This window comes from Heterocephalus glaber, unplaced genomic scaffold (assembly GCF_053883595.1).
Source record: "Heterocephalus glaber isolate CG9 unplaced genomic scaffold, H.glaber_assembly_v1.0 deba00000281, whole genome shotgun sequence".
NCBI lineage: Eukaryota > Metazoa > Chordata > Mammalia > Rodentia > Bathyergidae > Heterocephalus > Heterocephalus glaber.
The window spans coordinates 37,789,462-37,933,640 of NW_028258139.1; the positions used below are offsets into that span (position 1 = coordinate 37,789,462).

Consider the following 144,179-nt stretch of genomic DNA (forward strand, 5'->3'; position numbering starts at 1 on the left):
GGGCTTTGCTTTTAAGATAGAGTCATAAGATAATAGTTGGATGTGGGGTCCATAAATTACAATGAAATAGTGTTCTATGAAGCAAAAACTGCACAGAACTTGTGCCTCTATTCATACTTGACGCAAAGACAGTGAGAAATGAGAAATCCTTCCCAGGTTAAGGATGCTAGCTAGAACAGTGATCAGACCTCAGATAAATTCTTCCTTGCCTTTTCTTGAAAATGAAGACCTTTCTTAGCCAGGGACTTGGGCTTACATTGTAGTGTAATTTGTTCTGTCTCTGCTGATATCCTGTGTCTCCCTAATTTCTTGCTGAGTTCCAGTGCTCTCTTTCAGTCACTCATGTTGGGATGAAATCTTTCCTTTGTTGCCCTGGGTCTTTGGAGGAGGCAAATGCTGGAAATCTCTATTCAGACTTTTTGGGTCCAGACCTATTCTTATATTAAATCAGATTGTTTTTATAAATGGTTTTGGAATTATGCATATATAACTAATTTTTAAAATGTTGGTTCTGTATCCTGAAAACTTCCTTTTTTAAGAACTAATATTTTTTTCTAAGAGAATATTTTAAATATCCTCTATGGAAAATTATGTGTCTACCAGTAAGGTGTGTTAAATTCTTTCTTTAAGACAGCTTTCCTCCTATTTCAACTTTTAATACAATACTGAGTAAAAGAGGTTAAAGAGGAACTTGTCATATTGTTCCTTATTTTAGAAAGAAGGAATATACTCTTTCTCCACTAAGTATAATATAATTGGTGAGGTTTTTGTAGTTTCTATTTATCAGCTTAAAAATATGCTGTAGTCTTTTCATTTATATATTTATTTTGCAGAGCTTGTGATCAGACCTAAGGACTCACAGGTGCCTGTCAGAAGTTCAACATAGAACTAGAGCACCAGGATAGTGTTGAATTTTATTTTTAATCATGAAAGTTGTTTGACTCCATCAAATGATTTTGTTTGCATTCATTAAAATGACAATAAGGGTTTATTCTTTAGTCTATTGATACAGTGTGTTTTATTTTATTTATTTATGTATTTATTTATTTATTTATTTATTTATTTATTTATTTATTGGTACCAGGGATCAAACTTGGGACCCTACTCTTGCAAGCCAGGTGGCAGCACCACAGCTAAATCCCTGGCAATATGATTTGTTTTAAATTGATGTCTCAGATGATAAAGCACCTTCATATTTCCTGGGTAAATTTCATGTCTTCTTTCGTGTAATAGCTTTTGCCTGTTCCAAGATTCAGTTTCTCATGCTTTTCTTGAAGATTCTTTCTCATATTAATAAGCAATATTTATCTATATTTTTCTTTTTTTCTGATGTATTTGAATGTTTTTCATATCAAACCTCATTGAATATGTAAGTAAGTTTTCTGTAATTTTGGATGATTTTCTTGGAGATTTGTTGTTATTTGTTGTTGTTTCCTCCTTAAATGCATCTATGAAATGTTCTGGGCCTGGTCTTTACATTGAGTGTAATTTCTATTACTAATTCAGTCTTCTTATGTTATAAATGTATTTTGATTTTTTCCACTGCTTGTGATTTCATAACAGAATATCTATCAGGATTTGTCCATTTGAACCAGTTAATTTGCTAGTGTCCAACTGTTCATCATATTTTCTTGTAATTTTTTTATTTTTTACACCTGATAGTAATGTCTTCAATATCATACCTGATTTTATTAATTTTAACATGTGTTTTTCTGGGTCAGTCTTTCTAGAGATCTGTTAATTTTATTTATCCTTAAAAGCATCAATTTTCAGTTTTGTTAATTCTATTTTCCCCCATTTTGGTTATCTCAACTAAAATGATTATCATTTCCTAACATCTGTCAGTTTTAAAAATTGTATAAACATATGAAGATACGATGATGCTTTCAAACATTGTTTTCTATTCTCTGTATTAATTTAAAGGCATAAATTATCTTCTGATGCTGTTTCTCCACAATTTTGGTATGTTTTAAAATTATTAATTTATTTTCTAATTTTCCTTTGGTATCATCATTGATTCATTTGTTATTTAGGTTTATATCAATTACTGTGTAGTTCTGAATTTCTCTTCATTACAAAATTTTAATTTTATTACGTTGTTTTTATGTAACATATGGTTTTGGGTTATTTTTGGGGTTTTTTTTTGGTGGTACCAGGGACTGAACTCAGGACCTTGTGATTGTGAAGGAGGTGCAGTGCAACTGAGATGAATCCCTGGCCCTATGTCACATACTTTTTATGTCAGTTCATTTAAATTTATTGAGAAGGCTTCTTAAAAAAATTAAATTCTTTTATTGGTACATTGTAGGTATACAACACAATTACATTTCTCATTGGGAATTGTACCTTTACATAATGCATCTTGGTTCTTATTTTTTCCCCATTCCTAGCCCTCCCTTCAGCCCCTCCACCCTTCCCTATTTACAAAGACTTTATTTCCATTTTTTTCCATTTCTCATCATTTTTCCTTTCCCTTCTTCACTTTCTCCTGCACCTCCCACTGCCCCTACCCCTTTGGACCTTTTCTTCCTATTTTGCATTATCAATTATTCATTCTAATCATTGGTACATTTTAGGTATACAATATAATGACATTCATCATTGGAAATTTGCACCTTTACATAGTCTCTCTTGGTTCTTATTTTTTGCCCTTGCCCAGCCCTCCCTTCAACCCCTCCAGTCCTCCCTATTTACAAAGATTTTGTTCCTATTTTTCCATTTTCTCATATTAATCCCATTCCCTTCTATCCTTTCCCCTAGCCCTCCAATTTCCTTCCCCTTTGCCCCTTTTCTTCCTATTTCACATTACCTATTATACATTTTAGTCCTTATTTACACTTTCAGTTTCTCACACCAGAGAAACTATTCGGTATTTATACACTTGTGTCCTATTTATTTCACTTAAGAGTATCGCCTCAATGTGCATCCACTTAGCTATAAATGTCTCTAATTTCCCATTTTTTGTGGCTGAGTAGTACTCCATTTTATAAAAAAACCCACATTTTCTTTATCCAGTCTCCAGTTGATGGGCATTTGGGCTGTTTCCAAGTTTTAGCTATCACAAACTGTGCTGCTATGAACATGGGTGCACAAATGTCACTGTGGTATGATTCTTTTAATTCTTTGAGGAAGATCCCCAGCAGTGGAATAGTGGGGTCAAATGGGACATCGGTGTAGGAAAAGATTTTATGAACAAAACCTCAGTTGCTCGTGAACTAGTGCAAACAAACAACAAGTGGGATCTCTTCTTATTAAAAGGCTTCTGCACAGCAAGAGAAACCACCAACAGTGTGAAGAGACAACCTACAATGTGGGAAAAAATCTTCACCTGCACTTCCTCAGACAAAGGTCTACTATCTCGAATCTGTAAAGAACTTAAAAAGATCAGACCTCCCAAATTTAAAGACCCAATCCGAAAATGGGCATCTGAAATGAACAGACATTTCTCAGACAAAGAAGTAGAAATAGCGAATAAATACATGAAAAAATGTTCAACATCACTGGTCATTCGAGAGATGCAAATGAAAACAATGCTGAGATTCCATTTCACTCTGGAAAGAATGGCTGCTATCATGAAATCAACCGATAACAAATGCTGGTGGGGCTGTGGGGAAAGAGGAACCCTGCTTCACTGCTGGTGGGAGTGTAGACTGGTGCAACCACTGTGGAAATCAGTATGGAGATATCTCAAAGAACTAGGACTGTGAAGGCTTTTTATAGTGTATCAACTGGGTTTCTTAGATGATGTTAATATATGATTGAGAAAATTATATATTTTGCTTTTTCTGAAGTGGATTTCAATTAATATCTTTTAAATAGCGGTGGATTATATAATTTTGGGGCATCTGCTAATTTCTGCCTTGTATTTATTTTAGTTATTAAAACTGGAATAATGATATGTCCAACTAATAGTGTTTTTGCCTGGCTTCAAGATTTTCTGGCTTTAGCTCTTAATCATTGTTGATGACATGTCTATGGATGTCTTCCTTGATGTTCTGTGAACTGCTTGGATCTGTGAATTAAGTGTTTTCTTTGTTTATGTAATGATTTAGGCCTTGGTTTCTGTATTTTTTTCTTGCTGGTTTCTCACACTCTTTCTGTTCCAGCATTCCCACTTTGTGCTTCTTGGTGTGTGCCTATATGTTCAACATTCCGCAAGGCTGTGCTTATTTCTTTTCTTCATTTGCTTTTGTCTGCAATTTTGGAATTATGTAATTTCCATGAATCTATCTTCAGGTTTTTGAGTCTGTCTCTGATGCTTCAACACTATAGCAGAGATTCTATATTGCACTTTTCATTCCAGTTATTCTTGCTTTCTCCTCTCAGATTTTTCTTTAGTACATTTTATATACAAAATATATTTTCACTGTTTTTCTGCTTATTTTATATTAGAGATGACATTTTCATTATACCTCTATTTACTTCTTTCAATGTGATACCCTTGGAAGTTTAAATATTTATCATTAGTTAATTTGAAAATTTTACATGCTAAGGCAATTATGCTATTCTTCACAAGCCAATTTCTATTGTTCCTTTTCTACCCCTACATGTTTCTTGACATGGCTAAGTTTTATAATAAGACCAACATATTTAATAATAGACTACATTGACCCTGGGAACTAGTTGTTTTAATTCCATATATTTCAATTTTTTAAATTGTATCTTGGAGTACTATAGATATCATTCCAGAGGTCTTATACTTACTTAGGTTAATTCCTAAGTATTTTATTTTTCTTGAAACTATTGTGAGACATTTTCCTCTAATTTCCTTCTCACTGAGTTTGTGATAGGTAAACAAGAACACTATTAATTTCTGATTGCTGACTTTGAATCCTACTATGCTACTAAATTTGGTGATTAGACGCAGAAATCTTTTAATGAAGTTTTTGGGGTATTCTATGTACATGATCATGTCATGTGAAAATAATGATAATGTAAATTCTTCTTTTTCTATCTGTTACATCAGGCAGGGATCTGGGGCCTCTTGATTCTCCCATGGCATGACTCATTCTTCTGGTCCATGTCCTTATTCTGGTGAGGAATGCAAGAGTGGGACAAGGCTGACTCAAAACCAAAGATCCCTCTAGTGCAGAATGAGAAACTCAGAAATGAAAGCATTGCAAAGGAGAGGTTTATCTGTAATATGGAAATGTGGAGATAAAGCTGTTGAGTGAAAAGCAATGTGGCAAGGAGAGCTCAAATGAGCTTCTCAACCTACAGTCGGCTCTGCCAATTCTTACAGGTGTTGAAAGCCAATCAGGCCCTTGGCCTTTGTTGCTGGGGTGAATTAAGGGTTATGGGATCTTTACTGATTAGTGTACTTTAGGCCTTTGTTGCTAGGAATGGGCTGCTGTTGGGGTGAGCTAGTGGTTATGGAGTCTTGGAACTTTCCAGTGAATGCATGCAAGTGGGTCTCTAAAAATCACTGTTCTACACCTACAAAGGTTTTACATGGGGCAATTTCCAGCCAGCAGGTGGTCATTTTTATAACCATCTGCCATGTCAGCTTTGCCATGTTAGCTACTTCGTGTCCTATATTCCTGCCTATCTCCCCTTCTGACTCTCCCTGCATTATCCCCTCTGACTTGATCATCTTACTACCTTATGATGGGGATCAGGGTGAGGACATCTCTGGATGTTTCCTACTGACTAGGGGAAATTTGGAGCTTTTAGGTAGGTGATATTGCTTGGGGAGGGAAGGTCTAGGTGGCTTCAGTGGAAGGAGGCTGATAGCTTCATGGCAGGTTTTATCTGTAGGACCATCTGAGTTTTGATACCATTGATGTGCTCTGAAATGAAGTAAGCAGTTTATACTACAGGGTCACTAATAAACATAAAAGTATTAGTGGTCCTAAGAAAAGAAAGAGTCAGGATTTTATTAGACAAGGACATTGCTATATTAAGCGCTTGCATGGGGAAACCACTGACTACAAGCCTGTAAGAGGAAGTCAGCTCCATAGGCTGTCAGCCTCACTGCTTGATGAGATGCAGAGGCCTGTCTGTGTGATCACTTGGAGTTTGGAAGCCTCTACCCTACCAAACCCTACCAAGAGATTAAAATATATATGACCAAGACATAAGCACAATGGAGAGAACAACTGTAACCAACTAGCTCCCACATTTGTCTATAGGTGTGGCTGGAAACTGCCAGGAGGGGTGAGAGATTAGAGTTATCTTTTTTAATGTGTAGTTTATATTATTATTATTTTTATATCAGTGGATGTTCTTCTCTTCTGTGTGTTCAAGACCAAGTTAAAATGAGATCAGTATTCATTAAAATTAAACTTTTATCAAATAACAAGTTCAGTTAAGGCTCTGCAGGGTTTACTTAGACCATATATAGAGCTTCTTAGTTCCTTTGTCACTGTTAGCTACCAGGATGGGTCATGGTCTTGCTTGACTATGTGGCTTCTGTTGAAGCTGTGGAGAAGTTTTGTCTCTCTGATGGCCCTCCATTCTAGTACATGAACAGGGTTTTTTCTTGTTTGTTTGTTTGTTTGTTTTATGGAAGTCCACCAATGTCTTTGCTCAGTAGATTGAGTGACTCACCAAAGTTGTAGGATTTTGTAGGAAGGGTCACCTACTGTCTTGGTCCCTTGTTGACCTTGGAGGACCAGGGCCAAACTATTGGCTGTTCTCTTAGACCAGTCGACTTTCTTTCTGTCTTGAAATCTCAGTTGTTAAACATCTAGGAGGACTAGTCATACCAGTATTGCATTGACACTAGTAGGTTGAATTATATAATCTTACCTACATATTAAACACCTTGAAATTGATCATATGACCAGGGAACCACCATTCTCTTCCCAATCAGATAATTCCCTAATCACATCCCCCACTTCTATCTGAATCTCTGTAGAATATTAACAGACAACAGTTATAAAGTAGTGTAGAGAATAGTGGATGTTGGGAGCAGCATAACATTTTAGCATAACAATTATAATGAGATTTTTATATTAGAACCATGAAATTTTGTTATTTCTGAAACATGTTCAAGTGTTTGTCTTAGTAGAGAATGATCTTTTAGTCAGTCATAGACATCTTAATCTAATCACAAGATATTAAATGACATAACCAAATATTTACCCAATTGTATCATCTTTTAAGAAAAAATCATTTAAGAAGAATGTACTTCTTTCAGTCAGGTTATCCATCCATCAAACTCATTTTTTATATCATTTTGACAGACAGGCAAGCCAAGCAGAGACATGCCATTAGCCCTAAAGGTACATTTTGTCTCTCTATTTAAATCAGCCCATTGATAATTGAAATCTTAAAAGAAAACTAAAGGCAGAAGAGCAATGAGGTCAAAAAATATTTTGTTTTAAACAGTAACTGCAGATGTTGCAACTAATTATAAGTATAGAGTATAGATTGGGCAGGCATATAGACAAATATATATATCATAAGTATGAAGCCCCTTTCAAAAAAATCTCTCCTCAATGTAATAAAAGGAGTGAAGAGCCTGTATTCTAGGAGGTCTTTTAGAGATCTATTAGGATTTGGCCAAAGCTCAGGGTGTGGTGTCCCAGGGACCCTTACTTGGCGTGGAGAATCTCTGGGGGCATTGATCAAATCAGTGGAGTTCTTGACAGCTCTGGTGAGGATTGGGAAAAATTTTATCTTCTTTTGTCTCCATGCCTTAAATTTGGGGCAATCCATTTTGAAATGTCCCCCTTTCTTACAAAACCTACATAAGTTGTCTCCAGAGGCCTCTTTCTTATGAGTATGGCCCTATAAGTGCTGTAATCAGTTGCCTGTGTTGAATTTGTTTCTCCTGCTGAACTTGCTGATCTCTCTGGCAATAGATTTTGGTGGCCTCTCCTAACAGAGCATGTACATCAAGTCCTTTCTTTTTATGTTCTCTGGACTCACTGAGTGGCCAGTGGAAACTTTTAGAGGGAACGATATCTTTCTTTAAGGGAGGGGCAGGCTTTTTCTGTTTGTCTGTTCGTTGTTATGGGCCTCATGATATTAACTGCCCATTTAAACTGCTACTGGTAGGGTTTGGTCCTGTTTAACTTTGCTGAGGGTCTTCACAAACAGAAACATTTTATCTTCTCAGATTAAATCAAATAAATGGATAAGACTTTAAAAATCTCTAATATATTGGTCATGGTCATTTGTAAAACTTTCTAGGTCCTTTTATTTAATCTCTCCCAAATCTTTCTCATGATTGTACAGGGTGAGAAGCTTTTTAGGGGGTGTATTAGGCAGAGTGGAGTTTGTCTCCCTATAGGGTAGGGATGGGTCTCTGTGCCTTTCCTATGAAGGCACCTTCTCTGAGGGAACAGAATCAGATTTAACTGCTATAGGGGCAGGACTTAAAGTGGCAGCCCATTTGGGATGGTTGCAGAGAACAAAGACAAACTGCACATAGGAAATTTCATTCATCTTTTACCTTCTTATAAAAGAGTCCTAATTGTTTGATACATGATAATTTAGGGAGCCTCCTGGTGGCTCATGCTTCTGGAGAATGAAACATGAAAGCCATTTCCCTAAGAGTATGGGGTTCTAGTTCCTTTCCATGTTTAAGCAGGCATCCTAAAGGTGGCCAAGGAAGTATAACCACATTTTCATCCTCCGTGTCAGAAAAAAGGAAAATAAAATATAAGAAAAAGAAAAAATGGAAACAAAGTCTTTGTAAATAGGGAGGGGTGGAGGTGTTGAAGGGAGATCAGAGGAATGGGGAAAAAATAAAAACCAATACATCATGCAAGGATACAAGTTCCCAATATTGAATGTAACTGTATTGTATACCTAAAATGTACCAATAAAAAAAGTCCGTCAAGGCTTAGCCTCCCATGTCCTAGGAATTTAGCCCCAAAACTTACCAGGTTAGGACATGAGGTTATTGATTTACCTAGTGTAATAGAAGTAAGAACATTTTCTTTGAGGAACAGGGGATCTAATTTTTCTAATATTTGAGAAGACCTTCTGAAGAAGAGCCAGTGAAATAAATGAAAAGTTAGTTCTTATCAGCTGGAATAGGATTAATAAACAAAGAAATTAGGTCAATTAGCCTGAGATGTTACTGTTGGTCAATTTTCCTGATACCTCCTATTGAGCCAGGGGAGACAGCCTTGTCTCCCAAATAGAGTCTTAAAAGTGTCCCCAAATAGAGTCTTAGAATGGCTCTGGATGAGGCATCCACAACCATTTTTTTGTGACCCAATGTCCCTAGTGCCAACCTTAAGAAAGTCTAGGTTGCTCATACTTTTATAAATGATGCTAATGTCTCTACTTCTCAGATGTATATAATTTTTTTTAAAAAGCCTCTCTCTTTTATGGGCCCTAATAGGGCCATCATGGCCAAATCATGGAGGCTTTCTAGGATTTTAGCAGGAGAGAACTAGAAAACGTGAGGTGCAGTAGGTTTCCAAATCAGGTCTTGAATGCTGGGGCATGTTTATAAAACCTCTTGTAGGTGAAGGAAGTAAAAAATTTCTCTGACATTGTCCTTGCTCTGACCCCAAGAGGTTTTAATGTCCTTATAGAAAATATGTGGGATTACCAGTGTATGGTAAAATAGATGACAAATCAAATCAAAGGGAGCACATATTTTTGAAGAGACTAAGTGTGTGTGAAAAATCTAAACAACCAAATTCACAACCAAAATTGTCTAATGGTGTCTGGACACAAGGAAAAACTAGCCATGGGAAACTTTACTCTAAGAATAATCTGTACCCCTGTGTGGGGGAATAAGTTAGAAATAGTCTGAAGGAAACGTTGCTATAAAGTCCTTGTTTTTCCTATGCTTGCAGAAGTGACATATCCAAAATGGGCAGCCTAATATAGAAACTACTTGGCTAAGAGCCATGGTGGGGGTTTTCTCTGTAAGAAAGTTGAGAAGAGGACAGAGTGTCCTCTCCTCTTCACTCCCGTTTAGTCTGGGTATACTGACCATCTCCAATGGCCTTTGGTGGTCTTTCCTGTATTCCCTGGTTTTGGCACCAAATCTTATGTCAGGCTGTGGTCTAGGGAACTAGAGGTTACCCATGGAATGATCCCCATTCTTCTGGTCTGTGTCCTCTCTGGGAGAGAAATGCAAGACTGAGGCAAAGCTGACTCAAAACCCAAGATCCCTCTGTGCAGAATGAAGAAATTAGTGCAAAGAAAAGGTTTATTTGTAAGAAGGTGAAAGTAGAGATAAAGCTGCCAAGCAACAAGCAACACTGCAGGGAGAGCACAAATGAGCTTCTCAACCTGTGACCTTTGCCTTGTCCATGCTTATAGTGGCCCTAAGCCAATTAGGAGCTTAGTTTTTGTTGCTGGAGTAAGTTAAGGGTTATGGGGTCTTTACTGATCGGTATACTTTAGGCTAATCAGGGTCTTAACCTTTGTTTCAAAGAGTGAGTTGTTGTTAGTGTGAGCCATTTTTAGGGTGAGTTAAAGGTCATGGGGTCAAGGAGTTTCCAGTGAATGCAATCAAGTAGGTCTCCAAAAATAACTGTTCTGCACTTGTAAAGTTTTCATACAGGACAATTTTTAGTAAGCAGGTGGTCACTTCTAAAATTGCCTGTCATATTAGCCATATCATATCCAATGTTCCCGTCTATCTCTATTTCTGACTGTCCCTACATATACATATCATTTTCATTTATTTCTCTTGTTAAATCCCCTAGGTAATGTTTCAAGAACTATATGGAATAGAAATGAGGATAGTGGATATCCTTGTCTTATTCCTGATTTTACAGGGAAAGCTTTCAACTTCTCTCTATATACTATCATGTTTGCCATTGTTGGTCATAGATGAATTTTATCACATCAAGATAAAGACATCCTATTGCTATATTCTTCAGCATCCTTTTCATGAACAGATGTTGGATTTTATAAAATGCTTTTTTGGCATCTATTGAGATGATTGTGTGGCTTTTGTTCTTGTTTCTGTTTATGTGACCCATTATTTTTATTAAACTGCATATGTTGTACTATCAATGAACCCCTGAAAGGAATTTTACTTGGGTAGGATACACGATCCTTTTGATGATTTGATACATTCTTTTTGCCAGTATTTTATTGAGAAGTTTTGCCTGTCAGTTCATTAACGAGATTGGCCTGTAGTTTGTTTTTATGTTTGGGTCCTTTTCTGGTTTAGGAAATAGGAAAATTCTTATTTACAGGAATGACTTTGGGAGTACTGCTGGGCTTTTAATTTCATTAGTTTGAAGAGCATTGGTGTTAGATTTTTAAATTTCTTGTGGAATTTGACATTGAACTTGTCAGGACCTGGACTTTTCTTAGTTTGTAGTTGATTATTATTATTATTATTAATTATTATTATTATTATTCTATTTTATTGACTAATCTTAGAATATTTTGGAATTTTATGTCTTCTAGATTCACTTTGTTAGTTGATGTGTGTATAGAAATTTATCCATTTAATCTGTTTTCCTTTTTATCGGTTTATAAATTCTTGTAGTAGTGATGAATAATCTGTATTCTAATACACAGTAGTGACCAATAATCAGAATTTGCTGTGATTTTACCTTTTTCATTTCTAATTGCATGAATTTGGGTCCTTTCTTTCCTTATTTTTTAAGTTTGTCTAAGGGTTTGCCTATTTTGATTGATCTTTCAAAGAACTAACTCTTCAAACCATTGATTCTTTGTATTGATTTGTTAATCTCAATTTCAGTAATTACTGCAATGATCTTCATAATTTCCTAATTTCCTATGTTAGCTTTGTATTTGGTTGCCCTTTTTTTCTATGACCTTGAGATACATGACTAGTTTATTTATTTGAGAGTGTTCTGTTTTTCTTATGTGGAAACGTACTGCTGTGAACTTCCCCTTTAGGACTGCTTTCATTGTGTCCCATAGGGTTTGGTATGTGACAGCTGCATCATTGTTTGTGGAAACGGGCTAATTTCTTCTTTAATTTCATCTGTGACCATTGATTATGCAAGAAGTGTTATCTAAATATTATCTAAAGGCTTGTATCTAAATGTCCCACCAAATCCTCTTGTGGTCATAGCTGGAGCTTTTCAAAGGTGGCTGGATCTAAGGTGTGTGATGCTGGAATCAAGGATTTGATCCTAGAATTGATTCAAAGTCTTTTGCTAGGATTTTTTTTTTTAATGTGTTTTTTTTTGGTACCGGGGATTGAACTCAGGTCCTTGTGCTTTCGAGGCAGGTGGCAGAACCACTGAGTTAAATAATCCCCAGCCCATTGTTTTATTGTTCATTTTATGTGTTTTTTTGAAACCATTTCTGAACAATATTATTGATATTTTTTTTTTGTACCAGGGATTGAACTCAGGTCCTTGTGCTTGCGAGGCAGGCGGTGGAACCACTGAGCTAAATCCCTGGCTTTTGCTAGGATTAAAGCTACCACATTCTGGGTGTGAGTGCTACCCACTCTAAGGCTGTATAGCCTGGATAGAATATAAGGGACAGAAAGAGGGTCACTGCTTGTCACTTGTAGATTGCTGCTGATGTCTTGCTGTCTTCTCCCTTCTGTTTCTCCTCTGTGATTTTCCTCTGCCATGTCACCCTGCCTTGGAGCCAGTCAAATATGAACTGAAACTTCTACAAATTGCGAGCTACAATAAACCTTTCCTCATTAAATTTTGAGAGTCAGGTATTTTATCTCAACAATGAGAAATGTAGACAAGTGCACAAGCAACACCTAGCGGCTCACCCCAATACCATTTGTAAGTGCGCACAGATCCTACTGTGAAGCTGGTGTGGATCAGAGTGGTGCAGCTGCAGGTGGGTCCAGCCAGGGCCCTGCCCTGACCCTGGTCACCTGGGCCCATAGGCCCCAGCCAAAGACCTGCCTGGAAAAGAGCTGCACAGGTGCACAAACAACAGCCAGAGGCCCACCCTGACAGCATTCGTAAGTTCATGCAGATCCCAGGGAGAAGCTGGTATGGACCACAGTGGTGCAGATGCAGGCAGGTCTAGTCAGGGCCCTGCCCTGACCCCTGCCACTTGGGCCAAAAGGTCTCAGCTATGAATCTGCCTGGAAAAGAGCTACACAGGCAAACAAGCAACACCCAGAGGCCCACACTGATATGATTGCTAAGTGCACAAAGATTCCAGTAAGGAGTAAGTGTGGACCACAGCAGTGTGGCTGCAGGCAGATCCAGCCAAGGACCCTCCCAGATAACAGCTACATAGAAAGGCAGGCAATAGGCAGAGGCACACCTATATACAATTCAAAGTGTGCACAGGCCCCAGGCACAACCCCACCCAGACAATAGGACAGTACAGGGATCCAGAAGGCCTACACTCTGAACCCAGGAATTGGTGCAGTGTTGAGCAGCAGAGAAAAGGCCACTCTGTGACTTGCTGAGAATTGAAGACAACTGAGTGAGCAAAAAGTTGCCTCAAGGAAAGCATAGCAGGGTGCACCTGTTGAAATGAAAGGAGAAGTAAACAAGACTCAAATCCACGCTTGCAGATCACCTAGGGCAACCCTAAAGGGCAACAAGATGTAACAGTCTGATACTTAAACATCTGGACTCCCTGAACTAGCAATGAAAGAGGATCTTGAAAAAGTGAAATTAGAAATAATTTCTCAGATAACAGCAGAGATTGTGCTCATATTGCAAGACATGTTTAATATATCTAGAGAAGACAGAGATAAAAAAATAGAGGAGCCACCCCTCCACCTTTGGACCTTAGGGAAAAGGGAAGAAAGGAAAGGAAAAATTATGTGAAAGAAAAAAAAATGGAAACAAAGTCTATGTAAATAGGGAAGGGTGGTGGGGGTGAAGGGCACACAGGTAATGGGAAAAAAATAAGAACTAAGATACATCATGTTCAGGTACAAACCCCCAGTAATAAATGCAAATACATTGTATACCTAAAATGTACCAATTAATATATAAATTTTAAAAAATAGAGGAGCTGAGGAAGATGATGGAATCCCAACAAAGGAAAAAAATGGAATACAAAATGGATTAAAGATCTAAATAGTAAAACAGAAGCACTAAACTAGCTGGAAGAGAGGCTAGGTAGAACTCTTGAAGATATTGGTGTTGGAAAAGATTTTATTAACAAAACTTCAGTTCCAGGTGAGCTAGCACAATCAACAAGTAGAATCTCATGCTACTAAAAAGCTTCTGCACAGCAAGAGAAACCACCAACAATAGAAGAGACAACCCACAATGTGGGAAAAAATTTTCACCAGCTGTTCCTGAGACAAAGGTCTACTATTTAGAATATATAAAGAACTTAAAAAAAATCGGACCTCCCAAATTTAAAAACCCAATCAAAACATGGACATCTGAAATGAGCAGAAATGTCTCAAAGAAGTAGAAAAACCAAATAAACATATGAAAAAATGTTCAACATCTCTGGTCATTTGAGAGATGCAAATGAAAACAATGCTGAGATTCCACCTCATCCCAGAAAAAAATGGCTGCTATGGTGAAATCAACCAATAACAAATGCTGGCAGGGTTGTGGGGGAAAAATGAACACTTCTCCACTGCTAGTGGGAGTGTAGACTGGTGCAACCTCTGTGCAAATAATTATGGAGATACTTCAAAGTAGGATTGGAAGTCCTATTTGACCTAGATATTCCCTTGCTGGGTATCTTCCCAAAAGAATTAAAAGAATCATACCACAGTGACATATGTGCACCCATGTTCATACTGACACAATTTAGAATAGCTAAAGCTTAGAAACAGCTCAATTGCCCATCAACTGGAGACTGGATAAAGAAATGGTTTTTTTTTTTTAAAAAAAATCAAGTACTATTCACCCATAAAGAACTAGAAATTAGAGACATTTATAGCTAAAATTGTTGCACATTGAGGCACTACTCTTAAGTGAAATAAATAGTGCACATATGTGTAAATACCAAATAGATTCTCTGGTGTGAGAAACAGAAAGTGTAAATAAGGATCAAAATGTATAATAGATAATGTGAAATAGGAAGAAAAGGGGAAAAGTGGAAGGGCAGCAGGAGGGATAGGGTAAAGGAAAGAATAAAATGGAGTTATCATGAGAAAATGAAAAAATGGCAAAAAGTCTTTGTAAATAGAGAAGGGTGGAGGATTTGTAATGAGACCAGGGGAATGGGGAAAAATAAGAATCAAGATATATTATGTAAAGGTACAAATATCCAATGATGAATGTCATATTGTATAGCTAAAATGTACTAATAAAATTAATTCTAAAAATTTTAAAAAGAATGGTAATTATGACAAGAGGTTATTATTTAATTTCCATGTATTTTCATAGTGTCTTTGGTGTCTTTTGGCATTGATTTTTAGGATCCTTCCTCTATCATCTAATAATATGCATGAGATAATTTTCTTTCTTTTGCATTTACTGAAGTCTGCTTTATGAGGTAGGATGTGGTCTATTTTAAAGACAGTCTCATGTGCTGCTGAGAATGTGTATTTTGTTGTGATGAAACACTGCATGTAACTAAATCAGTTTTTTTAAAGTTTGGTTCAACTCTCAAATTTCTTTGACTTTTTATTGTCTAATTGATCTGTCCATTGTGACAGTGAGAAATTGAGCCCCCCATTGCAATTTTATTGGTGTTTATTTGATTTTTCAAGTTCCATTAGTACTGCGGCCCCTGCCACAGGATCTCAATCTCTTATTTGGGGCCATGATGCAAGGCAAGAAAAAAGACTGAAACACAGAATCAAAGTGAAACCAGGTGCTAGGATGGTCAGTGCTGAGCAAGCAAAGACCCTGAACAGCTACAACCACTGATATTTGTTGGTGACACAATCATTTGTTAAGTTGGGGTGAAGGGGCTACATGTGGTTGCTAAGGACAAGTTTAGATTCAGACAAGGCTTTTTTAAAAAGACAAAATATTTTTGTATTAGGAATAGAACAGCCTAGATATAGGATGTAGTTAACAATTAACCTTGTCTTTTCAGTTAAGAATGTTTTAATTCTGAGAATGTAAAAGTATTGTAAGAGAAACTCTAACCAGTTTCATGGACCATTTCTCTTGTCTCTGCTGAGGCCATTGGTAAAGAGATGGTACTGATCCATATGCCATCTGGATTCCACCCATGAGTCATGTAGGCTTTGGTCAGACTCACTTTTTTTTTCTTAAATTTATTGGTATATTTTTAGGTATACAATAGAGTTACATTCATCATTGGGATCTTATACCTTTACAGATATATCTTGGTTCTTATTTTTTCCCCATTCCCCTGCTCTCCCTTCATTCCCTCCACCCTTTCCTATTTACAAAGACTTTGTTTCCATTTTTTCCTTTTCTTATATTTTTCTTTTCCCTTCTTTCCTTTCCCCTACCCTTCTCACTACCCTTACTCCTTTAGACCTTTTCTTCCTATTTCATATTATCAATTACACATTTTGAACCTTATTTACACTTTTAGTTTTTCACACCAGAGGAACTATTTGGTTTTAACATGTGTGTCCTATTTATTTCACTTAAGAGTATGGTCTCAATGTACATCCATTTAGTTATAAATGTCTCTAGTTTCTAGTTTTTTATGGCTGAGTAGTACTTCATTTTATTGAAAAACCATGTCTTTATCCATTCAGCAGTTGATGGGCAATTGGGCAGTTTCCAAGCATTAGCTTTTACAGACTGTGCCACTATAAACATGGGTGTGCATATATCACTGTGGTATGATTGTTTTAATTCTTTTGGAAAGATACCCAGCAGAGGGATAGCTGGGTCAAATGGGACCTCTCATCCTAGTTTTTTGAGGTATCTCCATATTGATTTCCACAGTGGTTGCACCAGACTCACTTTTAAAACAAACCAAATATGTGGTTAAATCTTTACAGCCTTCACTGCTTACAGCCTGCTTTGGGCATAATCAACAGGGCAATCTCCCACAGGTTAGTGTTTATTTTATGAAGTTGTGTACACTGGTATTTGGTGTGTACACATTTATCATTGTTACCTCATCCTGTTGCATTGTTCCCTTACCCAATATATAGTGACTTTCTTTGTCTCTTCTGATCCATTTTTGTCTTGAAATGCACTTAGTCTGAAATAAGGATAGCTACTCCTATATTTTTCCAGATTTTCATTGCAAGAAATATTGTTTTACATCCTTTGATTTTTAAATGAGTTTCATTTTAAATTGTCTTTCTTATACAATACATACTGTTGGGTTTTCTTACCTTATCCATTCAGCCACTCTGTGTTTTGATTGGGGAATTGAGACCATTCATATTGAAACTCATTGCTGTGAGTTATACTGGTACCTTGGTTCATAAATGCTTCTGTTCCTGAAGGATTCAGTTCACAAACAGAAGGGTTCACTGAAAATTTGTTTCTGTTTGTGAGCTCCACTTTGGGTGACATTAAATCTTATGTGGAAATTTGATTTGGTTCACAACCAATTCAGTTCACAACCACATCACTGAAAGAATAAGTCCATCAACTAAGGTACCACTGTATTGACTTATCCTCATCATTGTATTATTTTCCTGTTTCTGATTTGTTCATTTTCCCCCTTCATTTTCCTGCTCCCCCAGGCTGGTATGCTGGTTCTTTTTGAATCATAATTTACTTTGAATTATTGGAATGGTTGGCTTCGTTTTCTCTTTCTAGGATAACCTTGGGAATTTTTTAATTTGTTTTTTTTTTTTTTTTTTTGGTCATTAATTTTTTTTTAGTTTCTTCTCAATGGAAATAACTTGTTTCTCTATTAATTCTAAAGGAATATTATGCAGGATACATAACTTGGAGTTGGAATTTATTATCTTTTAGGGCTTGAAGCACTTCACTCCGAACCCTCCTGGACCTATAGGTTATTGTAGTCTGCTAAAGTTCCAATGAGTTTACCTTTATATTTGATTTATTGCCTTTCTCTCACAGCTTGTAAAATTTTCTCCCTGTGATGAAATTCTAGTACTTTGACTATAAAATGTCTTGGAGAAATCCTTCCTGTTCATGGCTATTTGGGGTTTTCTATGCCTCACTTGTCTGTCTGTGTTGTCCTTTCAGTATATTTGGAAAGTTTACTGCATTTTTTCTGTAAACAGTTTTTTTATGCCTTTTGTGTTGTTTTCTAATTTTTCACTTATACCAATTATTATTAGATTATTATTCTTTGCAACATTCAGCAGACTTTGGATTCATTTTCCATGTTCTCTTGATGAATTTAAGGTGGCTGAGTTTTCTTTGAATGCATCATTGTCATCTAGTTCTGAAATTCTGTCCTCACATTCATTGGTTCTGGTTACTATACATCCAGTATTATATTTAATTTTTTAGATTTTTCATTGAAACCATTAATAAATTCTAATTCTTTGGTACACAGTTATTCATATTTTGTACAATTTTGTGTTTTGCTCATCCAGCTTTTTTTTTCCTTAAATTCTTTTATTGGTACATTTTACGTATACAATACATTTACATTTATCATTGGGTGCTTGTACCTGTACATGATGTATGTTGGTTCTTATTTTTTCCCTATTACCTGTACACCCTTCACCTCCTCCACCCTTCCCTATTTGCATAGACTCCATTTCCATTTTTTTCTTTTCTCATAATTTTTCCTTTATCTTCTTTCCTTTCCACTTTCCCTCCCACCACCCCTACACCTTTGTGTGGAGAGCGAAAGGTTGAAATAACCTTCAGAGACCTCTGAGTCTCTTGAGAACATAATGAATCCTGGATATGCAGCTGGCACAAAAACAAGGATGGTTACTTGTAACGAGAGTGGTTAAATAGAAAGAGTTCGAATGTCTGTAATGCAAGGGAATGTTATTCCCGGAGTTGTAAAGATACATTTGACCTTTTCCCTGGAAAATAATTAGTCGCCGAATTATGTACAGAGGAGGGGTTGGGGGTTGTGGAAAAGGTATATAAAGGGCAATAAAGTGGGAAGAGGGGTCTCTCCTCTGCCTCTCTCTCCTTTTTCTTTTCCTCAGAGGTTTTGTTTTTCTTTCATCCTCTCCCCTCCTCTCAGGTACTGTTCGACTAGTGACGGCTGGCACCATCACAAGTGGCACCCGAACAGGGACCTGAGCACGGAGGACAAGGTGAAGGACGCCGCCGGATTGTGAGCTCGGATAAGTAAGTAGGGGGTGGTGATATAAGGTATAAGGACTACTAGTAGTCGGATGCTGTTTGCTCAGATATTAAAAAGGATGCTTCGGTCCCGTGGAGCTAAGGTAGGGCAACAGCAGTTAGGTCATTTTTTAGAATTTGTGGAGAGAGTCTGCCCATGGTTTCCCGAGGGGGGATCAATTAATTTGGAACTTTGGCTAAAAGTCGGAAAACAATTACAAGATTATTATGATCAGGAAGGGCCTTCCAAATTCCCTGTTGATGTGTTTAGCCTTTGGGGTCTTATCAAAGAGAGCTTAGATCCTCGTCAAGGGACTTTAGTGGGTAACTCACAAACAGACGCGGTTGCCTCTAGCCCGGAGGACATTCCAAATATAAATAAAGAAATTGAGTGCCCTTCTTCAGCCCCCCCTCTTGTAGAAGGTTTAGATGAACCCCTTGACCCCTCTGGTGCCGAAGATTTAGAGGAGGAGGCAACTAAATATAACTATGAGGAATGGCCTCCCTTCTCTCTAATAGCTCTTACTGAAAACATGAAAATACAAGATAAAAAAGATAAATCTGAAAATACCCATCCCTCAAATCCCTTAGATATGTTATGGTTTAATTGGAAATGGAAACAAAAGGAGCAAGCGTTGTTGAAAAAACGGTCACTTCAGCCCAGCGTCCTGGCAGGGCTTGACCCTTTTCCTGAGGTTGCCCGCCCCGATCTTCAGCTAGATTCCCCTCCTGTCCCACGACTCTCATCCCCAGCGCCCCGCCCTCTCTCGGCCCTGCAGGCTACTTTACAGGGGGCCGCCGAGAGAGGGGAGGATCTGGCTGGGTTCCAAATAGTCTGTCCTGTTTGAATTCCCTACTTCCTTATCAAGGACTTGGAGTTCTTTTTATATTTACAGGTATAAAAGCACTTTCATTCCTTCTGATTTTAATTTCAAGAGAGCTCTGTTAATTGACTATTCCAAAGTTTTTGACCAGTCATACAATTATAAATCTAATAATCATAAAAAGGATATTACGATTCAATTTGGCTAAATATATTTGAGTGCACTCTTAATTTTATAAATTGTCTTATATGTTTGTCTGTTGTCTGTTGTTTGTCTGTTTGTACAGTTGAGCTCAATTTTTTTTTCTCTTTTCCTTTTCACCTTTTGAAAATTTTTTTTTAAAAAGATATTCACCTATTGTTAAATTGGCTTACAGATAAATGTTATTAAATTAAAGGCATGCCTTCCTTCCCAGGTTGCTAATTGATCAAAATGCCACTGAGATTTATTTTATAAAAGTAATGTGTATTGTCACCTACATGCAATAATCAAATTGCAATAAGCAGTTGTAAAATAAGAAGATATATATATATATATTCTTATTCTTTGTTTGTCAAAATAGATAGAGACTGTGGGTACTCCCTTTGGTAAATAAAGAAGTGGCCACCCAGAAAATAATTATTCTGGTCTTAATTCACTAAAGGGACCCCCTAGTAATTTTTATAATCTTATGGGAGACACACCACAACAAATATTGTCTCAATATGTTGTTATAAATTGATTACATTGGTTATCATTGAAGTTTAAATTCTAAATATGTTATAAATTGATTACATTGGTTATCATTGATGTTTAAGCACTAAATATGTTATTGTAAAATGTTTACATTGGTTAAGTTCTAAATATGTTATTGTAATATGTCCACATTGGTCATCTTCAAAAGCTTAATTTATGTTATTGTAATATGTCCACATTGGTCATCTTCAAAAGCTTAGTTTCTGTGTCATAAAAAAGAGAGTGTTATTAGAAAGATGGTTTTGGTACCAAACTACAGTGAAAAACATAAGGTTTTATGTAACTGTGATATTTCTTACTGCTCCTTTTCTGGTGTTCAAAATGTATTCATGCCCTCTACTTATGTGGGTCTTCCAACATATAGTTTATGGTAATAACCTTTTGATTCGGGTATTTGCCCTTCTCTTATGCTCCAGCCACCTATAAAAATAGGCACACTTGTATGCTGATACATAAAACTGGTATACCCTGTAATCCCCAGGGACAGGGGATTATTGAAAGAGCTCATAATGCCCTTAAACATCAACTTCAAAAAATAAACAAGGGGGAGTTATACCCCTTGTCTCCTCAGATACCCTTTTCATTTTGAATTTTCCAATGTATGAATAAGACACCCACCAATAACAGGATCATACCATGGGCCAGATGTAGAGTGGACCGGCCGGCCATCTATAACTTCACAGATCAACAAAAAGTGCTACAGGATTGGAATGCCCAACTGGACAATTGTCAAGGTGGGGCGAACACAGAACAGCAGTTGACTATGGGACTTTGGCGAGTGCCTTCCGGCCCTTTTCAGCCCATGATATGGAAACTTATGGTTGCTATGGGAGGAATAAAAAGGATTGGTGTGGTACCAGATTCCGGGTTGGAGGGAAACATTACGGCTTGTGTGCCCCGGCCCTATTTACTATTATTGGAAGGTTTTAAGATTGAATATGAAAATGGAATTCATCAATTTGATGTAGTATGTGATAATTGTATATTGTCAAATTGTGTGAAATTTGGGTATCAAAATGTTTTAATAATTCATCAGCCCTCTTTTGTAATGTTGCCAGTTAACCTTTCAGAACCATGGTATGCAGAAAAAGGACTTCAAATATTGGAGAGTCTAAATGGTTTGTTAAAAAGAGAAAAGAGGGTGGCCGGCATGATTGTAGCCAGAATTGTTACTTTTATAGCATTTCTGACTAGCTTATCTACCGCTGCAGTTGCTTTATCTCAGTCTGTACAAACCACAACTTTTGTAGATAATCTTTCAATGAATGTGTCTCAAGCCTTAGAGTTACAGGAAGAATGGAAAAAAAGTTAAATGCTCTTTTTGACATGGTAATATATTTGGGACGCTCCCTTGAAGCTCTCAAACATAGAAACCGTTTACAGTGACATGCAGAATATCATTGGATTTGTGTCACTTCACTAGCTTATAATGTGACAGATTATAACTGGCAAGTGATCCAGGACAGTCTAAAAGGGGCATGGTCGCATGGCAATAAAACATCCGACCTAGTAAAGCTCCATCAGCAAATATTGAGTATTCAACAAACAAGAAAAACAAGCCTGTCACCTGCACAGTTGGCACAGTCCCTTTATGACTACTTGAAAACCTTGGTGCCTTCCTCACTTTTTGCTAAACAAATAGTGATAGGCCTTGGGCTGTTGGCAGGTGGATTGTTACTTATGTTTCTTCTTTTCATTATATTTGGCCAGTGTGTTTGATCCATGTTCTCAATGATGGCTGTCCAGTCGCATTATCAAAAATTGATCACTCCTAAGCAAGAGGCCGGTTAGTCAATGACGGGTTTGAGACCAGGAGAATCTCTTACCAACCTAAGACAGGGAAGTTTCTCTTCCCAATGACGGGTAAGGTAGGATTCTGTCCTAAGATCTCACCTAAGACAGGCACGGTCATCTAATAAATAAAAAAGGGGGAATTGTGGAGAGCGAAAGGTTGAAATAACCTTCAGAGACCTCTGAGTCTCTTGAGAAAATAATGAATCCTGGATATGCAGCTGGCACAAAAACAAGGATGGTTACTTGTAACGAGAGTGGTTAAATAGAAAGAGTTCGAATGTCTGTAATGCAAGGGAATGTTATTCCCGGAGTTGTAAAGATACATTTGACCTTTTCCCTGGAAAATAATTAGTCGCCGAATTATGTACAGAGGAGGGGTTGGGGGTTGTGGAAAAGGTATATAAAGGGCAATAAAGTGGGAAGAGGGGTCTCTCCTCTGCCTCTCTCTCCTTTTTCTTTTCCTCAGAGGTTTTGTTTTTCTTTCATCCTCTCCCCTCCTCTCAGGTACTGTTCGACTAGTGACAGCTGGCACCGTCACACCTTTGGACCTTACTTTCTTCTGAAAGCTACTTCATCTTTTTGATATTTATTTCCATTACCTGTTTTGCTGTACCTTCTCCACCATCTGAGTACTTCTTTGAATTATTTTCTAACTTCTGCTCTCTTAATTAATTCAGGTGTGTCCCTTATGCTTATCTGCCTCTTGACACACACTGGATTGGCTTTGGGGGACATAGGAGTTTGGGGAGGCATTTTGTTCCCTTTTCTTCTCATAATTCCAATGTGTTTATTGGTTTGGTTTAGTGCTAAGGTTTATGAATGCTTGTAGTCAAAGACTTTTTTGCTTTTACAGAGCTCTCTTTATTTTTATTTCAGTGATATAATTTGGGCATAGCTAAATATAATCCTTTGCTATATGCCCAAAGCTGACCATCTTGGTTAATTTGGAGTGGGAGCATGAAATGTAGTTAGCCCACCAAGCAAGTGATCATATCAAGAGATGCAGAAAATTATTTGATAAAACCAACACTCATTTATGTTAAATTAAATTGAAGAAAGTAAATATAGAATATTCTCCAAATTTAATAAAAGCTATTTATGACAAAACAATAACAAACATCATAGTAAATAGAAATAAACTGAAAGCTTTTTCTTTAAAACAAAGATGCCCACTATTAGCACTGCTGTTCAACAAAGTATTTGCCAGAACAATCAGGCAAGAGAAAGGAACAAAGGGAATCTGTGTAGGAAAGTAAGAATTAAAGCTATCTTTATTTGCAAATGATGCAATATTGTGCACAGAAGATCCAAAGAATTTCAACAGAAAACTCTTAGAATCAATAACAATTTCAACAATGTAGAAAGATACAAAATCCATACAAGAAAATTAACAGCATCTGAGCATACCAATAACTAAATAAGAAAGAAATTTGGAAAACAATATAATTCATAATCATCAAGAAAAATGAAATACCTAGGAATTAAGTTAACCAAGGAAGTGAAAGACTCCTACAAAGAAAACACAGCACTATTAAAAATGAGATTGAAGAAGACCTCAGAAAATGGAAAAATATCCCCTGCTCCTGGATAGGCAGAGCGAATATTGTCAAAGTGGCCATACTCCCAAAACTGTTATACAGATTCAAAGCAATCCTGATCAGAATACCAACAGTATATTTCACAGACCTAGAGAAAACAATCTTAAAATTCATAAGGAACCTGAGGAGATCTAGAATAGCATAAACAACCTTGGGCTAAAAGGGAAAAACAAGGGGCATCACAATAACTGACTCTGAGTTATACAACAAACAAACAGTGGTAAAAAGGCATGTTAATGGCACAAAAATAGACTGTGGATCAAAAGAACAAAATAGAAGATACAGAAACCACCTCAGGAACATTCAGCTGTTTGATCTTTGACAAAGGGGTCAAGGACATTCACTGGAGATAAGATAGCCTATTTTACAAATGGTGTCAGGAAAGTTGGCTATCTAGTTGCAGAATAGTAAAGGTGGTCAAATATTTCTCACCATGTACTAAACTAAAATCAAAATTTATTTAAACATTAAATAAAATACAAGAAACATGCTAGAAGATAAAAAAACATAAAAGTTTTGAATGTAGGCAAAGATTTTTTGAACAGAACTGCCATTTCACTAGAAATAACAGCAAGGTAAAAAATACTATTATTTCAAATTAAAAACCTCTGTTCAACAAAGGAAATAATTTTTAGAATGGAGAATCAACCTACAGAATGGCAAAAAATTGTCAGCTATTCTTCAGACAAAGAACTAATATATAGAATATATAAACAACTGAAGAAAATTAGACCACCCAAAATAAAATATCCAATCAAAATGGGCAAATGAAATGATTAGAAACTTCTCAGAAATAGTTCAAATGGCCAAAACATGAAAAAAATGTTAATTAGTTTTGGGCATTAGAGAAATATAAAGTAAAACATTATTAAATTTTCTTCTTATACCAGAAAGAATGACAATCTTTAAAAAAAGGTAACTAATGATACTGTGTTTGTAGTGAAAAAGCAACCTTCCTACATTGTTAGTGGGAATTGGAATCAGTATGGAGATTGTTCAAAGAACTAAAATTAGAAATTCCATTTAACCCAACAATTCTTCTTCTAGATGTCTTCTAAAAACAGCTAAAGCCCTCATATTACAGTGATACATGAACACCAACGTTTATAGCAGCAAAATTCACAATTGCCAAATCCTGGAAACTGCCTGTATGCCCATAAGCAAACAAGTGGATAAAGAAAATGTGGTATGTTTAAATAATAAAATGTTATTCAGCTATAAAAATGATAAATTTAAGACATTTGTAGGAAAAAGGAAATGCCTGAAAGTCGCAATGTTAACTAACACACAAGCTTGAATATATATGATTTTTCTCATTTGAGTAAAGCAATGAACAAATAAAGAGAAAAATAAAGGATAGATAAAAGGGGTCAGGGATTTAGTTCAGTGGCACTATGCCTGCCTCACAAGTGAAAGGTCCTGAGTTTGATACCTGGTACATATATATATATATACACACACACACACACATATAATATCATATATAATTATCTCATCATATATAATTATAATATAATTATTATAATAATCATATCATATATAGTATATAATATAATTTATAATATAATTATATATCAATATAACAGCATATATTATACTAATATGTAAATGGAAATGATATAATAATTATGTTGTAATATATAAAATTATAATAATATATGATATATTTGAATATATATTCATATATATGTATATATATGTATGAAAGGGATTCAGGAGAATATGTTTGAGAGAAGGGAGCAAGAAGACGCAGAAGTGAAATGTTTTAAAATGTGTCACATGCACCAAATACTCATGATAAATATAAACATTATCTGTCATAAACATGAACTAAAAACCAAAGTAGAAAATATGGGTTGCTTATATACCCCAAATACATATGAATGTTTATGTCATATTAAGTAGAATTACGACCATGCTATTTTGTTTATTTAGAGTTTGTATATGGTTTAGGGAGATGTGAACAGATGTCAAGATGTTAATGATTGGTCTTTTGACAGTTTGTCTTGCTTGAACTTGATTGGATCAACATATTTAGAGAAGTGTTTTTGGGGACTTGTGTCAAGATTATTGTGGCACAAAAATGCATACATGCTAGGACAACCGCTTTTCCAGGGTAATGGTTATTTTGAACATGTTATATTTATAGTTTCCCATTAACCAATATATTAATTGAAATAATATGAATATACAATAAAATAAGTCAAATTATTGTAACATTTATTTATCCGTGTATAACAAGCTGCCTTTCCATGTAAGAGCTTAGAAAAATAATGTTTTGTTTTCATGTCTTATGGTTCTAGTTGTTTACTGTATGTAACTAAGTGATTCTTCAGAGATTTCTCAGATTTGTTCAGATCTGTAGTAATTGAGGCTGAAATTGGGAGAACCTTTCTATGACAATCCTGGTGACACCTATCAAAAGAATTGAATGTTTAAGGGGTGTGGAAATTGGGAATTCTGATGTATGTTTTTTCTTTCCTTCAATTGTTCATTTATGATTAGGAATTCAGTTCTGACTTGGGCTGTCAAAGTGAGAGAAGGAAAGAGTGGAAAAGATAGTAACATGGGGGAAAAAAAGAGCTGGACCCAGCCAGACAAATACAAATGAAGTGAAATATTTTCTTCTAACTGAGGCTTGAAGTTCATATGTGTCACTTCAACTGCTACCTCTCTGTTGAGTTTGACCAAGTTAAATGAGAGAAGGCATTAATTAATATAAAAATTGTCTAAATGTATAGAATTATTTAAACTAATGAATATGTTTAAGAACAGAGTTCAAATGGATCAAAAAAAGATAATATGACAGGTTGTGATCTGTTCCAGTATTCTGAATGTCACTAACAAATTGACAATATGGTTTCAAATCTTACAGCTAGATAACTTTAATCATTATGTTTATTTCAATAACTTTTTGTAGCATATAATTCATAACAACACCACTTGGAAAATTTAAATAGTGAAGAGGTATAAACATTCAAAGTTAAGATACTTTCTTTGAAATTGTGTATTATTTCAGATAGCACTCTATATTTATATAAATTCATTTATATTTTATTGTGTTCTAATAAAGAGCACTTTTCTCTTTTTATTAATAGTTACTAAATTTACAAAATGTTGGGTTTCAATAGACATAATATATTTTGATCATATCCATCCCTCCTATTTATCCTTATTCACTCCCTTATTCCACTCTGCTTGCCCAATAATCCCCTTTTACCTTCATGTCATCTTTTCCTAGATTTCACGTATTAAAAACAAATGATATTTGTATTTCTGAATTTGACTTATTTTTTACAACATGAGGACATCCAGGTACATCTATCTTCTGAAAAATGACAAAAAATAATTCTTTTGAATAAAAGTCAATTGTGTATACATACCACACTTTATTCATCTGTTGATAGACACCCCTGATAGATACAATATCTTTGTAATTGTGAATTGTGCCACAATAAACATGAATATGCAGATATTCCTGTAGTATGAAAACTTTAATTCCTTCAGGTATAGATCAAGGGATGGTGTAGTTGGACCAAATGTTACCTCTAATTTTAATGTGTTTTTAAAGAAATTTTCATAGTGTTTGTTTTCCATAGTGGTTGTAATAGTTTACATTTCCACTAGATGTGTAGAAGTGTGCCACCCCCCCCATCCTTGCCTACATTTATTTTCTATATTCCTGATGAAGTCATTCAGAGTAGTAGGGAGAGATGAAATCTCAATGTAGGTTTGATTCATTTCTCTAATGACTTAAGGTGTTGAATATATTTTCATATACTTATTGGGCATTTATTCTTCTTTTGAGAAGTGTCTGTTTGGCATATTTGCAATTTATTGATTAGGCAATACATTTATGTTAAGAATTTTTAAGATATTTTGCATATTCTAAGTATATGTAAGAGTATAACTTGACAGAAGAGTAGCTGGAAAAGTTTTTTTCTTTTTTCATTTTGCAGAGTCTTTTTACTGTGTTACCTCTTACATTTGCTTTGTGTGGAAAAACTCTCCAAAGAAAGTGACAAAATGACAGCAAAATGGAAGAGACTTTGAAACAACAGTTCCCAGGCTCCTGGGATGCATGGTTAAAGATGACAGCACATCTGTAGAGACAACAGCCAAGAAAAATCAACAATAGGTTATTCTCAGAGATATTTGCTCTGCCCATTGTGTTCCTTGTCCCTGAGAAGCTTGCTTAAACTAGGTTGACATGTGTTACATAGCACACCATACTATTCCTTCCCTGACCAAAATTCTTGTACAAGTTGCAAATGTTTTTCTTCTCCATTTTTGTTCTTACACTCTTTCATTAGAAATAAATAACCAGGGGCTGGGGATTTAGCTCAGTGGTTTCGCCACCTGCTGCGAAAGTGCAAGGACCTGAGTTTGATCCCTGGTACCCCCCCCCCAAAAAAAAGAAAGAAAGAAAGAACCACAGAGACTTCAGCTTGGGGCTGTTTTCTTGACACTTTAGTCTGAATAAAGCAGTCTCTCTGGGCCTCTTGGTTTTTAGTACAAGTGTCACTTCTGTTCCAATTTTAGTATATGTGCTGCCGAAGCAAGCACACAAGTGTCACTTCTGAGTAATCTTTAGCCCTCTGCATCACTGTGGTGGCACACTGTGACAAGTGACCAACAAGAAGTCCCCCGTGGGAGGAATTTTTTGAAACTCACTGTCAAAAAGAATCACATTATTATATTTATTACTTTGCTTCTTAGTTAATAACTGAACACAAGTTATGGAAGACTTTAAGCATTATTTAATTAAATCATTTTTATTACTATGGTATCTGAATACATTTTAAATCATTACCTAATGTATGATATTTAAGTTTCTTCCAATGTTTTCTACAAAAAAAAGTCCTATTTGCATTGATTACCTATATACAATTTTATTCTTTATACTTCATGCATAAAGCTAATGATTATTTCTATTTTTATGGGTACTGATATATTTTACCTTGTGGAAAATTTCCAAATATTTGATTTCTGGTTAAACAATATAGAAATAACCTGCAATCAAATAGCTAAGAAAAATGTAAACAATTTGGGGGGAATAATCATTGTATATAAAAAGAACAAGAGGACTGGTTTCTTATTATTGACTTTGTTGGAAATATTTATGTACAACGAAATAACAACAGAGCCTATTACTATGAATCATGATGACACTGCTATTCATACTCCTCCTGGTCTTCTTTCTTCTACTGACGTTCCCTTCCAATGACATTGTCACTTTTCCTGAATGTCAATGTAGAAATCTGTCTAGAATGAAGGTTAATTTCTTAGACTTTGCACTAATTTTTTCAATTTTTTCTATCTTTTCAAGTAACCATGTACAATATTTTCATCCCAATGTTATGTTATGTTATAGGCTTGAAAACAATCTCAGTTTTATACCAGTGACCTTATGAATGCAGAGAAAAGCCCCTATGAGTTCATATAACAGTGCAATCATTAATGCTTTTTCCCAGTTATTTTTTACAGTACAATGTTACCATTCCTATTGGGTGTCCCAAACTGACACATTTACATTTAAATCAATCAACAGGGTATGTATTGTCTTGGGAATTTAAATCAATGAGTTTAAATCAATCAACAGGGTATGCATTTGCTTGAGAATATAAATTTATCTGAAGGAAAAGTAGTTCCTGTTAAATGAGGGAGTATCTAAAATGTCTGAAACACATGAGCTCATTAATATTATCAGTAGGAGATGGACCTCCAATAATCTACCTAGACTGGCTTCTTTGATGAGAGGAAACCAGTGGTAATTTGTTTCAGGCATATTGTAGGTTTCTAATCCTCAAGGCTGAACATCATTCAGATTGATGTATACATCATTGTTTAGCATGCAATAAAATGTAGTAGCTATAAAAACTCCCAAACATTACTCATTTGGAGCATTAAGTCTAGTTTGTTTCGCTATGGGTAGGGTCTTTCAAAGTTAAGACAAGGTAAGTCTTTTAAAAGCAAATAATGGTATTGGTGATAGAAAAGCATGAACCATTTCAGCCATCAGTATTACTCTGGATTACAATTTACCAGTTCCTTCTTAAGTGTTTAATTGGTATTTACTTATATTTTTACGCATTTAACCTAATATGAGTTCAGGCTATTTATATACAAATGGGCATGTTCACCTCACTGAACCTTTTTTATAGTGTAGGTTCTGTCACCTGTTGGTCAAACTCTTGCAACAACCTCTAAATTGCTTTCCCTTTCCATTGTCTAGTGTCTCTTCCATCAAATACAGTGACTGCACTTTCAAATTGTTGTGGAAAAAGAAAACCTGGTTTCATACCTCCTACTTAACTCTTTTCCCTGCTCCCCAATGCCCTTAATAGAGGCTTCGATCTGGCAATTATTTGACCCTAACATAGCTCCCCAGAATCATCTGCCAATTTACTCAGTCTCTGACTTATGAAATAAATTTGAGATTTTTGGAAACTCTCAGCCCTATTCTATGTGCTTCACTTTTTGCCTTGTCCTCTTGCTCGCACTCCTTCAGCTGGTCCTGCACATTATTCAAGTCTCACCTATATTATCAAACATTCCATGATCTCTGCTGGAATTTTCTTTAACTTTGTTGCCTTCCCTTCTGGTAATACTTTCCCCACAGGCTTTATCTACTTGCTCTAATCTCTCTATCCCAGTGAAATATAAAAACTTTGTGTTGCAGAAACTGTCAATTTAGCTTCTCTTTATATCCAGCACTTACCTCTGGTACATGGTAGTCACTTGATAAATATTTTTGATAGAATGATTGATTCTTAAGATTTACACAACGCAAGAGTTAAACTCCCTGCATTCCTAAAGGATTCCAGACATTAAATTTTTCTGTGAAAATAATGAAATAAAGATACTTGTGATGGTATAGAAATATGAGTCTACAATTGGCAGGACATTTTACCCCACTCTTATACCTCTCACATTGAACCAAACTTTCTGAATGAGGAATGCAGAGTCATCTCCAACAAAAACGCTCAGTGACCAAGCTGGGCAAACACCTGTAAATTAACATTAGGCAAATGTTTGTCAGGTTTGCTGTAAATCCTCTAGTTAAATCAAAATTTGGTAAGAAAAGCAAGGAGACTCAAAATCCAGGAGCTTTGCCTGAGACACATATCAACTTTCCTATCATTTGGAACAATGTCCTAGGGCTTGCTGAATGGAAAAAAAAACAAAAAAAACAAAAGAAAGAGAATTTCAACATTAGTATACTGTGGAAGTTCCTGAATGAGTTGAAATAGTATAGGTAAGATATGCATATACTTATATCTATATCTACTAAAATTGATGTTTTAAAATGTTTTAAAATAAATCCTATGAGTAGAATTTCAGCTCTAATATTGCTCAATATATCCATTGTCACAAGTAATTCCTGAACTTAGTCACAATAGAATTAAACGTGGATTTGGTTTCTCTTCAAGTCTGCAAAAGTAACATAAATTTCAAACTTTTCTAGCTCACAACCAATTAGTAATAACATACTTGTAGCAATGGCTTTCCCAGGAATACTCACAATACTTTCCAAAATTGAAAGCTACTCCCTTGATCCTTGTATCTTGAAGTGAACTGTGAGGCTTTAGTGGTGTCTGAATTCCTAGCAACAACTATTACATGTAGCTAATACTAAGAAATTTAAAATATTAGCATGCATATATATATATATATATACTTTCATATATATATGAAAGTGACAGATGGAAAATTTTCACAAATTATTAAGACAGAGATTTGTTGTCACTCAATTTAGTTCATATTTTCTTTAATTGAAACAGTTTTTTAAAAACAGATATGAGGTAACATGTTATATGTCACTTTTTCAAGAAAATTTTATTTCTTAAGGCTTATGATTTTAAATATATATAGATGAACATGGAAAATTGAAACGCTCAACATAGAGCATTCAGATGCATGTTTTAATTCCTAAATGAGAAAATTGAACTTTAAGGACAAATAATTTCCTCAGTGCTCCATAAAAAATCATACCAAAAATGCATGCATAAGTCTTTAATGTGCATGTTTATTTTTGTCAACATATTGGGTGAGTTTTATGATTACTATTCTTGAAGGTTAAAGAAAAGTACAATAGAATGTTCATACCAGTTCTGAGACAAATATTTAGTGATTTAATTTGCAGAGTTATTATTTCCTGGAGTTCTCTGAACAAAATATAGTCATAGAGTTTTACCTGGCCCTATAACATAAAATTGGCACATATTTGTGAGATCGATGATTTTATTTTTTCATCAATTTATCTACAAAAATCATATTTTTCTTATGTTATATTCACATAAGCTCACCATCAAAGGTCCAGATAATTTAGAGTTCACAATAACAATTACAGACACAGCTTACCTAGAACTTCACTTAAAACAGATTCCACAAACCAAAAGGCAAAATAAATTTAAAATACTATATTTGTTATACTCTCCAAGAACGTAAGTTGGTCATCTAATTCTGACAGAACAAGAGGCACATAGGAAGGAGGGAATGGAGCTTTCAGTGAGCTTTCCATATGAATGGCCAAAAATGAAGCAGAGATTTTACACAAAGGGTAGTTACAGTGAATGAGCTAGCAGTGCACAACAGGGAACAATGGCAATAGCAAGAAGGACATTGAACTTTGATTCTTGTAGTGCTTTTCATATGTTTCTTATTCAAAACTTTATCTCTACTGGATTTTTTGAGGTTAACAGAAGGTATTCCTCAAAGTTTTTCTCTATTGGTCAACAATATATCTACAATGTTCTTTGGAAATTGACAGAGACAATAATTGACCCATTTTGTGCAAACTTTTTAAAAATCACCTTTACTCAAAAATGTAGAGTAAACCTCAAATTGAATATCAGGTGATTTATTGGGATCAACAAGAATGGAAGCTGATCTCAGAATAGTCACCTCCTGATATTTGTGGCCAAGTTCATCCATGTGTCTTTATGTTGGTCAAGTGGATGCATTCTGTGAGCCGCATCAGCACTTTTCTACAACATCCAGAGAAAAGTACCACATGAGTTCTTCAACAGAAGGACTGAAGTCTACTTAAAGGTATCTTGTCACACTGTAAAGCTTCTACAGTTGGTGTTTATACTCTATTCTCTCATGCGTATATCCAAAGACATATCAATCCAGAAGTGAAAGTGTAACTCCTAATTTAAAGTAAAGAAATACTATGAACTCCTTGTTCATATGGCTTTCAGGTGAAAAAACAGAACCTAGAAGACCTCAGGGTTGTAAAACTTTGTTTGTTCATTTAGTTTAATACCTGATATTTTCCATCAAGGATTGACTTGGCATTTCAGGTCACCTGTTTTGCATAAACATTCTGTGGTACTATCAAGAACAATGATAATCAAATAGTTCTTATACCTGCAACATCTTTTACATAGAACTAGAGATCAAATGATAACATAGCTGAATCACCATTTCTTGAATGCTGTGGGTCAGGAGCATTTTAAAACAAGTTTTGATGGTATAAAATATATATACCATACAATTTATGATTTTGGAGTGTATAATTTAATATTTAATAGCTTATCCACTGTATTGTGGAATCCTATTCTGAATGGAGTTAACCCAATTTTTCTCTTGATTGAGTTCACTTGATGTTCCTATAACAAAATTCTTGTGACACAGCACATTTTAACTAAAAGAAGTTCATTTTGCACATGTTTCTGGTGGCTTGAAACTCAGAAGTTTGTAGAATAGATTGTGCATAACTGGCTGTGGGAGACTTTTGTCATCAACTTGCTGTGCTCCACAGAAACCCTTGTGGGAGAGTCTCCAAGCCTTTCCCTGCTAGATAACTCCTCAGTCTCTTGATTAAATCACTTCACCCTGGTGAAGAGGAGTTTGCTTGGAATTGTTTGTTATTCTTCATATACTTAATTCCTGCCAATTAAAAAAATAAATTACTATCATTAAAAATAATGAACTCTTATTGCTCCATTTATTCTCTCCCATGTTAGTCAGCTTCATGTTATTGTATCAAAATACCTGAGATAATCAAATTCTAAGTGGAAAGTCTTATTTACACTGAAAGCATTGGAGTTTCCACTAGTCATGTGGGACATTGTTCTTGGGCCTCTGGTGAGAAAATATGTTCATAAAGATGTGGGTGGGTGGCAAAGGAAGCCCCTTATCTTATGGTTGAGAAAAAGAAAGTGGAAGAAGAGGACCTAGTTTGCCAATGTTCTCTGCATTGGGCACATTCAAGGAAAACTTCCTTCCTCTTGACCCTACCTACTAAATGTTCTACAGCTTCCTGATAGTGCATTGGGAGCTATGAATGCATGCACTTTGGGGGGATATCCAAGAACAAAACTATAGCATTTCTCCATACTTCAAAAGGGAAAAAGATGTGGGGAAGCCAAACGTTTCATTGACACTACATCAAAACCATATACAATAAAACTTTGATTTGGGAACACAATTCTTTCTGGAGAATTGATTGTAACTCAAAGCACTTTTATATCAAAGTATTTTCCCCTTGAAAAATAATAGAAACTCAGAAGACTCATTCCACAACCAGAAAATTCATATGTAAATAATTATAATACTGCAATATAATACAGAATATAAAGAACAATGTACAAATTATCCTGCAATTATCTATGAAAACATCCAGAGCTGGTGTGAGGGAGATGAGAGACAGGAGGGTGCATTATCATTAAAGGAATCACTGGTATCTATTGCCTCAGTGTAAGCTTTTTCTTTTTATGAAATTTAAAAAGGAAGCTATTCAGTTGCACAGCCTTTTGCCTCTTTTATTAGGATTTCACAGAAATGTGACATTGCATTGTCATTAAACAGATATATTACTCAAGTGGCTACATCCTTTGCTACACCCTAGCAACCTTGGTGGTGCTTTTCTACAACATTTTTCACTCGTTCCCATATTTTCCACATCCCATTAATCTGATTTGAATTGAGGGATTCCTCACCTTTTTCTCCTCCTCTACTGCAGACAAGATCTCCTCTATAACCTTGTGCTTTTTAGAGAGGTTCTACAGTAATCCTGCAGTAAAAGAACAAACATTGTTTCATTTGTGATCCTGTGTCATTTGGCATCATGTAATACTCATATTGCAAAACATTGCTTCTTTATTAAGTTAAATTTTATTAGCAATGATTGTTCATTTTGCAGAATACTCACATAACAAATAAATCACAATCCAAGTTTTACTGTTTATAGAAAGTAGTAATTCTTTCACATGTATGTTTTCTCCAAAAAATAGTCATATTATTATATTTTTATCTTGTATACTAGTTTCTAACTTACATAATTTTAAGCCTTAATGAATTTAAGCATTAATTAATAAAATTAATGAAATGCTGTGATATCCACATATTGCATGCTTTTACATCACTACCTACTATATTTCAATATTTTCTAATGTCTTTTATGAGAAAGTAACATGAAAATTGGTTACATTTATGTAATTTTTTCTCTGTATATCTTTTTTTGAACAGAACTTGAAATAAATGGGTGTTCTATTTTTTAACAATATTGATGTATTTGGCACTTTGGACTGTTCCCAAGTATTTTATTTCTGTTCACATAATGCTGAAATTTAATAAGTAATGGAAAGCAAGAAATGTGAAATTTTTATGTAATAAATAACAAGAGGACTAGCCTCATAATATTGCCTTGGATGGGACACATACATACTGCTAAGTAACACCAGAAACTATTACTACAGATCATGATTACACTGCTATTCAAGTTATTTCTTGTCCTCATTCTTCAGCTCTGGTCAGCTTTTGTCTACACAATAGAATTGGATGTCATTTTCTTTTACTATCATTGGAAAAATTCTCTGAAGAGAATTTCTGAAAATCTCTCAAGTGATTTTCTACTTAGAATACTCACCCAGTTTTTTCAGTTTCTCTACCTTGTGAAAGTTAATTTATACAGTTAAATAAATGCATTTTAACTTGAAATCATGTTATATGTTTGAATAAGCTTTTGGTTTTATATTGATGCCTTTTAGAAGGTAGAAAGCTGCTGGTAAGAAATATGATAGCAGTGTAGATAAGAATGCTTGTTTTATATTTATTTCTTGCAGTAAAATTTTACAATTCTACTTTTCCATTTGACTGCCAGCTCTGACACATTTACTTTTAAATCAGTCTACAGGATATCAGCTGTCTGGAACACTGCTTAAGAATATTAGAGTGATCTGTAGAAAAGTCTGTTCTTGCAAAATGGGAGAGTAATTAAGATGTGTAATACACATTAGATAATTAAAATTATTAGGAATACCTGGACCTGCCAAAATAGCCCTGTACTGGCTACTTTAATAAGAGAAAATCAATGATAATTTTTTCAATAATTTTGTTGTGTTTCCATTCCTCAAGTCTAAACATCATATGTTTATATATGGATGGGGTTTAGCATATGCTAAAATTCATTAGCTATGAAAACACCCAAGTATTATGATTTTTGAACATTCATGTTCCCTTTTTACATGTGGGTAAGGTCTTTATAAGTAGATGAGTGTATTACAGATGTTTCCTGAAATGATTAGGTATGAGATAGACAAGATGTTTAAAGTGTCTGTATGTCAACAAAAGAGATATTTATATTTATATTTGTCCATCCCATAATTGATATTTTTCTAGATATTGTACATATATTTAAATAAATTGTGTGGGTAGGCTTTTATATATCCATCAATGTGTTCATAAACACAAATAATTATTGAATTAGCCACTATAGAAATGAAACTGCATTTATTTTCTCTCCTAATATGTAATGATAACATAAATTTTAGGCATTTAAAAAAATTTTAGGTCTTTTGAGATCTACAAAAAATTAATTCTACCATACATATAAAGATGAATTTCTGTGGAGTACTCATAACAGTTTGAATTATCTAACAAGCAATTCAATGATCCTGAATTTGTCAAGTGAACTAAGAAGTTCTTGATATTATAAATACATTCTCAGTGACTATTTTTGTATGCAGTTCCTACTAAAAGTTTAATAATGTTAAATTTGTGGGATATATATGTATATATATATATATACATATATGGAAATTTTTTAAGTCTTCTCAAAATAAATGTTTGGGCTCACTATGGAAGCACATTTTAAAAATATACATATATTATTCAATTGTACATCTGTACTTCAACAAGATTTTAGTCCTGAAAGCTTTCATGTATATATTGTTGAACAATGAAAACATTAATTTACAGCTTGCTCTGTGTGAAATGCAGAACTTCCTTATTATGAAGAACCTTCATGGTATTATCAATGGATATTTTAATTTCTAAATGAAAAACTGAAGCACATCAGGATAAATGATTTTTTCAGTGCTACATAGGGAATTGTGCTCATAATACACTTATAAGTCCTTAAGGTTCATGTCTATGGTCATCAAATCACTTGTTATAATTTCTACTCTTAAAAGTGAAAAAAAATTACACTAGGATGTATATGTAAGTGTGGAAAAAAAATCTTAGTGATTAAATTTGCTGTCATTACTCCCTGAAGTGCTCTGAAAAAGAATATGGCTACTGAGTTCTAAGTAGCTTTATAAGGCTTTTCAGACATTTATATGATTATTTGATCATTTTGTGTTTTCATTAATTCACTTACAAAATATCAAATTCTGCTGAACTTATATTTAAAGAAGCACATCTTTAAAAGAGGAAGATTGAAGTTCACAATAATACAACACATTTTAGAACTAGAACCTTGCTATAAAATTGATTCCACTTATTCTTATTATATATTTGGATTTACAAGTCAAATTATAGCACATGAATGATATTTTAATCCTCTGCACAAATGTTATTTGATTATATAATTCTCACAGAAAAATAGGCACATGGGAAGAAGGTAATCGAAATCTTCCATTATACTTTTATATGTGTAACCAGAAGTGAAGTGGAGACTATGCCCTAAGGTTAGTACAAGGAGTTCAGCCAACAGCTCACCGCAGGGACAAATGGTATCGCTGAGAAGATCATGAAACCTTGATTCTAGTAGATTTTTCTTTCTTTTTTTTTTTTTTGTTATTGTTGTTGAAAATTGCATCTTTGAAGAACTTTTCAGTGTAATCAGGTAATTCCCCAAAGATTTTTTTTTAGATAAGAAAATAATATGCCAAAATATTTCTTCTGAAAAATCATGTATGTAGCGACTGATTCATTGTGTGAAAAAGTGTTCAAAATCCTCTTTAGTCAAAGATACATAGGGGCCAGGGATTTACCTCAGTGGTTTCATCACCTGCTGCACAAGCTCAAGGACCCGAGTTCAATCTCTGGTACCAAAATAAAAATTAAAAAATAAAGATATATAGTAAACCTCATGTTGTTCATTCATTAGGATCAACAAGAAAGGTGAAAGTGTCAGGACAGTCACCTCATGACTTTTCTGCACAATTTCATCCAGAATTGTCTTTCTGTTCATCCACTGGTTTTATTTTGTGAGCTACGCCAGAACTTTTCAATTTCTCTAAAGTAGCACACTTGTCTTGTCAGGAGAAATAAATACCACTTCACAGACAGCATGATGGACTGTAATGTTTCTTTCACAATTTGTGTTCATTCTCCATTTTTTAATATTTGCATCCAAAGATAAATCAGTGAAGTTAAACTATCACTCCTACTTCAAAGGATATAGATGTTATGAACAGTCTGTTTCTGTGGATTGCAGATGAATAAACCAAAGCTAGATAATCTTAGGGTTGCAAAAGTTTTCTTATTCTTTTTTATTAGCACTCTCACCCAACCAAGAATGATTTTCCACATGCAAATCAGCTCTTTTAAATATTACATTTTAAATTAGTTTGCAGAAAATTGACAATCAAGGTGTAATATTTACATATACCAGTTGTTGAAGAAGAATGGAATTATTATATATCACAAAAATATAATATAAAAACATAAAATAAGAGTTTTTTGTATCTGCAATTCCAGGGAACAAATATTAATGAGATCCTTCTCAAGCATACATTCCAGGGACTCTCTTCTCAACTCAAAATTTTATAGTTTTTCTTTTTTGATCCTGGTGTTAGTGGCTCTTGATAATTTCTGAGATGACTTCAAGGCATATTTCTTCTTGTCTCTGTACAAAGTACTTAATATCTTTTCAGAGAAAGACGTCTCTTCAGGAAGCATACAAAATTTGGCACCATCTTCACAAATAGCTCCTTTAGATAAAAATTCAAGGTTTTCAATTTTTTTCTGCTATGCTCTTTGCTCCTGATTCTTACTATGAATTTTGCCAGAATTTTGGGAAAGTTAGAAATTTCTTCAGCCAGATCAATTAGTCCACCAACTTTAATATTATTCTCCTGCAATTATCAGGACACAGGTGAAAAGTAGATTTTGTTTTCACCAGAGCATAAAATACGTGGCCTATACTCCCACTGCCAACAGAATCTTTCTCAAGTGAAACCTTCTGAACAAGGTTGTAATAGTTCATATCTAAAATGTTCCCTAAATTTCTTTTCTAGGTAAAAGATATTTGGAACATGGAGGTGCTAAACTTATCAGTGAATTTATACATTGATGAGTACAGTAGCTGAATGTGCTATTAGGAGATGGGCCCTAGTGGTATGTCTATCATTGTGGATGTGACCATGAAGCTGGAAATTTTCATGACAGCTGGAAATTTTCAAAAACAAAGCTTTGTATTAACTTTAATTTAGATTATTTCCTTTAATTTAAGCACATTTTTTGGAAAAATATATGCTATTAAATTGTATGTCCATATTTCAGAAAGATTTCAGCCCTTAAACCTGATGATTTTTATGTACTTTTATTGAATGTAAAAGTACAGTAAACCTTAATTTACAATTTTTTGTGTATAGGCTGTAGAAGCTGTTTCCTTAATTGTGAAACAGCTTTCATGGTAAGATAAAAATTTTAATGTTTAAATGAGGAAAGTGAATTCATCTTCTCCCTTCTCTCCTTCCAGTATTCCAAAATTTGAGTACATTTTCCTCTCCTTTCCTCTATTTTCCTCTTCTATCCTGTTTCCGCCTTGAAGCCAGATGACTATGGACTGAAACTATGAGCCACCATAAATCTCTCTTCCTTTAAATTGTGGTGTTGCCTACTTTGTCTGAGCAAGAGTAAAGTGACTAAGAGAGATGTTGGTACAGAAGTGAAGTTTCTATGGTTATATTTGACTGTGTGGTTCAGAAACTTTTGGAACTGATTGGTAGTTTGGTCTTGGAAAGGTTTGGGGATGCCAGCTCAAAAAGCTTTAGCATATAGTAGATAGCTCTAGTAATAGCTCAGAAGACCAGAATGCTGGCAGAAATACAGGAAGCCATGGCTGGGCTCAGGAAGTTTCTATTGTGGACAAGGAATCTATTGTCTGTTGAACCAGGAGCCATGTGTGTTAAGGGATGGCAAAAAAAATTGTCTTAATTTTCCTTGTACCCTGAATCTTTGTGGTAGACTGAGATTAAGGGTGGTGGATTAATTACTGTGGCAGAGAAAACTTAAAGGGTTCTTGAAACTCAGCCTGTGGTATGCATAATATTGGTTGGCTTTAGTCAGATTTGTACTGTGAATCAGGAGAAAATAGCAGAGCTGAATGATTTGGAAATTTCCTTTTCACCAGAAAGGAAGTACATGCATAAATGGAGCAAAGGAGAGCATGATTGCTGAAAAGATTGGCATTAAGAAGTCAAGTGCTTTATATTAAGGTAACAAGAAGAATGATTTTCAGTAATCTGGGGAATTGGACAGATCCTGGCTCTTCACTGGCTCAAGGGTGTAATACAGTAAATGTAAATGCCTTTGCAAGACTTTGCTTTGAGAAGAGAGCCCCATGGCATCTGGCTCAAGAAGTACCTCCTAGAGAATTGATTCCCTGTAATTCATTTCACCATCTTCAGACATCAAGCCTCATAGTTCACTGCAGATATGTGCCAAGGAGGTGCTTGTCTAGTGGTCAAGTTGGTGGCAGAGTCTAGTGTCATGCCAATGCTGCTGGTCCCACAGGCATGAATAATGCAAGAATTAAAGGTCATGGAGGCTTCCACCCAGATTACCGAAGAAGGCTTGAGAAGCAGACAATGTTCCACTGATTGGGTTTTGTGTTGAGTTGTGAGAATGAAGCCTAAAGTACAGCAGAGGATTTAGGAAGTTTGAGATACCAGGAAAGTGGATGATCTGCTGAGAAAAGATGTAGGTAGTGAGCAGAGCCACTCTGAGAGAGATCATATGGTCTGCAACTGTAAATGCCCTAAGTGTGGGCCAGTCCAAGTACTTTTAAGACAACTCACCACAGTTATTCCCAGGTGTTAGATGTGAAGTGCAGGATTTAACATCTTTTTTTTGTGGGGTTTTGGTCCAATTTTTTTCTTTCTCTCTAGTTGGCCATTATGGAATGAAAATGCTTACTTTGTGCCATTTATGTTGGCTATATCTAACACTTTTTGATTTTTAACAGAAACTCACAGCTAAGAGTTTCTTTTGAATGTCAGAGTAGTCTTTGGATTTTGAATTTGCAGCAATGTTAGAACTGTTAATAGTTCGGTGACTCATAGATTTGGCTGAAATGCATTTTGCATGTGATGTACAAGAATATTTTGGGGTCCAGGAGTGGAATGTTATGGTTTAGATCTAAAATATCTTTCTCAAATTTTCACATGTGTTGAAGGCAAATGGAACACAGAGACATTATTCTCCTCCATGGATTCATTCATTGATGAGATCAACAGCTGATGTCAGTAGGTGGGGCCTATTTAGAATATTATCACTAGAGGTGTGAAATGGAAGAGTATATCCTTGTTACTCTCTCCTTCATTGTTTCTGTTACTATTTGGCTGTTGGGTTCTTCTCTCAACCCAGAAACAGTTACAAAGTAAAGAGCCCGAAAAGCATTGAACAAAAATACTTATTTTAGAGCAAAAGCATAAAGCTGCATTTATCAAAAAATAAAGCAGAAAGGCCCTTGTCATCAACCTGGGAGAGGACCAGAACCATTTCCATAAGTATTCCTTGTCTAGGTTTTCTTAGTCACACAGTAAAGAACTACTTATAACTTATTTAAAATCATCAGCACAGACAAAACCAATACACTCTTTAGGGAAGTATGAATATCTCATACTTGAGCAAGAAAATCTGCCCAATCCAATGAGGTCTTTGGTTCTTGTGCCCCATTCTTGGCCAACATGGTCCTCACTGGGAACAACTCCATCTCCAGGTAGGTTTTTCCTCTGGCTGCTTCCTCTATGTATGGAACATTTTTTCCCAAAACCCTCCCCCAACCCCTTCCCCTCAAGGGCCAGTGTTACTCACAGAAATCCTCTCACTTTTCCACAGGCCTTGCTCTTTGTAATACACATCATATTTTACAGAGACTGTTTAGATAAATATTGGGTACCTCTTGTTAGGTTAGGAAAATTGCACTACAACCTCAGAAAATGGAACCTAAGCCCAACCACACCTGTGAGAAAGGCTCATGTTTCACTCTCACCAGGTCTACTTCTATCTCCTTGCTTCATTCTCCCTTCCTAACTAGGTCCTCCATCTGCTGGTGGAAGAAGAGCTCAAGCCTTTTGCTATTACCTAGTTTCATTTCAATGCTTCCTTGCTGCCATGGGTTGAGCAACTTTTCCTCCATGTTCCACTCTGCTATTTCTACCTTAGAGGCAATCAGCTATGGGTTGAAAGCATAAGCCAAAATATACCTCTCCTTCATTCAATTTTGCTTTGCAGGCATTTTGTCTCAGTGATGTGGAAAGTGACTGTGATTATTACTTTCCAAATTCCTATCAACATCCTGGTCTTTTGAATTACCACAGGAATCACTCATCATTTATCATCCATTTATAATGTCCTAGGGGTTGTTTTGCTTCTTTGTACCTCTACATGTTATATGTTGGTTTTTATTTTTCCCCATTCCCCTGATCTCCCTTCAGTCCCTCTGCCCCTACCTATTTACAAAGGCTTTGTTTCTGTTTTTTACTTTTCTCATATACTTTCTTTTTCCTTCTTCCCTTTCTCATACCACCCATTCCCCTTCCACTTCTGATTTGGAACTTTCCTTCCTGTTTCACATGATCTATTATATATTTTGGTCCTCATTTACACTTTCAGTTTCTCACACCAGAGAAACTATTCAATATTTACATATATGTGTCCTATTCATTTCACTTAAGTATGAGCTCAATATGCATCCATTTAATCACTAGTTTCTCATTCTTTGTGGCTGAGTAGTACTCCATTTTATTAAAAAAACACATCTTTATTCAGTCATCAGTTGATGGGCATTTGGGTGATTCCAAGATTTAGCTATTACAAACTGTGCCACTATGAACACTGGTGAACACAAATTGATGTGGTATGATGTTTTTAATTTTTTTAGGAAGATATGCAGGAGGGGAATAGCAGGGTCAAATGTACCTCTAATCATAGATTTTTGAGGAATCTCCACACTGATATCCACAGTGGTTACACCAGTCTGAACTGGCACAAACAATGGAGAAGTGTTCCTTTTTCCTCACAATCCCATCAGTATTTGTTATTGGTTGATTTCTTGATAGCAGGCATTCTTTCTGGAATGAAGTGGAATCTCAGCATTGTTTCCATTTGCATCTCTCAGATGACCAGTGATGTAGAACATTTTTTCATAAGCCTATTTGCTGTTTGTCTTTCTTTGTCTGAGAAATGTTTATTCATTTCAGATGTGAGTTTTTGGATTGGGTCTTTAAATTTGAGAGGTCTGATTTTTAAAAAAAATTCTTTGTATATTCTAGATAGTAGAACTTTGTCTAAGAAAAAACTGGTAATTTTTTTCCTACATTGTGGGTCATCTCTTCACCCTGTTGGTGGTTTCTCTTGTTTTCTAGAAGATTTTTTTACATTTTTTGGTACCGGGGATGGAACTCGGGTCCTTGTGCTTGTGCAGCAGGTGGCAAAACCACTGAGCTAAATCCCTAGCCCTTCCAGAAGCTTTTTAATAAGACAAGATCCCAGTTGCTAATTCTTTGTGTTAGTTTCCATGCAACTGAGGTTTTATTCATAAAGACTTTTCCTGTACCAATGTCTTCAAGGGTTCTACCTAACCTCTCTTCTAGCCAGTTTAGTGTTTCTGTTTTAATATTTAGATCTTTGATCCAATTTGATTTTAGTTTAGTGCATGATGAGAGATATAGCTATCATTTTAATCTTTGGCAAGTTGAAACCCAATTTTTCCAGCACTATGTATTATAAAGGCTATCTTCTACAGTGAGGGTGTTTGACTGCTTTGTCAAAGATGAAGTGGCTGAGTATTTCTGGAGTTGTTGTTTCTGCATCTTCTAATCTGTTTCATTGACTTTATTGATCCTCTTGTCTCTTTGCCAGTAGCATGCTGTTTTTCTTGCAGTAGTTTTGTAGTATAGTTTCAGATTGGGGACTGTGCTACTCCCTACCTTGTTTTTGTTACCTAGAATTGCCTTTGCTATTCTAGGTCTCTTCTGGTTCCCAATGAATTTTTGGACTGTTTTCTCTAGTTCTGTAAAATATACTGTTGGAATTTCAATAGAGATTGAATTGAATCTATATTTCAGTTTTGGAAGTATAGCCATTTTCACTATATTGGTTCTACCTACACAGGAGCAAGAGATGTGCTTCCATTTTTTCATATTATCTTCAGTCTCTTTTTCAGAGTGGTGTAGTATTCAGAGTAGTGGTCATTTATTTATTTTCTTACATTCATTCTTAGGTATTAAATTTTTTTGGATGCTATTGTGAAAGGAGTTGTTTCTCCATTTTCTCTCTAAGTCATTCTGTTGTTTATGTACGTGAAGGCTATTGATTTTTGTGTGTTGACCTTATATCCAGCTACATTGCTCAATTTGGTAATTAATTCCAGGAGACTTTTGGTGGAAGTTTTAGGGTCTTCTATATAGAGTATCATGTCATCTTCAAATAATGACAATTTAAATTCTTCATTTTCTGTCTTTATTCCTTTCTCTTGTCTAATTGTTGCGACTAATGTTTCCAGAACTATATTGAACAGGAGTGGTGATAGTATACATCATTGTCTTGCTCCTTATTTTAGCATGAGGGATTTCAGTTTTTACCATTTAGTATGATGTTGGCTATTGGTTTTTCATAGATGGCTTTTATCAGGTTGAGGTAGAGACCATGTATTACAATTTTTATAGAGTTTTTGTGATGAATGTGTGTGGGATTTTGTTGAACACTTCTTCTGCATCTATTGAGATGATTATACAGTTTTTGCTTGGCTCTGTTAATATATAGTGTTACATTCATTGATTTGCATATGTTGAAACATGCCTGCATCCCTGGGATAAATCCCACTTGGTCAGGGTATATGATCTTCTTGATGATCTTTCGCATTCTGTTTGCAAGTGTCTTAAGGACTTTTCCATCTGTGTTCATGAGGGAGATTGCCCTACAGTTCTCTTTCTCAGTTTGGTCTTTCTCTGCATTTGTGATCAAGGTGAGTCTTGTTTCCAGGAATGAATTTGGGAGTGTTGCTTCCCTTTCAATTTCACTAAAGAGTTTAAACAGTAGTGATTATAGTTCTACTCTAAGTGTCTTGTAGAATTCAGCAGTGAAGCCATCAGGACCCAGGCTTTTCTTTGTTGGGAAGTTTTTAATTATGTTTTCAATTTCATTGATTCATATTGGGTTGTTTAGAATTTTTAGGTCTTCTCTCAACTTTAGTATTTCATATGTATCTAGAAATCTGTTCTTTTTTTCTGTGTTTTCCATCTTATTGTCATATCAATTCTCAATGTAGGTGTTGATGATCCTATGTATTTCTGCTGAGATTGGTGTAATTTCACCCTTTTCATTCCTAATTGTACGGATTTGGGACTTTTCTTTCCTTTTTCTGATAAAGTTGGCTAAGGGGTTTTCAATTTTGTTTATTCTTTCAAAGAACCAACTCTGCTTCACTGATTTTTTTGTATCATTCTCTTAGTCTGCATTTCACTGATTTTGGCTCTGATCTTTATAATTTCCTCCCTTGTATGAGCTTTGGGTTTGTCATCCTGTTCTTTTTCTAGAAGTTTAAGGTTCAGCATTAGGTTGTTTACTTGAATTTGGACTATTTTGCTAATATGGGTATACAGTGCTCTGAATTTTCCTACTAAGACTACTTTCATTGTTTCCCATAAATTCTGATATGCTGTATTGGCATTGTTGTTTAATTGTAGAAACTGTCTTATTTCCTCATTAATTTCCTCTGACCCATTGGTTATTCAGGAGGGTGCTGTTCAATTTCCATGTGTTTATTAAATTCTTGTGGTTTCTTTTGCTATTTATCTTCAATTTCATCACCGTATAGTCTGATAATATACAGGGGATAACTTCAATTCCTTTGCATTACATAAACATATTCTATGAGCAAGTATGTTGTCTATTTTGGAGAAAGAAGCCTGTGGCACTGAAAAGAATGTATATTGTTATTTTTGGGGGTGGAATCCTCTGTAAACACCTGTTAAGTCCATTTGCTCAAGAGTTTGGATGAGCTCTAGTATTTTGTTGTTGATTTTTTATCTAGTTGATCTGTCTATTTGTGACAATGGAGTATTGTGGGTCCCAACCTCTATTGTTTTAGAGCTTATTTAATTTTTCCTGTCCATTAGTATTTGTTTTATATAGTTGGGTCCACTAGTGTCTGGTGCATATATATATTTATGATTGTCATCTCTTCCTCTTTACAAGGATGTAGTGTCCTTCTTTATCTCTGTTAATCAGTGTTGGTTTGAAATCCACTGGATCTGCAAAGAGGATAGCTACTCCTGCTGTTTTTCGGGTTTCTGTCACATGGAGTATTGTTTTCCACCCTTTAACTTTCAGTCTATGTTTCTTTGCAAATTAACTGTGTTTCTTGTTTGTAGCATATGAATCTTGCTTCTTGACCCATTCTTCCAGTCTATTTCTTTTGATTGGTGAATTGAGACCATTAACATTGATGGTTACAACTGTTATGTATTGACTTATCTTTGTCATCATTATTTCCTTTTGTTGAATCCTGCCCCCTCATTTGCTTTTAATTTCTTGTCTCTCCAATGGATGCATTCTGTTGGGCTTTATGAGGTTGTGATGCTCATTGTCTTTTCCTAAGATATTGTCTACAAATTTTTGGAGTATTGGTTTGTTATTCATGAATTTTGTTAGGTGTTCTTTGTCATGAAAGTGTCTTATTTCTCCATCAATTTTGAAAGATAATTTTGTAGGGTACATCAATCTGGATTGGAGGTTGTTTCTTTTAGGGCTTGAAATTCTTCACTCTAGGCTCTTCTTACCTTGAGGGTTTGTGTTGAGAAGTTTGCTGTGATTTTGATCGTCTTTCTTTGTATGTGATTTGTTTCTTTTCTCTAACAGCTTGGAATATTTTGTTCTTTTGTTGGGTTTTTGGTAACTTGACTATTATACGCCTAGGTGTAGATTTTTGTTATAATGGCTAGTTGGAGTCTTATATGCCTCACTTATCTGTATGTCGAATTCTCTTCCCCTGCTTGGGAATTTTTCTGCCATTACTTCTGTGAACAGTTTTTTTTTTTTATGTCATTTGCACTCTCTCCTGTTTCTTCATTGACTCTAATAAGTCTTATGTTTTTCTTTTTTCTTTTCTTATGTTTTTCTTCTTTGCATCATCTAGCAGCTTCTGGAATGATTTCTCATGATCCCTTCGTATTTTGAAGAATTATTTTCTTTTCTGGTCACTAACTGCAATCTTGTCTTCTGTATCTGATGTTCTGTCCTCTCTCTGGCACATTCTGTTGTGTAAACTTGCAATGAAGTGTTTAATCTCCTTGATATCTATTTTAATCTGTTGTATGGATTCCATTTCTTTTCTATGCTGGCATTCCATCATGTTCCTGAGCTCCTCTATTTTTTTATCTGTTTTTCTCTAGAGTTATTAATCACATCTTTTAGTATGATCACTACTCTGTTTTCATCTGGGAAATTATTTCTGATTTCATTTTTTTTAGATCCTTTTTCATTGCCAGTTCAGGTTGTCCAGATGATTTAGTTTCAGTTCATTTAATTTCTCCCCCTAGATTTTCCTTTGGTGATCTGAATGTCTGGGTGTGCATCTTGTATAAGTGTCTTCTCATTTCTATTTTTTGTTATTATTAAATTTTTGGTTTAATTTGATACTTGTAAATTGCTTATTGCCAGTGTCCTTATTGCTAGTATTTAGAGCACTTAGGTAATTGCTACTTCCTGGTATAGTTGGGCTTTTGTTTTGGAGTCTGTAATGGTCTTTAAGTAAACTCAGTCTTGATATACTAATAAAGACAACTGACTAAAGCAAAAATGTCACCTTGGACAATGTAATAAAATCAGTAACATCAAACACAGTTTAGAATATGATAAATTGTGGTAATTATTCTGACACCTTAACCTGCATTAAACTAGACTTGTAGTTATATATAAAAATCAAGGACCATCCAGAAATATGTTTACAGTTAATAAGCCCCTCATTATAACAATTTTACCCTCATGAAAGAAGACTTAGAAGGAGTTGGGGATGATACAGAGATAGAAAGAGAGGTTAGAGGACTAAATTACATAGGAAGATCACACAAAGTTTGGGAAACTGGTGAAGACAGGAGGAAAAGAGTGAAAGAAGGAACAGAAACAAGAATAGAACAAACTAACAGCAGCAAGAAAACCAGAAACTGTATTCACACTCTTTTAACAATAAGAACAATCAAGAAAATAACAGAATAGGACAAAAACAGGAGGAAGAAAGGAGATGAAGAGGATGAAAACAGAAATAAGAAAAAGAAAAAATGAAGAATAAAGAAAGAAAAAAGGGTCCTTTTTGAGGCATGACTCTCCCATTGCTTTTATACAGTGTGGCCAGCACCATACAGAGTCAAGTCCATCAATCTCAATGAGACAGCTGTAGTCCAGGGAGATTCAGACTGTCTTCTGGCTGTGAGGCCAGAGTTGCGCTCCCTGACCTCCTGCAGGTTAGAACTCTGCAAGGTTCTACTACAGGTTTAAGCCAACCTTCCTTCATAGAAGGTCCAGGTTCAGTAGGAGGTGTTGATCCCAGAAACTCACCAATTGCTCTAGTCTACTCTGTCTTAACTCTCCCAGATGGCTCCATTTCCAATAGCACCAGGCCTTGGAGAGGCCTTCTTTCTGCCGCTCACCATTGCACCATCTTCCTGAGCTCATAGAAATGGCTCTCTGGCCCTAGATGCCTCTGCAGCACAGATCTGTATCCACAGGACACCCTCTTGGTAGTTGGGGCTCATTGTTTTTTATACTCATTGTTTATCACTGCATAATAATCACCAAAAGTTTTAACATAAAATGTACATTTTCCTTCACTAATCATTTATGAACTCTTAAAGAAAAATAGAAGCTATTAAAACTTTACAAACATTGACCAAACAAAGTATTGGTCAGAGAATTCTTTTTTTAAAAAATTTATATATTAATTGGTACATTTGAGGTATACAATACATTTATGTTTATCATTGGGTGCTTGTTGCTGAACATGATATATCTTGGTACTTATTTTTTCCCCATTACCTATGTGCCCTTCACCCCCACCACCCTACCCTATTTACATAGATTTTGTTTCCATATTTTTTCTTTCTCATCATTTTTTCCTTTCCCTTCCCTTTCCCCTTCCCCTCCCACAACCCCTAAACCTTTGGACTTTTTCCTATTTCAAATTATCAGTTATTAATTTTAATCCTTTTCATTCTTATTTACACTTTCAGTTTCTCACACTAAAGAAATTTTGGTATTTACACATGTGTGTCCTATTTATTTCACTTAAGAGTATGGCCTCAATATGCATCCATTTAGCTATAAATTACTCTTGTTTCTCATTCTTTATGGCTGAGTAGTACTTCATTTTATTAAAAAAACACAGCTTCTTTATCCAGTTTCCAGTTGATGGGCACTTGGGCTATTTCCAAACTTTAGCTATTGCAAACTGTGCCGCTATAAACATAGGTGCACATATATCACTGTGGTATGATTCTTTTAATTCTTTGGGGAAGATACCCAGTAGGGTAATAGCTGGGTCAAACAAGACCTGTAGTCCTAGTTCTTTGAGGTATCTCCATACTGATTTCCACAGTGGTTGCACCAGTCTGCACTCCCACCAACAAAGGAGAAGGAAGGGTTCCTTTCTCTCCACACCCCTGCCAGCATTTGTTATTGGTTGATTTTTTGATAGCAGGCAATCTTTGTGGGGTGAGGTGGAATCTCAGTGTAGTTTTCATCTGCATCTCTCGAATGACCAGTGATGTTGAACATTTTTTTATATGTTTATGTGCTGCTTTTACTTCTTTGTCTGAGAAATCTCTGTTCATTTCAGATGCTCATTTTTGAACAGGGTCTTTGAATTTGGGGGGTCTGATTTTTTTCCAATTCTTTATATATTCTAGATAGTAGACCTTTGTCTGAGGTACAGCTGCTTAAAATTTCTTTCCACATTGTAGGTTGTCTCTTGCTCTGTTGGTAGTTTCTCTTGCAGTGCAGAAGCTTTTTAATATGATGAGATCCCAGCTGTTGATTCTTTGTGTTAGCTCCTGTGCTACTGAAGTTTTGTTCATAAAGTCTTTTCCTATGCCAATGTCATTGAAAGTTCTACCCAACTTATCTTGGAGCAAGTTTAGTGTTTCTGTCTTGATATTTAGCTCTTTAATCCACTTCGATCTTAGTTTAGTGCATGATGATAGGTATGGGTCTAGTTTTAATCTTTGGCAGGTTGAAATCCAGATTTTCCAACACTATTTATTGAACAGGCTATCTTTTCTCCAATGAGGATGGTTGGCTCCTTTGTCAAAGATGAGGTGACTGAGTATGTCTGGAGTTGTTTCTGCATCTTCTAATCTATTCCAATGATCTTTGGGTCTGTTTCTTTGCCAGTACCATGATGTTTTTATCACAGTACCTTTGTAGTATAGTTTCAAGTTGTGGATTGTGACACCCCCAGCCAAGTCTCTGTTGCCCAGAATTGCTTTTGCTATTCTAGGTTTCTTCTGCTTCCAGATGAATTTTTTGATTCTTTTCTCTAGTTCTGTGAAGTATATTGTTGGAATTTCAATTGGTATTGCATTAAAGGTATATAGTAGTTTTGGAAGTATTGCCATTTTCACTATATTGATTCTTGCTATCCAGGCACAAGGGATATCTTTCCATTTTCTTATATCCTCTTCAATATCCTTCTTCAGAGAGCTGTAATTTTCAGTGTAGAGTTCTTTTGCTTCCTTTGTTAGGTTGATTCCTAGATATTTCATTTTTTTAGATGCTATTGTAAAAGGAATTGAGAGATATTGACTCATCTTTGCCATGATGTTTTATTGTTGCTGGCTCTTTTATTTCTTATTTTTCCCCCTTTCCCTTTAGTGCCTTTCCTTGCCTGGTGTCTTCTCTCTGTTGGCCCTCATGGAGTTGTGATTTTCATTTTCTCTTTCTAGGATATTTTGTAAAATTGTTTGGAGTGTTGGTTTGGTGTTCATGAAATTTCTCAGGTGTTCTTTGTCATGAAAATATCTAATTGCCCCATTGATTTTGAAAGATAATTTTGCCAGATACAACAGTCTAGTTTGGAAGTTATTTTCTTTTAGGGCTTGAAATACTTCACTCCAGGCTCTCCTTGATTTGAGAATTTGTGTTGAGAAATCTGCCATGATTCTGATGGGCTTCATTGTAGGTGATTTGTTTCTTTTCTCGAACTGCCTGTAGAAACTTGTTCTTCTGTTGGGTTTCTGGGATCTTGACTATTATATGTCTAGGTGTAGATTTTTTTTGATCCTGGCTGGGTGGAGTTTTATATGCCTTACTTATCTGTGTTTCCAATTCTCTACCTCTATCTGAAAAGTTTTCTACTATTACTTCTGTGAACAGTTTTTTTAGTTCTATTGTACTTTCTTCTGTTTTGTCGTGGACTTCTATCAGTCTTATGTTATTTCTTTGCATCATCTAGCAGCTGTTGGATTGATTTCTCAGGATCCCTTACTACCTTTAAGAAATCTCTGTTTTCATGGTCCTTAACTGTGATCCTGTCTTGTATATCTGATATTCGGTCTTCAGATTTGCTTAGTCTACTTTGCATGACTTCAATAGAGTTTTTAATCTCCTGCATATCTGTTTGAATCTGTTTCGTGGAATCCATTTCTTTCTTATGTTGGGCGACCATGGTTTCCATCTCTTTCTTATGCTGGGCATTCATGGCTTCCAGCATGCTTCTGATCTCATCTATTTTCTTATCTGTTTCTGCTTTAGAGCCTCTAATCATTTCTTTCACTCTATTCACCATCTCTCTATTTATCTGGGAGATTATTTCTGCTTTGAATTTTTCTAGAGCCTCATGCATCTGCTTTGTTACTTCCTGTGCTATAAGTTCAGGGTGTCCAGGTGGTTGATTATCAGACTTTTCCACCTCATTTCCCCCAGAATTTCCTTTTTGTGGCATGGAAGCCTGTGTTTGTGCCTTGCTTAAATTTCTTCTCATTTTTGTTTTTGGTACTGTCCTTGGTTTAATTCCTGGGTTGATATTTCAAAATTGCTTAATGTAGGTAACTTTGTTGCTTGTGTTTAAAACCCTTGTGGAATGATCACTTTTCAGAGGTGTCTTCCAGATATGGTTGTGTTTAGGTTTTGCGGCTCTAATGACTCTGAGGCTATTTTATTTTCCTTATACCAGGAAGGAAACCTGATTAGATCAATCACAACATGTTAGACCAAATGATACAGTTAGCAATATCATAGCATCAAGTGCAGCTTAGAAAATGACAATTTGTGGTAGTTATTAATCTATCACATTTAACAATGTGAAGTATAATCCCCTGTGCCTCTGTAGTGAGGGACCAGGTAACAGAAGAGCAAGAGGATGGGGGGGTGGGGGGGAGTGGCACTGGGTCTTGCAGGTGACCATGCGGCTAAGTGGAGGGCCAAATGGGGACAGGCCTCAAAGCCGCTCCTAGGACCTCACTGTGGCATGGGCCGTAACCGGGACACAGCCGAGGAGCTTCACGCTGCTTGGCTGACCCCTGGAGAGGAGCGCTGGATGGGGGTGGGGCTCCAAGCCGCTCCTGGGACCTCACTGTTATGTGGACAGGAACCATTACTCCAGTCAGAGAATTCTTAAAAGCTTTGATTTTAGCTTGATGACATTTGTTTTTAAGAGACTACTATATGACTCCTATGACTTACCTGAGGAGTCCAAGTATTCTATGTGACTCTAGTAATCTGCATCACCATTTAAAGAAATTTATGTTCAATATTCTATTTCACTTGGTCATTTGCCAAAACAATCTTTATGCTGTAGATGATTATTTTCTATTGAGAAGAATAACAAATAATAAAACTTCCATTTAGAGATTGATCAATATTTTGATATATTTCTTTCACTCTGTGACATTCTTATAAAAATTATACAATCTCAATTTGAGAAAATTTTAAAAACTGTAAAAAAGCACATTATTAATAAGATTAATCCACATTTCCCATTGTTGACAATAAGCTCCAGACTCAATTTGTCAATGTAGAAATAAAGCTCTGAGAAACCAAGTAATCTCAATAAGGCAACATTTCACATAAGTATGTACTACACACCTAAGGCAAGGTAGTAAGCGCAAAAAGATGCAGCAAGAGGGTCCTTTGATATCCTAAGTGATGAGAAACAGTTGACTTTTTTCCCTATTGAGTTGGTTGAAGCTTCACAATCTAGCCTGACTGGCTCATCTACGTAATATAAGTGGAGGGCTTGAAGAGTTGCTGAGCAGGGTTTCCAAGAGAGATTCAGAGCTCATGAAACTGAATATTATGCGGTGTGTTTCTAGCCAAACAGACATTTTTGTAACTGTAACAACTAACCTTGGTGTGAGTGTTGGAGGGGGCAGCCTAGGGTGAGTTAGAACTTAATATGGAGGCATTACTGTTTATATCCATTGATAGAAAAGACAGGGCCATAGTTTCTCACAGTCCCTCCCTCATATCTTTGTATTCTTTTCTTCAAATTCTGTGAGCAGAATTTCACTCTTTTTGTCATGTTCGTTCATCAGGAGCATGTTAGCCAGATAAGTTGGGAAGACTGTTTTGTGGGGCTAGTCCCTAAGCAAGAATAAATAAACTTTAAAGCACACATGAACAACGCATGAGCACTAGAATGGAACAGAAATTGTAACTAGCTGGCTCTTAGACCTGTCTCTCAGTGTGTCAGGAGACTTCCAGCAGGGTTTAATGATTGGAGCTCCCTTTTTATCTCTAGTCTATATTACTATAACTTTTATATCTTTGGTTATATTTTTCTTCTGAGTGTTTAAGACCATATTAAAGTGAGATGAGTATTAATCAAAATTAACTTTTTTTCTTTCTTGCAAAATATCAAGGTCAGGAGTTAGGAGTTATTTATAGGACCATGTATAGAGCCCCTAAGCTCTTCTCTCAGAGTCAGTCAAGAAGATGGATCATGGTCTTGGTTGAACATACATAGCTTCCTGTGGAAGCATAGAAGATATTTCTCTCTTTGATGACACTCTTTTTTAGTGCACTGTATCTTGATTAATTCCTACTTTTGAGGGTCTATCATCTTTCTCAGGTGGTTGGGTAATTTAACAAAGTTGTAGGATCTCATAAGATAGTTCTCCTCCTATTCTGGGTCATTGCTGACCCTGGAGGGCCAGGGCCAAAACATTTGCTGTTCTCTTAGGCCTCTTACCGTTTTAGATTTTTTCTCTAAACTTCAGTTGTTGAACACTCAGGAGATCAGTTATAGCAGCATTGCAACAAGTGCACATTTAATCCTATGATCTTACCTAGATACGAAATACCTTAAAATATATAGTCTGGCCAGGGAAGTGTTATTTCTTACCAATCATGGTTGTCTTAGTATTTGATTCCCTGCAGAATAGTAACAGAGAACATTTATAAAGTTTTATAGAGACATCTTGAGATCAATGACAACATAACACATTATCATAGCAATGATGATGTCATCATTATATTAGAACCACTATATTAGAATTTATTTCTGAAACCTTTAAATTTATATTAGTATAAATGTTTAGTCAGTTATCTTTATCCAGTTACAAGATATTAAATTTCATACTATAATAGGTATTGCATTTTTAAACCTATTATTATATTATTGATTCTCATCAATCTTAAGGACATCTTTACATTTTTTTACCAACTATATCAAATTAACTCACTCTTAGGGTATGTGAGCCACAAGGCATTTAGGCTAATATCATGTGTGTTTGTAAACTATCCTAAATAGAACATATATTTTAAGATTTACATACACAAACATGCACAGTTTAAATCATATATAACCTTTATGTTCTCAAACTCTAAGGCTTTTATTTGTAAGTTCCATGTGACTCCGAAGTCTCTTAACCCTTATCCTGTAACTTTTTATGTGGACTCTGATATTTCTAAGATCCTAGATAACTGATTTCTTCCAGTGTGAGGCCGAAAGCCAGAGAAAGAAAAATAAATAAAAGGAAAAAATCCCTCAGATTTTTATTTACAATTATTTTTCTATAATGTGAGTCATATTTTCCTTTGGGTGTTAAAGACCATGTCAAATGGAAAGGAGAGTAAGACATAGGAAGGAGTCACTGATAAAGCCAGAGGCATAGCCCCTTAATAAATCTAAGCAATAAGAAACCATTAGAAGAACAGCATGGAGTCCACCAAATAAACAAGCAATCATACAAATTTCTTTCTATAAACTGCATCCTCCATGAGCTTTTCCCAAATATAGTTGATACTTTCCCCATTAACTGAGTTGAAGCTTTACAATCTATCCTGACTGGCTAGTCTAGGTTGTGTGAGGGGAGGGCTTGAAGGGTTCCTGGACAGGGTCGCAAAGAGGGATTGGAGGCATGCAGAATGAATATCCTGTGTGTGTTCACAGACAAGGAGATATTTTTGTAAGTGTAACAGCTGTAACCCTTGTATGAGGGGGAGTGTGTGTAACCTAGAGTGAACTATACTTTAAGATGGAGGCACTCTTCTTTACATCCTTTGATAGAAAATTCAGGAGTGCAGTTTCTCACACCATCCACAGATAGCCCCAGATTGAAATCTGCATACTTTCATGCAATTTTCCTATTCCTAGAAATATATCCAATTGTATAATTTCTCACCCAACTTTAAATTGTGATTTTGTGATATTTGTTTTTGCCTAACTTTCTAACTAATCTTATAGTAATGGTGACTTACTTCAATTAACCATTATTGAATAAAATTGTTTGTAACGCTGCAATATGCACATATTCTAAGTGTTTAAGTCACTGTTTAATGAAAGATATTCAGATTTTACCAAAAATTTATTTTACACAATAAAGGGAAAAAAATATTATTGTGCACATGTTGGTCATGTTTTCTGTATATTTTAGTGAGTATATTATGAAGCCAATGGATGTAGTCACTTGTAAGACACTAATATTTTGTTAAAAGTCTATCTGTATATGAAATTATAATTTTTCTAATAATTAGTGGAAAATTGAGCTATTTGGGGGGACAATTACATTATAACAACATAGTGGAATCACTGCTGATTTGAGTTCAAAATTTTCTTTAAATGAATAATACTTGAAAAATGAAAGGAATCAAGAAATTGAAGAATGAAGGGGAGGGGAAGAGAACAAAAAAACTTAAGATGTATTGTGTATGTGTAAAAACTCTCCACAATAAATGTAATCTGAAATAGTATTAGTAATAAAAAGAGTGATATTGACAATGTTAGTTCTAGATCACTAAGAATTGCATTTCAGATTACATTTTAAGTTATTTGTTTATGTTAACTTTTCCCAAATGACAGGATATATATCAGTATCACCAGTGCAATAAATAGTCATTTTTATGAATATTCTCTTTTAATCTTACATTGTTTTAACCTGAACTTTAAAAATATTCTTTGTCTTTTCAAATTAAACTTGTGGCTAAACCCAGAGAGCTTCTGCATAAAAAATTAGCTCCTAACTCTTTCTTCTTTCATTCCTTTTTCTGAATCTGTAACAACCTTACTAGATGTTTCAAATGTTTTATTAGCTCTTGTGATTAATCTAGCCCTTTACACAGCTTCTTTCTTCAAATTAAATTTGGCAGTTGGAAAATGTATAATTTCATTTGGTTTTGTTTTTATCTCTTTCTGTCTGAAATTTATTTCACATAATTTTTACATCCAGGTTGGTAATATGGATGGTAATATAATTTCTATTATTCCTACCAGGCTTTCCTTTAAGATTGCGCTCCTTATAATGATATGCTTCACCCACCATTTTCATTACTGCTTTGAACTTTACTATCCAAGTAGTACGTAAGGTATGTTATGCCAGAAACTGTCCACTTCCTTTGGCTGCATAACCCATGTTTATCTATTTTGTAAGCCATTTTAAAATATTCTTTGAAGGATTAGATATTCTTATGCATTCCATAATGGAATACTTAATTTCACTGAAAGTGTTTTGACAAATTTTCACTTTATTTTGTAATTATGATGAAAAGTAGACCTATTTATATGTGACTTCCTAATTGGCAGGTCCTTTATTCCACTTTCTCTATCTCTTCCATTGTGAATTAATACTCCAGAAGAATGCAGAAGAATCATTCAAAAAAACATTCAGAGGCAGCCATTTGGCAGGTTTGCTTGGCAAGCTCCAACAAAATAAAAATTTGTGTAGGCATTGGCCATGGAAATACAAGCCCGATAAATTTGAGTGAGCTACACTTTAGCTTTCTCCATTTCTTAGGTAATACAATTTGTCTCCACTTAAGGAAAAAATGAAAGAAAATGTACAGAAAATGAGAAAAAGTTCCTGTGAAGTTCCTGTAAATATGCCAGTTGTCTTGTAAAGAAGTTGAAATTATGTGACACAAGAAGTAGAAAGTGTGCAAAAGACATATAAAGATTTAAAAGTAACAAATATAAATGTAAACATTTGAACTTCAGCCCAGTTGGACCTGGAACACATCACATTGGCTGAGCCCTGGCCAGACCATGCTGAGAGGGCCTCGTGGTATCTGAAACTGCACAGGCAGAGTTGCCACAGGGGAGAGCCATAAAGGTCATCATTATGAGCCCCAGAAGATAGAGCAGAAGTGAACAACAAATAGGGCCTCTCTGAGGCTCCTCAATGAAAATTGAAGTCCACTGGGGAAGTGAAGAAAATCTCTTCAGTAAAGGCACACCGGACCATGGTGGTTGGTAAGTTGGTGAGATCAACACCTCTCATAGAAACCTAGACTCACTTGGAGGGCAGGACAGATGGAACCTGCAGTAGAACATTCCAGAGTTTAAACCTGCAGTAGATCAGTGACGTCAATTTGGGCCTTGCAGCCAGAAATCAGCTTGAATTTCAGTAGACTGAAGCTGAGTGAGTCTAATTGATTTAGACCTGCACGCTGCTACCTACTTACTTTGCCTACAGGGACAACAGAGACATATCCTGAAGGAAACAATATATATATATATATATATATATATATATATATATATATTTCTTTTTCTTTTCTTTTTTTCTCTCCCTCCCTTCTGGCTCTGTGTTTCTTTCTCTCTTTGTTCCTTTTCCTATCTCATTTTGAATTTTTTTTTCTCTCTCTATGTACTCTCTACTGTCACTGTTATAGGAAGGAGAATACAATTTTGGCTTACCTAGTGTCAGTTTGTTCTGTACTTGTCTTTGTTCTTTCACTTGGTCTTTTCCTCCTGTCTTCAACAGACTCCCACAATTTATGTGATCTTCCTGTGTCCTCTAGCTTCACCTGTAAACTTTCCCTCTCCTATCTCTCTATACCTCCCTCTGCAACCCCTTCTAAATCCTTATCCCTATGGGTAAATTTCCCATATTGAAGGGTTTATTTGCTACAAACATATTTTGGGCTAACCCTAGATTTTGATCTAGCTTGAGTGGTTAAAGATGACAGATTAATTGCTACCACAATTTGTCATTTTCTAAGCTGTGTTTGATGCTACTGTTGATGCTGATTATGTCAATTGGGCTAAAGTGTCATGATTGATCTAATAAGTTGTCCTCCCTGGTATACTGAAAATGAGATTGCCTGAGTCATTAAAGACTCAAAACATAAAAAGTCCAGCTATACCTGAGAGATATCTCTAAGTAGAGATTACTCCATAAGGGCTCTAAACAAGTTATACAGATACCAATAATAAAAAATATTGAAGTATCAACCCAGTTTGTAAAGCAAAAAGCACCACCACCAACAAAATTAAAAATGAGAAGACACGTTAACAAAACATAAACCCAGACTTCCAGCTCACTAAGGACAAAAGCTGTGGGAGATGAGGTGGAAAAATGTGATAATCAACCACCTGGACACCCTGAAATGATAGTATAGGAAGTAGCAAAACAGATGAATGGGGCTCTACAAAAATTAAAACAGAAATAATTTCCCAGATAACTACAGAGATGGTGAGCGGGATGAAAGACATGATTAGAGACTATAGAACAGAAACAACAATGAAAAGATAGATGAATTCAGAACCATGCTGGAAGCCATGAATGCCCAGGATAGAAAAGAAATGGAAAGCATGAATGGCCAACATAGGAAAGAAATGGAATCCATGAAATAGATTCAAACAGTTATCCAGGAGACTAAAAACTCCATTGAAAGTATTCACACAAGATTGAGCAAATGTGAAGACAGAATATCAGATATAGAAGACAGGATTGCAGTTAGTGAACATGAAATGAAATATTTCTTTTAAAAAGTAGGGACCATGAGAAATCAATCCAGCAGCTGCTAGATGATGTAAAGAAGAACAACATAAGATGATAGAAGTCCACCAAAAAGAAGGAGAAAGTACAAATGACATAAAAAGACTGTTCACAGAAGTAAACAGTAGAAAACGTACCAAAGGTAAAGAAATCAGTATACAGATAACTGAGGCATATAGAACTCCAAGTAGACATGATCAAAAAAAATCTACACCTAGACATATAATAGTCAAGATCCCAGAAACTGAACAGAAGGACAAAATCCTACTAACAGTTTGAGAAAAGAAACAAATCACATACAAAGGAAAGCCCATCCAGATCACAACAGACTTTTCAACACAAACCCTCAAGTCAAGGAGAGCCTGGAGTCAAGTATTTTAAACCCTAAGAGAAAATAACTTCCAACCTAGACTGTTGTATCCTGAAAAACTATCTTTAAAGTTCAATGGGGAAATTAGATACTTCGTGACAAAGGACACTTGAAAATTTCATTAACACCAAACCAGCACTCCGAACAATTCTAAACAATAGCCTAGAAAAAGACAATGAAGGTCACAACTGCATGAGGCCCAACAGAGCAAAGCCACCAGGCAAGGCAAGAAACTAAAGGGAAATGGGGAAAATAAAAAATAAAAGAGCCAACAACAATAAAACATCATGACAAAGATGAGTCAATATTTATCAATTATAACCATCAATGTTAATTCCCTTAATTCACCAATCAAAAGAAATAGATTGGCAGAATGGTTTAAGAAGCAAAACTCAACAATATGCTGCATACAAGAAACATACCTAGCTTGAAAAGAAATTTATAGCCTGAAAGTAAAAGGATGGAAAAAACTTCTCCACATGACAGAAAACTGGAAAAAAGCAGGGTTAGCAATCTTATTTGCAGACAACTTAGATTTCAAACCAAAAGTAAGAGAGACACAGATGGTAACTACATCTTTGTAAAGGGAACAAAACAAGAGGAAGTGATGACAATCATAAATATATATGCACCAAATACGAATCCCCCAAACTATACGAAATAAATATTAATGGACATGAAAAACCAAATAAGCACTAATACAATTGTATTGGGGGAACTCAACACCCCACTGTCAAAATGGACATATCATCTAGACAAAAAATCAACAATAAAATACTTGGACTGAACCAATCTTTGAACAGATGGGCTTTATAGATGTCTACAGAGAGTTCCACCCCCAAAAATCAGAATATACATTCTTTTCAGCTGGACATGGGTCATTCTCAAAAATAGAACACATGTAGCTCATGAGACATGTTTAAGTAAATGCAAAGGAATTGAAGTCATCCCATGTATATTATCAGAATATAGTGTAATAAAAATTGGAAATAAATATCAAAAGAAACTGCAAACCCCCCACAAAGCATGAAAATTGAATAACACTCTCCTGCACAACCAATGGGTCACAGAGGAAATTAAAGAAGAAATTAGACAGCTTCAACAATTAAATGATAATGCCAATACAAGATACAGTAATCTACAGGACTAAATGAAAGCAGTTCCATGTGGGAAATTCATAGCAGTGAAGGTCCATATTAGGGAAACAGAGAGAACTCAAATAAATAACCTAATGCAAAGCCACAAGCCCCTAGAAAAAGAAAAGCATAATAAACCCAAAGCTCGTACAAGAGAGGAACATATAAAGATCACAGCAGAAATCAATGCAATGGAGATTAAGAGACCAATACAAAAAAATCAATGAATTGATGACATGGTTTTTCAAAAGAATAAACAAAATTGATAAACCCCTCGTCAAACATAAAAAAAGGAAAGAAAAAGCTCAAATCCATTCAATTAAGAACATAAAAGGAGAAGTCATCAACAGATCGAGGAGAAATCCAGAGGATCATCAATAACTAATTCGAGAACCTGTACTTTAATAAAATGGAAAACACAGAAGAGAAAAAACAACTAACAAAATCCAGGACCTATCCATGATAAAAACCCAACAGAAAATTGGAGTTAGAAGGTCTTCATCTCAACTTTATTAAGGTTATCTAGGACAAACCAACTTCATACTAAATGGTCAAAAACTGAAAACTTTCACACTACAATCACGAACAAGACGAGGATGTCCACTATCACCACTCCTGTTCAATGTATTTCTGGAAAGATTAGCCACAGCAATTAGACAAGAGAAAGAAAGAAAAGGAATGAAGATAGGAAAGGAAGAAATTAAACTGTCATTATCTGCTGATGATCTGATACTCCACATAGAAGAATTAAAAAACTCCACCAGAACACTTCTAGCATTCACTGACGGATTCAGTAGAGTAGCTGGATACAAGGTCAACACTCAAAAAGCAATAGCCTTATTCTACAAAAATAACAGATTCAGCGACAGAGAAATTAGGGAAACAATTCCTCTTACAAGAGCATCCAAAAAAATGAAATATCTAGGAATCAATCTAAAAAAGGAAGCCAAAGACCTCTACACTGAAAACTAAATCACTCTGAAAAAAGAGATTGAAGAGGATTTAAGAAAATGGAAAGACATCCTTCATTCCTGGGTAGAAAGAATCAACATAGTGAAAATGGCCTTAGTTCCAAAATTGCTATATAGATTTAATTCAATGCCAATTGAAATCTCAACAATATATTTCACAGAGCTAGAGAAAACACTTGAAAAATTCATTTGGAACTAGAAGAGACCTAAAATAGAAAAACCAATTCAAGGCAACAGAGACATGGCAGGGGGTATCACAATCTCCAACATGAAACAATACTACAAAGACACTGTGATAAAGACAGCATGGTTCTGGGAAAAAAACGGACCTGAGGATCAGTGAAATAGATTAGAATATGCAGAAACAACTCCAGACATACTCAGCCACCTCATCTTTGACAAAGGAGCCAAGCATCCTCACTGGAGGAAAGATTGGCTCTTTAAAAAATGGTGTAGGAAAAACTGGATTACATCCTGCCAAAGACTAAAGCTAGACCCATATGTATCACCATCCAATAAACTAAAATAAAAATGGATTAAAGATCTAAATAGTAAAAGAGAGACACTAAACTTCCTGGAAGATAAGTTAGGTAGCACTCTTGAAGATTTTGGTCTTAGGAAAAGACTTTATGAATAAATCCTCAGTGGCACAGGAATTAGCACAAAGAATCTACAACTGGGATCTCATCTTATTAAAAACCTTCTGCACTGCTGGAGAAACCACCAACTGAGCTAAGAGACAACCTACAATGTGGGAAAAAAATTTTAGCAGCTGTACCTCAGACAAAGGCATACTATTTAGAATATATAAAGAACTTAAAAAATCTAAATTCCCAAATTTAAAGACCCTATCCAAAAATGGGCATCTGAAATGAACACACATTTCTAAGACAAAGAAGTAAAAGCAGAAAAAATATGAAAAAATGTCCATCATCTCTGTTCATTTGAGACATAGAGATGAAAACAATACTGAGATTCCACCTCACCTGAGAAAGAATAGATGCTATAAAGAAATAAACCAATAAGAAATGTTGACAGTGTTGTGGGGAAAAAGAAACCTTTCTCTGCTGCTGGTGGGAGTGTAGACTGGTGCAACCACTTTGGAAATCAGTATGGAAATATCTCAAAGAAGTAGGACTAGAGTTCCCATTTTACCCACATATTACACTGCTGGATATCTTCCCAAAAGTATTAAAAGAATCATACCAAAGCAATATATGCACACTCATGTTTATAGCAGCATAGTTTGTTATAGCTAAAGCTTGGAAACAGCCCAATTTGCCCATCAACTCGAGACTGGATAAAGAAGATGTGGTGATTTTTATTTATTTATTTATTTATTTATTTACTTACTTACTTACTTACTTACTTTTATAAAATGGAGTACTACTAAGCCATAAAGAATGACATACTAGAGACACTTATAGCTAAATGGATGCACATTGAGGTGATACTCTTAAGTGAAATAAATAGGACAAATGTGTAAATACTGAATAGTTTCTCTGTTGTGAGAAACTGAAAGTGTAAATAAGGATTAAAATGAATTATTGATAATGTGAAATAGGAAGAAAATGTTCAAAGAGGTAGGGGAAGTTGGTGGGGTAGGGGAAAGGAAAGAAGGGAAAGGAAAACTATGAGACAAAAAAAATGGAAACAAAGGCTATGTAAATAGGGAAGGATGGAGGGTCTCAAGAGAAGGCAGGGGAATGGGTGAAAAATAAGAACCAAGATACATCATGTAAAGGTACAAGTTCCCAATGCTAAATGTAAATGTGTTGTATACCTAAAATGTACCAATAAAAGAATTAAAAAAATATTTGAACTTCAAAATCAGTTACTTCTGTTAAACCCATGAAAAGAGCTTACCCCAACTAATCAGTCTAGTTTTTCTAGTTTATTGAATGAGTATCCAAAAAGTTTATGAGAAAAATATAAAGAATTTTTTTGAGAAATGTGGCTAAATATTTTATTTTCTCAGTAAAGTAAATGCCACATAATTGAAAATTATTTATTACTGTATACACAGTTGCCCCACAAATTATTTTGCAATTGCTCAATTTAAATGTTTATGTGTGTCAAGATATTTAGTGAGGATTATAAACTAATTTTTTAAAAGGTGAGCTGGGAATTTAGCTCAGTGGTTCCGGCACCTGCCTCACAAGCGCAAGGTCACGAGTTTGATCCCCGGTACAAAAAAAAGTGAAATAAAGGAAAAATTAAATGGATGTGTAATTTCCTAAAGAAATGCTAGGGTCTTTGATTTTGCAGTGTTATGACTTCCTGGATTGCTCTGTAAGAGTGATAGTCACAGTGTTCTATCTCTTTTAACATAAGCTTTTCCAAATCTATTTGTGATCTCCCTTTGTCTTTTTTCATTTTCATTTTAGCATTTCCTCTCTAAGGAACAAATTCCTTGGACTTCATATTCATAGAAGCTCACCTTCATGTGAGAAAGTTGTAACATTATACTACCAACTACTATAGATTACTTAGATCATCATATAAAACGGATTCAGTTTTTCCCCTTAAGTGTTGAAGCCAAACTTCAAAATATTGCATTCATATTATATTTTTTCCTTCTTCATGAATATCCCTTGACCACTTAATCCTTACTTAATAGCAAAGATAAAAGGAGAATGTTATAGAAGTCCTTAATACTGCTATTCATCATACAAGCAGGAGAGAAGGAAACACTGCCTACAGTATACCTCAAATATTTTAATCAGTAGTTCACCACAGTAAAAGATGACATGTGCAAAAAAGATATCCTTTTCTGTTACTATGACAGAATAATTTCATAATTTCTAAAGAACAAAATTTATTTCTCAGAATTTTGGAGTCTGGAAAGTCCCAGTGCAAGGGAAGAGCAGGCTCATTGCCCACTTAAAATCTGGGCTCTGCTTCCAATATAGTTCCTTGAATGTGATGTTCTCCACATATATGATATGGAAAGTATGGTATGATATGTGCCATGTATATATACCTATGGTATTGTCTACAGATTTGATTTGCCAATATTTTTTCTATTCCTGTGATTTGTTTTCACTTTCTCAATACCTTTTGGCAAACAAAAATTTTAATTTTAATGAAGTCCATTTTACCAGTATATTTGCTTTTGTTGTCCTTACTACAATATGTATTTACTTTTTGTATCATATCCATTGTCAAATACAAAATTACAGATAGTTAATGATCATTTAAAGAGTTTTATGTTTATTTTCATAACATTTAAAGTTTTATTTATTAAAAATTGTATATAGTTTGAGGTAAGGTATGCAGTTTTCTTCTTCTAAATGATAAAATCAGTTTTATCCATAATATTTGTATATGATTTTGCATTTCTCATTGAATAATTTGGCATCCTTTCAAAATTCAAATGGACATATATATGTGTATGCATTTTCTGAAGTCCAAATTCTTTCCCACTGTTTTATCTATCCATCTGGATGACTGTATCATGGTCTCTTGATGGGTGCGGATTTTAGGGTGGAATTTAAATGAAAAAGTGTAAATCCTTCAGCTATGAAATTCTTTTTAAAGATATTTAAAATATCTAGTTTCCTTGTATGTGTATATGAAATTTCAGTATGAAATTATAAATTTGAGCAATAAATTCAACTAAGATACCGAGATGACTTGCTCTTAGTGTATATATAAATTTGGCAATGAGCCCATTCACTACTGCATCACTGTTTTTTAGTAAAAGAATAGGAGGTGTATTTCAATTCATACAGATCTTTCATTTCCTCACATATGTGTTTAGTGTTTTGCTAAACAATTGTTTTTCATTTTTTATTACATTTGTCCTTTAAAGTATTTTATCATAAATGAAATAGGTTAATTTATTTTATTCACTGCCATATAGGAAAATATAATTTATTACTTGTGTAGCGATCTTTTTTTTTTTTTGTATTAAATTCTTTTTTTGGTACATTGTAAGTATACAACACAATTACATTTCTCATTGGGAATTGTACCTTTACATAATGCATCTTGGTTCTTATTTTTTCCCCATTCCTAGCCCTCCCTTCACACCCTCCACCCTTCCCTATTTACAAAGACTTTATTTCCATTTTTTCCATTTCTCATCATTTTTCCTTTCCCTTCATTACTTTCCCCTGCCCCTCCCACTACCCCTACCCCTTTGGACCTTTTCTGCCTATTTTACATTATCAATTATTCATTCTAATCATTGGGACATTTTAGGTATACAATATAATGACATTCATCATTGGAAATTTGCAACTTTATATAATCTCTCTTGGTTCTTATTTTTCACCCTTGCCCAGCCCTCCCTTCAACCCCTCCATTCCTCCCTATTTACAAAGATTTTGTTCCTATTTTTCCATTTTCTCATATTAATCCCATTCCTTTCTATCCTTTCCCCTAACCCTCCCACTTCCTTCCCCTTTGCCCCCTTTCTTCCTATTTCACATTACCTAGTATACATTTTAGTCTTTATTTACACTTTCAGTTTCTCACAGCAGAGAAACTATTCAGTATTTATACATGTGTGTCCTATTTATTTCACTTGAGTATTGCCTCAATATGTATCCACTTATCTATAAATGTCTCTAATTTCTCATTTTTTATGGCTGAGTAGTATTCCATTTTATTAAAAAACCCCACATTTTCTTTATCCAGTCTCCAGTTGATGGGCATTTGGGCTGTTTCCAAGATTTAGCTATCACAAACTGTGCTGCTATGAACATGGGTGCTCGTATATCACTGTCATATGATTCTTTTAATTCTTTCAGAAAGATCCCCAGCAGTGGAATAGTGGGATCAAATAGGACTTCCAGTCCTAGTTCTTTGAGGTATCTCTATACTGATTTCCACAGAGGTTGCACCAGTCTACACTCCCACCAGCAGTGGAACAGGGTTCCTCTTTCCCCACAGCCCCACCAGCATTTGTTATTGGTTGATTTCATGATAGCAGCCATTCTTTCTGGAGTGAGGTGGAATCTCAGTGTTGTTTTCATTTGCATCTCTCGAATGACCAGTAATGTTGAATATTTTCCATATATTTATTTTCTAATTCTACTTCTTTGTCTGAGAAATGTCTGTTCATTGCAGATGCCCATTTTCCAGTTGGGTCTTTAAATTTGGGAGGTCTGATCTTTTTAAGTTCTTTATAGATTCGAGACAGTAGACTTTTGCCTGAGAAAGAGCAGGTGAAGATATTTTCCAATATTTTGGGTTGTCTCTTGACACTACTTGTGGTTTCTCTTGCTGTGCAGAAGCCTTTTAATAAGAAGAGATCCCACTTGTTGATTGTTTGTGCTAGTTCACAGGTAAAAGAGGTTTTGTTCATAAAATCTTTTCCTACACCAAAGTCTTCAAGGGTTCTACCTAACCTCTGTTCCAACTGGTTCAGAGTTTCTATTTTAATATTTAGATCTTTAATCCATTTTGATTTTAGTTTAGTGCATGGTGAGAGATATAGGTCTAGTTTTAATCTTTGGCAAGTTGAAACCCAATTTTTCCAGCACCATTTATTAAAGAGGCTATCTTTCCTCCAGTGAGGATGTTTGGCTCCTTTATCAAAGATGAGATGGCTGAGTGTGTCTGGCGTTGTTTCTGCATCTTCTAATCTGCTCCACTGGTCCTCAAGTCTGTTTCTTTGCCAGTACCATGCTGTTTTATCACAGGAGCTTTGTAGTATAGTTGCAGGTTGGGGATTATGATACCCCCTGCCATGTCTCTGTTACCTAGAATTGCTTTTGCTATTCTGGGTCTCTTCTTGTTCCAAATGAATTTTTGTATTGTTTTCTCGAGGTCTATGAAATATGCTTCTGGGATCTCAATTGAAATTGCATTAAATCTATATAGCAGTTTTGGAAGTATGGCCATTTTCACTATATTAATCCTTCCTACCTAGGAGCAGGTGATGTCTGTCCATTATCTGATATCATCTTCAATCTCTCTTTTCAGAGTGCCATAGTTTTCAGAGAAGAGGTCTTTGATTTCTTTCATTAGGATGATTCCTAGATATTTCAGTTTTTTGGATGCTATTGTGAAAGGAATTATTTGCCCTATTTCTCTCTCAGTAAGTCTGTCATTTGTGTAGAGGAAAGTTATTGATTTTTGTGTGTTGACCTTGTAACCAGCTACTTGACTGAATTTGGTTATTAAGTCTAGAAGACTTTTGGTGGAGTTCTTGGGTCTTCTATATAGAGTATCATGTCATCTGCAAATAATGCCAACTTGACTTCTTCATTTCCTAACTTTATTCCTTTTATTTCTTTCTCTTGTCTAATTGCCATGGCTAATGTTTCCAGAACTATATTGAACAAGAGTGGTGATAGTGGACAACCTTATCTTATTCCTGATTTTAGTGTGAAGGATTTCAGTTTTTGACCATTTAGTATGATACTGGCTGTTGGTTTTTCATAGATGGCTTCTATCGGTTTGAGGTAGAGACCATCTATTCCAAATTTTGTAGGGTTTTTATCATAAATGCATGTGGGATTTTGTCAAATGCTTTTTCTGTGTCTATGGAGATAGTCATATGGCTTTTGTCCTTGGCTCTATTGATATAGTGTATTATATTGATTGATTTTCATATATTGAAACATCCCTGCATCCCTGGGATAAATTCCACTTGATCAGGGTGTATGATCTTCCTGATGATCTTCTGCATTCTGTTTGCAAGTATCTTATTTAGCATTTTTACATCTATGTTCATTAGCGAGATTGGCCTATAGTTCTCTTTTTCAGTTGGGTCTTTCTCTACTTTGGGGATCAAGGTGATGCTTGCTTCCAGGAATGAATTTGGGTGTATTGCTTCCCTTTCAATCTCACTGAAGAGTTTAAATAGTATCGGCAGCAGTTTCTCTCTAAATGTCTTGTAGAATTCAGCAGCGAAGACATCAGGGCCCAGGCTTTTCTTAGTTGATAAGTTTTTAATTACATTTTCAATTTCATTGTTTGATATTGGTTTGTTCAGGATTTTTAGGTCTTCATTCAATTTTGGTAATTCATATGTATCTAGGAATCTGTCCATTTCTTCTGTGTTGTCCATCTTATTGGCATACAGGTTCTGGAAGTAGGTATTGATGATCCTCCGGATTTCTGCTGGGTCTGTTGTAATTTCACCCTTTTTATTCCTAACTGCATGGTTTGGGGCCTTTTCTTTCCTTTTTCTGACAAGGTTGGCTAAATGTTTGTCAATTTTGTTGCTTCTTTCTAAGAACCAACTCTTGGCTTCATTGATTTTTTGTATCGTTCTCTTAGTCTCCATTGCATTGATTTCTCCTCTGATCTTTATAGTTTCCTCTCTTGTATGATCTTTGGGTTTGTCCTGCTCTTCTTTTTCTAGAAGCTTGAGGTTCAGCATCAGGTTGTTTAATTGGGCTCATTCTGTATTCCTAATATGCGTATTCAGTGCTTTGAATTTCCCTCATAAGACTGCTTTCATTGTGTCCCATAGATTCCGCTATGTTGTATTGTCATTGTCATTTAACTGAAGGAACTGTCTGATTTCTTCTTTAATTTCCTCTGTGACCCATTGGTTATTCAAAAGTGTGTTGTTCAATTTCCATGTGTTTATGAAATTTTTTGAGTTTCTTTTGCTATGGATCTCCAATTTCATCACACTATGGTCTGATAATATACAGGGGATAACTTCAATTCCTTTGCACTTAAACATGTTCTATGAGTGAGTATGTGGTCTACTTTTGAGAATGACCCATGTGCAGCTGAGAAGAATGTGTATTCTGATTTTGTGGGGTGGAAGACTCTGTAAACATCTGTTAAGTTCATTTGTTCAAGAGTTCGATTGAGTTCTAGTATTTCATTATTTATTTTTTGTCTAGTTGATCTATCTATTTGTGACAGTGGGGTGTTGAGGTCCCCCACTACAATTGTATTAGTGCATATATGACTTTTCATGTCTGTTAGTATTTGTTTTATATAGTTGGGTGCACTAGTGTTTGGTGCATAGATATTTATGATTGTCATCTCTTCCTCTTGGATTGTTCCCTTTACAAGGATGTAGTGTCCTTCTTCGTCTCTCTTAATCAGTGTTGGTTTGAAATCTACTTGATATGCCAAGAGGATAGCTACTCCTACTTTTTTTCGGGTTCCTGTCACATGGAGTATTGTTTTCCACCCTTTAAATTTCAGTCTATGAGTTTCCTTTTGAATGAAGTGTGTTTCTTGTGTGTAGCATATTGTTTGGATTTTGCTTCTTGACCCATTCTGCCAGTCTATTTCTTTTGATAGGTGCATTCAAACCACTAACATTGATAGTTATAACTGAAACGTATTGACTTGTCATTGCCATGACTTTTTCTTTCTGTTGGGTTCTCCCCCTTTACATTTAATTTCTTGTCATGCCAGATGGGTTCATTCTGCTTTGCTTCCTGGGGTTGTGATCCTCAATGTCTGTTCCTAGGATATTGTGTAAAATTCTTTGGAGTGCTGGTTTGGTATTCATGAAGTTCCTAAAGTGCTCTTTGTCATGAAAGTATCTTATTTCTCCATCAATTTTGAAAGATAGTTTTGGAGGGTACATCAATCTGGGTTGGAGGCTGTTTTCTTTTAGAGCTTGGAATATGTCACTCCAAGATCTTCTTGCCTTGATGGTTTGTGTTGAGAAGTCTGCTGTGATTCTGATGGGCTTTGCTTTGTATGTGATTTGTTTCTTTTCTCTGACTGCTTGTAGAACTTTGTTCTCCTGTTGTGTTTCTGGAATCTTAACAATTATATGCCTATGTGTAGATTTTTTTTTATCAAGGCTATTTGGAGTCCTATATGGCTCACTTATCTGTATGTCAATCTCTTTTCCTCCGCTTGGGAAGTTTCCTGCCATTATTTCTGTGAAGAGATTTTTTATGTCATCTGCACTCTCTCCTGTTTCTTCATTGAGCCCAATCAGTCTTATGTTATTCTTCTTTGCATCATCTAGCAGCTGCTGGATTGATTTCTCATCTTCCCTTATAATTTTGAAGCAATTTTTCTTTTCCTGGTCACTAATTGCAATCTTATCTTCTATATCTGAAATTCTGTCCTCACATTGGCTCATTCTGCTGTGTAGACTTTCAATGGCATTTTTCATGTCCTGGAAATCTATTTGCATCTGTTTTATGGATTCCATTTGTTTCTTATGTTGGGATACCATCATGTTCCTCAGCTCCTCTCTAGATTTATTTATCATGTCCTTCCCTAGGGGCACAATTTCTCCTGTTATCTGAAAAATTATTTCTGTCTCTTGCCAGTTCAGTGGGTCCAGGTGGTTGAGTATCAGAGTGTTCCATCTCATTTCCCTTTGGGGTTGCTGTAGGTGATCTGGAAGTCTGGTTTTGAGACTTATTTACGTGTTTTCTCATTTCGACTGGGGCAGGGGGCTGTTAGAGCCTGCAAGGATTATCTCGTCTGAGCTAGGTGAAGTGGGACGGGGCTGGGAGTAGCGTTCGGGATAGTGACCCAAAAGCCCTTTCCTGTGGGCTGGGAGCAGCGGGAGGGATGGTGTCTGGTAAGCCCCTTCCTCTGGACCAGGAGCAGTGGGATTGCAGCTCAGAAGCCCCTCCTTCTGGGCCTTTAGTGGTGGGAAAGGTGGTGGCCTGGAAGCCCCTTCCTCTGGGCCAGGAGCAGTGGGGCAGAAAGTGTCCCAAAAGCCCTTTCCTCTGGGCTGGTAGCAGCAGGAGCGATGGTGATTGGGAAGCCCCTTCCTCTGGACCAGGAGCAGTTGGACAATGGCTCAGAAGCTCCTACCTCTGGGCCAGGAACAGCAGCACTCAGTACCTTGGTCTGGTGGTCTGGTGTCCTCTGCGTCTTTGTAGTGTGGGACCATGTGGCTGCCTGTCTGCAGTGGGGTGATTCGGTGTTTTCCGCATGACTCAGGACCTAGGTAGTGAGTGCACAGACCTTTCTGTGTGCAGCGGGCTGATTCAGCATATTCCGCGTGGTGACTGGGGACCTCCATAGGGTGTGGGCAGACCTGCCTGTCTGCAGCGGGCTGATTCAGCATGTTCACCGGAATGAATCAGGCACAGGAGCAAGGTTTCAGCCCTTTGACTTTGGTATGCAAGTTTCTTCAAACTTGAACTAAAAACTTTCTTTGGATTTTGGATTCAGTGATGTCTTTACAAAGCCATTCAAATGCTGCTGAGATTGTAGAGGTATCAGTACTTAGTTGGCTGACTCTAAGGCAGGGTGACTTGGCAGAAGGGCCTCACAGAGGAGAAATAGTCCATGGCATAGAAGGGCAAGCAGGAGGCATCCAGCAGCAAGTAACAGCAGCAGAAGCAAAGGCGGCAGCAGAAGCAGCAGCCACTTGTGTAGTGATCTTGTAATCTGCAAATTTCCTTTTTTTACTGATGCAATATTGTCCTAGTAAATTTTTTAAATCTTCATGCAATCTATCATCTGACAATAGGTTTATTTCTGCCTCTGCTGTATTTCTTATATTTCATATTCTAACCTGATTTCCTTGGCTAGATCTTCTCATCAAATTTTAAATATCAGTAATGAAAATATACTTACTTGTCTTGGGTTTTACCATGGAAACAAAGAATTTTTAAATAAACAGATATTTCTTTCTTTGTACATTCTAATTGATTTGAAAATTTTCAATCATTAGTTGAATATTTTCATCAGGAGCTCTGTTGGATTTCACCAAATAGATTTTTTTCTGAATTCATTTAGGTAATAATTCATTTTTTTACCATATAGATGTGATATATATTTTCTCAGATATGAAAAATATCAAATATACCTATCATTTTAAAGATGAATCCTACATGGCCATACATAGTGATTTTTGTATGTTCCTTGTTATTTTTTGCTAGTATTTTTTGAGGAGATTTTATCTATTCTTTTAAGAGATATTTATTTGCTATTCTTCTCTTGTGATGTCTCTGGGTTGTTTTCATATTGAGGCCTTGTTTAATATTTTAATAAATATCCCTCCAGTTTTGTAGTGTAAAGAATAAGAAGACTTGGTATTTTTTACATGCTTAACTATAATTCATCAATCAAGCAATACCTAAGCAGAAATATGCATTTTTTTTAGATTGGTATTTTTTGGATTACTAATAATATGTTGCTTTTAAAGGAATTTATTTAAAATTTTGTTTCATAGTTTATGTGTTTCTGAAAACATCCATTTCATCAAGATTATGAAAGGGGTTGGCATGTAATAGGTCATATAATTCTATTATAATCCTTTTATTTTTGCATGTTTGTCAGCTGTGTTTGCAAATCTATATCTGCCTTAATCTTTAACTTTTTGTCCTCTGGGCAGATGATTTACATAAATGTTCACTATACTGTGGACAGCACGTGTTGTAGGATTAGTTTCATTAAAATTTATTCATTCTTCATATTCATATCATGACATTATGTTCCATTTTATTCTTTTGCTGATAATTTTATTTGAAAATTTGTAAATTATCTGAGCTCTTTAAAAACTTCTCTTATTAGATACTCTTTTACTGCCTCTAACATAAATTTTTTAACTTGTTTTTAAGATACATGCTTTAGACTAGAGTACATTTTGTCTCAAAATAATTTTTTACCTGTAAAAATAACTATGTTTCCTTCAATATTGACCACTTTGATGATAAAGTGTTTACATAATACACAACATTCAGGAGAATATGAAAATCTCTGTGATTTAATTTACTCATTTTTCATAAAATTTTTATAATTTTTGTATTTTATACATTGTTACTGGTTATGTTCAACCACAGTGAGTGTAGGTTTAAAATAATATGGCCACGATCTTATTTTTAGACATGATGAAAAATTTAATTTTTCCATATAATGATGTTGGGAAAATTGTCACAACTGCCTTCTGAGAAAAAAGAATTGAGAAGAGATGGAATGCTCATCTAAATGATAAAATGATATAATGATAGATATAATTATATAATATATGTATATATTATAATATATTATAATATCATAATGATATCACAATGATCATGATTATCCTCTCCAAACACATTAAACATCATAATTTTTCTTTAAAGTGGCTGAATAATGTCTCATTTTCAAAGAAATGGCCTTAATAGTTACATGCCATTGGAAGAAAATGACTGTCTTTGTGTTGTGTTAGATGAAAAGTTCTATACATCACAACCTGTATTTAGACCTTATATGTAATACAATGTTTTACAATGAGAGTGATATGAAACATTTGAATCTTTTCATGAATCATGAGCAAAAATTCACTAGTTTCCAAATATATGTGTTACAGCTCAATGCTACAGGAAGTAGATTAGAGTGGCTATAATTCTAATTGCATGTGCATTATTTTTAAATGAGTTAAGGTGTAAGAGGAGAAAATATTATTTTCTCTTTGAGAAAACAGTGCATGGTGTTGAGGATGGATGCTAATTGAAGTCAAGGAGCACAATTGGTCTTCCAAAGTTGGATTATGTGTGAATATATATATACACATATATATATATATATATATATATATATTATCAAAGAGTTTATAAAACTGATTGAGGTAAAGTTACAGATATAACCTGAAATTTAAAAACATTTATGTGCGATAAATGACTGTTATGGCTTTTATCTAGATGTCTCCCAAAAACCTTATCAGGTGATAGATGTGGCTTTTCAGAATGGCTGAATCTAGGAAGTGTGATACAGGTATATATCACAGGATGTGATGCTGGTATTGATTCATGATGCAATGCTAGGATAAAATGTGTGACTGCTATGTGGGTAGACAGGCTAAAATATAAGGGACAGAAAGAGGGCGGGTATGGTTGTTGATTTTCACTTGTAGCTTGCCTCTTGTTGCTTTATGCCTTCTGCTGTCATGAACTACTTCTCCCCTGCAATGCAAATCTACCATGCCACCCTGCTCTGGAGCCAGCCAATTATGAACTAAAACCTTTACAATCTGTGAGCTAATAAACCTTTCTTCCTTTAACTTTGCATCTTTGGTATTTTGTCTCAGCAATAAGAACATTAGCTAAGACAATGACTATTGTTAAATATAATTTTAAAAATCATTGAAAAAGTGAATTTAATACTCTTTTTCTAATATGTACAGTTTAGAGTTCAGTTTAGTTTACTAGACTGAGATAATCACAAATGATTCAACCATTTTCAAGTACTTCGGCTTTATACACACACATGCACACACACACACGCACACAAGCACACTGAGAAACATTATGAAGAAGAAATTACATAGAGCAACATACCCAGCTAGATATACAAACAAGAAAAAATATTCAACCATTACTATGTATGAAGAAATTTTAAGATGAAATGCTTATAAGAACTATGGCATTAAGGGTTTGTTTGCTATTCAAATGTGATATAAGCCTTATAAGCCTTATCATTAGGGACCAAAATTTATTATATCAATAGGGTATAGTGTCTGCCTGCTTAAATAATTAGAACAAATTATAATGCAAGTGGATATCTCTGTATGCTAGAGCAGATGGAAAACCACTATTCTCAAGATCTGACCTCAATTGCCATAATTAATGCCAGCTAACGTTTAACTGATAACTGTACATCTGGAAGTAAACAATCATATGCAATAGATAGATTTCCACTAAAAAATTATAGGTAGAAATTTTCTAAATCTTCACATGCTCCTTTGTTCAAGAACTTTATTTTTGAAAGAGTACAGTCTATTTGCTCAGTGCTGAAATTTGAAATATTATTACTTGTTGTACCAGTTTTCACTTTATTGTCTTTTGGATCCATACATAGTTTTTCATGTGGAATCTAGCCTCTGCAAGCATTCAACTTTGCCAACTGGCTGCATGTAGAATTTCAATCAATAGAGGAATGACTCTGAAACATAGTGGTGGCTTGAAGACACATCCCTTGCATGGCTCTGTCTTCTTCCTTATTGTTCAGCAATGTTTCTAGGTATTATTGAGTTTTAAGGGCATGTATGTTAAAGAGCATAATTATGAATATCATACACTATATTTTTAAAAATATTAGAAAAAACATCTAGTCATCATATCTTTATTACTTTTGCTTTGGTAGATATTCTATTATACATGACAATTACCTAAGACATAATTTGTTCTAAAGTCACTGGTTATAGATTCCTGAACTTCATTAAAATTCATAATATTTTAATTTTTATTTTCATTTGTGGTGTTTGCATATTTTTGTCATAAAGCCTTACATTACAAGTGATAAATTCCAGAAATTCTAAAGATAAAAGTTGTATCAAATTTTTTTGTGTGTGTGACCACTTAAGAGTTTCTTGGTGTAAATATTTTTTATTGCTGAGACTTTGAAAGCTGAAAAAATTCATCATGATGAAGCAAATAAATTAATGTTATTCTATTTTTTAATATTTTTATAAAATTGTTTTTATGACTCTGCCAAGTGTATCTTAATATTTGTGTATTTTCCTGTGTGTATATAATTTATGTGAGATTTTGAAAACAAAAACAAATCAGAGGACTTTCAGGAATATGGTGGATCACTAAGAAGCAATCAATCAACCACTCTGAGATTCAGAACCCACACACTGGAAAATAGTAATGTGGGAAATAAAAGAAGCAAGGAGATGGAGTCCTTGCAATAAGGATGAATCTGAAGAGTTGAATAGATAGAAAATACAGAAAAAAGAAATCTACACTTTATCTTCAGACCCTGGCTTATGGCTCATAAACAAAGAGATCTGATTCTACCAGAGACACAGTGAAAACAGCGTTCTACAAAAGCCTTCAATAAAAAAATGCAGCATTGGAATGGACTGGCAAATGCTGTAAGCGTCAATATTTGGTGAGTGACTCCAGCCTAAGTGCCTGCCATAATCTTAAAGTTACTGCACAGATGGCATAGCAGGAAAGGGTTTGACTGACCCCAGGACTCAAAACAACTGTGGATTGGCTTCACTTCTAGGTACCCAGCTTTATACTCCCATGGGGATTGGTTGAGGGTCAGCCAGAGGAGACATCACCAGACAGGGCAACATAGGCAGGTCAGCAAGAGGCGTACAGAGTGTTTTACAATAAAGAACCCATGCCTCACTCCTATGGACAGAGGCTAATTTCAGCCTGAATCTCCATTAATGTGAAGGCCATAGAATTGGCAGTTGCATATTAATCCTACTGCCTGCTTGCTGATGAATATACACAGCACACACCTGGGCTCTGACTGGTATCCTTTTTGGGCCAAGTTTAATGAGTAAAAATCGATCAGTAAATATAAAGATTGATCAGTAAAGGTAAAGAAAGTCACTACATATTGGTTAAGGGAACAGTTCAACAGGAAGTCTTAACAATCATAAATATGTGTGGACCAAATATCAGCACACTGAACTTCATAAAATACACACTAATGGACATGAAAAATCAGATGAACACTAATGCAATTGTAGTGGGAGAACTCAATGTCCCACTGTCACAGAAGAACAGATCAACTAGGCAAAAAAACAAAACAAAACCAAAAACAAAGAAATATCTGTGTTGAACCAAACCTTCAAACAAATGGACTTAATAGATATTTAAGATTTTCCCACCCAACAAAAAGAGAGTACACATTCTTCTCTCCAGCACATGGGACTTTCTCCAAAACAGACCACATACTAGCCCATACAGCATGGTTAAGTAAGTTAAGAAGAATTGAAATTATCCCATGCATATTATCAAACCATAGTGCAGTGGTACTACACATCAAAGACAAAAGACACCAAGAAACTATGCAAACACATAGAAATTAAATAATATCATCTTGAATAATTAATGAATTACAAATGACAATAAAGAATAAGTTTCTACAATCAAAAGATAATGCCAGAGTGACAAACCAGAAAATGTGGGACACAATGAAAGCAGTCCTAACAAGGAAGTTTGTAGCAGTGAATTCTCACTTTAGAAAATCAGAAGGGACTCAAATAAATAACCTAATGATTCACCTCAAGGTGCTAGAAAATCAAGAACTATCAAAATCCATAGCTGGTAGAAGGAAGTAAATTATAAACATCAGTGTAGAAATTAATGAAATTGAGACTAAAAATCAATACAATCAATGAATTGAAAAGTTGATTATTTGAAATACTGAACAATATGGACACTTAGCCAGTCTTATTTAAAAAGGAAAGAACCAAACCCATGCAATTAAATATTAAAAAGGTGAAATCACAAAAGATTCTGACAAAATCCAGAAGATTATTGATAGCTAATTTGAGAAACTATACTGTAATATAGCGGAAAACTCTGAAAATTTGGATAAATTTCTAGATACATATGAACAACCAAAGCTGAACCAAGAAGATATGAAAATTCTAAATATTCCAATATCAGTGAATGAAATCAAAGAAATGAAAAACTACCAACTAAGAAAATCCCATTGCCCAATTGATTTGCTACTGAATTCTTTAGAAAATCTAACACCAGTATCCCACAAACACTTTAAGAAAACTGAAAAGGGAAGAAGTACTCCCAAAATCATTTCTGGAAGAAAGAAATACTCTGTTTACCAAACCAGAAAAGGACCCAAACACAAAAAGTACTACAGACCAATCTTTTAATGAACATAGATCCAAAATTCTTCAGTAAGATACTAGCAAAGAGAATGTATCAAATTATCAAAAAAAAAATCATACATGACCAAATAAAATTCATTCCAGAGATGCAGAAATGTTTTAAAATATGTATTTCACCACATAATAAAAGCAAGGACAAAAACTATATGATCTTTTTTTTTTTTTTTTTTTTTTTTTTTGGTACCGGAGATCGAACTCAGGTCCTTGAGCTTGCACAGCAGGCGGCGAAACTATATGATCATTTTAATAGATGCAGAAAAAGTATCTGACAAAATATAGGATCTCATTCCAGGTAAAAATCCTCAAGAAAAGAATAGAATGTCTATATCTTAATCTCATAAAATCCATGACAAACCAATGGCCAACTTTATACTTAATGGTGAGAAATTTAAATTTTCCCTCTAGATTCAGGAACAAAATAGAAATGTCCACTATCACCACTTTTGCTCAATATAGTTCTCAAAATGCTAACTGAAGCAATTAGAAAAGAAAAAATATAAAAGGGATATGGATAGGGAATAAAGAAGTGAAATTATCATTTTTTTTACAGATGGCATGATCTTCTGCATAGAAGACTTTAAAAACTTCACCAAAAAGAACAACGAGTATTAATAACCAAATTCAGTAGTGTACCAGGATATAAAATCACCACTCAAAAATCAGTAGTGTTCTTGTGCACCAACAACGAATTTACTAAGAGGAAAATTAGAGACAAATACCTTTCACAATAGCACTAAGCAAAATGAAATACTTGAGAACAAACAAGGAAGAAAATGAAAGTTCAGTACAGTGAACTCTATAGTGCTATGAAAAAAGAGTTTAAGGAGGATATCAGAAAATGGAAAAATATCTCTTGTTTTTGGATAGGCACAATCAATATAGTTAAAATGACCATACTACCAAAACTATTATATAGATTTAATGCAGTTACAATCAAAATATCAATAACATTTCTTACAAAACTGGAGAAAGTAATCCTAAAATTCACATGGAACCAGAAGACACCTAGAATAGCAAAAGTAATTCTGGGCAACAAAGGCATGGTTAGGTACATCACAATTCCAGACATCAAGTTATACCACAAAGCTATATTAATCAACACAGAATTGTGTTCAGTAGAAAATCCAATTTGTGAATCAATGGAACAGAATAGAGGATACAGACACAACTCCAGACACACTCGGTTATATGATCTTTGACAAAGAGACCAAGTCCCCTCACTGGAGAAAAGATAGACTCTTCAAAAAATGGGTCTGTGGAAACTGTCTATTCACATGCTGAAGATTGAACTTAGACCCATACTTCTCACTATACACTAAAATAGAATCAAAATTTCAACATTAGAACAGAAACAATTGGCTGGCAGAAAAAAATACATAAAATTCTCAAAGACATAGGTGATTACAAAGTCTTTCTGAAAAAATTCCAGTTTTGCAAGAAATAATATCAAAAATCAAAAAATGGGATCATATTAAATTAAAAATTTTTGTACAGCAAAGGAAACAACCAACAAAGTGAAGAGACAACCTATAGAACAAGAAAATATTTTGGCCAGTTACTCCTTAGACAAAGGACTAACATCTAAACCACATGAAGAACTCAAACAAAGGAATTCCCACCATAGTGATTCCATGGTAGATTGCCTCATAAACATGGTTGGCTCCACCATGAGTGACAAAAGCTCTGGTTTTGGGATAACCTAAGATTAGGTGAGTGTCAGCATAATAATTAGTTATAAATCTTAGAAATACAATGAGAAATGTTCAATATGAGTCACTGAAAGAGGTGGTGTTTTATTGATAAAGATTTTTTATCTATGAAACTTCAGTGATATTGCTTTCATATCTCAGAGAAAGAAGGACCTAATTCACTGGCAAAGAAAGTGTATGCTACCTGGTCAACATTGTATATGACTGTAGTAATGAATACATGATTGCCAGGAGAAGTTCATCTAATGTGATAAAATAAGCCATGTGCTATAGAAGGATCATTTGTATATTAGAACTTGTTCTCTTACAGAGCAGTTCATTCAATACCTGATATAAAAGTTGTGCAAGTGAGCAAGATGTGATATTGGTACAAAATAAAGTGTGATATTAAGTCATGATAAAAATGTTTGGGTTTTTTTTGTTAAATTCTTTTATTGGTACATTTTAGGTATACAAAACAATTACATTTCTCATTGGTAACTGTACCTTTACATAATGCATCTTGGTTCTTATTTTTTCCCCATTCCTAGCCCTCCCTTCACACCCTCCATCCTTCCCTATTTACAAAGACTTTATTTCCATTTTTTCCATTTCTCATCATTTTTCCTTTCCCTTCATTCCTTTCCCCTGCCCCTCTCACTGCCCCTACCCCTTTGGACCTTTTCTTCATATTTTGCATTATCAATTATTCATTCTAATCATTGGGATATTTTAGGTATACAATATAATGACCTTCATCATTGGAAATTTGCAACTTTACATAATCTCTCTTGGTTCTTATTTTTCACCCTTGCCCAGCCCTCCCTTCAACCCCTCCAGTCCTCCCTATTTACAAAGATTTTGTTCCTATTTTTCCATTTTCTCATATTAATCCCATTCCCTTCTATCCTTTCCCCTAGCCCTCCCACTTCCTTCCCCTTTGCCCCCTTTTTTCCTATTTCACATTACCTATTATACATTTTAGTCCTTATTTACACTTTCAGTTTCTCACACCAGAGAAACTATTCAGTATTTATACATGTGTGTCCTATTTATTTCACTTAAGAGTATCACCTCAATGTGTATCCACTTAGCTATAAATGTCTCTAATTTCTCATTTTTTGTGGCTGAGTAGTACTCCATTTTATAAAAAACCCCACATTTTCTTCATCCAGTCTCCAGTTGATGGGCATTTGGGCTGTTTCCAAGTTTTAGCTATCACAAACTGTGCTGCTATGAACATGGGTGCTCTTATATCACTGTCATATGATTCTTTTAATTCTTTCAGAAAGATCCCCAGCAGTGGAATAGTGGGGTCAAATGGGACTTCCAGTCCTAGTTCTTTGAGGTATCTCTATACTGATTTCCACAGAGGTTGCACCAGTCTACACTCCCACCAGCAGTGGAACAGGGTTCCTCTTTCCCCACAGCCCCACCAGCATTTGTTATTGGTTGATTTCATGATAGCAGCCATTCTTTCTGGAGTGAGGTGGAATCTCAGTGTTGTTTTCATTTGCATCTCTTGAATGACCAGTGATGTTGAACATTTTCCATATATTTATTTTCTATTTCTACTTCTTTGTCTGAGAAATGTCTGTTCATTGCAGATGCCCATTTTCCAGTTGGGTCTTTGAATTTGGGAGGTCTGATCTTTTTAAGCGCTTTATAGTTTCGAGATAGTACACAGCATTGCTGAAAATAAATCAGGTAAAATTTTGAGTATTATTTGTGGTTCTCCATTTCTGTGTTAAGACAGGTGGAAGACAGTCTTGGAAATTATTACAAAATCTTCCCTGAGAAGCAAATAGATCTGAACTAAAGAGTTAATATTGTTTCTCTGGATAACAAAAATCAACTATTGCAATTCATTTTGGTTCCCCTAAGACTGCAAATATATACAATGAAGTTTGGTTTTAGTTTTGATTTTCTAACAACAAATGTTCCCTGGTTATTTCCATCTTGAGCTACCACCATCCTTACTAGTCTAGTTTTGCAGCGTTTGTTCTCCAGTATCTTACCAAGTAGGTCATTCTGAGGGAGCCACTTATACAAACCATTGTTGGGTCCTAAAGTATCTAGTTTCTTGCCATAAAATCTCCAAAGAATCTCTTTGGTAAAGACTGCATTATTACCTATGTTGAATTTAAAAATTTAGAGACCACCAAGTTAAACGTCTTTCATAGAATAGATCTTTAAAATAAGGGCTAGGAGACTACATGTTAAGAACTACAAAAAGACTCAGAAAAATAGAATACAAATATTTTCTATACTTTTTATGTTTAATCATTTTGAATGTAATCATATTTCATACATAGTGACTTAGAAAAATAAGATACTATGTGCTGTGAAAATATATCAGAAATTGCTATGCAATCATAAAATTTATAAAGAATATGTGTAATGGTTTGCATCTTCATTAATATACATGTTTGTGATACTAACTCTCTTGTTCTAATATTAATATGAACCAGTATTTTAAAATTATCATTATAGTTTACTCATAACTTGTTTCAGAAGTTACTTTATTAGAGTTGGATGTGTAAAATATAATTTCAGATGTTTACACTATCTAATCTACACAATCAGCTTTTGGTCAGAAATCATTTAATTGATTTTGTAAAGTACATGTAAATTCTTTTGTATTAAAAAGTATTAATCCTTAATTATGGGAAAAGATTCAACTGGCATTCTCAAGAAAAATCCATAGTATTATCACTACTGCTGGCATTGGAAATTGCATTTAGGAAATAGATTTGATTGGCAGTTCATAAGTAATGTAGCTTTTAAAAAGAACTGCATATTTTTAAATGATTAAATTTTATTCAAATAATTATTTATTCTTCCATGATGGAGAACAATGTATTCACAGCAGAGATTAACATCGTCTGCCATTGCCTAAGCATTTCATTGCCCTGTTCTAAAATGAGGACTGTATTTAAAATTTCATGCTCCTGAGGAAGCTTCCCCGCCACCATCCCAAGCTCCTAGGGCAGAGAAGCTGAGCCAGTCCCAGCACCTGAAAGGAAGCTCCCCCATCACTATCCCAAGCTCCTAGGGCAGAGAAGATGAGCCAGTCCCAGCACCTGGAAGGAAGCTCCCCCACAGCAATCCCAAGCTCCTAGGGCAGAGAAGGTGAGCCAGTCCCAGAACCTGGAAGGAAGCTCCCTGCCTCCATCCCAAGCACCTAGGTCAGAGAAAGTGAGCCAGACGGGCACCAGAAGCACCCTGCCCCTCTGTAGAAATGAGAAGACACACAAACAACCCTCAAAAACAGACTTCTGGATCACCTACAGCAACCTCAAAGGGAAACAAGATGGAACAATCTGATTCTCAACCACCTAGACTCTCTGAACTGGCAACAAAAGAGGACCTGGGAAAAATAAAATCAGAAATAATTACTCAGATAACAGCAAAGATTTTGCTCATGGTGCAAGACATCATTAATAAATCTAGTGAGGACACAGATAAAAAAAATAGAGGATCTGAGGAACATGCTGGAATCCCAACATAAGAAACAAATGGAATCCATAAAACAGATGCAAACAGATTTCCAGGAGATTAAAAACTCCATTGAAAGTCTGTGCAGCAGAATGAACCAATGTGAGGATAGAATTTCATATATAGAAGAAAAGATTGCAATTAGTGACCAAAAAAAAAATTGCTTTAAAATTGTAAAGGAACACAAGAAATCAATCCAGCAGCTGCTAGATGATGCAAAGAAGAATAACTTAAGATTGATTGGAGTCGATGAAGAAAGAGGAGAGAATGCAGATGACATAAAAAAACTGTTCACAGAAGTGATGGAAGAAAACTTCCCAGTGAGGGGAAAAGAACTTCACATACAGATAAGTGAGGCATATAGGACTCCAAATAGCCTTGATCAAAAAAAATTTACACATAGGCATATAATAGTTAGGATTCCAGAAATCCAACAGAAGAACAAAATTCTACAAGCAGTGAGAGAAAAGAAACAAATCACATACAAAGCAAAGCCCATCAGAATCACAGCAGACTTCTCAATGCAAACCCTCAAGGCAAGAAGAGCTTGGAGTGATGTATTTCAAGCCCTAAAGGAAAACAGCCTCCAACCCAGATTGATGTACCCTGCAAAACTATCTTTCAAAATTGATGGAGAAATAAGATACTTTCATGATAAAGAGCACCTCAGCAACTTCATGAATAGCAAACTGGCACTCCAAAAAATTTTAGAGAATACCCTAGGAAAAGACAATGAGGATCACAACCCCAGGAAACCCAGCAGAATGAATCCATTGGGCATGACAAATTAAATGCAAAGGGGGAGAATCCAACAAAAAGAAAAAGTCATGACAAGGCTTTTAAAATGTTTAACTTCATCTCCCTAATGAGGGTATAATTCAATCTTGTTATTGTACCGATTAGTATTTTTCTGATTCTAGAGTTGCACACCTTTCCTTATGCTGTACTGGCTATTTATCATCTTCTTATGTCTACTTTTTAATTGGGTTGTCTATTAATGAGCTCTAAGAATTCTTTATATATTCTGGCCATAGGTTATATGTATTGTAAATATGGTCTGTTTAAGGACTACTTTTCATTTTAATGTTGTCATTTAAAGTTCTAAATTTTGATGGAATCTCATTTATTAATTTTTTTCTTTTATTCATCATGTCTTTTGTATACTAGGTAGTTCTTGCCTACCCTGAGTTCATAAACATTTTCCCTTATAATTTCTTCTAAAAGTTTTATATTTTAGGCTTTCATATGTAAGTGCAAGGATCCCTTCAAGTTATTTTCATGTATGGAAATAAAGGGTTGAAGTTAATTTTTTACATACAGATAACAGGTGTTCTAGTGCTGTTTGCTGAAAACATTATCTTTTCCTTGGCTCTTGAATTGAGTTTATCTTCTATAAAATGCTAATGTTAAATAATCTTTCAAAACTCAGTGGACCATGTATGTGTGGTTCTATTTCTAGATTCTCTGTTTTATTCAGATGATCTATATGTCTTTCCTTACACCAACACTGCCTTGGTTACTGTAGTTTTAGAAAAATTCTTAAAATTAGGTACTAAACATCTTCCAACACTGTTTTTGCTTTTGTTTTTAAGTTTTCTAGGTCCTTTGTGCTCCTACATAACTTTTAAATTTCAATATCCAATTCTTCATTTATAGCAAGTATACACAGACCTGAATTTTTATATATACCTTGTGTTTTCTAATCCTGCTAAATTCAAATACAAGTTCTAGGGGTTCCTAGAGATTTCTTAGTATTTTCTCTGTAGATGATCATTTCATCTACATATAAAGATTTTGCTTTTACCCTGCCAATCCTATCCTAATTGTGTCATTTTATTGTCAGACTATTTTGGCGGGGCCTAGGTTTCAAAGTTTAATGGACAGATGAAGAGTAAGCATATCTGCCCTTGTTCCCCACCTTAAGGAGAAAGCGTTGTAACTTCTCCATTCATATAAGGCATTCTCGCTGGAGGTATGGAGTACATGTCTTTAATCTGTTGAGAAGATTCTATTCTACTTCTAGTCTCCTGATAGCTTTTACCATGAACAGCTGTAGAATTTAGGCCAATACTTTTTCTCCAACTAGTTACAAGATCATATGGCTTTTTCCTTTCCTTGGTTAAAATGATGACTTTTGGGGATGGATCTTCCAATGCTAAACTAACACTGCTATCCCTATAACAAAACCAGTTTCTACATACTGCCAGATCTGACTTCTAATAGTTTGTTTTGTTAAACAAATTTCTTTCTATGTTCATAGTTTTTCTTTTATTATCTTTATCCAGTTTTAGGATTAGCATAATGTTGAGTTCCTAAAATGAGGGGAGAAGTGTTCCTCCTTTTTCTGCTTTAATTGTTTGATATAATTTATCAGTTAAAATGTATATGAGCCTGCTGTTGTCATATAGGTAGGTTTTCAAGCTAGGAATATACTTTCTTTAATAGGTGCTATTCAAATTTTATATTTCCTCCAGAGTTAGTTTCATTAATTTGTCTTTCAAAGTACTTCTTAGAAGTTGTCAAATTTATTTCAAAACAGATTTTTGAAATATGATTTCTATATCCTTTTAAATTCTGTAAAATCTGTAGTAATGTCTCCTAGATCTTGATTTTGTAATTTAAAAATATATAATTGATATTGTGTAATAAGAAGAAAAGATCTAAAGGAACAGGGGAATTGGGAGGGGTAGGGGAAAGGAAAGAAGGGAAAAGAAAAAATATGAGGAAAGGAAAAAAATGGAAACAAAGTCTTTGGAAATAGGGAAGGGTGGAGGGGTTGAAGGGAGGGTAGGGGAAGGGGAAAATCAAAAGAACCAAGATACTCACGTAAAGGTACAGGATCCCAATGATGAATGTAACTGTATTTTATACCTAAAATGTACCAACAAACTTAATGGGGAAAAAAAAAAACCCAAAAAGACAGATATCCAGTTGTTCCAGCACTGTTGTTGACTCTTATTTCCCTTTAGCTTTCTTGATTGGGATGACGTTAAACTGATAGGATAAAAGCAAAGTCCTTGGGAATCATATTTTACAATACATGGGTTTCACCATAAGGGAAGAAGCCATCTCCACTCCATCTTTTTTACATCTTCCTACTTCAGCTATGAGTGGGGCCCACTCAGACTAGTTTTCCTCATTTTCAGTTAATATGGCTGGGTAGGTACATGGGTCTTGAATTGGTCTCCTGTCCTTTCATCTGCTCTGAATATCCCCCTAAAATGTACACTAAAAATGTCTCCAAAATTAGGATAAAGAGGCTAAGAGATCATGGAAATCCTAACCTGCATGGTTTATTCCAAACCATTTTCAATACCTGCATAATGTTATCATGATAGCACATTAATAAGTAAAATTTAGCACTTTATGAAAACATTACTAATGTATACAGTGACTTCAACAATCCTGCAAGGAAGAAGAGCAAGTTTATTAAATCAAACATTTACAGACTTTAATGACTTCTTTATTGGATGCTTGCCAATGAGACATTTTACCAACCTTTTTTGGAATCTGTGCAAGGGATGAACAAATCACATTGGCCCTGTCTTCTGTCATGTTTCTGACCACTGATCCCAGAGAAAATACCATGACACCATGTTTCCCAGAGCTCTGAACAAAAACTTCCATTTCTTGTGAAGACAGAATTGGCTCAAAAAAAAAAAAAAAAAGGCACCACAGCAAACACTATTCAAAACTCTGTAATTAAAAAATGATAAAATCAAGAATCAACAGCAATTATTGGAGCAGCTCTGGTAAAATATAAGTAAGACAATGTTCACCCTCTTCAGCATTTTAGATTAAGTTATACAAGGAGTAATGTTAGTGATATTTTTGTGCAGTCAGTATTCCAAACAAGTATTTCTTCTACAATTAAAGCTTTATATTTAATGTATTTTACATGACATTCATTAGAAATTTTAGTTCTCATTTATGTTTCCATTTTATCCTAGAAAAAGAGAGTGACATTATTCATTTTCTTTTCCCTTGTTTTCATCTCACAATATTGCTACGGCTGATTTATTATTGAAGATTTTGATGAAATATTACTATGGTGTGGCATACACATATATATTTTATTTAATCTGAAGTTTCTATTATGGCTGATTTAGTGTTATCAATATTTCTTATATAAAACAATTATGAAGGTATGCTAGACATACATTTTGTAATTTAATCATTTCACAGTTCTAGATGTTTAGATGTTCTAGATGTTTACTTCCAAGTTATACTTTTATAAATAATTACCAGATAGATTTAATTTGTGTATCTTGATTATTTTTCTTTGCATACATTCAAATGAGTATCCTATATAGCCAAAGGGCATAAATGTTGTTAAGACTTCATTTTCATATTTCTATTTTGTCCAATGTAGTACCAGTTATCATTAGAAATTTCTGCCATTACAATGTTTTTCAGTGTTCTCTTTGTCTTCTTTATCTGCTTCTGCTATTTCCTGCTCATACTAAAACTGTTGCTTTTTAATCATGAAATCTTTCAAGTGTATGGGTATATTGTTTAGTATAGAGAGTAATAATGCTTCAAATATTTGACTTGAATTCTTGCACAGTCTAGATAAATTATATTCACAGAGGATATTGGATTTTTACCACATAATTAGGTTTTAGTTTTATATTGCTGCTAATAAGAATGTAAACAAAAAGGATTTTTTAAAACATCATATATACACTAGAAAATAAAGCTTCATTTCTACATATATCATAGAAGTATAATGTCAACTTAAAATACATTAGAATTTTGTGTCCCTTCATAAAGAATGTCACTATACTCCAGAATTATTTTGTAATTCACATCTAATTGATTTTCAGAAAAATCATTGGAACTATGAGTTCTTTAATTCATATACAGTGGACTTTTTCTCCATTCTCTTTCTGCCAGATAACAGTGATGCCAAGATCATATAACAAGGGGGAACTACAGATAGGCTTGACAGATATTTTGCACTTCATTATCTGGTTCTAAATTCCCTATCTAGCAAAATTATCATGATAAACTAAGCTTGTAGATTTTGGAAATTATTTTTTACTATTTCAACAACAGTTGTTTTGTATCTTTCTGGACCCTGACCACTTGGCCTATTCCTGTGCCTTGATAATTTTTGATTGCTATCAACTTTAATGGGATAGTTTATAATCCCAACTGAAAGATTTCTTAATATTATAATGCTTCTCCTTAAAAATATACTTCTGAAAGGGGCTGCATGGACACATGGGCTGCAGCCAGAGGTGCACCCCCATACCATAAATAAGTGTGAGGAGACCCTACCCAAAGCCTGTGCAGACAACAGAAACTGAGGTGCACAGTCCCCAACCAGAGGCCCTCCCAGACAAGATCTATAAAGGGGTGCCAGCAAGAGGCACAACTAGATACCATCTCTTGTATGCTCAGGCCCCAGCCAGAAGCCTACCCAGATGACAGATCAGCTCAGGGCCACCACTCTGAACCCAGGAATTGGTGTACTGGTGAGCAGCAGAATAAAGGCTGCTCAGTGAGTGACATGCTGAGAATTTGACACCACTGGGTGAGCAAAACAGCCCCTCAACAAAGACACAACAGGTTACATCTGTTGAAATGAGAAGACACATAATATAAATCCCAAAACCAGATTACCCGATCACCTAAGGGAACCCCAAAGGGGAAGAAGATCAAACAATCTGATACTCAACCAACTTGTCTCAATGAACTGGAAAAAAAAGAGGACCTGAAAAAAATGAAATGAAAAAAAATTATCAGATAACAACAGAGACCATAGTATGATACATGATTAATAAATCTAGAGTGGAAAAAGATAAAAGAAAAACAGAGGAGCTGAGGAATATGATGGAATCCCAACATAGGAAACAAATGAAATCCATAAAACAGATGCAAACAGAATTCCAGGAGATTAAAAACCCCATTGAAAGTTTACCCAGCAGAATGAGCCAATGTGAGGATAGAATTTCAGATATAGAAGATAGGATTGTAATTAGTGACCAGGAAAAGAAAAATTTCTTTTATTTTTTTAACATTTACATTTTATTAGGCACCATAATTCATCTAGAAATGATTTAAAGTATACAGAGGAATATATGAAGGTTATTTGAAGAAATTGTGTCATTTTATATAAAGGATTTGATTATTCATAAATTGTGGCATCCTTGAAGGTCCTGGAACCAATCTTTATATATATATATATATATATATACACACATGTATACACACACACACACACACACACACACGTACATATACATACATTTTAGGTATATAATACATTTACATTTATCATTGGGTGCTTGTACCTGAACATGATGTATCTTAGTTCTTATTTTTCCCCCATTACCTTGCTGCCCTTCACCCCCTCCACCCTTCCCTATTTACTTAGATTTTGTTTCCATTGTTTTTCTTTTCTCATAATTTTTCCTTTCCCCTTTTCCCTTCCCCCTTCCCCTCCTGCCACCCTTACACCTTTAGGCCTTTTCCTATTTCAAATTATCAATTATTCATTTTAATCATTTTCATCCGTATTTACACTTTCAGTTTCTCACACTAGAGAAAATATTCAGTATTTAGACATGTGTGTCCTATTTATTTCACTTAAGAGTATGGCCTAAATATGAAGAAAAATTTCTTAAAAATACAAAGGGACCATGAGAAATTAATCCAGCAGCTGCTAGATGATGCAAAGAAGAACAACATAAGAGTGATTGGAGTCAAGGAAGAAATAGGAGAAAGTGTAGATGACATAAAAAAAAATTTTCACAGAAGCAATGGCAGAAAACATCCCAAAAGGGGAAAAGAACTTGACATAGAGATAAGTGAGGCATGTAAGGACTCCAGCAAGCTATGATTAACAAAACTCTATACATAGGCATATAATAGTTAAGATTCCAGAAACCCAACAGAAGAAAAAATTCTGCAATTAGTTAGAGAAAAGAAACCAATCACATAAAAAGCAAACTCCATCACAATCACAGCAGGCATCTCAGTACAAACTCATAAGGCAAGAAGAGCATGGAGCAATGTATTTCAAGCCCTAAAGGAAAACAACCTCCAACCCAGATTGATGTACCCTGCAAAACTATCTTTCAAAATTGATGGAGAAATAAGATATTTTCATGACAAAGAGCAACTTTGGAAATTTATGAATATCAAACCAGCACTCCATAAAATTTTAACAAAATCCTAGGAAAAGACAATGAGAATCACAACACCAGGAAGCCCTGCAGAATGGATCCATCAGGCACAACAAGATATTAAACACCAATGGGGAGAATGCAACAAAAAGAAAAAGTCATGACAAGGATGACTCGATACATATCAATTATAACCATCAATGTTAATGGTCTCAATTCACCAATCAAAAGAAACAGACTGACAGAATGGGTCAAGAAGCAAGATCCAACAGTATGCTGCATAGAAGAAACATACTTAATTAAAAAAAAACTCATAGACTGAAAGTTAAAGGGTAAAAAACAATACTCCATATGACAGGAATCTGAAAAAAAGCAGGAGTAGCTATCCTCTTTGCAGATCAAGTGGATTTCAAACGCACACTCATTAAGAGAGACAAAGAAGGACACTATATCCTTGTAAAGGGAACAATCCAAGAGGAAGAGATGACAATCATTTATATATATATATATATATATATATATATGTCAAACTCCAATGCACCCAACTATATAAAACAAATACAAATGGACATGAAAAATGATATAAGTACTAATACAATTTTAGTGAGGACCTTAATACCCCACTCTCACAAATACATAAATCAAATAGACAAAAAATAAACAATGGATGAAATAAACAATGAAATACATAAATCAAATAGACAAAAAAATAAACAATGAAATACTAGAACTCAAACTCTTGAACAAAATGAACTTACCAGATGTTTACAGTTTTCCACCCCATGAAATCATAATACACATTCTTTTCAGCTGCAGATGGGTTGTTCTCTAAAATAGACCACATACTTGCTCATAGAACATGTTTACATAAGTCCAAAGGAATTGGAGTTATCCCCTGTATATTATCAGACCATAGTGTGATGAAATTGGAGGTCAATACCAAAAAAACCCCGCAGGAATTTCATAAAAACATGAAAGCTGCACAACACACTTTTGAATAACCAACGAGTCACACAGGAAATTAAAGAAGAAATCAGACAGTTCCTACAACTGAATGACAATGCCAATACAACATATGGGAATCTATGGGACACAAAGAAAGCATTCTTAGGAGGGAAATTCATAGCAGTGAATACATTAGAAAAACAGAGTGAGTTCAATTACAGAACATGATGCTGAACCTGAAGATTCTAGAAAATGAAGAGCAAGACAAACCCAAAGCTCATACAAGGGAGGAAATTATAAAGATAAGGGCCAAAATTAATGCAATGGAGACTAATAGAACAATACAAAAAATCAATGAAGCCAAGAGGTGGTTCTTCAAAAGAATAAAATTGACAAACATTTAGTCAACCTTATCAAAAAAGGAAAGAAAAAACCTAAATCCATGCAATTAAGAATGAAAAGTATGAAATTACAAGGAAGTCAGCACAAATACAGAGGATCATCAATGTCCACTTTGAGAACTTATTCACCAACAAGATGGAAAATATAGAAGAAATGGACAGATTCCAAGATATGTGTGAATTACCAAAGTTGAATGAAGATGATGTAAAAATTCTAAATGACCCAATATCAGTCAATGAAATTGAAAATGTAATTAAAAGCTTACTAACTAAGAAAAGCCCAAGTCCTGATGGCTTCACTGCTGAATTCTACAAGACATTTAGAGAGGAACTACTGCCACTAATGTTTAAAATCTTCAATGAAATTGAAAGGGAAGCCATACTCTCAAATTCATACATGGAACCAAGCATCAGCTTGATTTCAAAAGCAGAGAAAGACCCAACCAAAAAAAGAGACAGCTACAGGCCAATCTCACTAATGAACATAGATGCAAAAATCCTTAGAAAGATACTGGCAAATAGAGTGCAGAATATCATGAAGATCATACAACCTGAACAAGTGGGATTTATTCCAGAGATACAGGGAAATTTCAACATAAGTAAATCAATACATGTAATACACTATATAAAAAGAATCAAGGTCAAAAACCATATGATCATTGCAATAGATGCAGAAAAAGGATTTGACAAAATCCAACATGGATTTATGATAAAAAAAAAAACCCTAAAAAAATGGAATAGATGGGAGTCCACTTCAGATCTAATAAAAGCCATCTATAAAAAACCAAAGGCCAATATCATACCAAATGGTCAAATACTGAAATCCTTCACACTAAAATCAGGAATAAGACAGGGATGTCCATTATCAACATTCCTGTTCAATATAATATTTTGAAACATTACCCACAGCAATTACAAAAGAGAATGAAATGAAAGGAATAAAGATAGGAGATAAAGAAGTCAAATTATCAAAATTTGCAGATGACGTGATACAGTATGTAGAGGACTGTAAGAACTCCACCAAAAGTCTTCTAGACTTAATAACCAAATTCAGTAAAGTAGCTGGACATAATGTCAACACGCAAAAAATCAATAGCTTTCCTCTACACGAACAACAGACTCACTGAGTAAGAAATTGGTCAATCAATTCCTTTCACAATAGTATTCAAAAAATTGAAATACCTAGCAATGAACCTAGCAAAATTAGTCTAAAACCTCTACTCTGAAAACTATAGCACTCTCAAAAAAGAGATTGAAGAGGATATCAGAAAATGGAGACATCCGTTGCTCCTAGGTAGGAAGAGTCAACATAGTGAAAATGCCCATGCTTCCATAACTGCTATGTAGATTCAATTCAATCTCAATTGAAATCTCAGCAGCATACTGTACAGACTGGAAAAACGATCCAAAAATCCATTTGGAACAAGAAGAGACCTAGAATAGCAAAAGCAATAGCAGGCAATAAAGACATGGTAGGGGATATCACAATCTGCAACTTCAAACTATTCTATAAAGCTACTGTGATAAAAATAGAATGGTACTGGCAAAAACCAGACCTGAGGACCAGTGGAACAGATTAGAAGATGCAGAAATAACTCCAGAGAAAATCTGCCACCTCATCTTCGACAAAGGAGCCACACACCCTCACTGGAGGAAAGATAGCTTCTTCAATAAATGGTGCTGGAAAAATGGATTTTAACTTCCCAAAGATTAATACTAGACCTACATCTCTCACCATGCCCTAAACTAAAATCAAAATGGATTAAAGATCTAAATATTAAAACAGAAACACTCAACTGGCTGGAACAGAGGTTAGGTAGAACCCTTGAAGATATTGACATGGAAAAGATTTTATGAACAAAACCTCAGTTGCCCATGAACTGGTGCAAAATATCAAAAAGTGGGATCTCTTCTTATTAAAATTCTTCTGCACTGTAAGAGAAACCACCAACAGTGTGAAAAGACAGCCCATAATGTGGGAAAAAAATTCAACAACTGTCCCTCAGACAAAGGTCTACTATCAAGAATATATAAAGGAATTAAAAAAATCTGACCTCCCAAATTTAAAGATCCAATCCAAAAATGGGTATCTGAAATGAACAGACATTTCTCAGACAAAGAAGTAGAAATAGCAAATAAGCATATGAAAAAATGTTCAACATCACTGGTAATTCGAGAGAAGAAAGGAAAACAACACTGAGATTCCCTCTCACCCCAGAAAGAATAGCTGCTATCATGCAGTCAACCAATAACAAATGCTGGCAGGTCTATGGGGAAAGAGGAACCCTACTCCACTGCTGGTGGGAGTGTAGACTGGTGCAATCACTGTGGAAATCAGTATGGAGATACCTCAAAGAACTAGGACTGGAAATCCCATTTGGCCTAGCTATTTCCCTTCTGGGTATCTTCCCCAAAGAATCAAAAGAATCATACCACAGCGATATATGTGCACCCATGTCCATAGCAGCACAATTCATGATAGCTAAAACTTGGAAACAACACAATTGCCTATCAACTGGAGACTGTATAAATTAAATGTGGTTTTTTATACAATGGAGTATTACTCTGTCATAAAAAATGAGAAACTAGACATTTATAGGTAAATGGATGCACATTGAGGCCATAATCTTCAGTGAAATAAATAGTAAACACATGTGTAAATACTGAATAGTTTCTCTAGTGTGAGATACTGAAAGTGTAAATGAGGACTAAGAGGTATAATAGATAATGTGAAATAAGAAGAAAAGGTACAAAGGGGAAGGGGAAATGGGAGGGGTAGGAGAAAAGAAAGAAGGGAATGGAATTAATAGGAGAAAAAGAAAATTAGGAAACAATAGTCTTCATAGATAGGGAGGAGTGGAGGGGTTGAAGAGAGAGCAGGGGAATGGGGAAAAATAAGAACCATGACAGATTATGTAAAAGTGCAAATTTCCAATGATGACTGACATCATATTGTATACCTTAAAAGTACCAATATAATTAATAAGAATACATTTCTGGTAATTTTTATTATTTAATTGTACCGTGTCTTTCCAAATAGTATACAAGATGTCTGGGCATGGCAAATATAATGTCTGTATTATTTCTATGCTTATCTAACATTTACTGATGTTGGACATTAGTCACTATAGATTTTAAAGGAAGGAATAAATGAAATGTGGAATAATGAAAACCATAATTTAATGGACTACTTCCTAGGCATCTCATGTTCTTTTTGTAATGGTAATGAAATGCAAATACTTGTAAAGAAATTGAAATATGATATTTTTTTTAAACAGGGGCGTCTTACGTAATCAAGGTTGACTTTCAATTTGCTATGTTTCTCAGGCTTGCTTGAAGTAGTGGTTCATTTTCCTCAGCCTCTGGAGTTCTAGGCTTACAGTGATGTGCTCCATTCCCTCCTGAAATACGAGTTTTTACTTGCCAAGGAACTTTTGCCCTTTTCCCACATCTTTGTCACTGTGAGTTAAGACTCTCAATGACTAGTGCAAAACATTCTCATGAAAAATTAAAAGAAAAACTAAAGACAGTAATGTATTTACCTTAGGCAGAATTTTGGCAGGTTTGCAGTGGAGTCCACCTACAATATCAAAATTTAGTAAGGTGGGGCAAGGGAATTCCAAATCCCAGTAGCTTTGAATGAGCCACATTTCTGCCTTTCCCATTGTCTCAGTTAATGTAGTGAGTCTTCCTGTATGGAGAAGGAAAAAAAACAGAAAAGTTTGGAGAATTACAAAATTGTTGAGTGAATCTACTGAGTATTTTTGAAAGATGTGGGAATAATGTATAAACTTCATTGACAAAAATATATTTATATATGAACAATAAAATTTTTGTATTTTATGTATGGTTCAACTGTGTCTCAGAAAGACAGAATGAAAAGAAACTATGTCTGCAATATTAACTCAGTATATTCTCAATTTTAGTCATTAAAATATATATTATATAATTAAGCATGCATTCCTTTTTTTTCCAAAGCTTCCAAAATAATAGATACAAATATAAAGAAATATTCTAACTTTAGAGTCAAATAATTATACCATAAACTTATAAGTACCACATGCCAAATGATTGTGCCACTGAAGCACTGAATTGTATGATAACCATGGAACAAGTTTTTTAGAAAATCCATAGTTTCTACCACATACCAAGTTAATAAATGATCCAAGTGAACTATGACTTCCTTAAGTTTACGTCTGAGTCTTTTGTACCTACCATTGCTTTGAGTTCACATTAAGAATGTAATAGTATGTATTTATCATTTACAAGCATTTGAAAGCATCTCATAAAATTTGCAGAAATTACAGAAAGAGAGATTAGTGCTGACACTTGATTGTGGATCATTGTTTTTTAAATGAAAAACATGATTAAAAAACCACTACCTGTATGTTCACATTTCTACAGATTTTAAACATTTAAAATGGATGATTTGTAAAGACCCATCATGAGATATTGCATTATTAGAATATTCAAGTTATAATTTTTGAGTCTGGAATAAAACACTGTTTTTCACAAGAGTGAAGGGATCTTTTAGGCATACAGAAACAAACAGTATTTTTATGTGAAGAAACTGATTTAATCATGAGAATACTGTTCCCTCAATGCTACTAAGTATTTTTTTTTTACTAGAAACATAACTCTTCAATCTACTTGTCTTCATTCATACAAACATTAGGGAGGAGCCTAATGACTTTTATTTTAAAATTAAAAGAAGGGAAAATTGATATTAAATTGCAAAATTAAAGCCTGACTGCTTCACTGTGGAATTGTGTGACCTCCTGGAATGAGCTATATTAGTTACAGGCAAATGGCTGCAATATGACCTCATAATGTTCATATTATTTTTATATCTGTCAGATTGACAAACAATTTTACCTTTTACTTGATCGTGTGTATATAAAAGACAAAGTCCTCTTATTTTGCATTCATCCAAGCTCACTTGCAAAGGCACAAGGCACTAGAGACCTCACTCTACTACTTAAAAGCATGAATTACTTAAAATTTCACTGTAAAGCTCATTCCACTTTTTCTCATTAAACGTTTCAAACCAAAAGTCAAAATAAAGCATGAATATCATGTATTTTACCCTTTCCATGAAACTCATTTGTCCACCTAGTCTTGAGAGAGTAACAGTTACATTAGATGGAGGAACTATAAGCCCTCTTCCATCTTTTTCCGAGTTGGAACACAGGAAACAGAGACTGTACACAAAAGGTTTTTTTGGCAGCTCAGCCACCATCTCACCATGGGGAGAAATGGGATCTGCAAGAAGGACATCAAACCTTGATTCTTGGAGTTTTGTCATGACTTTGTTTGAAATTACTTCATTACAAATATTCTCCAAAATAGCCAAATATTCCTTAATAATATCTTCCAGCACTGGAAAATATGGCAAGTATGTATCTATTGATCCAATATTCATCCATTTAATGATTCATTGAATGTACAAGTCTTCCAATTGATCATTATTGGTGAATGTAGTAAAAGTTTCAAATTTAATTCCAGATGATGAATTAACTTCAACAAAAATGAAACTTGAAGTTCTCAGAACTGTCACCTCATGTCCCTTCCGGATAAGCTCCTCTATTATTTTCTTTATATTTATCCATTGGCTATATTCCATCTGCCATACCAGCACCTTTCCACAGCTTCCAAAGCTGAAATGACAACCCAATTGCACCAGCAGCTGATCTGAGATCCATCTCATGGAGATCTTGATAAGATGAAGTATTTCTTTTCAAATTGTGCTACTTTCTGCCGTTACTCATGCTTATATTCAGAGAGAAATTAACCAAAAGTTAAAAGTTAACTGGGACTGATCAAAGTATACATATCAAATGGATTAAACCATGAGAACTCATAACAGATAGAGAAGGCAAATGTAATTGATGACATGATTTTATAAGAGCATTTACTTTCTTGGTTAAGGTTAAGTGATTTCAGCTAGCTTGGACTCAATGACCAGCAAGTTTCAGGCTACTTGTATTATGTAAGCAATATAAAAAAATGCAAGAACAGTGGCAAATATAAGGTGACTGTCTTGTGACACATATCTAGGGATACAGAAGCTACACTACCTAAAGGGAATCTTGAAAGTCATGACTCAAAAAAAAAAAACTTGCAAGAATTTTGATTAAGTACAATTCACATATGTACAATTCAACAATTTACAGTGTCATTCATTATTTTGTAATATATTTTGCAGATATGTAACACTCTAACTCCCACTTTTAAAGCACTTTGTCACTCCAACAGGATATTTTGGACTCTCTCTTTACATAAGCAGGATCAAAGCAAGGAAAATCAATGGTGTTTTCGCTAAAAGGTTTGAGGAAGGGTGCTAAGGCAAATTGAGGATGTGGCAGGATATTGAAGAGCGGAGATATTTACAATGATCATATAAAAATAAGAACTAAGCACACAGCATCTATTGTTCTCATTTTTTAGATCAGTTTAGAATGAATAGGGACTTGGGTTTGTAAGAGGAATAAAACCAGAAGTTCCTGGCAGTTCCCATTCCAGTCACAGAGATGTTAGGTGTTTGTTGCTGCAAAAGCTGTGACCTTGAAGCTCATTTAGTGATCTTCCAGGTTACCACAATGTTGTCCTGCCAAAGAAAAAGATCCTTAACCATGTCACAACCTTTACTACCCACACTCTTACTGTACAGGTGACTCTGTCCACCTGAGTGATTTTGTGATGTAACTAGCCAGCTTTCTTACTATCTCAGCTCACCCACCTCTGAAAGACAATCAACTCTTACTGGTGACTCTCTGATAGTTCTGGGAAATATCAGGAAACCCCATCCTGGGTGGCTCAGCACATAAAATCCCCCAGGAAAAAGTTAAGTACTTTGTCCATGTTCCTGCTGCCTTTGATGATCGTGGTGTTTTCCATGCATTCACAGTTGACCTTGTAATACAGGTGGATAGTCTACCCTGAGTAACTTGGCTCACAGAAACTTTTGGAAGTAGATAGGCAGCAGCATCCACTGTTCCAAGGCTCTCCCTTGGGACAGGATACACCTCTATCACCTATGATGGCTACACGTAGGAATGGTCCATTTCCTTTGTCCCACAGAGTGAGTTGTGCCATTTCCTCTGTAATTTGAATCTCCTTTTCCCACATATCCACAAGTTTCACAGATTTCCACCCAATGTGCCTATATTTGCACCTAGCTCTAGGCCATAACTATTCTTTTCTTTCTACTGAGGGCTGCCATTCTATTTCTTTGAGTGTGTACTTTTAAAATTCTGCCTCATAAATATCTTTTCTTCTCTTACTGACAATTCATTTTTCTGTGATGGAAATCAGTGAACCTGCAACCTGTGTCCTGGCTGTGGTGAGTCAGGCTGCCCATCTCTACTACATGGACTTCCTTGGACTCTGTCTGGTGACAGTTATCTCAATTCTAATGTATGAAATCACCTAAATCAAAAGCAAAGTGCATTTTGCTTTTAATAATGTATATTCTCTTTTTTCAGGCTACTGGGGATCAAACTTGGATCCTTGCACTTGTGAGGCAGGCAGCAGAATCACTGAGCTAAATCCCCGGCCCAATAATATATATTCTTAATTGAGAAATAGGCACTTATTATTTAAATATTTTGCACCTCTTTATATTAACCTTAGGTCTCTAAAGATGCTTTGATTTAGAAGCGGTATAACTCCCAACTTGGTAGATGTCAGATCCTCTGACTTTGTTTGCCTTGAAATCAAAGAACAAATTCCAAGGAGCAATGGAGTTTCAGTGCAGGAAAGATTTATTGAGAGATATCTCCTAAGAGACAGAAGAGGTTTCAAGTGGGTTGCCACCGAGGCCACTTGTCAGGGGTAATTTATACAGCAATATCACAATTTGGGTTCTTCATGGTGCAAACTATCTTCAACCTATGGGATTACAACTATGTATAGCTGTTTGTCTAATATTGATCCAGTAGGGAAGGAGGTCACAGAGCAAGAGTACATGGAAAGAACAAAGACATTTTGGGAAGTGATGGGTCAAAATGTTTACCCACCTGTGCAACTGATGCCTAGCTGGACTTCCTGGTCCAAATGGTGCCAATTAGAGTATAATTCCAAGTTACTACTTATCCTTTACAGAGACATGTAGGGCTTGCCACTGCAATTTTGTCTTAAGGCCTGGGCTTCTTCAGATGTGCCTCTAGGTACAATTATGCTATTCTTCTTCTTCACTTCCTTGAGTTCTTCATAATCTAGGGCCTATAATATGGCCCTCTGAAAGTGATATACCTAACTCCAGTTAGACAGAATGGGAAAGTTTCAATCTAGCTGTTTTGAGCAGAGAAGGGTTGGCATTGAGGATATTGGAATCAAGGGCCTTCTCTAGAAAGGTAATCTGATGGGTCTTGGATAGGAGTCATTTTGGGGTTTAGCAGTTATGAATTTCGTTCAGAAGTTCAATCTAGTGGATACTGGTAAAAGGAATTTGGCACATTTATTGTTGGTTCTATCCACATGATCATTTGGACTATGGAAGCCTTTAGGGAAAAATAAAGAAATTTTGTCAAAAAGGTTAAAGAACATATACTGAATATATGAGCACTGGAATGGAATGGTGGATCAGGGGAAAGAGCTACATACAGACACTGCTTTTAAGCATAAACAACTTTAATTGTTACTAGTGTGATAAGCTATTTTTTAAAGTTTGCATCTGTGAAGGTCTGTACACTTGTAAAACACCAATATATCATTTTATATACTATAATGTTAGCAATAATTAGTATCATAACTATATAGAAATCTTTACTTTTTTAATCAAGCAATCTTTAGACTGCTTTAATAGGTTTTATAAGGTATATTTATATTGACAAGAATTAAGCACATCTTTACAGCTCTAATAAGTTTTGAACACATTGTTAATAACCACAAATAGACTTATTACCCAAAGTAGAAGTGCATTGCATTTATTGAATAACAAAAATGCTTGTTCAATCAAAACCAATAGAAGCAGATCAAGTTTAAATGCCAGGACCAAATTTAAACAGATGTCATATTTTGATCATTTAAAACATTTAAGTTCCAAACATTTACTGTATAAAAGAGAGTGCCTATTAGTTACTTTCATTGTATTAAACTTATGTAGTTTTAAATCAACAAACAAGTTTAAACTTAGACTCAGAGCATAGCTGATATTTAGATATATATATATATGTATAACTTCAAAAATATAAATTTATCACAAACTAAGGCAGTAGTTGATTATTTAACTACTCATAGCATAGTTTATTTTTAGATATATACAGAGGTATAAGTTCAAAAATGTGTTATATCATAAACTAAGGTAATTGTTGTTTATTTAACTAAAGTCAAAATGATCATTAAAACATTTTACAGGTCAACATTTAAATATTCTTTAATAATTAAAGCTCACTTTTCAAAAACCAAAACCTAATAATGAGAACACAAGACACTATTTTGGTGAAATATAGAATCTTTGTTTTTAAATCTAGTTTTGTAAGTTTAAATAAGAGCATCTCAATATTTTTAAACAACCATACCATCTTAGATTAGAATTATCATCCTTTTAATCATAGCCAAAAACAATTACTTTAGATGATTCATCATGGCACTTAACACTGTGTAAAGCTATATATATATTATCTTTGAACAAGAAAATCTCTCATGTTATGATACAGAGACAATAATAGACACTGCATTTATAAAACCAATTATTGATAGTATCTTGGTTATCTAGCAACCTGGATGGAAATATTTTACCAACTTTAAAGACATCTTCACTTTTAGTAAATGATTTAAATTAGACTATTGTTAAGTTATATGAACCACAAGTATTAGAGAAAATGCATTGAGTGTTTATCTATAAGACTACTTAAGTAAAAGTTTTGGAGGTTAATGTATACTTAAAAGTTAACACAGAGAGATATATATTAACCTAAATCTCATGTAACTTTTTATTATCAAACATTAAGGCTTTTATTCTTATGTAAGCTTCGAGCCTGTCACTCTTTATCTGGTAATGTTTTAAATGAGTTTGGCTATCATGAAAACCTATACAAATGCATATCCATGAAAATATCAAAAAGAACCAAAAAAATTGTTGAGCTCAAAAATATTTATCTGAAATAAAGTAGCCGTGGGTACTTTAACCATTTATTAGCACATGTTAAAGAGACAGATGAACAAACATAAACACACAAAACAATTATTTTAAATTGGAGTGCACTCTCAGATGTACCAGCTTTTACAATTTTTAAGGTTGTAACTATAAATACCAGAACTTCTCTTATAAGTCATCAAATAACAGAAATTTCTTGTAATAATAGTCAGACGGAAAACATCCTTTTACACCTGTGAAAGCAAAGGCTGTTTTAAAGAAGGATCCCAGAATGATGATTTATCTGATTGGAATACCCAGTTATATAGGCTTCTCCTTATTGTTTTGATAGCCACACCTGATAGCCAAAATTGTCATTTTGATATAAAAATGTAGCTGTTTCCTCTAAAGGAACAGATTGTTAAAGGTAATTTCAACTATTACAGGAGGCTTGTTGGGCCAGCTTTGTGTTTAGATACTCTTTGGAGCTAAGTATGTATTCCAAATGGTAAGGGGAGAGAGCCTGCCAAGACTCCAAATTACTCTGCTGTATGACAGTTTCTTCTCATTTTGAGAACAAACAAAGCGAAAAAAAAGTGTCCTGTCTATTCCTCTTTCCCTGTGCCCAATCTAAGGTGTTTCTCAGTCTTAAACCTGCCCATTACCAGTGACAGTGTACTGTGGGGGAAAGGAAAAGGATAGAACCAGGTTATACACTCCAAGCATGCACTGGACCCCCTTCCTCATGATCCTCTGACCCCTTGACAATGCTTATCTATAGGATTTCCTTTTTCACAACCTGAGTTAGCATATATCCAAGAATAGTGGCTGGCCCAGCAAGATGTTCTAGCAAGAAAGTATGGCAAGAAAGAGGCAGTCCTGTGGCTATTGAGAGTATAGCTATCATTTAATACATGTTTCTGTTTAGTTTTACTTTTAACTTATAAGGGTTTCTAGGAATATTTTTTTCTATCAGTGAACTTATCTGTGCTATAAAAATCATTCAATGTGTTCCATGAAGGGAAAGGGATACTCACCATTCTGGAAACTTGGTCCTGAAATCAAGCATCCACAGAGAAGAGAAATTTCTTTTTAAAAATGTCATTGTGGTAAATTGCATTATTTCTCAGGAGCAGAAGAGTGGAGAAGTGACATAAGTGTGAACCTAGGCACAGTGCAAGAACTAAATCCCAACTATCTCAAGGTTAGAAAAACAATCAAGACCAGAAGCTTTCCCAGGATGGATCTCTTGTCCTTAGCAAAACATTCCTTCAAAGACAAATGCTACGATCGATGCCAACCACATTACCAAGCAGTGAATCAAACCAATAATCAATGAACCTGAACCACTGTTTCCTAAAATCTCTTTGAAAGGGTAACAGAAAGCAAATCAAAAGGCAAATTAGAAGTGCTCCAACTGTATTTCTTAGGGCTCATAAAAATGTATGCTTTTGTGAGTAGCTCCTGTAGGTGTCACCCAGATGTCGATTTCCTCACTGTGTATCACAACGGGTATTTTCTGAGGTTGCTTTCTGCTTGTCTGCCAGAGACTGTTTCTCCTATGCTGTGAACATCTGCCATGCTCCCCTGATGTGGAGCCAGCCAATTTTGACTGAAATATCTTCAAAATGTGAGCTAAAATAAAACTTTTCCCATTAACTTTGATTGTTATGTATTTTGTACCAACAATGAGAAAAGTAACTAATAGAGATGGTAATCTTTATGTGTTTTTTAGTTTTTAATCATTTGTTGCCTAAAATCTTATAACCTGTCAAGAAATATCTCTTTTCTCAGTCTTACACTGAGCAAATATCTGTTAACTGAATACACAATTTAGGTAATAAAGTAAATCTGAACCTATGCTTAAGTCATTTTCCTGGTTCTTCAATGCCCCAGTTGTTTCAAACTCTTTTTTACTTCTGGAGTGTAGCTAGTTCTTTACTAAACTTCTTCCTTCAAATCTAAATCCAGCACTGGGAAATGATATTCACTGCTCAATTTGTTTCTCTCTTTATGTATCTTTCTTTTGAATTATTTTCACCCATTTTATTTACCTTAAAATGCCACTTGTGGGGTATCCCTTCTGTCTATACTCAAAGCCTGGCCATCTGAGGATGTCTGAGGAAACTTAAGAACATGACTCCAATCTCGGGGACATCCATATAATGGGCCACAGTTATATAAATTATCTAAGAATGATCCAACATACTTAACCATGCATGTGCACCATAGATAAGGTCGTGCAGCAAGTGTTTAGTCTCACTATGTCTCAATAAGCAGATTAGACTATAACTGTTGAGAATTAGCATGGTAACCTTGTAGTAGCTGTTTTGTTGAGGAATAAAGACTTGCAACATTGAGCTCTGGAGCTGCAGCTACAGCTCGCCTGTTCTATGATCCTGCCCTGATGCTGATGATTGACTTTCCGTGTGTTTTTCTTATTTGGGAATTAATTAACTCACTCACAAAGGACTATATCAACTAACCATACCCCTCTCCAGGAGCCTGCTGGGGAGGCTTGGCCTTGAATATCACAATTAGCGTAGTCTGGCAAGGTGCCTTCTCACCACTCAATAATTAATCCTGTTGATAAATCTCCTATAACTCTCACAAGAATTTCTTTTAGGACTGTGATCTTCTTTATTATAATCCTTTGACATTCTTATATTATTTGTTTACACTTTCCAAGCATTCTGTAAAGTATTTTGTGGTAGAAACTATGTCTATATTCTTTCTTTGCATATTTAGCATATAACTTTGATTCATCCTAATAACTTTTTAAAGGTATTTGGAATGTATGGCTGACCATTTTTTATGTGTTGAATACTTAAATACTTAATTTAACTGATAACTCTTCTCAAAATATTTCAGATATTTTACCTTATCTTTTCTTTTTTTTTTTTGGTACGAGGATTGAACTTGGGTCCTTTGGCCTGTGCAGCAGGGGACAAAAGCACTGAGCTAAATCCCCGGCCCTATCTTATCTTTAATGATGATAAATTGGAGACTTGTGATGGTATCAAAATACATAATTTTCAAATTGGAAAGTCTTTTGTTTCACTTTCCACATCTCTCCCACATTGAGTCAGAGTTCTAAAAGAACCAAGTAAAATCATTCCCATTGAAAATGCAAAGGAAACAGAAGAAAACACAGAGGAATGTAGTTATCTTAGGTAAGAGTTTTACAGGAATAAATTGGAATCTTCCAACAATATCACAATTTCATTAAGAATGGGACAGAAAAATACCAAATCCCAATAAATTTCAATGAGCTACACCATTACTTTCCTCATTTTTCAGATAATATGGTGAATCTTCCCTTCCAGTAAAAACAAAATAAAAAAATACAAGATACAAGAAAATTTTTGTATGAATATACCAGATAACTTTTGGGAAGCATTTGATGTGACCAAAGAACTCTAAAGAGCCATTGCTTTGATATGTCAAGTATATATTTATATTTTAATGCTATATGTGCCCATGATTTAATTTACACATATGATACATAAATTTTATTAGGGAAATTTAAATAGCTTGAAAGGAGACTATATTTCTAGTTCCATACTGACATGTTGACAAATTAAATTAGCCTTAAATTAAAATCATGTATGATCAATTGCATATGTTTTCTCCTAATAACCCAAAGGTAACAAATACAAATGTTAACAGATGAGATAAGGCACATTCAGGGTGAAAAGAAAAAGAAGCTGTCTTAAGTACATGTACCTATTTCCCAAGATGAATGGAAACTTCATATAGATGAATGTAACTTTGTGTACGGCAAACATGTACCAAGAAAACAAAAACACATGAAAAATTAGTCAAGTTTGAAAATAAGTTGATCCTACCAAAACCATGGTTATGGATTTCCATATTTACTCAGTCTATTTTCGATAATTTAGCAAGTGGGTATTCATGATAACATTTATGAGGGAAATGTTAGGGAACTCATTGGGAAACACTTATATTTTAATTTCTACATGAGTGAAAATTCATTATCAGAAAATACTACCTATTACTCTGTGTATAATTGTTCTACAATATTTTAACAATCTTTAATCTACATAGTTATAATTATTAAAATATTTGATTAGATTGATTTTTTTTCATTTCATTAGAGAGATATAGACAATAGAGTTAAACAGATATATACAATTTCTAAAAAATATTTTTAGGCTTTTCAGTTTTGCAAGTTTGTACTTTATCCTATTGCTTTATGAAAAAGATGGCTACAGGAATCTAATTGATTGTGTAGTGTAAGCTTTTTCAAAATATTTGTGAAATTGGTAAGTTATTTTATATTTTCATTTTAGCATTTCACCTGTAACATTTAAGTTCATCTGATTTTATATTCATGCATGTTCCTCTTTCCAGGGAAGAGGAAAGTTATACCTTTATTTTAACCACTGAAGCAATAACTTCCCTAGAATTTCACTGTGAAAAATGATTTGAATCTTCCTTAAATACCTGGCATGAAATTCAAAATAAAGTAAAATAAAGATTCAGTAATATCATATTTTTTCTTCTCCATAAATACAATTTGTCCACTTAATTTTGACATAACCATAGGAATACAGGAAAAGGGAATAGAAGTCCCCAAGAATACTATTTCAAGGTATAATCAGGAGAGAAGAAAACAAAAATATATGCATGAAAACTGTTATTTCAAGTATTTTACTTAGCAGTTCACAATAGGTATAAATTGCACATACAAGGGGGACATTCTCTTATTCATCTTGTGTTGCTATAAGAAAAGAAATAATTTCTAAAGAACAAAATTTATTTATCAGAGTTCTGGATATCAGAGAGTTCAGGACGAAGGCAACAGCAAGGTTATTTTCTACTGAAGTTTTGTTAACCACTTCCAAAATTGCCCTTGAATATGCCATCCTCCAGATATTTGCTGTGTGTTATGACATTATGGCATCCTTCACATATGTGGTGTGCTAATATATTGTCCTATTGAAATTATTTTCACCGGGGATTAAGCTCAGTGGTTCCGCCACCTGCCTCACAAGTGCAAGGACCCGAGTTCGACCCCCAGTACCAAAAAAAATATATATATATTTTCACATTTTTCATAATACCTTTGATGCAAAAAGATTTAATATTAATGAAGTCTAATTTTATCAAGTTCATTGGGTTATTTTTCTTCTAGTGTCACATCCTTTGCCAAATTCAAGATTATAGATAAACCATATTTTTACTAACAGCTTAATATTTATTGTTCTGACTTTTAAGCTTTTACTTATTTTAAAAATTATGTAGTTTGATATAAGGAATTTAATTTCATTCCTTTTGATGTCAATACTTACTTTTATGAGCAGGATTTATGTATATGTTATTATTTTTCCCATTGAACTTTGGCATCCTTTGGAAAATAAAATGAACCCTTATGTGTATGTATTTCCTGAATTCTAAACAGTTTTCCATAGAAATATATGCCTAATCCATGGTTTCTTGAATAAGGCAGAGTTTTTGTTGGATTTGAATCAAGTAGTGTAAGTTATCCATCTTAGAGCTTCTTTTTAAGACAAATTTGGATGTTTCCATTTTTCTTGTATACATGTGAAATTTTAGGATGCTTTGTTCAATTTATGCAAGAAATTCCTTAGTAACATAGTGTTTACTGTGTTTATAAATTTGAAAATAAGGCCACAATATTGGTTTTCAGGAAAGAAATATGATGAATATTTAAATGCATAGTGATCTTTAATTTTTTTACAACTTATTATTTTTTGAAATAATTTCTTTGTATATACTTTGTTAAATTTATAAAATGCTTTTGTATTAATCTAAGTGAAATATTTTTCTACATTTCAGTTTATATTGTTCATTAAAATTACATAGTAATACACTTGATTTTTGTATTAGTCATGTAGTCTGAAAATTTACTTTATTGTTGTAATAGATTTCCATTGATTTAAAAAATTTTTGTCTATATAATATCATATCACCTGTCAATATTTTGCTTCTTCTTATCCTGTATTTTTGCAAACATTTCATTTCTTGCCTAATTTCCTTGACAAAAACTCCTCTACAATTTTAAATAAAATAATAATAATGCACCTACTTATCTCATTTGCTTTAAAGAACATTTTTCAATTAAGTATAATGTTTCTTTATATGTGCTATTAACCAATTTGAATTTGTTTGAACAATATTTGGTTACTTTTAGCAGAAAGTCTGTTGATTTTTGTCAAATTATTTGTTTCTAAATATATTTAGGTGATAATGCAGGTATTTTGTTTACTTTGCTATATTGATGTTGTGTATTTATCATTGAGTTTTCAGATAGCAAAGCAACCTGACATTTGAAGGAAGAGTTTAACATGATAATGACCTATAATTACTTTTGCATATTTCCAGATATACTTTTCCAAGCATTTTGAGAAGTTTTTAAATCTATCCTCACAACAAATGTTAATATTTAGTCTTTATTTGAATTTTATGTTGTCTGTTTGTGGTTTTAACATTGGTGTCTTTTTGAATATGTTGGTAAACATTTGCTCTGTTATATGGTGTGCATACTTTTTTTAGAATTGTATTGATTTTTCTTTATATGTCTAGTTAAAATTCATCAAGCAATATGGGCTGATAGGAAGAAGAGCTCACACATAAATTATGAATATATAGAATAATAAAAAATATTTTTTACTGTCCTCTACAAATACATAAATGTCAAGATTTATTTGTAAGGTAGCTAAAGGATGTTATATATATATATTTTTTTATATAAGACATTAGAGGAGAATAAAAATTAACTATATCCTGTTACGTGACATGTTTTATAATATCAAATCTTTTATCCACATTTTATCTCTGAAAAGATTCATAGGCCATGATAAAAACAAACAAACAAAACATTAGTTGGTAAAACTGATTTCTTTCCCAGCTAGCTTGATGCTATAGGAAGTAAAAGAGTGGACTATACTCTAATCCCACATATATTATTGTGAAACAAGTTAAACTAGAAAAGACAAATATCATATTTTGTCTTAAAGATATTAAAAATCATGTTAAAGCTGAATATATATTGAATTCAAACACCTTAATTTATCCCCTAAATCTATAGAGGAATAAATGTAAGCATATATGGTTTTTCAAGAGCATGTGAAGTTTTTTATAAAATTGACCTCAGCCCATATCACAGAGGAAATCTCAACAAATTCTAAACCATTTATATTGGGTAAATGTAAGTATCATGGGAAAAAGTGCATTGAAAAATGAATTCATCACACTCTGAAATAAATACTTGTTGGAGTTCAGTTCAGTGCCATGAATTGCAGCACAACACATATATATATGCCAATTACCACTGTATAAAGGAATTTCATGGAACACACTAATAGGAACTATAAAATAGCTGATTTTCTTGCAACTTGAAACATAAGTCCTAACATAGGGATCAAAATTTATTTATATGGTGGAATATTTTTATGGTTAAATAATGAAAAATTACAGCAGTACTAGAGCCCTCTGTAGGCAAATGTGAATGCTAAAGATATAGACGTTTTATTCTTTTGGAATATTTGCAGAAATCAACAACACTTGATGATTAATTGGTTAAAATACGTGTGAAAATAATATACTATGTGAAATATGAAGATTTGCCAACAAGAATTATTGATTACAGCAAAATAAGATATTAAAATATGTATATTTTAAATGTTTAGGCATGAAAAATTATTAATTTAAGACAACAAGAAGAAAATAATGATATACTGAAAACTATTAAGAAATTCTTAAAATTAGAAAAATCCTTCACTGATGATAAGAAATAAAGTTGAAAGTATGAAAGGAAATGGAATAGAATGCAATAATAAAAGAATAAATGAGATCATCAAAGAAATTAGTGAATTTTCTCTATTCCTGAGTTAACCTTCAACTGACAGTCTCCAATCAGAATTACTACAAATATTCATTAAATGGATTTAAAGTGTTATTTGCTAAAACCTTATGTTAGGGGTTTGCTTGTTACCTAATTTATTGTTCCCTATTTTGTTGTTTCTTAATTTAATATTCTTTTCTTTATAATTATTTTAATGGTCATAAACACAAACTTTATGTTTTATGAAGGACTTGGGAAGTAATATGATGTGTTTATATCAATTTTGATTTAATTTTGTCCTAAATATTGCAACATGCATGCAATCATTATGATCAAGAAATAAGTTTCAATTCTTGCACTATCTGTCCTAAAATTTCTGATTAATTTTTACCCAGATTATCTGATGTTTATTGATCTCATTTCTTTGACACTCACTCTATGTCACTATCATCATTACTCGGGTTTGTAGCTCTTTTGCCAATAAAAACTATACTCCAATTTTTCTGTACCAAAGAAGAGACAGCAGAAAAATTCCACAGTAGAAGATGAGTGCAATATGGTAGCAGAAACGTTCAATGAATAATAAATTTCAGTGATGGGCAGTCAAATCAACAAATAGGGACTGGCCAGTTGAACCAATGCTACTTTTATATACACTTTGTTTTGAGACAAATAACCATTCATCATAGGTGAGACACCACATAACTTTCTACACCAGTACTATTTTGATGGGAGTATACATGTACAAGTGATCTTTTAGGGATACAAATGGGTTCATGAAAACAAATTCCAAAAAGAACTGAGCTGGGTAAAACTAATAGAAAAACTCAAGCTCCAAAATTTTGAAAAGACTGAGGCATTTGGTGGGGAGGAAGAATAGCCAGAAGGAGTTGTGCAGGCAGTATTAAGTTGACTCCATACCTCTTTGTCTTAAATTCCACCTGGGGTGATATATATCTTCCAGATTTAAGTGTTGATAATTTAAAATCCTATGCCTGATGAACTGAGCAGAAAAAGCAACAGAATTTGAATCATAAAGAGACAGAATATGTAAAAGAAGAGTCATCCCTATTCTTAGCCTGCTTACTTTGAATTTATTCTGGTGAAGTAGAGTCATCAAGGGGCTCAAAATTCCAACTGAGATATCAAGAGGCTCAGAATACAAGTAGAGTCATCAAGGGATTTAAAATGAAAATTGGGCCATGAAGAGATTCAACTAAGTGGCATTAAATGGATTAAAAGTGTTATTTGCTAACATCTTTTTTAAAAATTTATATCTTTATTGGTACGTTTTATGTATACAATACATTTACATTTATCATTGGGTGCTTTTACCTGAACGTGCTTATCTTAGTTCTTATATTTCACCCATTACCTGTGCGCCCTTCACCCACTCCACCCTTCCCTATTTACATAAATTTTGTTTCCACTTTTTTTTCTTTCTCATAATTTTTCCTTTCCCTTCTTCCCTTTCCCCTTCACCTCCCACCACCCCTACACCTTTGGACCTTTTCCTATTTCAAATTATCAATTATTCATTTTAATCTTTTTTATCCTTGTTTACACTCTCAGTTTGTCACAGTAGAAAAACTATTTGGTATTTACACACGTGTGTCCTATTTATTTCACTTAAAGAGTATGGCCTCAATATGCATCCATTTAGCTATAAATCTCCCCAGTTTCTCATTATTTATGGCTGAGTAGTGCTCCATTTTATAAAAAACCCACATCTTCTTTATCCGGTTTCCAGTTGATGGGCACTTGGGCTGTTTCCAAGCTTTAGTTATTACAAACTGTGTCGCTATAAACATAAGTGCACATATATCACTGTGGAATGATTCTTTAAATTCTTTGGGGAAGATTCCCAGTAGGGGAATACCTGGGTCAAATGGGACCTGTAGTTGTAGTTCTTTGAGGTATCTCCATACTGATTTCCACAGTGTTTGCACCAGACTTCACTCCCCCAAAAATGGAGAAGTGTCCCTTTCTCTCCACACCCCTGCAAGCATTTGTTATTGGTTGATTTCTTGATAGCAGCCATTCTTTGTGGGGTGAGGTGGAATATCTGTGTTGTTTTCATCTGCATCTCTTGAATGAACAGTGAATGTAAACATTTTTTCATGTTTATTTGCTGCTTTTACTTCTTTGAGAAATGTCTGTTCATTTCAGATGACTATTTTTGAATTGGGTCTTTGAATTTGGAGGGTCTGATTTTTTCAATTCTTTATATATTCTCGATAGTAGACCTTTGTCTGAGGTACAGCTGCTAAAAGTTTCTTCCCACATTGTAGCTTGTCTCTTAGCTCTGTTGGCAGTTTCTCTTGTAGTGCAGAGGTTTTTTAATATGATGATATCCCAGTTGTTGATTCTTTGTGCTAGCTCCCGTGCTACTGAGGATTTGTTCATAAAGTCTTCCTATGACAATGTCATTAAGAGTTCTACCAAACTTATCTTGCAGCAAGTTTAGTGTTTCTATCTTAATATTTAGATCTTTAATCCACTTTGATCTTAGTTTAGGGCATAGTGATAGGTATGGGTCTAGTCTTAATCTTTGCCAGGTTGAAATCCAGGTTTTCCAACACCATTTATTAAGTAGGCTGTCTTTCCTCCAATGACGGTGGTTGGCACCTTTGTCAAAGATGAGATGGCTGAGTTCTTCTTGAGTTGCTTCTGCATCTTCTAATCTATTCCACTGATCTTCAGGTCTGCTTCTTTGCCAGTACCATGCTATTTTTATCACAGTAGCTTTGTAATATAGTTTCATATTGGGGACTGCAATACCCCCCACCATGTCTCTGTTGCCTAGAATTGCTTGTGCTATTCTAGGTTTCTTTTGCTTCCAAATGAATTTTTGAATTGTTTTCTCTAGTTCTGTGAAGTATATTGTTGGAATTTCAATCGGCATTGCATTAAATCTATGCTGCAGTTTAGGAAGTATAGCCATTTTCACTATATTGGTTCTTCCTACCCAGAAACAAGGGATATCTTTCCATTTTCTATATCCTCTTCTATCTCTTTCTTCAGAGTGATGTAGTTTTCAGTGTAGAGGCCTTTTGCTTCCTTTGTTAGCTTGATCCTTAGATATTTCCTTTTCATTTGGATGCTATTGTAAAACAAATTGTTTCCCAGATTTCACTCAATAGGTCTGCTATTTGCATATAAGAAGGCTATTGTTTTTTCAGTGTTGACTTTGTATCAAGCTACTCTACTGAATCTGTAATTAGATCCAGAAGACTTTTGACTGAGTTTTTTGAGTCTTCTATGTAAAGTATCATATCATCAGCAAATAATGACTGTTTTACTTCTTCCTTTCTTATCTTTATTCCTTTTATTTCTTTCTCATTTCTAATTTCTGTGGCTAATGTTTCCAGAACAATATTGAACAGGAGTGGCTATAGTGGGCATCCTTGTCTTGTTCCTGATTTTAGCATGAAAATTTTCAGTTTTTGACCATTTAGTATGATGTTGGGTGTGTTTTTTCATAGATAACCTTAATCAAGTTGAGATAAAGACCTTCTATTGCAATTTTCTGTATTGTTTTTGTCATGAATGGGTGTTGGATTTTGTGAAATGCTTTTCTGCATCTATTGAGATGATCATATGGTTTTTGACCTTGACTCTGTTAATATAGTGTATCACATTTATTGATTTATGGATGTTGAACCTTCCTTGCATCCCTGGGATAAATCCAACTTGGTCAGTGTGTATGATCTTCTTGATGACCCTCTGTGTTCTGTTTGCCAGTATCTTATTGAGGATTTTTCATCTATGTTCATTAGGGAGATTAGTCTGTAGTTTTCTTTTTGGGTTGGATCTTTCCCTGGTTTTGGAATCAAAGTAACGCTTGCTTCCAGGAATGAATTTGGAAGCCTTTGTTCCCTTTCAATTTCCTTAATGAGTTTAAAGAGTAATGGTGATAGTTCTTCTTTAAATGTCTTGTAGAATTCTTCAGTGAAGCCATCAGGAACTGGGCTTTTCTTTGTTGGTACATATTTTATTACATTTTCAATTTCACTCATTGTTATTGGGGTGTTTAGAATTTATATATCTTCTTCATTTAACTTTGGAAATTCATAAGTATCTAGGAATCTGCCCATTTCTTCTGTGTTTTCCATTTTATTAGAGTTCAGGTTCTCAAAGTAGGTATTGATGATCCTCTGGATTTCTACTGGATCTGTTTTGGCTTCACCTTTTTCATTCTTAGTTGCATGGATTTGAGTCTTTTCTTTCCTTTCTTGATAAGGTTGGCTAAAGTTTTATTGATTTGTCCTTTCAAAAAACCAACTCTTTGGTTCATTGATTTTTTGTATCATTCTCTTATTCTCCATTGCATTGATATCTGCTCAGATCATTATAATTTCCTTTCTTGAACGAGCTTTGGTTTTGTTATGCTCTTCTTTTTCTAGTAGCTTGAGGTTCTGCATTAGGTTATTTATCTGCATTCTCTCTGTTTTCCTAATATGGGCATTCGCTGCTATGAATTTCTCGTGTAGAACTGCTTTCATTGTGTCCCACAGATTCCCGAATGGTACAGTGGTATTATCATTTACTTCTAGAAACTGTCTAATTTCTTCTTTAATTTCCTCTGTCACCCATTGGTTGTTCAGGAGGTTGTTATTCGATTTCCATGTGTTTGTGGGCATTTGTGGTTTCTTGTGTTATTGATCTCCAATTGTATTGCACTATTGTCCGATAATATACAGGGGATAACTTCAATTCTTTTACATTTACTTAGATATGTCCTATGAACTAGCATGTGATCTATTTTGGAGAATGATCCTTGTGTAACAGAAAAGAATATTTATTCTGATCTTGTGGGGTGGAATACTCGGTAAACATCGATTAAGTCCATTTGTTCAATAGCTTGGTTCAGTTCTAGAATTTCATTGTTAATTTTTTTCTAGTTGATCTGTCTATTTGTGATAGAGGGGTGTTGAGGTCCCCCACTACAATTGTATTAGTGCTTATTTTCTTTTTCATGTCCATTAATATTTGTTTTGTTTAGTTGGGGGCATTCATATTTGGTGCATAAATATTTAGGATTGTCATCTCTTCCTCTTGGGTTGTTCCCTTCACAAGGATGTAGTGACTATCTTTGTCTCTCTTAATTAGTTTTGGTTTGAAATCTACTTTGTCTGCAAATAGGATCGCTACCCCTGCTTTTTTCTGGGTTCCTGTTGCATGGAGAACTGTTTTCCACCCTTTTACTTTCAGTCTATTAATTTTCTTTTGAGTTAGGTGTGTTTCTTGTATATAGCATATTGATAGGTTTTGCATCTTAATACATTCTCTTAGTCTATTTCTTTTAATTGGTGAATTGAGGCCATTGACACTGATAGTTATAATTGAGAGATATTGGCTCATCCTTGTAATGATGTTTTACTGTTGTTGGCTCTTTTATTTCTTATTTTCTCCCCTTTCCCTTTAGTGTCTTATCTTGTGTGTTGTCCTCTCTCTGTTGGGCCACATGGAGTTGTGACCTTCATTGTCTTTTTCTAGGATTTTGCTTAAAATTGTTTCGATTGCTGGTTTAGTGTTCATGGAATTTCTCAGGTATTTTCTGTCATGAAAGTATCTAATTTCCCCATCAATTTTGAAAGATAATTTTGCTGGATACAACAGTCTATGTTGGAAGTTATTTTCTTTTAGGGCTTGAAATACTTCACTCCAGGGTCTCCTTGATTTGAGGGTTTGTGTTGAGAAGTCTGCCTTGATTCTGAAGGGCTTTCCTTTGTAGGTGATTTGTTTCTTTTCTCTCACTGCCTGTTGACTTTTGTTGCTCTGTTGGGTTTCTGGGATCTTGACTATTATATATCTAGGTGTAGATTTTTTTGGATCATAGCTAGTTGGATTTCTATATGCCTCACTTATCTGTATGTCCAGTTCTCTAACTCTGTTTGGGAAGTTTTCAACTATTACTTCTGTGAACAGTTTTTTTATGTCAATTCTACTTTATCCTGTTTTTTCATGGATTCAGTCTTAATTTATTCTTCTTTGCATCATATAGCAGCTGTTGGATTAATTTCTCATGTTCCCTCACTATCTTTAAGAAATCTCTGTTTTCATGGTCCTTCACCACAATCCTGTCTTCTATATCTGTTATTCTGTCTTCAGATTCTCTTAGTCTGCTCTGTATACTTTCAATGGAGTTTTTTGATCTGCTGAATATTTGTTTGTATCTGTGTCATGGATTCCATTTCTTTCTTATGTTGGGCGATCATGGTTTCCATCTTTTTCTTATGCTGGGCATTCAAGGCTTCCAGCATGTTTCTGATCTAATCTATTTTCTTATCTGTTTCTGCTCTAGAGCCTCTAATCATGACTTTCATTCTACTCACCATCTCTGCATTTATCTCAGAGATTATTTCTGCTTTGAATTTTTCTAAAGCCTCATGCATCTGCTTTGTTATTTCCTGTGCTATCAGTTCAGGGTGTCCAGGTGGTTGATTATCAGATTTTTCCACCTCATTTCCCCCAGAATTTCATTTTTGTGGCATGGAAGCCTGTGTTGGCATCTTGCTTAAATGTCTTCTCATTTTTCTTTTTTTTTGTACTGTCCTTGGTTTAATTCCTGGGTTGATATTTCAAAATTGCTTAATGTACGTATCTTTGCTGCTTGTGTTTAAAACCCTTTTGGAATGATTATTTTTCAGAGGTGTCTTCCAGATATAGCTTGTGTTTAAGTTTTGACACTCTAATGACTCTGAGGCAATTTTATTTACCTTACATCAGGAAGGAAAACTGATTAGATCAATCTCAACATGTTAGCCCAAATGATACAATCAGCAATACCATAGCATCAAGCACAGCTTAGAAAATGACAATTTGTGGTAGTTATTAATCTATCACATTTAACTATGTGATTTAAATTAAAACCAAGGACTAACCCAACATATGTTTATAGTGAATAAACTCTTCTATATAGCATCTTTCCCCTTCAGGATGAGGAGTTAGAAGAACTTGAAGAGGGAGGGACAGGTAGGAAGATCAGGAAAGTTTAGTAGTGAGGCCAGAAGCCACAGAAAGATCATGCAAACTGTAAGAAATTGTTAAAGGCTAGAGGAAAAGGCAAAATGAAAGAAAAAAGATGTGAACAGGATCACCTAATAGCAACAAGGAGGTTAGATACTGTATTTAATTTCCTTTAAAATTAATGATAATCAAGAGGAGGTAAAAGAGAAGAAACAAATAATAAAGGAGAAATCCAGATTCAGGGCAGAAAGAACAAATGAGATGAAGAGCATGTGGGACAGTGAGAGAATGAGAGAGAGAGAGAGAGAGACAGAGAGAGAGAGACAGAGAGAGAGACAGAGAGAGATAAAGAAAAGATGAAAGGAAAGAAAAGAAAAATTTGAAAAGAGTAGAAAAAAGTAAAAATTAAGAATTAAAAATAACAGAAAAAATTTGTTCTCTTTTTTTGCAAAAAGCAAAAAGTAAAAATGATGGGCCTCCTTCAGTGTATGTCTCTGCTGTAACAGTAGGCAACATAGGCATCTGTGTGCATATACAATTTAATGAGTCTCAGCAAGCCACCAGCAGACCTGTGAGATTCAGGCAGATTTCTGGCTGCTAGTCCCAAATTGAGCTCCCTGTCCTGCAGGGTTGAACTCTATAAAGTTCTACTGCAGGTTCCAGTTGCCCTTCCCCTGAAGATAGTGCAGGTTTTGATGGGAGGTAATGGTCCCAAGTGATGATCCCTCCAACTTACCAAGTATGGTGGTCTGGTGTGTCTTTATTGTAGAGATTCTCTTTACTTTTCTAGTAAGCTTCAGTTTTCATTGAGCAGCCTGAGAAGCCCTCTTTCTGTTACTAACTTCTACTCTGTCTTGTGTTGCTCAGGACAAGGGCCTTTATAATTCCCTGTGCCTCTGTAGTGTGGGACCAGGTAGCAGAAGGGCCAGAAGGCCAGAGGTGCGGTTGGGGGAGTGGGCCTTGGAGGCGCCCGCATGGCTAAGCAGAGTGCCGGATGGGGCTGGGGCTCCAAGCTGCACCTGGGACCTCACCATGGTGTGGGCAGGGCCCGGGATGTTGCCTGGGATCTTCACACTGCTTGGCTCACCCACTTGGGCTGGCTGGTCGCACCAAATGCTAACATCTTATATTAGGTCTCTGTTCCCTGATTTTCATACAATGTTCTCATGCTTCTCATCATTTTCTTGCCCATAAACACTAATTTTTTATGAATTACAGAAGGATTTTTGAATTAATTTGATGTGTTTGTCTGAATTTTTATTTAATTCTCTCCTAACTCTTGAAATATACATGTAGTCATTGTGGACAAAGAAAAATAACAAAAAAGAATACAAAGAATAACATGGGAATGATCAGGGTCAATGAAAAAGCAGAAGACAACACAAATGACATAATTCTGTTTACAGAAGTAGTGGCAGAAAATTTCCCAAGCATGGAAAAAAAATTTACATGCAGATAAGTGAGGCATATTGTACTCACATTATCCACCATCAGAAATATTTGTCCCAAGGCATATAATAGTCAAGATTCCATAAAATCAACACAAGAACAGAGTATTAAATGCTATTAGAAAAAAACAAACAAATCACCTGTAAAGGAAGGCTCTTCAGAATCACTGCAGACTTGTAACACAAACCGTCAAGTCAAGGAGAGCTTGCAGTGAAGCATTTTGACCCCTAAAAGAAAACAAATTTCAGCCCAAATTGATGTATCCCACAAAACTATCTTTCAAATCTGCTGGAGAAATAAGATACTTCCATGATAAATAACACCTGAAGAAATTCACAGCCACTATTCCAGCACTTGAAAATGTGCTGAAGGACATTCTATAAGGACATAATGAAAACTGCAATACCATGAACCCAAGCAGAATGAGTCCACCAGGCAAAGTAAGAAATTAAACAGAGTAGGAGATGGGGAACCAACAATAGGAAAATAACATGACAGGATAAGTCAATACATATCAGTTACAACTATCAGGGTAAATGGTTTCAACTTACTAAATGAAAGACAGACTGCAAAGTGGATCAAGAAGCAAGAACTGGGCCGGGGATTTAGCTCAGTGGTTTTGCCACCTGCTGTACAAGCGCAAGGACCCGAGTTTGATCCCCGGTACCAAAAAAAGAAAAAAAGAAGAAGAAGCAAGAACCAACCATATATTGCAACACATTTAATTCAAAATGAAATTCATAAGCTGAAAGTTGAAAGATGGAAAACAATGTTCTGTGCAACAGAAACACAGAAAAAAGCAGGTTTAGCAATTTTTTTTGGCAGACAAAGTTAATTTCAAGCCAAGACTGATTAAGAGAGACAAAGAAAGTCACCACATCCTTGTGAAGGAAAAAATTCAAGAGGAAGAGATAATATATTTATACATATATGTCCACCAAAGACAAGAAGAGAAAAGTATATAAAACAAATATTAACAAACATGAAAAATCAAAGAAGCACTAATATAATTGTAATGGGGGATCTCAATACCCAATGTCACAAATAGATCTACTAGACAAAGAAATATCACAACTGAACCTAAGTTTTGAATAAATGGACTTAGTGATCTCTACAGAGTATTCCACCCAAAAACATCGGAATATGCATTCTTCTCACCTGCACACAGGATGTTCTCCAAAATAGACCATATACAAGTTCATAGAATATGCTTAAGGAAATGGAAAGAAATTGAAATCATCCCATGAATATTATCAAATCATAGAACAATGAAATTGGAAATCAATAACAAAAGAAACAACAAACTCTTCATAAACATATGAACAATCCTCTTGAACAACCAATGGGTTATGGATGAAATCAAAGAAGAAATTAGACAATCTCTACAATTAAATGATAATATCATTTACAACATATTGGAAAATATGTGATGCAATGAAAGCAGTCCCACAAGGGAAATTTATAGTGGTGAATTTCCAAATCAGAAACACAAACTGAGCTCAAATAAAAAACCTAATGTTGAACCTGAGGCTTCTAGAAAAATGTTATATGAAATAGATGAGAGTGGCAATAATTCTAATCCAATGTAAGTTCTTCTGAAACAAGTTGGAAGAAACAAAAATTATTGTCTTATAGAAATAAAAAATAGTGGTAAGGCTGTGTATATATTGAGTTCAAGCACCATATTTTGTCTCCTAAATTTACAGAGAAATACATGTAAGTATGTATATACTTTTTTTTCTTTTTAAGAGCACATGCAACATTTGTCTTTTTTTAATTTTATTGCTACATTTTAGTTATACAATATAATGACATTCATCATTGGAAATTTGGATGTTTACATAATCTATCTTGCTTCTTATTTTTTTCCCCATTGCCCTCCCTTCCCTTCAACCCATCCCCCCATTTACAAAGATTTTGCTTCCATTTTTTAATTTGCTCATATTAATTCCATTCCCTTCTTTCCTTTCCCTCATCACTCCCACTTCCCCTTCCACTTTGCCCCTTTTATTCCCATTTCACATTATCTATTATACTTTTTAGTCCTTATTAACACTTTCAGTTTCTAACTCCAGAGAAACTATTAATTATTTACACATGTGTGTTCTATTTATTTCACTCCAGTATTGCCTCACTGTGTGACTCCATTTAGCTATAAATGTCTCTAATTTCTCATTCTTTATGGGAGAGTACTACTCCAATTTATTTTTTAAAAACCCCACATTTTCTTTATCCTGTCCCAGTTGATGGACAATGAGGCTGTTTCTAAGTTTTAGCTATTACAAACTGTGCAACTATGAACATAGGTACACTTATATCACTGTGGTATGATAATTTTAATGCTTTTGGAAAGATATCCAGCAGGGGAATAGCTGGGTCAAGTGGAACCTGTAATCCTAGTTCTTTGAGGTATTTCCATCCAGATTTCCACATTGATTCCACCAGTCTACACTCCCACCAGCAGTAGAGCTGGGTTCCTTTTTCCTCACATTCCAGGCAGCATTTGTTATTGGTTGATTTCATTACAGCAGCCTTTTTTTCTGGAGTGAGGTGGAATCTGAGTGTTGTTTTCATTTGCATCTCTTGAATGAGGAGTGATATTGAACATTTTTTTCCTATGTGATTTGATATTTGTAATTCTTTGAGAAATGTCTGTTCATTTAAGATGCCCATTTTTAGATTGAGTCTTTAAATCTGGGAGTTCTGATTTTTTTATGTTCTCTATATATTCTAGATAGTAGACTTTTGACTGAAGAACAGATGGTGAAAAATTTTTCCCATATTATGGGTTGTCTTTTCACACTCTTGGTGGTTTCTCTTGCCGTCCAGAAGCTTTTTAATAAGAGGAGATCCTATTTGTTGAGTCTTTGTTCTAGTTCACATGCAACTGAAGTTTTCATCATAAAATATTTTCTTACACTACTGGCTTCAAGAGTTCTACCTATCCTTTCTTCCAGCCAGTTTAGTGTTTCTGTTTTGATATTTAGATTTATAATCCATTTAGATTTTAGTTTGGTGCAAATATGTCTAGAGAAATATGTCTAGTTTAAATCTTTGGCAAGGTAAAACAATGTTTCCACCATAATTTATTAAAGAGGCTATCTTTCCTCAAGTGAGGATGTTTGGCTCCTTTGTCAAAAATAAAGTGGTTGAGTGTGTCTGGAGTTGTTCCTGTATTTTCTGATCTGTTCCACTTGTTCTCAGGCCTGGCTCTTTGCTAGTACCATCCTGTTATTATCAGAGTAGCTTTGTAGTACAGTTTCAAGTTGGGGATTGTCTTTATTACCTGTCATTATTAGCTACCTTGTCTTTATTACCTGTGTTGCTTTCACTATTCTAGGTCTCTTCTTGTTCCAAATGAATTTTTGGATTGTTTTCTCAAGGTCTGTGAAGTATGCTGCTGAAATTTCAATTGGGATTGCATGGAATCTATGTAGCAGTTTTGGAAGTATGGCCATTTTCACTATGTTAGATCTTCCTACCCAGGAGCATGGGATGTCTTTCCATTTACTGATATCTTCTATGATATCATTTTTCAGAGTAATATAGTTTTTTACTGCAGAGTTCCTTAATATCTTTCATCAGGTTTATTCCTAGGTATTTCAATTTTTTGGCTATTGTGAAAGGAATTTTTTGCCCCATTTCTCTCTCAGTGAGTCTGTTGTTCACGTACAGGAAACCTATTGATTATTGTTTTTTGACCCTGTATCCAGCTACTGTACTGAATTTGGTTATTAAGTCTAGAAGACTTTTGGGGGAATTCTTGGGGTCTTCCAAATAGAGTATCCTGTGGTCTGCAAATAATGACAATTTGAATTCTTCATTTCTTATCTTTATTCCTTTATTATTTTCTCTTGTATAAGTGCTGTGGATATAGTCTCCAAAACTATATTGAACATGAGTGGAGATAGTGAAGATCCTTATCTTCTTCATGATTTTAGTGTGAAGGATTGTAGTTTTTGATGATTTTGTATGACATTGGCTATTGGTTTTTCATAGATGGATTTTATCAGCATGAGGCAGAGATGATCTATTCCAATTCTTTGTAGGGATTTTATTATGAATGTGTGTTAGATTTTGTCAAATACTTTTTCTGCATCTGTTGAGATGATCATATTTTTTTTTCCTTGACTCTATTAATATGGTGTATTACACAGAAGAAGGGGATTCCAGGCCAAAGTCCATCCTGCCACTCCTGGCCCAGAGGAGGGGCTTCTGGGCTGCCATACTTCCCACCTCTCCTGTACCAGAAGAAGGGGCTTCCAGGCTGCTGTCTGTCCCACTGCTCCCCGCCCAAGGGAGGGGCTTCCAGTCTGGGCTCCATTCTGCTGCTCTCACCCCAGAGGAAGGGGCTTCTTAGTGGGAGTCCCACCAATCCCAGCTCAGAGAAGGTGAGCCACAGGGGTGCTAACACCACTCTTCCCATGGGTAGAAATGAGAAGACACATAAACAAGTCACAAAAACAGACTTCCAGATCACCTACAGCAACCCCAAACGGAAATGAGATGTAACACTGATACTCAGCAACCTGGACTCCCTGAACTGGCAACAAAGGAGGATCTGGAAAAAATGAAATCAGAAATAATATCTCAAACAACAGTAGAGATTGTGCTCATAGTGCAAGATATAGTTAATAAATCTAGAGAGAAGCTGAGGAACATGATGGAATCCCAATTTAGGAAATAAATGGAATCCATAAAGCAGATGCGAATACATTTGCAGGAGATCAAAAATGCCATTGAAAGTTTACACAGCAGAATGAGCCAATGTGAGGACAGAATTTCAGATCCAGAGGATCAGATTGAAATTAGTGACCAGGAAAAGAAAAATTGCTTCAAATTTGTAAAAGACCACGTGAAATCAATCCAACACCAACTAGACAATGCAAAGAAGAATAACATAAGACTCATTGGAGTCAAAGAAGAAGCAGGAGAGAGTGCAGATGACATAAAAAAAACACCAAAACTGTTCACAGAAGTAATGGCAGAAAACTTCCCAAGCAGGGGGAAAGACCTTGACATACAGATAAGTGAGGCATATAGGACTCCAAATAGCCTTGATCAAAAAAGTCTTCATGTAGGGATATAATTGTTAAGATTCCAGAACCTCAACAGAATATCAAAGTTCTATAAGGAGTTAGAGAAAAGAAACAAATCACATAGAAAGGAAAGCCCATCAGAATCACAGCAGACTTCTCAAAGCAAACCATGAAGGCAAGAAGAGCTTGGAGTGATGTATTCCAAGCCCTAAAGGAAAACAACTTCCAACCCAGATTGATATACCTTGTAATACTACCTTTCAAAATTGATGGAGAAATAAAATATTTTCATGACAAAGAGCACCTTAGGAACTTCAAGAACACCAAACCAGTACTCCAAAAAATTTTAGACAATACCCTAGGAACAGACAATGTGGATCACAACCCCAGAAAGCACAGCAGAATGAACCCACTGGGGGTGACAAGAAATTAAATGTAAAGAGGGAGAACCCAACAAAAAGAAAATGTCATGACAATGATAAGTAAATATGTATCAGTTATAACCATCAATGTTAATGGTCTCAATTCACCAATCAAATGAAATAGACTGGCAGAATGGGTCAAGAAGCAAAATCCAACAATATGCTGCATATAAGAAACTCACTTAATTTAAAAAGAAAAATCATAGACTGAAAGTTAAAGGGTGGAAAACAATACTCCACATGACAGGAACCTGAATAAAAGCAGGAGTAGCTATCCTCTTGCAGATCAAGTAGATTTCAAACCAACACTGATTAAGGGAGACAAAGAAGGACACTAAACCTTGTAAAGGGAAAAATCCAACGAGAAGAGATGACAACCATAAATATCTATGCACCAAACACTAGTGCACCCAACTATATAAAACAAATACTAACAGACTAACAGACATGAAAAGTCATGTATGTACTAATACAATAACAGTGTGGGACCTCAATTACCCACTGTCACAAATAGATAGATCAACTAGACAAAAATAGGTAATGAAATACTAGAACCCAATTGAACTCTTGAACAAATGAACTTCACAGATGTTTACATAGTGTTCCACCCCACAAAATCAGAATGCACATTCTTCTCAGCTGCACATGGGTCATTCTCCAAAATAGACCACATACTCAAGCACAGAACATGTTTAAGTAAGTGCAAAGGAACTGAAATTATCCACTGTATATTATTAGACCATAGTGTGATGAAATTGGAGATCCATAGCAAAAGAAACTGGAAAAATTTCATAAACATATGGAAATTGAACAACACACTTCTGACTAACCAATGCATGCAGAGAAAATTAAAGAAGAAATCACAGAGTTCCTTCAATTAAATGACAATGACAATGCAACATATTGGAATCTACAGGACACAATGAAAGCAGTCTTATGGGGAAATTCATAGCAGTGAATATATATATATATTAGGAAAACAGAATGTGCCCAATTAAATAACCTGATGCTGAACCTCAAGTTTCTAGAAAAAGAATGTGACAAACTCAAATGTCAAACAAAGGAAATTATAAATATCAGAGCAGAAATCAATGCAATGGAGACAAAGAAAACAATACAAAAAATTAATGAAGCCAAGATTTTGTTCTTTAAAAGAATAAACACATTGACAAGCCCTTAGACAACCTTATAAGAAAGAGGAAAGAAATGGCCCAAATCCATACAATTAGGAATGAAAAGGGTGAAATTACAACAGACTCACCAAAAATCCAGAAGACTATAGATACCTACTTCAAGAACCTATATGACAATGAGATGGAAAACACAGAAAGAATTAACAGATTCCTAGATACATATGAATTACCAAAGTTGAACAAAGAAGACCTAAAAATTCTAAACAACCCAAAATCAATCAATGAAATTGAAAACATAATTAAAACTTACCAACTAAAAAAAGCCCAGGTTCTGAGGGATTCAGTGCTGAATTCTACAAGACATTTAGAGAGGAACTACTGCCTCAACAGTTTCAACACTTCAAGGAAATTGAAAGGGAAGCAATACTCCCAAATTCATTCCCAGAAGTAAGCATCACCTTGATCCCCAAGGCAGAGAAAGACCCATCCAAAAAAGAGAACTATAGGCCAATCTCACTAATGAACATAGATGCAAAAATCCTTAATGAGATACTGGCAAATAGTATGCATGAGATCATCAAGAAGATCATACATCCTGATCAAGTGGGATTCATCCCAGAGATGCAGGGATGGTTCAACATGTGCAAATCAATCAATGTAATACACTATATCAATAAAGCCAAGGAAAAAACCATATGATTATCTCCATAGATGCAGAAAAAGCATTTGACAAATCCAACACACATTTATGATAAAAACCCTACAAAAAATTGGAATAGATGATCTCTACCTCAAACTGATAAAAGCCATCTATAGAAAACCAACAGCCATTATCATACTAAATGGTTGAAAAATGAAATCCTTCACACTAAAATTAGGAAGAAGACAATGATGTCAACTATCACCTCTCTTGTTCAATATAGTTTCAGAAACATAGACATGACAATTAGACAAGAGAAAGAAATAAAAGAAATAAAGATAGGAAATGAAGAAGTTAAATTGTCATTATTTGCAGATGACATGATATTCTATATAGAAGACCCTAAGAGCTCCACCAAAAGTCTTCTACAGTCAATAACCAAATTCAGTAGAGTAGCTGGACACAAGTTCAACACATAAGAATCCATAGCTTTCCTCTACACAAACAGCAGACTCACCAAGAGAGAAATAGGGCAGATAATTCCTTTCACAATAGTATCCAAAAAACTGAAATACCTAGGAATCAACCTAATGAAAGAAATCAAAGACCTCCTCTCTGAAAACTGTAGTACTCTGAAAAGAGAGATTGATGGTGACATCAGAAAATGGACAGATACCCCTGCTCCTGTGTAGGAAGGATCAATATAGTGAAAATGGCCATACTTCCAAAACTGCTATATAGATTCAATGCAATTCCAATTCAGATCTGAGCAGTATACTTCATGGACCTTGAGAAAACAATCCAAAAATTCATTTGCAACAGAAAGAGACCCAGAATAGCAAAAGCAATTCTAGGCAACAGAGACATGGTAAGCAGTGTCACAATCCCCAACTTGAAACTGTAGTACAAAGCTACTGTGATTAAAAACAGCATGGTACCAGCAAAGAAACAGACCTGAGGACTAGTGAAACAGATTAGAAGATGCAGAAACATCTCTAGACACACCTAGTCATCTCATCTTCAATAAAGGAGCCAAACACTCTCACTGGAGGAAAGATAGCGTCTTTAATAAATGGTGCTGGAAAAATTGGGTTTCAACTTCCAATAGATTAAAACTAGACCTATATCTCTTGCCATGCACTAAACTAAAATTAAAATGGATTAAAGATCTAAATATTAAAATAGAAATGCTGAACCAGCTGGAACAGAGGTTAGGTAGAACTCTTGATGACATTGGTGTAGGAAAAGATTTTATGAACAAAACCTCACTTTCCTGTGAACTAGCACAAACAATCAATGAGTGGAATATCTTCTTATTAACATCCTTCTGCACTGCAAAAGAAACCACCAGCAGTGTGAAGAGACAACCCCCAATGTGGGAAAAAATCTTCACCTGCTTTTCCTCAGACAAAGGCTTACTATCTTGAATCTATAAAGAACTTAAAAAGATCAGACCTCCCAAATTTAAAGACCCAATCTGACAACGGGCATCTCAAATGAACAGACATTTCTCAAAGAAGTAGACATAGCAAATAAATGCATGAAAAAATAGTCATACCAAAGTGATATATGTGTACCCATGTTCATAGAAGCACAATTTGTAATAACTAAAACTTGGAAACAGCCCAAATGCCCATCACCTGGAGACTCAATAAAGAAAATATGTGTTTTTTTATATAAAATGGAGTACTACTCAGGCATAAAAAATGAGAAATTAGAGACATTTACAGCTAAATGGATGCACATTGAGGCAATACTCTTATGTGAAATAAATAGGACACACATGTATAAATACTGAATAGTTTCTCTAGTGTGAGAAACTGAAAGTGTAAATAAGGCCTAAAAGATATAATAGATAATGTGAAATAGGAACAAAAGGAGTAAAAGGGAAGGGGAAGTGGGAGGGGTAGGGGAAAGGAAAGACAGGAATGGTATTAATATGAGAAAATGGAAAAATGGAAACAAAGTCTGTGTAAATAGGGAAGCGTGGAGGGGGTGAAGGGAGGGCTGGGAATAGGGAAAAAATAAGAACTGAGATATATCATGTAAATGTACAAGTTCACAATGAGAAATGTAAATGTATAGTATACCTAAAATGTACCAATAAAAGAATTTTTTTAAAAAATACAGTGCATTACATTTATTGATTTGCATATGTTGAAACATGCCTGCATCCCTGGGATGAATCCAACTTGGTCAGGGTGTATGATCTTTTTCATGATCTGCATTCTCCTTGCCAGTATTTTATTAAGGATTTTTGCATTTATGTTCATTAGTGAGATTGGCCTATAGCTCTATTTTTTGGTTGGGTCTTTCTCTGCTTTAGGGATCAGTGTGATGCTTGGTTTCAGGAATGAATTTTGGAGAATTGATTCCTTTTCAATTTCATTGAAGGTTTTTACAGTAGTGACACTAGGTCCTCTCTAAATGTCTTGTAGAATTCAGCAGTGAAACGGGCTTTTCTTAGTTCTTAAGTTTTTAATAACATTTTTAATTTCTTTCATTACTTTTTTAGAATTTTTAGGTATTCATTCAACTTTGGTAAATTCATACATATTTAGGAATCTGTCCATTTTTTCTGTGTTTTAAATCTTATTGGCATACAGGTTCGTTCTTTTTTTCTTTTTTTTTTTTTTGTTACCTCTGTTCTAACTCGGGTCCTTGCACTAGGGGGCCAAGTGGCGGCACCACTGAGCTAAATCCCCAGCCCATTATATAGGTTCTTGAATTAGGTATTGATGATCCTCTGGATTTCAGCTGAGTAGATTTCAATTTTGCCCTTTTCATTCCTAATTACATGGATTTGTGCCTTTTCCTTCCTTTTTTGATAAGGATGTTGAAGGCTTTGTCAATTTTGTTTATTCTTTCAAAGAACCAACTCTTTGTTTCATTGATTTTTGTATCATTCTCATAGTCTCCATTGCATTGATTTCTGCTCTGAAATTTATAATTTTTTCCCTTGTATGACCTTTAGGGTTTTTTTGCTCTTCTTTTTCTAGAAGCTTGATGTTCAGCATCAGGTTGTTTATTTGACCTCAGTCTGTTTTCCTAATATAAGTATTCACTGATATGAATTTCCCTCATAAGACTGATTTCGTTGTGTCCCATACATTCTGGAAATGTTGTATTGGCATTGTCAGTTAAATGTACAAACTGTCTGATTTCTTCTTTAATTTCCTCTGTGACCCATTGGTTAGTCAGAAGTATGTTGATCAATTACCATATTTCCATGTGTTTATGAAATTTCTGTTGCTTATTTTACTATTAATCTCCAATTTCATTGCACTATAGTCTGATAATATGCACAGTATAACTTCAATTTCTTTGCACTTACTTAAATATGTCCTATGAGGAAGTATTTGGTCTATTTTGGAGAAGGAATCTTGGGCAGCTGAAAAGAATGTGTATTCTGATTTTGTGGGGTAAAACACTAAACATGTGTTAGGGTCATTTGTTCAAGAGTTTGAGTTCTAGTATTTCATTATTTTTGTCTACTTGATCTATCTATTTGTGACAGTGGGGTATTGAGTTTTCCTACTACTAGTCTACTAGTGCTTATTTTATTCTCCTGTCAGTATTTGGTTTTCATAGTTTGGTGCACTAGCATTTGGTGCATAGATATTTACGACTGTCGTCTCTTCCTCTTGGATCGGTCCCTTTACAAGGATGTAATGTCCTTTGTCTAGCTTAATCAGTGTGGGTTTGAAATCCATTTGATCTGCAAAGAGGCTCCCTACTCTTGCTTTTTTGGGGTTTCCTGTCACATGCAGTATTGATTTCTACCCTTTAACTTTCAGTCTATGAGCTCCTTTTTAAATTCAGTGTATTTCTTGTATTCAGCATGTTGTTGGATCTTGCTTCTTAACCCATTCTGCCAGTCTATTTCTTTTGATTGGTGAATTGAAACTATTAACATTGATGGTTATAACTGAAACATATTGACTTACCATTGTCAGGACTATTTCTTTTTGTTGAGGTCTCCCACTTTACATTTAATTTCTAGTCATGACTAATGAGTTCATTCTGCTTTGTTTCCTGGGGTTGTGATCCTCATTGTCTGTTCCGAGGATTATTGACTAAAATTTTTTGGTACGCTGGTTTGGTATTCATGAAGTTCCTAAGGTGCTCTTTGTCATGAAAATATCTTATTTCTCCATCCATTTTGAAAGATAGTTTTGCAGGGTACATCAATCTGGGTTGGTGGCTGTTTTCCTTTAGGGCTTGCAATGCATCACTCCAAACTCTTCTTGCCTTGAGGGTTTGCAATGAGAAATGTGCTGTGATTCTGATGGGCTTTTCTTTGTATGTGAATTGTTTCTTTTCTCTAACAGCTTTTATAATTTTGTTCTTTTGCTGGGTTTCTGGAATCTTAATTATTATATGCCTATGTGTAGATTTTTTCTTGACCATGCCTAGTTGGTGTCTTATATGCCTCATTTATATCTATGTTAAGTTTTTTTTTCCCTTACTTGGGAAGTTTTCTACCATTACTTCTGGGAACACTTTGTTTTACATCACCTGCACTGTCTTCTGTTTCTTCATTGACTCTGATCCATCTTATGTTATTCTTCTTTGCATTGTCTAGCAGTTGCTGGATTGATTCCCTCTGGTCTCTTCCTATTTTAAAAAAGAATTATTTTCCTAGTCACTAATTGCAATCCTATCTTCTAAATCTGAAATTTTGTCCTCACATTGACTCATTCTCCTGCTTAAACTTTCAATGGAATTTTTAATCTCCTGGAAATGTGTTTGCATCTGTTTTATGGATTCCATTTGTTTCCTATGTTGTGATTCTATCATGTCCCTCAGCTTCTCTATTTTTTTATCTGCATCTGTTTTAAATTTATTAATCATGTCTTGCACTACAGATACAATCTTTATTGTTATATGAGAAGTTATTTCTGATTTCATTTTTTTCCAGACCCTCTTTGTTACCAGTTCAGAGAGTCCAGGTTGTTGAGTATCAGATTGTTCCATCTTCTTTCCCTTTGGGGTTTACCTAGGTGATCTGGAAGTCTTGTTTTGAGACTTGCTTACATGTCTTCTAATTTCAACAGATGCAGCCTCCTGTGCCTCTGTTAAGGTAATTTTTGGTTCTCCCAGTGGTCTTCAATTCTCAGCAAGCCACAGGGTGGCCTTTTCTCTGCTGTTCATCAGTGCACCAATTCCTGGTTCAGAATGGTTGCCTTCTGGACCCCTGAGCTGATGTATTGTGTGGGTGGGCTTCTGGCTAAAGCCTGTGTATACTTGGGATGATATCTAGGCATAACTATGGCTCAGTCCTGGTCCCCTATGTAGCTGTTCTCTGGGAGGACCTTTGGTTGGGGGCAGTACACCCCAGTCCCTGGTGTGTAAGCAGGCTTCCTGCTAGTTTCTCTGCATCCTTACCTATTGTAATTGGGTGAGCCACTGGTTGTTGCTTGCATGTCTCTTCAGTTCTTTTCTGGGGGACTCTTTTGCTTGGCCTTTGTGCCCAAGCCACTGGGGTCAGGGCAGCATCCTGGCTGGATCTGCCTGCAGCCATGACACTCCTCTCCATACAGCAGCTCAATGGGATCTCAACATTTTATAAAATTGATCTCAGCCCAAGTTACTGATAAATTCTCAGCAAAGTTTAAAGAATTTATATTTGAGAAATCTAAATATAATGAAAAGAAGATAATTGAAAATAGTGAATTCAGCCCCCACTCTGACATACAGACTTAATTGGAGCTCAGTTCAGTGACATGGATTGAGGTGATCACAGATGACTCAACCATTTTCAGTTATTTCTTCTGCAAACACACACACACACACACACAGGCACACTGTATGAAAGAAGCAACACAAAACAACATATATGCACCAATTTCTAGTGGTGAAGGAATTCTATGAAGAAATGCTTGAAGGAATTATAAAAGAGAAGCTTTACTTGCAACTTAAATGAGACATAAGCTCTAATATAGAGATCAAAACTTATCCATGTAGTCCAGTGTCTCTCTGCTTAATGAGAATGTATTACAACACAACTAGATGCCTCTGCATGCTACAACAAATGTGAAAGCTTAAAAACAAAGACTTTTCATTTTGAACATGTGGAGTAATCAACAACATTTGTTGGGGAACTGATGAAATTACATGAGAAAATAATATACCACATGACATAGGAAGATTTGCAAGCAAGAGTTATAGAAAAAAGTAGAAATATGTTATTAAAATAAGAATACTTTTGATGCTCAGATATGACAAACTGTTAATGTAAGACAAGAATTAGAAGAGAGTGGTGATATAATGAAAACTATTAAGAAATTCTTGAAATCAGATAGGCATTCTCTGACTGTTGGAAAATGAGTTGAATGAATAAAAAAATAGAATGCATTAATAAAAGAATAAGATCAACAAAGAAATTAGTGAATTCATTTTCCCAAATGCATCCTCACTGATAGTCTGTAATCAGAATTATTAGAATTGCCAGTATATGGATTAAAACAGTTACGTGTTAAAACCTTTATTAGGGCTTCCCTTGTTCCCTGATTTTCACCTAATGCTCTTTGTTTCTAATTATTTTCTTGGCTTTAAACACTCATTTTTTTTTCCTTCAATGAAAATTTTGTGAACTCATTTGATCTGTTTGCCTCAATATTGACTTAATTATCTCCTAACTCTTCCAATGTGCATGTAACCATTTTGGTCAAACCATCAGTTTTAAATCTCTCACCTAGAAATTCTGATTAATTTTTAATTTTTTAAAAATTCTGATTAAATTTTTAATTTTTTTGACCTTTATTGATCTCATTTCTTTGACACTCTCAATCACTGTCATCATGACTCAAGATTCTAGCTCTTTTGGCAATAACAAAATTTATCTTTCAAAATTCTCTGTACAAAAGAATGGGTTGAAAAATTCCACAGAGGGCTGGGAATTTAGCTCAGTGGCATGGCACCTACCTTGAAAGAACAAGGTCCTGAGTTTGACCCCTATTACCAAAAGAAAAAAAAAAGGAAAAGAAACAAAGAAAGATAAAGAAATATTCCACAGAACATGAATGCAATATGAATCAGAGAAAGCTAAATGATTTTTTGCTGTTTTGAAAGGAATAGACATGTAGAAGTAATACTTTAGGGAATCAAAGGGGCCCACAGAACAGATTCCAAGGAGAACTGAGCTATGAGAAAAACTGTTATGACTATGAGAAAAACCCAAGCTCCAAAATGTTAGTGTAAACATAAGACCTCACTAAAAATAAACCTTAGTTTCATTTTCCTGGATGCTTGTAATATAATCCCCACCTCAAAAATAACCTCCAGTTAATATTGTGAGCTAGACAGATGCATTTAGTACATCTGTGGCAACACACAATTGATATATTGAATTATAAAATAATAGCAATGCATAAATATAAATAATATTGATATTAGTACATAGTAAACATGATAATATAAGTTATAATTAATTATTTGTACATACTTATGTAAGGAACTTTGAATGAGTGGTAAATGCCTATATAAACAGAGGAAAAACAGAAAAACACTCATGTGGATTAATGGAAAGTGATCAGAGAGGCAGAAATACTCCAAATATATTCAGCTATTGGATCTTAGAGAAAATAGCAGAAAGAAATATACTGGAGAAGCTCTCTTTAACAAATGTTACTGAGAAAACTGGATATACAAACACAGAAGTTTAAGGCTAGAAACATATGTATTACCATGCACTGAACTAAAATGAAAATTAATTGAAGACCTAAACCTTAAAAAAGAAGGACTTAATCTGCCAGAAGATAAAGTAGGTAAAACTTTTGAAGGCATAAGTGTAGGCAAGGACTTTCTGAACAGAACTCAAGGGCACAAGTAATAATACTAAGAAGGAATAAATGAGATCATACAGTTTTTAAAAAATCTTCTATAGTAAGGGAAACCCAAACTGAGTGATGAGCCAACCTACAGAATGTAAAAAAAATTTCCAGCTATTTCATGAAAAGAAGACTAACATCAATAATACATAAATAACTCAAAATATGCACCCATGAAAATAAAAGACCCAATCAATTCATAAGCAGATGAAATAAACAGACAACTCACAGAAGTGACAGTGTCCAAAAAAGAAAAAAATCTTATGTATTACTGGATATTATAGAAATAAAAATTAAAACAACATGGAGATACCGTCTTATTCCAGAAAACATGGCTATCATCAAGAAATTAAATAAATTCTGTTGATATTGTGGAGGGAAGAAAACACTTCTACATATTTATTAAGAATGTAAAATACTACAACTACAATAGAAATCAGTGTGGAGATTCCTCAAAAATCTACAAATAGAAATTCCATCTGACACAGCCTTTCCCTTCCTAGGTGTCATTCTGAAAGTTAAAGTTAACATATTACAGGACTACATGCATACTCATGTTTGCGGTAAAAAAGTTTTAATATCTAAATCTTGGAAATGGCCTCTATGCCCATTAGCAGATGAAGGGATAGAGAAAATGTGTTATTTATCACATAATAGAGTACTAGTCTTTCATAAAGGAAGATAAACTTGAGGAATTCATAAATAAATGGATGCAATTTGATACCAAATTGCTAAGTGAAATAAGTGAGACACACAAGCTTACATAGTGTATGGGTCCAATTATATGGGGAGAGAGAGGGAAAGAGAGAACACAAACATATTAAGGAGAACTTTTTTCCAATGGATAAGTGAAGAGAGATGGATTGAGGACAGAAGGAGGGGAGGAAAAGAGGATGAAAACTAATTGAAATGAAAAAAAGTGATTAAGTTTTTGCGCATGAGAAAGAGACCAAGATTTGTAACAGCATGGAGGGATGGGAAATTTAGATGTGAAAGAAGTAAAAGAAGAAAGAAGAGGAGGAAGAGAGGAGGAGAAAAGAATTAAGATGTATTACATGTTTGTATCAACTCCATATGATAAATCTAATCATTATGAATTCCAAATATGTACTAATAAAGAATAAAAAAGAAATGGAGAGTCTATCAGCTTTTTCTCATCTTCACCTAGAAAGATGTTTTAATTTTGGGGGAGTAAAGGCAGTCCAACTTCTGAGTACAACCAAAGTGAAGAAGAAGATTAGGATTTGCTAAAGCTGGCTGGGGAATTTAGAGTGAATTTTTAATTTCAAAACCTCAGAAAACCTGCACAGAATGGTTTCCAAAATCATGAGAACTCATTCAAGTTTTTAACAGCCTGCAGAGTGGAAAACAGCAAAGTTCAGTACATTGAGCTCTTGGCTATGGTTTCCTATCACACTTATGCTATAGAGTATGCTTCTTTTCCTACTTTTTCTTGGCCCAAATGCTCTGCAGAGCCTGTTTCTTCTACTACCTTTAATAAATGCAAAACTCTACAAATGATTGCACTTGTTTTGACCAATTCCCTGATAGGGACAGAAATAAGATAGAAACCACCTCTAGAAAGAGACTCCAGTACAAAAAAACACACAACAAACAAACAAACAAAAACAACCCAGTAACAAAAGGTTCACAAGAGATCGTGAAGGGCAAAAGATTCAGAACAACTAATTTGATAGCCTCATTCCTTCTTGGTCCTAATTTTTAGTCATTAGAAACTCAGTTTCCACAGGTGGCCAAGGGATAGTTGTCTGGGTAATGCTACAATAGGGAAAGTGAGAAATACTTTCTCTATCTTTCAAGATTTTCAGAAAATTTTCATTCTCTGCATCCATTATCTTTTTGGAATGGATCCTTAAAATCTGGGACTCCTTTGACCCATAGACCCTCAAAACATCACTGTCATCTTTTTACCAATGACCTATGCATGATCCTCCCACACAAACAGTTAATTCTGTACAAATTGAGCTAGTGGTCTCACCATATCAAAAAATAAAGCACTGAAACATAAAGCAAGCACATTTAGGAGATTTTTAATTGGAAATGAAGAAAGATTTAAGGTATCCTAAAAGTAGAAATTATGGATGGTGCCTTCATACAGAGCTTTTTATGGTAAGTATAGCATGAACTTTCTTGATTGTTTGAGGCCAATCAGCACAAGTATGCCTGTTAATTAAAAATGATCAAACCAAATACAGACTCTCTTATCCTGTTACTAAACATATAGCATTTAAAGAAAACTGTAATTTTAAAGAAAAACTACTTATCTTGCACTTAGGCACTTCAAAACTCAGGAGCTTAGTTGAGGGTGGTTGCATATTTCTTTTGCAGAAAGTGTGCTGTATTCCATATTTTCTGAGGAAGTTCAAACTTGGTCAAAAGTAATAGGTCATTGTTATTACTTTAATTCTTATCAATATGACTGGTCATCCAGCTGTATCTCAGGTCCTTTCCCTACTTAGGTGAATTTTTCTGAAGCTAACTAAGCTATATTTATAATAAATAAATAAACTTTGTATTTCTGAAACATAACTCTAGGAGATGAGGTACACTGATCACTTTTGTTAGGTAAAGTGTGGTGACTCCATAAAAGAATACAGCAAGCCTGAATATTGGGTGCTAGGTGATAGTCTGAGTTGAGTTTATTAAGCTGGGATTTTTATTGGTACAGTTAGGGTGTTTAGTGGACTGAATTACAGGTGGTGAGGTAATGAGAGGGCATGAGATTGGCTGGAGGGGGGGCAAAGATGGCGATCAGAGCTATCATTTACATGTTTTTAAGGATAGTAAAGAAACACAAGGTCAGGCATCAGGCATGGGGGCAACAAGTTTTCACTGAGTTCCTTCAAGCTCCATAGGAGCAATGTTATGGAGCTTGAAAGGGCAACTTCTGAGAAACAGGGTTTTGGCTACCTGAGAAGTGAACAGAAATATTGATGTCTGAATGAAGCTAACAGAGTCTGAAAGACACAAGGGGGAAAAATAATTGGGAGGAATATCAAAAATGACCCCAAGAAAGATGTCAGTAAAGAGATCCAGGAGTTGGTTACCCAACCTGGAAGGGACCAGGATGAGGCCTTGTCTTGTAGGATGGTGTGTTTACCATGCAGACTTCTGATGCCAACTCATACAAGTATGGACTTGTGGACAAAGAAAGAGCAGGTCTCCTGGAGAAAGGCACAGAGCCAAACTTTCTCTGGAAATCACGTTCAAGCTTTGCAGGTTTAGAGCACACTAGAAGCCAGATAATTGATTTAATCTTGCAGGTTAGTGAGTTTGACAACTGTGAAAATCAGTGAAGGTGATGGGAAGTCTTGTCAACCAAGATGGATGGCAGTCTATCCCATTGGGAGATGGTCCAATTCTGCACAGTAGGAAGCAACTTTTTCTTTGTGAACCAGAGTAGTAACTGTGATTTGGTCAGTTGGGAACTGAAGTTTTCAGCGTGGGCAACTAGGAGATGGAGTGCTGGGGCTGAAACTGCAAGGTCTCTTTGTTTTGGAAGGAATTAATTTGGAGAAATTGCTGAGAAATGGTGAATGGAGGCATTTACTTTGGCTGGCCCAGTGTCAACCAGATTTGTGGCTTTCTGATTCCTACCAGAAGAGGAATTAACCAAACAGCCTGAGATAATCATGGTTTGTCATTGGTCACATGGTGGCTGGATTAGCAGAAAGTGGAGGTAGAAGGTGAAGTGGATCTGAGTGGGTGTGCACTTGTTAAAGGTGCCTTAGAGCCATAGGTGATTATTTTTGGGAGAACAGTTAAAGTTGAGGAAAATGATATTAATTCTTGTATAAAGTAAAGAATAAAAGGAGTGAATTCAGAGAGAAAAAGAGTCATGAGAATGACAGGTAGGTTTTTGGGAGAAGCTTTTTGGGAGGAGGCACAGAACAGCCTGATAGTCTTGGTTTCTAAGGTAATAATGAGAAGCAAAAGAGATAATGGATAATGGGATTTGCAGTCATAAGGTGTACAGTGTCAGGTCTCTCCTATGTTGGTCAAAGGGAGGTTTTTCAGCAGGACCCATTTGCCAGGGTTGAAAGATAAGGGGAATAGTGAGTGTGAAGCCAGGGGAAGGGGAATGTCACCATGTGCTTGTAGGAAGACTCACATGGTGTGAAGGGACTGAGAGTAGTCTTCTAGAGAATAAGTAGGGTGAAATGGGCCCATGGGTGAGAGGTGAGTCAATAGCAGCTCAAAATGATATGGAGGAGAAACAGGGAAAATAAGTTTGTTCATATACAGTGGAGTTTACTGGTTCAGATCTGGGAACAAGGGAAGGAGTACAGTGCGGTAATTTGGGTCTTTTGGAGTTTGGGTGAGAGTGAGAAAGTCAGGAGGGAGACAGGATAAGTGTTTTGGTTAGGGCTATAAACTTTTTATGAGGTGACAGTTTTGGAGAAGGGATTGGGTCTCAATTATGTGTCTGGGGTCAGAGCTCTGAGCACACACTGGGGGTTTGGAAAGAGAGTCAAGGAGGGTCGGAACATCACTGGATGTAATGAAATTGTTAGCTGAATCTCACAGCCCAAAATAAGGTTTGTAAATGTGAAGCCAAAACGGTCTTGAAAATTGAGTTGGAGGTTAAGGATCCGGGGAAGGAATAAGGGGAAAAGAAGGATGTATAGAGATGGAAGCAGGATTTTGGAAGAGGACTGTTATCTAGAGCTTGAGAAGGATGTCCTTTTCCATGGGGGAAAGGCACTGAGGAATCATGGAGTGAAAGAGAGAGCAATTTAAGGGTGCTGTCACATAGAGCTGAAAAGGCTGGCTATCAACTCCCACTGTCGATATTGATGATTTAACTGTAAGTCCTAGGAATCTTAACAAAGAGGTACACATGGGTCAGTGTGAGGAGAAATGAGATAGATTTATCCTTGCCCAATAGTATCACCCTGAGCACTAGAGAGGGGATTGGCTAATGTACATGTGCCACAGGCCCTGTCGGTCTTTGACTAGAAGTATTGGTCGCATTAGATCGGCAAGGTAGGGGATGAAGTGGTTGGGCTCACCTTCATTTAGGAATGGGGAGAGTCTTGCTTCTAGTGGGCCTCTAAACTTCATAAGGGTCAGGGTTTTGTGCAGGGCTGTGGATTTGGGCATTCTTTGCCCAGTGTCTCATTTTGCCACATTAAGAGTGAGGTTCAATGGGCTTAGACTTTTGTTTGTGTAATTGCTCTGGCTGGCATGTTGTTGTGAGAAGGCAGAGTGCAGATTTATTAGGTGCCCTTCTGGTGGCCTCTCCATTCACTTTCCATTTTGTTAAACTCTGAAGACAGTGGCTATGGTGTCATTGGCCCTAAGAGTTTGAGGACACATCTCAAAATTTGAGCTGTGTCTTGATGTCAGGGACTTCCTGGGAAATAAGTTTATCAAAGTTTATGAGCATAATGAAGCCCTTATAGAGATCAATGAGAACATATTGGACAAAGTCTTGTCATTTTTCCCAACCACTGTAACAGGGCTCATGGCCCCATCTAGGTTCCTGTCCACTAATAGCAACTGTGTTAGGATCTTTGTGATTACTTTCGTTGTAGTCCTCATTGGCTGTATGGACTGCAATCATCCAAAACCCTTGTCTCTCATTGTAGAGTTTAGTGTTAATGAGAATGGTATAAATATTTTGAAGTTGCAGTCAAAGTAGCAAGTGAGATGAATGAATTACTTAACGTAATATGAGGTGTTAGATGAGAAGGAAGTGAAGTGAGATTTCAGTTGGTAGAGATCAAAGAGGAAAAACGGGATGTGGATGTAGGTAGGGCTAGTAGTGGCAACAACTTTTCACAAACATGATTGAGAGATTGTTGGGCTAATCAAAGCTGATCTGTCAGAAGGAAGAATGAGTCACAGGCAGCAAGAGAAGAGGTGATGTGTACAGAAGGAGAGCATTTTGTGGGATCAAAGGGTTTATGAGAGGAAGAATCTGGGGCTGAAGCCTGGTATATAGCAGGCAAAAGCCATTATCTGATGTAAGAGAGAGAAGAATGAGTAGAGAGAGGGGTGAAAACAGAAGGCAAATAAGGCCTAAATGTAGGAGACCTCTTACCATTTGTGTGACCTCTGGAGAAAGCAGTGAAGGACAGAGGATCAGAAAATCAAGTGAACTGTGTTTTAGCCAAAAAGGTTGGTTATCTAGCTACATTATAGGAAAGATTAAGTTGTTTTGGCTTAAGAGTAGATTGGAGAACAAATTGAGACAATTTATTGAGGAAGCACACTAGAAGTTTGCTTCTCTTTAAGAGGAACACAAGCAGTTCTCATAATCGGGCAGAGCCAATATTACACAATGGGAAGAAGGACAATCAGGATCAAAGTGAGTGTCCCCCAGATGAACACCAAATCAGGGAGGTAGGAAAAATGGGGCAACCTATTTCCAGGTAAGTCTATTGTGTGAGGGCCAAAGTTGAAAATCAGGCTTCATTTGGACTTGAATGACTTAACAGAGATAGAAATCCTTGACTACTCCCCAGGATGACTTAATACACAGTCTGGAGTTGCAGAATGTAGGGAGAGATGTTGTGAAGAAGTCACTGTTGGGCTGGAGGCAATGAGGTCAATGGTTCTTATGTCCCGAAGGAGTTGAGGTTGGGGTCCACAAGGTGGGAGTGTTCTAGATTGCCTACTCCTAGATTTAACAACCAGAGGTTAGATAAATAGTGATGATCTCACCAAAATCACTCTACATTTGGGATTCCAGGCAAGACCTCCTGGAGTACTCCAGTGCTGCAATTTATTAAATTGGATCTTTTATGGATAGTATTAAGGGGAGTAGTGGGATGGGTTTAGGTGTGGTAGGCAAAGGGAGGTATGTGATTTGGAGATGAGAATATCTGAGTATACGTCTATAGCAACAGCTACTGTTCTGTTGTGGGTACACTGTAACCTAGCAGTCGGGGCAGGTATATCACGTCCTAGCAGAGTAGGTATTATTATGTAGGCTCACGTGACTGGGAACAGCCATCCCAGGAACTCAGGTAGCTGGGAGAGTGGGTCAGAATTATGAATTTGAAAACCAATCTATAAGAATTCACACACAAGTCACAGGGAACCCGCCCCATCCAGCTCACCCCAGGCACATCGGCTGACACCAGAGAGGGGTCCTGGGTTGCAGGGAAACCTTCCCATCCAGCTTGTGCCCATGGCAGTGATCTAATTAGCAGTGCAGGAACCTGCAGGACCCCTCCACCCACTCTTCTGGCCTCTTGTGTGTACTGCCACCTCGCTCCACACCGCAAAGACACAGGGGACACCAGACCACTGTACTGGGTAAGTGGAGGGATCATTACCTCCCATCATTGCCTGGACTATCTTCAGGGGAAGGACAACTGGAACCTGCAGTAGAGCCTTGCAGAGTTTAATCCTATAGGAAGACAGGGAGTTAAATTTGGAACTTGCAGCCAGAAATCTGCCTGAATCACACGGGTCTGTCACTGGTTTGCTGGGACTCATTGACTTATATCTGAAAACTGCTGCCTATGTGGTCTATAGTGAAAGCAGAGACACAACCTGAAGGAGCCGCCTCATTTTCATTTTTACTTTTTGTTTCCAAATTTGGTGTTATGGGTTTGTTTTTTTCTCTCTTATTTTTAATTTATTTTGCTACTCTTTGAAAATTTTTATTTTTCTCTTCTTCTATTTCTTTCCTTCATTCTTTTCTCTTTCCATTCTCTCTCTCTCACATTCATTCTCTTGCTGTCCCACATTGTTCTTCATCTCACTTTTTGTTCCTGTTCTGGCCCTAATTCAGATTTCTTCTTTTTCTTTTCTTCTCTTTTTCCTTCTCTAACCCTTATGCTCTGGCCCCACTGCTAACCATCCCCTATTCTTCTACCTATATATACCTCCCTACCCAACTCCTTCTAACTCCCCATCCTGAAGGGTAAAGTTGCTATATTCAAGAGATTATTCACTATAAAAATATGTTGGATTGGTCCTTGATTTTGATTTAATTCACAGAGCTAAAGGTGATAGATTAATAACTACCACAAAATGTCATTTTCTAAGATGTACTTGATGCTATAGTGGGGCTGTTTTATCACTTGGGGTAAGGTATTGTTACTGATTTAGTCAGTGGTCCTTCCTGGTATAATGAAAATGAGATAGCCTCAGAGTCACTAGAGACTCAAAACCTAAAGACCAGCTATATCTGGAAGACACCTCTGAGAAGCAGTCAAAGATACAAAAAGCAATTTTGAACTATCAACCCAGAAATTAAACCAAGCAAAGTACCAAAAGCAAAAATGAGAAGATATTTAAGTGAGGCACAAACTCAGACTTCCACACCACCAAGGGTAAACTCTGGGGGAAACAAAGTGGAAAAGTCCAATAATCAAGCACCTGGACACCCTGAACTGATAGCACAGGAAATAACAAAACAGATGAATGAGGCTCTAGAAAAATTCAAAGAAGAAAAAATCTGTCATAACTACAGAGATAGTGAACATAGTAAAAGACATGATTAGAGGCTCTGGAACAGAAACAGATAAAAAATAGATGAGCTCAGTAACATTTTGGGAGCCATGAATGCCCACCATAAGAAAGAAATGGAATCCATGACACAGATACAAACATATATTCAGGAGATTAAAAGCTCCATTTAAAGTATTCATAGCAGATTAAGGGAATCTGAAGATAGAATATCAGATATAGAAGACAGGATTGTGGTGAAGGACCATGAAAACAGAGATTTCTTTAAAAAAGTAATGGGCCAGGATAAATCAATCCAGCAGCTGCTAGATGATGCAAAGAAGAGTAACATAAGACTGATAGGAGTCCATGAAAAAACAAGAGAGAGTCCAATTGACATTAAAAAACTGTTCACAGAAATAATAGTGGAAAACTTCCCAGACAGAGGTAGAGAATTGGGCATACAGTTAAGTGAGGCATATAGAACTCCAACTAACCATGATCAAAAAAATCTACACGTAGAAATACAAGTCGAGAGCCCAGGACCCCAACAGAAGAACAAAATCCTACAAACAGTTAGAGAAAACAAATAAATCACCTACAAAGAAACCCTAGTAGAATCACAGCAGACTTCTCAACACAAAACCTCAAGTCAAGGAGATCCTGGAGTGAAGTATTTCAAGCCCTAAAAAAAAATAACTTCCAACCCAGAATGTTGTATCCTGCAAAATTATCATTCAAAATTAATGGGGAAATTAGATACTTCCATGACAAAGAACACCTGAGAAATTTCATGAACACCAAACCAGCACTACAGGCAACTTTAAACAATATCAAAAAAAAAACAAAAACAATGAAGGTCACACAACTGCATGTGGGCCAACAGAGGGAAGCCACTAGGCAAGGTAAGAAACTAAAGGGAAAGGTAGAAAAATAAATAAAAGAGCAAACAAAAGTAAAACATCTTGACAAGGATGAAGCAATATCTATCAATTATAACCATCAATGTTAATAGCCTCAATTCACCAATCAAAAGAAATAGATCTGCAGTGTGGTTTAAGAGGTAAAATCCAACAATATTCTGTATACAAGAAACACACCTAACTCAAAACGAAATTCATAGGCTGAATGTAAAAGGATAGAAAAGAGTTCTCCATGCCATAGAAACCCAGAAAAAAAGCAGGGGTAACAATCTTATTTGCAGACAAAGTAGATTTCAAACCAAAAGTAATTAAGAGAGAAAAGTTGGTCACTACATTCTTGGGAAGGGAACAATCCAAGATGAAGAAATGATAATCCTAAATATATATGAACCAAACACAATTGCCCGAAACTACACAAAATAAATATTAATGGACAGACATGAAATACCAAATAAGCAGTAACACAATTGTAGTGGGGGACTTCAGTACAACACTATCACAAATAGACAGATCATCTAGACAAAAAATTAACAACAAATTTCTAGAACTGAAACAACCTATTGAACAAATGGACTTAATAGATGTTTACAGAGGGTTCCACCCCACAAAATCAGAATACACATTCTTTTCAGCTGCACATAGGTCATTCTCCAGAATAGACCACATGCTAGCTCATAGGACAAGTCTAAATAAACGTAAAAGAAATGAAGTTATACCCTGAATATTATCAGGCCATAGGGCAATAAAATTGGTGATCAATAACATGAGAAACTGCAAAACTCCCACAAACACTTGGAAACTGAATAACACCCTCCTGAACAACCAGTGAGTCACAGAGGAAATTAAAAAACAAATTAGACAGTTTCTTCAAGTAAATGATAATGCCAGTGCAACATACAGGAATCTATGGGACACAATGAAAGCAGTTCTAAGCAGGAAATTCAAAGCAGTGCATGCCCATATTAGGAAAACAGAGAGAACTCAGTTAAATAACCTAATGCAGAACCTCAAACTCCTGGAAAAAGAAGAGCATAACAAATCCAATGTCATACAAGAGAGAAAATTACAATGATCAGAGCAGAAATCAATACAGGGGAGATTTAGAAAATGATACAAAAAAATCAATGAATAAAAGAGTTGGTTTGTCAAAAGAATAAATAAAATCGATAAACCTTTAGCCAACC

At 35.1% G+C, this 144,179-nt stretch overlaps 1 protein-coding gene and 1 pseudogene across 1 annotated transcript; both read right to left on the minus strand.

Annotated features, from left to right (window-relative positions):
• Positions 1–30,843: 30,843 nt before the first annotated feature.
• Positions 30,844–38,362, minus strand: LOC147830288 (UDP-glucuronosyltransferase 2B30-like; annotated as a pseudogene).
• Positions 38,363–52,802: 14,440 nt separating this feature from the next.
• Positions 52,803–97,956, minus strand: LOC147830289 (UDP-glucuronosyltransferase 2B13-like). The gene is given in 6 exon segments (XM_087185363.1): positions 52,803–52,966; positions 80,164–80,283; positions 82,291–82,378; positions 87,269–87,418; positions 95,792–95,940; positions 97,245–97,956. Coding segments are annotated over 6 exon segments (1,383 nt in total).
• Positions 97,957–144,179: the final 46,223 nt, after the last annotated feature.